The sequence below is a fragment of the Rhodamnia argentea genome, chromosome 2 (genome assembly GCF_020921035.1).
Source record: "Rhodamnia argentea isolate NSW1041297 chromosome 2, ASM2092103v1, whole genome shotgun sequence".
Taxonomy (NCBI): Eukaryota; Viridiplantae; Streptophyta; class Magnoliopsida; order Myrtales; family Myrtaceae; genus Rhodamnia; species Rhodamnia argentea.
Window position 1 is genome coordinate 7,520,391 of NC_063151.1, and position 124,205 is coordinate 7,644,595.

Below are 124,205 nucleotides of genomic sequence, written 5' to 3' on the forward strand. Positions count from 1 at the left end.
TGTTTTTGTTTTGTTTCAGACACAACTTGGACCTCATTGCATTGCTTCCTTTGTCCTTAAGCCGCAAGTACTAACACTTAATAATAAGGCGAAATATTCAATCATCTTCCATTATCGTAGGTGTTGATAACTAAATTTTGATCTTTCTTAAATCATTTATGTTGCATAAAAATGAGAATTAGCTTTAGTTCTCACCAAAAATAATTAAAGTAGTTTTCATGCATAGCATATTCATTTTTTGCCAATCATGCATTGCCTTGCATTCATTTGACTTGGCAGTGAAGGAATTGAGTTTAAATTGACATACTCGGACCTAGGTAAAATTTTCAGCAATTATGGGGAGGGTACCAAATTTTATTAAGGGCTTTGGACGGTTTTCAAAATTAATTCAGCCCATTTATGCTCTTTTAAAAGTTAAAGGCTTTAATTAAAATGTCAATTATTTGAATAAAGCCTAAATTAAGCCCAAAAATGCGTAGTAGGTCCATAGTTGATTTGAGAAATTCAGCCAGCTTAAGTGCACTAGGCTTGGCCAAATTCTCTAATTAATTTAAGGATTATTTGGTGCAATTTAGTCCTTTGAGGTTCAATTCTAGTCATATTCTTAATTTCGGGTTTATTTTGCAAAACCTAAGAAATTCAAGGCCCTTAACTGGCAACTTTTTACTGTATAAATATGTAGGGTTTTGAAAGGGCCACAATATTGATACACACGGCCACACAGAGGAGAGTGGTTTCTCTGGTCTCCCCGTGAAGATTCTGCACAACAAAGCCAAACCAAGAAAAACATAGGAGGAGGACGGAGGTGCCACACGCCCCAAGAGACAAGACAATATTTTAATGATAATAAAAAAGAGATAAAAAAAAAAAGAGAGAAGATGAACACCCAATAGTTAACATGGTTCAGACGACCAAAAGAAAAAGAATCTCTTGGAAGCTTATGTCCACGGCGGTAAATCCTCAATTCATCTTATTTTCTTTGGGGAGGATTTATTGTCCTTTAATAGAGAACAATGCAATGCATTACAATCATGAATTTCGTAACTATGGATATCGCACAACCCAGCCATATTTCTTGCTATATTGGAATTAGGAAAATCTTCAATCTTTATCTTTCCAACACTCCCCCTCCAAGCTGGAGCGAAAACGTACTCGGAGGTCAACTTGGATACCATATTCTGGAAAATACCTTTAGCAAGAGCCTTGATAAATACATCTGAAATTGCTCATCTCTACGGATATAAGGAGTTTCAATTGTCCTATCTTGAACTTTCTCATGAACAAAGTGACAAATCGACTTGTATATGTTTCGTCCGTTCATGGAAAACTGGATTTGAAGCAATATGGATGTGGTTTGATTATCACAAAATAATTTTAGAGGAGACTTAGGAGTTCCAAATCCCAATTCTTGCACAAGCAAACAAAGCCAAACCATTTCACTTGTAGTTGAGGCCATGGCTTTGTATTCAGCCTTTGTGCTGGACCTTGCCACAACAGTTTGTTTTTTTACTTTTCCAAGTGACTAAGTTGCCGCCTATGAAAGTGTAGAAACCTGTAGTTGATTTTTTATCCATTAGGCTCCCAGCCCAATCTGCATCAGTATACCCTACAATATCTCGACTAGATTTTAAGTATCGAAGTATGCGATCCACAAGCATTATATGTCCTTCAGTAGGATCATGCATAAATTGGCTTACATAACTAATGGCGTAAGCAATATCTAGCCGAGTAATGGTTAAGTGGATCAACCGTCCAACCAACCTTTGAAACCGACCAATGTCGGGTAATGGGGCGATGTTGTCAACAAACTTACTATTATAATCTATGGGAGACTCAAAGGGAGCAGCTCCAAGATCCCAGTCTCTTTTAACAAGTCAAGAACATATTTTCTTTGAGAGAGGAACAATCCTATACTAGAGTAAGCTCCCTCTATACCAAAAAAATAACACAAGTGTCCCAAATCCTTGATGTCAAACTGTACATTCAAGTGTCGCTTGAGAGCCTCGATTTCATGAATATTATCACCAGTAATAACTATATCATCCATATAGACAAGGATAACCACCGCTCCTTCAGTATTCCACTTCACAAACAAGGAGGAATCCGAATCACACTTTTTGAACCCCATACTTTCAAGAGTCGAACTTAATTTCCCATACCAAGCACATGGCGATTGTTTGAGACCATAGATGGTTTTATTAAGCTTGCATATTGCATTGGGTTGATTTTCTGAAGGATGTCCAAGAGGAATGTCCATATAAACTTCTTCTTCCAGTTCACCTTGTAAGAACGCATTTTTTACATCTATTTGAAAGAGTGGTCAATCACAATTTACTGCTATGGACATCGGTGCTCTCACCATGTTTATTTTTGCTACATGAGCAAACATTTCTTTGTAATATTCACCATATGTTTGCATTTAGCCCTTGGCAACAAGTCTTGCCTTGTAACGCTCAATGGAACCATCATTCTTGTATTTAATTTTATATACCCATCTGCAACCAATTGAACGTTTTCCTTCGGGTAAGGTGACAATATCCCGAGGGTGATTTTTATCGAGTGCTTCTAGCTCTTCTTTCATAGTATCTCGCCACACGTGAGAACTTCTAGCTTAAAGAAAAGCAGTAGGTTCTTTCTGAGCATCGATAGCTAACAAAAAAGCATAGAAGGCAGGAGAAACTTTACCACAGCAAATATAATCTTGTATAGGAAATCGAATAGAATGATAAGTGGTGAAGTCATGAAGTTTGGTAGATGGCTGTGAAACTCGGGTGGTCCTACGAATAGGAGCATGCGCTACGGGAGTAGGTGTAGGCTCTTCAATATCAACAATTTCATCCACTTGCTCTGGAGCGAGATCAGAATCACTAATATTACCACTAATGTGATCAGTCACAATAAAAAAATGAGCAACTTCAACATCGAATTTATTATAGTCTAATTTAGTACCATTATTCTCCCACTAAAGCTAATCCCTGCTAGGAAAAAACATGTGATTCTCATTGAAGACAACATCACGTTAGATAAAAACCTTATTAGTAGATGGATCAAAACATTTATACCCCTTCTTAACATAGGAGTAACTAATAAAAACACACTTCCGAGCACGAGGATCAAATTTTCTCCCCGAAGAGTGAACAAAACAAATACTCCCAATTATTCAAGGATGTGAAATATTCACACTTCGGCCAATAAGCACCTCCATTGGAGATTTGTAGCGTAAGATCTTACTAGGGAGACGATTAATCAAGTAACAACTAGTGAGCACTGCATCTGACCAATATGTCCTGGGAAAATTACCATGAAATAACAGAGCTCTTGTCACTTCAAGTAGGTGTTGATTTTTCCATTCGGCTACGCCATTTTGTTGAGGGGTGCCGACATAGGAGGTTTGATGAATAATTCCTAAAGACTTCAGAAATGATTCAAAAATATGATTTGTATATTCAGTCCCATTATCAGCTCGGAGAATCTTGATATGTCGACCATATTGATTGTGCACCATACTACAAAATTTTTGGAATACTTTCAACACTTCACTCTTAGAGGTCAACAAATAAAGCCAAGAGGTACGAGGCTTATCATCAATAAAAGTAATAAAATAGTTGAAGCCATCGTGCGAAACCACAAGAGCATTACCCCAAACATCATAGTGTACTAATTTGAACACTTCTTGTGAAATATGTGAGCCAGAAGTAAAATGCAATATATGCTGCTTAGAATAACGACAAGTTTCACAATGACTTGAATCAAGAGCAAATTCAAAATTCAAATTGTGCAACACATTATCGGAGGGGTGGCCCATGCGTAAATGCCAGAGTTGCGAAATAGCCTCCTTATTCTTCCTTGCAACCAAAGCCTTTCTAAAAAAATCAACCATAAAGATACCTTGCTGACAACGACCTTCACCAATCGTCCTCCCCGTGAGTCCGTCCCGGAACACTACCTTTTGATGGGAAAAAATAACGTTGCAATCTAATTCATCAGTAAGTTTACTAACGGATAACAAATTTGAAGATAAAGTTTGGCTCAAATAACACATCACAAGTAGCAGAAAATAAATTGACGGTGCTATGTCCTTTAACCGGAACTTGAGTTCCATTGGCCATAGTAATCGGACCACAAGAACTCTCACCAACGACACAAAAATTGGATAATCCTTAAGAACTGCTGTACATATGGTTAGTAGCACCCAAATCAACAATTAAAGAATTTTTCGGAGACAGAGTCATAAGAGCTAGGGAATTACTAGATTGAGCCAGATTGCTAGAATCGGAGAAAGAAGATGTTGTGCCACCGGCTTGGATAAGATGTTGCAATTGAAGAGCAATTTTATTCAGAGAGGCTTGAAAGTTAGATGTCAAGCCTTGAGTATGAGCTGCAACCTTAGCATCCCCCCCCTCTTTAACCTTATTAGGTCAAAGATGAGGATGAAGCTCCCCACAACAGTCATTAGAGTCACCATCTTTATCACAATGATCACAACGAAATTTATTATTGTGACTTTTGCCTTTACCTTTACCAAAACTAGAGCGACTCTCATCAAAATCAGAGCGATTACTTTTAGCAGCATGGGCAAAATTCTCAAACAAATCTTCGCCTTTCTTAGAATCATGAGTCATTACACGACGATAAGTTTCCTCTCTTTGAACAATAGCACAAATGGTAGAAAGATTGGGAAGAGTAGGACTTATTAGGATTTGCCTCTTAAGATCTTAATATTCGGGCCCGAGACTGGCCAAAAGTTGAAAAACCATGTCCCGCTCTTCACATGCATAAATCCCAACGGTGCGAGCAGGTGGTCGATCTTGTGGCAATTCATCCCACTTCTTTTTCAGATTACCATGATGTTCAATGAATGTTTGATTAGATGTTTGCTTAGTATGAGCAAGCTCCTGTTGCAACTCAAAGACATGGGATGCATTATCAACATTTCCATACATATCTTTCAAAGAATCCCATAGGGACTTAGCGATCTCCGAATAAGCACATATCTCATAAATTTGAGATTCCATTGAATTAAACAACCAAGACATGACCATATTATCATTTGCCTGCGATTCAACAAATTTTGCATCCGCAGATTGCAGGTGCTCGACAACACCATTCACATAACCCAACTTTGATCCGCCACTAAGAGCCATAGTAACTGCTCTAGACCAAGGCAAATAATTAAACCCTTTTAACATAATAGTTGAAGTTTATTTGGCATCTCTGAAACAGATTTACTATTATCAACCATCATGCTAAATAGAAAGATAGCACAAAATTCAGCAAACTTATCTAGGAACAATCCAATGAAGGTGTGGTGAAGATGATCGCCCTCTATGCAAACCAAAAAATACCACAAAAAAAAACTCAGATTCTCTGTCATCAATAGACAAGCGAAAGCAATAACAAAAGAGCCTACTTTAGGATCGAACCTTGCTCCGATACCATGTTTTAATGATAATAAAAAAGAGATTAAAAAGAAAAGAGGAATACCCAACAGCTAGCATGGTTTGGACGACCAAGAGAAAAGAATCTCTTGGAAGCTCACGTCTATAGCAATAAATCCCCAATTCATCTTATTTTCTTTGGGAAGGATTTATTATCCTTTAATAGAGAACAATGCAATGTGTTACAATCATGAATTTGGTAATTATGGATACCGTACAACCCCGCCATATTTCTTGCTATATTGGAATTAGGAAAATCTTTAGTCTTTATCTTTCCAACAAAGAAGGTGAAGTTCAAGCGGCGGTCAACAGATTTCAAGTGGGGGTATTCAACAAAGAACGAGAGAAGAATCGTGTTCAGCAAAGTTAAAGGTTTCCTCTGGTCATCGTTCTTAGTCATCCACGATGTGTCAAGTCAGTCCTACCGTTGTAAGCAATGCTATTGTGCAAGGTCAGTCCTCAACCATATTTCGACCCTCTCTTCGCCTTATTCAGATTTTCCCTTGTAGGTTCATAGTGTCCCTTTTCATCAAGCTAATCATTTTCGTGAACCATCCCATGGCCACCGTCATAGCCCTTGCTCCCACAATGTTGCAGTTACAACTCTCCACGATGTCGAACCAATGCCGACCCGCGAATGAACCCCAATCGGCTGTTCCGCACCAATGAACTTCGGTCGAGGGTTCGCCGCCTTCTTCGCGACGACTTCACCAAATTCGGACTTGTCATTGTCTCTGATTCATCATTAGGCCTAACACCGTATTCTAGGATTAATTAACGCCATCGGGATTGATTCATGCAACAATTTCTTCTAGTAGCTTTGCTGTTTTTTATGGGAGCACGCAACAAAAGTCCCATACCTTTACCCGGGGAGATTGCCAAGAGGAAGCCTAAGTCCGAACCCGTCAACATATCCAGTTGGACCCACTTTACTCAAAAGTTTGAGCTAATGAGTTATGGACCAACTCGGACATATTAACTGTTCCACACCACATCAATTCTCAAACGTGGGACTCTCTAACACAACTCACATGTGCATTCTAACAATCTCCCCTTCACGTATGAGCTCCAATGTTAGGTTTGCTCCCATTTAATCCAAGTATACTTCCGTATCAACTTATCTTTACTTGAATCTCCATCAATGTTAATTTGGCTCGCGTGCTGCACCACAACATCGACCGACCCTAAAACTGCATTGGTCACCAGATTCTTTCCTTGAGATATTCACCAAATACCGATATATATTGAGAGTGGACCACCAATCAACCATCAGCTACGATACCATCAACGCCCATCGGGCTCGCGTTGCTATGCCACAATGCCCATCGGGCTAAAAATCGCATTGGTCACCAAATCCTTCATTGAGATATTCACCAAAAATCAATACATATTAGGAGTGGGCTAGCAATCAAACACCAGCTACGATACCATTTGTTAGATAACGTGCAACAAAAGTCTAATACCTTCACCCGAGGAGATCGCCAAGAGGGAGCTCAAGTCTGAGCCCATCAACATGTCTAGTTGAATCCACTTCACTTAAAAACTTAAGCTAATGAGTTATGGGCCCAATCGAATATATTAACTGCTCCACACCACGTTAATTTTCCAATGTATGACTTATTTAACACAACTTACACGTGCATTCTAATAGTTTCCCTTTCATGGTTCCTTGAGTTTATCTTTTTATTTTCTTCCCATTAATGTTTACTATTTATCAGCTAGTCAAATTCATTGGTTTTTTTAGTCCAAGTGTCTCACTCCTGTTATTGAACTCACCAATGGATCGGGATAAGTACACTGGGAGTGCCACAACTTTTATACAACGTTTACTTGAGTGCCTTCACTTTTTTTTTTATTCACTTGAGTGTCACATCGGAGCAAAATCGTTCACTTGAGTGCCATTTCTAATAAATCATTTTACGTGAAATTTTTATTATTATTTTATTAATTTTTCAATGATATGTGGATTTTTTTTACAATTTTTTAATATTTTATGTAATTTTTTTATTTTTTTAATTATTTAATATTTTTTGGAAAAAAAAAACCTAGAATCCCCCAATGGCCGGCGAGGGTCATAGTGAGGGCCCTCGCTCGCCACGGCCGGCTAGCGTAGGGGCGAGGGCCGCCTCACCCTCGGTCGGGGGGGTAGTGACGGCCTAGGCTAGCCGGCCATCGCGGGCGAGGGCCCTTACGATGACCATCGCCCGCCAAGAGAGGAAAAATGAAAAAAAAAATAAAACAAAAAGGAAAATTTTAAAATAACTAAAAAAATAAAATAAAAATCCATGTATATATTAAAAAATTCAAAAAAATTGCTCCGGCGATGCCATGTCAAATTTTCTGGCGTCCACGTAGGATTTCCAGCGGGATAAATTAGCGATGGCACTTAAATGATCTTTTTTTCAAATTTGTGGCACTCAAGTGAACGAAAAAAAATTATGATATTCAAGTGAATGCCGTACGATGTACACAAGATATGGCACTCCTGTTGTACTTATCCCTAGTATATCTGTGGGTTCAGAGTTATTCCTCTCTGTTTGTTAACGACCCATAATGGCTGATCTTTCACTGTTACTAACCATAATCGGTTTTCTAGACAAGCTGACCACTGCTAGTTGACCACCGAAAACCATTGAAGTTGATCCCGCGAAGACCCGTTCGTCCTCACCACCGTCAACTCATCCGTCCGCCTGCAGCAACATCGCTGTTTCCTGCTGTGCGGTCGCTGAACAGCTCTTGTTCCAGGACGGATCAGCTTGAGTTCACTCATATTTTGGTTCAAATCTTTGCTGCAAATTTTAGGTTGTTCGGTGCGCCGTTTGACGAATATTTTCGGAGCTGTTTCGAGTTAAATTTGTTGCTGTCCCAAGTTCGAAACAGCACTTTTTTAGGCGTTTATCATCGACAAATTTGGCACAATATTTGCTCGGCTTTCACAGCTGATCGAGTACCGCCGTTAAGTTGACCTTCCCAGCCGTGCGAGTCTTTGCCCAAGCTGACCTCATCCTTGCATGGTCCACAATTTGGTTCAATATTTGCTTGGCTTCATAGGTAATTTTCTTGTCTTTTGGTTGCAAACATGTAATCGATTTGATTGAAATTTGCATGTGCTCATCTATTTTGCTCAAATCGACATGTCTTTGGAACTCAAGTTTGAAATTATGATTTTTTTATGAACAAACAGTGGTTCTCAAGTTTTCCCTGGAAAAAGACGATTTTGCAAGATAAATTGAAAAATTCATATTTTCATTGAAGCTCGAAATCTATTATTTGAATTGGATTGGTTCATATTTTGGGCATAATTTTTCTGAATTAAAACCTAATCCAATTTAGGAAAGTATTTTTGCTAAAGGGCAACGTATCTCCTAAATTGGACAAGTCCTATCTATGATTATTCGGATACGATCCTCTAGTTTAGTGAAATACGGAAAATTAGTCAGTCCAACCTATGATTACTTAGATTCGATCCGCTAATTTCAAGAAGCCAACTTGGAATAGCATTAATGCTTTTCGAAAATTAAAGTGGATATACATGGTTTGATCTTACTTGATTGCTTTCTCGTTTTATTTGGAATTTTGGATCTTTGATTGATATCTTTCTTGATTGGTTTCCTCATAATTTAAAACTCCTAAAATTTAGTAAGATGTGATTTCTTAGAAGCATTATCTAATTAAGATTTTAGAAGATGGGGTTTTCTGGAAGCCTTATCTCATAAGTTTATTTGGAATAAAATCAAGAAAATTAATCAATCACGGTCATCCTTAATTTCCAAAAAATTCCAAAAAAATTCATAAAAAAAATAAAAGATTCATCTCATATTTGCATATCATATTTTCGGGTACATCATGTTTGCTATTCATATTCGAATATCTCATGCTTGCACATCATCATTTCTTTTTGCATATTGCATACTTACACGTCATCATATTTTTGCTTACCATATTTTGCATATCACTTTGCATCTCATATAGGCTAAGGCACAAGTTCATGTTTTTTGCATATCGTATTTGTTCACATGCTAGGTGTTTATATATTATAATTTTGCATATCCCATGTTCGCATATCATCGTTGTGTCATCATATTTTGTTATGTCGTATTTCATCTACCACATGTCATGTTTGCTTGTCATTATGCCATGTCATTTAGAAAATCATGTTTTAGGATCATGCATATTAGGATAGTCAATTTAGATTATATAGTTATGTTAGTCAATCTTAAACTTGCATGTTTGAGTTAAACTAAAATTGTATGTGCTAGAATCCTCCGCACTTTTGCTGTCGATTTGACTCTAATGCAATTGTTAATTCATCCTGTACCCATTAAAGAACATTTTTTTGTTTCTGCATTATTGCAACTCCTTCGTCCTTTTTTTTTTATTGGATATCTTGAATTTCTTGGGTGGGTTTTTGATTAGGAATTGATGCATAAAAATTCCAGTTTTGCTTAGAAATGTCAGGCCAAAATGCTTTTGATGTCTATGTTTTGCACTTGTGAGCATTTCTTTATTTCAGAGCAAGTTTTTGTATTCTCCTGTGCAAGATGACCTGAACACCATACTATGGCTACTACAGTGGCTGGAGCGTGAGGATATTTGAAAGGAGCATGCTTAAGATGGAGAGAATTCGATTGGGAATCGCCGTAGTAGCATGGCATCTTTAGGGAAGTTGGTTTTAGGTGGCCAAGCATGACCTTTTGAAAATTTGAATAATGGCCAGGATAATCGGCATTAAGAGATTGACGACTTCGGATAACTCAGCCTATCCCGAGTTTTGTTTCTTTCCTTGTGATCACCGGTTCTCAGGACCCTCTCATTCAAGATCATATATCTTTGTGACCTGATTGAGAGATGGTATGCAGGAGCATTATGGTGTTTTTTTTTTTTTTTTTTTTTGTCAGAAGGAGCATTATGGTTTTTTTTTTTTTGGGTCAGGAGGAGCATTATGGTTACGATGCCCAGAATACTACTACAAAATAAGATAGTATGCACCTTCAAATCACGTGCTCGAAGAAAATGCTTGTGTCAATTCATTGTCGAGTTCATCTGAATGACATTATATAACCACAGAGTTTGGAAGGATTGCTAAGAATAGAAAGAATATCGGGTGTCATATGGTTAAAAAATGCTCATCCCAGAATTTTCTTTCATTCCATCAACAGCCTCATTCGATCATCCCAAGCCTCTTCCCCTGCCCTCATTGCTTTCTCTCTCTCTCTCTGCTGATGATGTCCATAATTAGAGCCTGCACTCCCTTTTCTATGTTCTGTTGAGATTACACCATCGGAGAGAGCTACTCAATCTATAATAAGGAAAGGAAAAGAAATTTTAGAAGAAAACGATGTCGTCTCATCTGGTACACAAATATATTCTCTGGAAGATTCCAGCAGTACGTGTACTCTCAATAACCGTTTTGGCAACTCTGAGCCCAGGTTTGGCAACTTTGAGCCCTATTTTGGCAACTCTGAGCCTTGACGAATTAGAGTGACAAGAAGAAGGATCAGTAAAGGAATTTCTATATTTTTTGTTCCTTTATCTTTTTTTTTTTTTGTGTTCTGGGATGTAATTAAAGTATTGACTGCTCTAGACCTAGATTCTTTTGTTATATAAAATTGAAAAGATGAACGCTGAAGGTGATGCGCTCTCGGATGAAAAGTTTCGTGAGAATGAAGGAAATGGCTATAGCAGCAAGATTTCTTCCTCCTCTGCTTTGACTCTTTCCTTCTTTTATTGAATCTTCTTCATGGTATCGAGCCATTCTCTCGAGAGCATTAAGCACACACTGAATAATGGCTGCGAGAGTTCCTAAATTCCCATTTCCTATTCACGTAAACATAAATAATTTTGTTACGATTAAGCTTGCTGAAGATAATTTTCTTCTTTGGCAAGCACGGTTTCATAGATTTCTCCGGAGTCAAGAGCTATTTGGGTTTGTCAATGGTGAGATTTCACCACCGTCGCAGAAGCTGCATGTTCAAGTTGATGATGAAGAGGTTGAAGAGCAAAACCCCGATTATGCAGACCGGATGAGAACCGACCAGCTAATATCCTCTTGGATCGGTGGAGCTATCTCTGAGAACATTTTGGGGTTGATTATCGGCTTAGAAACATCTTACGAGGTATGGCAAACTCTCTTGAATCGATTTACACAAAAGTCTGTAGCTAGAGAGTTTGAGCTAAGGGGAAAACTCCAGGCATGTCAAAAACGGGGTAGACCATTATCCGATTATCTCAGGGAGTACAAACTAATTTGCGATCAGTTGAACGCAATTGGTAAGCCTGTGGATGAGATAACGAAGGTTTTCGGCGTCTTGGAGGGGTTAGGATCGGAATATGAGAATTTTAGAACAACTATGTATTGTTTGAAGCCTCAACCGGATTATGATGAGGTTATTTCACAATTGGAGAGGTTCGAAACGAGGTTGCAAAGTTACTCCTCAAGCCAATATAACCCGAATTTTGCCTACTACGGGTAGAGAAATGTTGAAAAAGAGCAGAAGGTGGATTTTGATAGTGAAGTTGTTCGACCAAATTTTGCTTTTGTGGGTCAGAGAGGAAACAACAGGTTTTATGAAAATAGAGGTGGACGTAACTATGGTAGAAGCGGTCGTAGTTATGATAATCGAGGTCGTGGTTATGGATATCAAGGGAGAAATCAGAGTTATAGCTCATTTGATTCAAACCAAGACCTAGAGGTTCAAGCTTATAAACAACGGATCAATAATCTTAGTTCGGGCCAAGGATTTCGGCCTTATGCGGGTGCTTCACAAAGATATCGGGATGTTAAGTCATATCCTTCCCCGAATTCATCTATGAAAAACGTCCAAGATGAGAAAGCTACGGAAGGTGTGAGACTAGCATGTCAAATCTGCAAGCGACCTGGACATGATGCGCTTCGATGTTGGTATCGGTTCGACAATTCCTTTCAAGGAGAAAACATCCCGACAGCTCTTGCGGCAATACATCTTGAAGATCCGAAGGGAAATGAATGGTACCCAGGCACAGGTGCCACAGCCCACATAACTGCTAATCCGGGTATTATTCACAACTCCACAAAGTATAATGGAACCGATACGGTAATGATAGGAAATGGGTCTTGTCTTCCTATTACATTCACTGGGAATGCGTTTTTACATACTAAGTTTGATGTGTTGCCTCTTAATGATGTGTTGGTGGTTCCTGAAATAAGGAAAAATCTTCTTTCGGTTTCTAAGCTAACCGATGATTATCCTTGCTCTTTTGTTTTTGACAAATGCGGTGTTTATGTTAAGGACCATCAAACCAACACAATGGTGATGCTCGGAAGGAAAATTGGGGGTCTCTACAGAGTAGACCAGAAAACAACCGAGGCTCTTTTTACTCAAAGACATAAACAGGTTGGGGAAGAAGTGTGGCACCAGTGGCTTGCTCACACTAATTCTCGGATTTTGAAGTTTCTTGAGAACCAGCAGATGATCCGATGCAATAAGACAACTCGGTACGTGTGTAGGAGTTGTCGGATAGTAAAAAGTACTAAGTTAGCATTCCCCTTGTCTGAGTCTGGAACCAAGTTTCCTTTGGAAAGGATTCACTGCGACGTTTGGGGTCCATCGCCAGTGAGATCATTTCAAGGTTTCAGATTTTATGTTATCTTTGTAGACAACTTTTCCCGCTATAGTTGGGTTTATCCAATGAAGTTAAAGTCGGATTTCTATGATATCTTCATCTTGTTTCAGAAATATGTGGAAAATCAATTTGATCGCAAAATTAAAGTGTTTTAATGTGATGGCGGGGGCGAATTTTCAAGCCTTAGATTTCAGAATCATTTAAAGGATTGTGGGATCAAAAATTACATTTCTTGTCCATACACTCCGGAACAAAACAGGATTTCTGAACGGAAGCATCGTCATGTGGTAGAACTTGGTTTATCAATGCTATATCATGCGAGAGTTCCGTTGAGTTACTGGGTGGATGCTTTTTTGACTGCCACTTACATTATAAACAGGCTTCCTACTCCAAATTTGCAGATGGAGTCCCCTCACAGCAAGCTTTTCGGGCACAAACCAAGTTACGAACATCTACGGGTATTCGGAAGTGCTTGTTATCCTTGTCTCGGACCTTATGCGCAACACAAGTTCGATCCTCGCTCACTTACTTGTGTGTTTCTAGGCTACAGTGATAGACATAAAGGGTACCGGTGTCTTGTACCTTCTGATGGCAGAGTTTATATTAGCCGAAATGTCACGTTTGATGAAAGTTTCTTCCCTTTTGCTAAGAAGCTGAATGAAGTGTTTCCGTACTATACTGCCTTGTATAAGAAATGGGTTGACGAGGTTGAATTTCTGGATTCGAAGAGAGAAGAGCAAGTAAAGAATATCACTAATGACAATGCGGGCTTTTTACAAGAAAGTGAGGTGCTTGAAATTAGACAGATGCGTGCTCCTTATACTACAACCGAGAAGTCACAGAAACCATCAGCTCAACAATCACCATCTGATTCAGAGTTGAGAAGGGAAAGTCCACCTATCCAATCTACTGCAACTCCAGTTAACAACTACCCAGGTCAGGAAACACGAGTTTTGCAACCCTCTCAACCAAGTGGAACAACAAAACACATTATGCAAACCCGCTCCAAGTCGGGGATTGTGAAACCAAATCCCAAGTACACTTGTTTGGCTGAATATCACGTGCCTGCAGAGCCCAAGACAATCAAATCCACATTAGCACATGAGGGATGGAATAAAGCGATGAAAGAAGAGATGAATGCACTTCATGAAAACCAAACCTGGACCTTAGTTCCGAGAACAAATCGGATGCATGTAATAGGGTGCAAGTGGGTTTTTAAAACCAAATTAGCACCTAATGGAAGTCTTGACAAGTTGAAAGCACGATTAGTAGCGAAGGGGTTCCACCAAGAGGAGGGAATTGATTTCCTCGAGACATTTAGTCCGGTCGTAAAACAGGCAACAATTCGGATCGTCCTCTCGGTTGCAATGGTAAAGAAGTGGTCAATACATCAACTCGACGTCAAGAATGCTTTTTTGCATGGCACATTAAAGGAGACGGTTTATATGGAGCAACCTTCGGGGTTTGAGCATCCTACACTTACCGATCATGTGTGCTTACTCCAAAAGTCCCTTTATGGCCTACGACAGGCACCGCGGGCCTGGTTTGAGAAGTTTAGTAACTTCCTACTTGAGTCGGGATTCTTACGTAGCACCACGGATCCATCACTTTTTGTGTTTCATAAGGGACAAGACACAATTCTACTCTTGCTTTACGTGGATGATATTTTGTTGACTGGTAATTCTGATCATTTACTTGCACAGCTGATCAAATCTCTCGGTTCAACTTTTCACATGAAGGACTTAGGGTGTATACATTACTTCTTGGGTATAGAAGCAAAGCACACACCGGAGGAGCTATTCCTTTGTCGGACAAAGTATGCCATTGATCTCCTTGTAAGGGCAAACATGAAAGAGTGCAAACCGATGTCTACACCTCTGTCAATGAAACCATCTCATACATCGGATGATGAAGTACTTCTTGATCAACCACTTGAGTACCGAAGCTTAGTTGGGGGTCTTCAATATTTAACAATAACAAGACCGGACATTGCTTATGCCACCAATTTGCTTTGTCAGAAAATGCAGAAACCTACAGTTGGTGATTTTGACAGATTGAAACGAGTTCTTCGGTACGTTAAAGGGACTGTCAACTTGGGACTCTTCATTCACTCTAACAGTTCATTGAAGCTTCATGGGTTTTCGGATGCCGATTGGGCAGGTTGTGCTGAAATGAGACGTTCTACTACCGGGTTGTGTACTTATCTCGGTTCGAATATAATCTCATGGTCAGCGAAGAAGCAAACAACCGTATCTCGGTCATCAACGGAGGCGGAGTACAGAGCGCTTGCCTCTGCTACTGCTGACCTTACGTGGATAAGTTTCGTCCTTCGGGACATTGGAATATCGTTAGCTTCACCAACGATACTCTTTTGTGATAATCAATCGGCGATTTCTCTTCTTGCTAATCCCATTTTACATGCCGGGACGAAGCACATAGAAATTGATTTTCACTTCGTCCGCGAGAAAGTATCCTTGGGTTCTCTCAGTGTACAATATATTCCGAGCAACCGTCAAATTGCTGACATTTTTACCAAGACGCTGTCAAGACAGGACCATTGCATCATCCGAACCAAACTGGGTTTAGGGTTTAAACCCTTACCCAGTTTGCGGGGGGATGTTGAGATTACACCATCGAAGAGAACTACTCAATCTATAATAAGGAAAGGAAAAGAAATTTTAGAAGAAAACGATGTCGTCTCATCTGGTACACAAATATATTCTCTGGAAGATTCCAGCAGTACGTGTACTCTCAATAACCGTTTTGGCAACTCTGAGCCCTGGTTTGGCAACTCTGAGCCCTATTTTGGCAACTCTGAGCCTTGACGAATTAGAGTGACAAGAAGAAGGATCAGTAAAGGAATTTCTATATTTTTTGTTCCTTTATATTTTTTTTTTGTGTTCTGGGATGTAATTAAAGTATTGACTGCTCTAGACCTAGATTCTTTTGTTATATAAAATTGAAAAGATGAACGCTGAAGGTGATGCGCTCTCAGATGAAAAGTTTCGTGAGAATGAAGGAAATGGCTATAGCAGCAAGATTTCTTCCTCCTCTGCTTTGACTCTTTCCTTCTTTTATTGAATCTTCTTCATGTTCTTCATCCTTCTGTTCATCTTAGTTGGATTTTTTAGAATGTCGTGTCTGTAAGTGAGCAGTTCATTTAGATCGTCCAACCAAGCTTGGCCAACATAAACGACTCCTGCTACTCTGGTGGACCGCAAGATTTGTGCTTTTACACCGGTAATCTCATGAACCATGCCTTCGTCGCTCATAAATTTCTATTATTAATCATGCGAAAGAAAATACAGGAACTGCGATTTCCGGAACTTGGGCCTTCTGATCCGAGTAAGAAATGAAGTCTCTTTTCAATCATTCTTCGGTCTATCCTCAAGCACAAAAAGATTTTAGCAGTATTTGCGTTCCTCACTTTCTTTTACTGGTTGATAGATGATGTGCTCGGGGTTGTATATTGCTTTGCAGGCTACATCTTGTGCTTCAGATCTTTTTATCACTGTTCTGATATTAATGACATTGTAGATGAGAGTGCCTTCTTTCTTTCCCACAAGCAGTAGACTAGCGACCAACTTTAGCCATTACTGCTTTTCTAATATCTGAAATATAAGATTGATTGTGAAATATCGCGTTAAACTGAAATCTACCAATTTAGATGTTGGTAAGAGAAATCAAGTGAATTACAATATCTACTAGCCACACTAGATATGCTCATATCCTATCACATCCATTGTTTGGTTATCAATGTAAATAAATCACAAATGCACAAAGGAAGATAGCCTCAATTCATAAACCCATGATTATTGTACGATTTATATCTTAGACAGCAAAGGAGCTCATTTCAACATTCCAGTCACAAGTTCGACTTTGACAAGAAACATAAACGAGCTACAATTGTATTGATGAGAAAAATCAATCAACAAATGCCAAATCTAGAAAGAGAGAGAAAATATGATTATTCATCTTCGTGATTCCGATAATTGTAGTGCTTCTACTCTCTGGCGTACTTCAGTTTTATGTACTGATTTTTTCATTGTTGTCCCTTTTTTTTTTTTTAAATTCCTTTCCATCATCCCTTAGTAAATTTTATTGAATAATAACTTTTTTATTGTTGATATAAGAAATCTTATTCAACTTTATTCACCTCCCCACATAAGATATTTTTATCTAGGCTATATTCCAAACTACGGAATGTAGTCAAAACCCTTGCGGTCAATTCAAAAGGGCCAACCCATCTTCATTCTCTCTATTGAGTTCCGCATTTCCCTCATTTCTTGGGCCTTTCCAAGGGGGCTCTCTCTCAATCAATCTCGCGGAAGGGCTCAATGTCACCCATTCTAGATTAAGGTTTCATTTTGCTCAGGCCAGCCTCAAGGTTTACATGTCCCTTTCTCATGTTTTAATTCAGGGAAACTGCCCTAAATCCACCAACATTTTAGCTTCGTTCATCGTTGTGCTATGAAATTTTAAGCTCATACTTCGGATTCCTCCATTGTTGGCCCCTCTTTTGCGGTCAATTTGAAACTGATGGAATCCTTATCCGTTTTGTACCATAAAAGACCCTTTTTAATAGTTGCACTATCTTTGTCCTGTTGTTTCATTAGATATCTAGAATTTATGGGATTGGTTTTTGGTTACAAATTAACACCTAAACAATTCAGCTTGAGTAAGCCAAACTTGTTATCATCTCTATAATGTCTATGGATACATCAAATCACGTTCTTTTGTGCAACTTTCAAAATCGGGAAAAGTTATTTATTTTTTATTTCGAACTAATAAAATATTATAAAAGCTTAAGAAGGGATTCCATCACAATCAATCACTCATCCTAGATGATTCTAGGTTATTACATTAGGGAGGGAAGACTACAATGCATTAACTTGGAAAAAGGTACATTGTTACCTTATTTCAAATGCACATTTTTGTCTACACCAATGTCACCCTGATATGGAACTTTCTAGTTTGCCTTGTGCAAGATGACCCGAGCACCATACTATGGCTGGACGGTGATGAAATCACCGGGGGCATGCACATAACATGCAGAGAGCTAGAACGTGAATTGCTGAAGTATCATGGCAAGCGCCATCTTCGCCTCTGTCATTGTGAAGTTTTGGCTGATGCATATACGAGGGGCCCATCCGAATGGGAAAATGGAGACTTGGTTCTTAGTGGCCTTGGACACTTACTCGACAAACATCTCTGACTTGAACTCCTCGGCATCCTCGCCCCACGGTTCTTTATCATGGTGTATGAAGAGAGAGTCAGCATTGAGAGAAGGACTCCCGGTGGTATGGTCAGCTTCCCGAGTTTTGTTTCCTTCTCAACCTTCCGAATTAGTATGGTCGATGGTGGGTATATCCTCAGCACCTCATTCAAGATCATTGTGACCTGATCACAACAAATCCATAGAAGTTGTCATTTGGTAGAGAAGTGTATGCAGGAGCATTTTCATAATTATGAGGCCCCAAAAAGGTTACTACAATAAGATCAAGGGACGGTACTCTCATCTAACATCAATGTCCACGAAGAGAATGGATAATATTGTAATTATGAGTGCCAACTCTCAACAAAAGAGGAAGAGAGTATTGAACCTACAATCTTGAGGTGGCTTAACCCGTCAAAGTCAGGTTTTCTGCTTCCAAAGGTTTGGAGGACCTCCTCCCTAGCTCTCACTTGCCAATTTGGTGCACACTCTATAAGACCATGGTCCATACTAGCCAAAACGAAGCGGTATTTTGTCCGGCGAAGTAGAAAAGCTTGCACTCCTCAATCACATCGTGAAGGCTCATCCCGATGTTCTCCTTCATGTTTGACTCCAGCAACAACCCCAGTAGATCATCGCCAATAGCTTCCCCTACCCTTATTGCTTTCTCTCTCCTATGGATGATGTCCATGAGCAGAGTCCGCACTTCTTTATCTATGTTCTTCATCCTCTTGTTGATCTTAGTTGGCACAAACCTGCAAAATATTGGATCAAATAGTTGCATTTCTTGCAATGTAATGGTTTTAAGCCAGAAGCTCATTTAGATTTAGTTAGCTTATGGATGATGAGAGATTTACCACTAGCTGGGGATGTAGACCGATCAAAGGGCTTTAATTGCGAGCGACGCTTGTTCCTTTTAAAGTTCAAAGATGCTTTTGCCTTCTACAAAGCTACTACCAAATGCTGTCCGAGAGATCTTGCAGGAGGGCTCAATTTCGCATGGACTAGATTAAGGTTTCATTTTCCTCGAGCCAGCCTCAAGGTTTACTTGTCCCTTTCTTATATTTCAATTCAGGGAAACCGCCCTAAATCCACCAACGTTTTAGCTCTGTTCATCGTTGTGCTGTAAATTTTAAGCTCATACTTCGGACTCCTCCATTGTTACTCCCACTTTTGCTGTGAATTTGAAACTGATGGAATCTTTATCCATTTTGTACCATAAAGGACCCTTTTTAATAGTTGTGTCGCGACCTAAGAAATTAGCTTTTCAGGCTAATGGATTGCTAAGCTGTTAAACCTAGCTCGGACGCTCCCATGTCCACATCAATTCACAACATTCAATCATTTCATGCAAAAGATTTTTTTTTATTTGAAGTCGCCACTAATCTGTTTAGTGTAGGTCGACTAGACACCTAAATAAAGCATTAGGAGTTTATTCCTATGAACCAGATATTACAAGTCCGGGGACTTGATTACGCTAGCTTAACCTAACGCCCTTTCGGTACCTTTCTCCTTCTTTTTTTTTTTTAATTTCTGCAGGCAATCTTTGATTTTTTCTTCTTAACTTAGCCCCTAACACACAAAAAAAATAAAAAAAGTTCGTGCTGTTACACGATGAATAATTTTTTTTGGTAAGGAAACACATAGATAATTTAACAACACATAAAACGAAAACAAAAAATGAATTTTCAAATAAAAATAAAAAACAGAAAAGTTCAAGAAGAGAGAAATCAAAATCAAGAGAGAGAGCTTTGTCAGTTCTTTGTGCCGTGGACTCTCGGTGTCTACGTGGCCTCCAATTCTCCGAGAATCAAAACCAATATGATCCACAGCAAAATATAAACCTAGAGTTCGGACACCAGGTTACGAAATCAAAAATAATTAGTCATCTTGCCACATAAGCTAACGAACGCCATAATCTTAACTAAATATATGACCGTGACAAATTCAATTATACTTAGAAAAAAACGATCCGTCGTCTCGCGTTATAAATTAACTGATAATGTAATCTTGACAAAATGTTGATCGTGATGAATTCAAATTTGATTAGAAAAATAACCCATCGTCTCGCTGCTCAAGTTAATAATCAAAATTTGATTTATGTGGTAACTCCTACTTGGATAATGCCTAAAATCACAATAGATCATATTAGTTCGAATCAGGAAAATAAAATGGAATTTAAAATAAGATCAAATAATCACCTTATTCAGAACAATTTAATTTCCGATTTGGACTAACAGACAACAATTGTTGATGATCCAGACTCCCACCAAGGATACTCTTGGTCACGGTGGTGGGCAGTAAAGGGAATAACCAGCATTTTTTTTTTTTTTTTTGCGTGATGGTTCAACAAAAGGAAATCTAGAACGCCGAGGAAATCTGCAAAATGGAGAATTCTCCAAACTACGGAAAGGTGTAAAATTCCACAGCAAATCAGCAACGTGAGTAATGGCTAAGGGAGATCAGTCGAGTCGTCTTCGAGCAGGTGCCAGCGTTGGGAGGTCGCTGCAAAATGATAGAGGAAATTGCTGCTGAATGAGTGAAATAGGTGCAAGTTCAGCGGAACTTTGGAACCTGCGCCGCCATCGTGGTGGTTGCTCGCTGCCAAGTAAATGCCGGCTGCTGTTGTCGAATATGAGAACGAAGATTTCGTCACCAACGCAGAACAGAACAGGGGTCGAGGAGTCGCGATGAGTCACGGCAATGCGAATTGATCATGGACTGTCGAGGGGGAGGATGCAACAGTGGTGTTTAAAGTATCGACTATGAGAGCTCAACTGAGATTTCTCGTTCGCGCTCGTGTATCTTTCAAAGTGTGTTATGAAAATGCTCACTGTGAACACCCTTTTCTCTCCCTTCTCTATTCTCTCCTTTTTTGTTTTCGTTTTCTCTCACTATATCCGCTCTCCAATTATCAATTTCCCCCTCCCCTTGAACGTGAATCAAAGACTCCTCTTATGTGCCAAGCTGGGGACCCACTCATGGAAAGAGTTGATTCCCTTGCATATCTCTTTCCTTTTCTTCGAAAAGATTTTCTATGACGAAAGAAATTCACGGGATTTTTTCTTGAATGATTGACTCTTCTTTTTATTATCTGCTTGAGGCTAATTGGTGTCAGAAATTATGGACTGAGCAATCTCCGCTCACGTTCGATCTTGATTTTCGAATACATGCCTTTGGCGTGCCAAGATTATCATTTAGCTTCAATCCCCGTTGTCAGGAATCTTAAGATAATAACGAATTTCTTTAGAAAATCAATTCCTTCTTAGAACACCCACGTGTGATAGGAAAAATTATAGGCTTTTGGGCTTCATTCGGTTAACCATCTATTTAGACTCGTCTGCCGCCGCTCTGACTCGAATGCAAAATGTAATGCAATAATAATTTAAATATTTTTGGTAGGACTAAGGTTAGTTCCTAATTTTTTTTGCAATTTGTAAAAAAAATAATAAAAAAACTAAAATTTTGGTGTCAACAAGTTGCAATATCTTTGTCCTGTTGTTTCATTGGACATCTGAAAATTATAGGATTGGTCTTTGATCACAAATTGACTCCTAAAAAATTCAGCTTGAGTGAGCCAAACATTTTTTCATCTGTAAAATGACTATGGATACATCAAATCACGTTCTTCTGAGCAAGATTCCATCACAATCAATCATGATCCTAGGTTGTTACATTAGGGAGGGAAGATATTAAATTGCAAAAAGATATAGCATTTTTCAACGCGCGTTTTTTCTCTACACCACGTCACCTTGATATGTAATTTTCTAATTTGCCTTGTGCAAGATGACTTGAGCACCATACTGTGGCTGGAGGGTAATGGCAATGCGAGGAGCATGTGCATAAGATGGAGAGAGCTCGAATGTAAATTGCTGAAATATCATAGCGAGCGCCATCTTCGCCTCTATCATTGCGAAGTTTTGGCCGATGCATATACGAGGGCCCCATCCGAATGGAAAAAAGGAGACTTGGTTCTTGGTGGCCTTGGACACTCCCTCGGCAAACCTCGCCGGCTTGAACTCCTCGGCATCCTCGCCCCACAGTTCTTTATCATGGTGTATGAAGAGAGTCGGCATTGAGAGATGGACCCCCGGAGGTATGGTCAACTTCCCCAGTTTTGTTTCCTTCTGAACCTTCCGTGCCATTATGATCACTGGAGGGTATAGCCTCAGCACCTCATTCAAAATCATTGTGACCTGGTAACAACAAATCCATAGAATGAGTTATATGGTACTAATGTATGTAGGAGCATTTTAATGATTATGACGCCCTAGAAAGATTACTCCAATGAGATCAAGGGAAAAGAATAGATAATATTATAATTATGAGAGCCAACTCTCAACAAAAGAGGAACAGAGTATTGAACTTGCAATCTTGAGTTGGCTTAACCCATCAAAGTTAGGTTTTCTGGTTCCAAAGGTTTGCAGGACCTCCTCTCTAGCTCGGGCTTGCCAATCTGGGTGCACGCTTAGCAAGACCATGGTCCATACTAGCAAAACCGAAGTGGTCTCTTGTCCAGCGAAGTAGAAAAGCTTGCACTCCTCAATCACATCGTGAAGGCTCATCCCAATGTTCTCCTTCATGTTTGACTCCAGCAACAGCCCTAGCAGATCATCGCCAGTAGCTTCCCCTGCTCTTATTGCTTTCTCTCTTCTGTGGATGATGCCCATGAGCAGAGCCTGCACTTCTTTATCTATGTTCTTCATCCTCCTGTTTATCTTAGTTGGCACAAACCTGCGAAATATTAGATCAAAGAGTTGCATTTCTTGTAATGTCATGGTTTTAAGCCAGAAGCTCATTTAGATTCAGTTAGCTTATGGATGATGAGAGATTTACCTCCAGCCGGGGATGTAGACCGATTGAAGGACTTTAGCTGTGAGCAAGGTTTGTTCCTCTTGAAGTTCAAAAATCCTTTTGCCTTCTTCAAAGCTACTACCAAATGCTGTCCGAGAGATCACGTCACGGGTCAAATTTTGAAGGTCGACCCACGCATCGACCTCACACGATCTCTTTTCTGATACCAATTTCTCCCATCTATCTACCATTTGAGTGCAACTTGAATAAAAAGCGGGCGACATAAGCTGCAAGAACAACCGAACAATGCAAAGGAGGAGTCAAAAGAAAATTCCTAAGACAGCAATGTGAGTGGTTCCATTTATTTGAGCATCCTATAGTTTTATGTACCTTCAACTTCTCCATGTGGAATGCCGGATTGATAATCTTTCGGTGCTGAGCCCATTTCTTGCCCTTGTGGTTTGCGAGTCCATTGGCAAGCAACTTCACCAGGGGATTGGAGGCTGGCTTGGGATATTCGTATATCTTGGAGAAGATCTCCTTTAACTGTTCAGAGTTCGTTATGTTCACTCTTGGTATTGGGCCCATCCACATGAATGAGTCTTTGCCTGCAATGCATCCAGCAAAATAAGAGGCACATTGCCAAAAGAACTATTTTCAGTTATGTCCTCAGCTACTCTCTAGGAATTGCCGGTGACCACCATCATTCCAATCATTTGGTACATGTTTAAGTGATTTTATGGATTCAATGCCCATGTCATTGAATTGCCGGTGGGCGTTGCAAAAGGGACGAATAGGCCAGAGAGGCTTCGAGACACAAAGCACACAAGCCATGAATGGTGGTGGGACTTGAGAAAAACTCATGCCATGAATTCAAGAGTAAGTTCAAATGTTTTGGAACTCATCAAAGAGGGCATCGACCCAAGGAATAAAAAAAAAGTGAGCTTTAATGGACAAGAAGATAAAGAAGTACCACGCGCAGAGATGCTGTCAAGATGTGCGTACCATGGGTTTGGAAGGATCCATGCAAGAACGGCAAGAGGTAAGGCTTGATGTCATCTCCAACGGCGATGGGCTTGGACATGGCTTCCTTGAGCAGCCGCGCGTTCTCCTTGAGGTCTCCGAACAGGAATGCGTAGGGTTCGCCTGAGAGGCCTTGCTGCCTCAGGAGCCTCTCGAGCCTCTTTGGCCTCAGCCACACCCAATTCACGACCCTCCACACCAATGTCGCCAGGACGGCCAGAACAGCCGCTAGTGCAATTGACTCTGTTGCTACCTCCATATTTTCTTCTTCTGTGTGTGAATCTATTTGTCTGTATTTGTCTCTGGGTGAGAGAGGGAGAGAGGCAGACACTTGTTTTGATGGGTTGACAATGTTGGGCAAGGTGTGGTGTTTATATAGCCACAGCCCATACACAGCCATTTGTGTTGGCCGTGAAGCTTCTCGATCGCCACTAAGAAGAGAAGGATACCTCTGGGTGAGAGAGGGAGAGAGCTAGACACTTGTTTTGATGGGTCGATAATGCTGGGCAAGGTGTCGATAATGTTGGGCAAGGTGTCGTGTTTATACAGCCCCATGCCATCCAAAGCTGTCTGTGTTGGCCGAGCTTCTCGATCGCCACCCAAGGTGGATGAAAAAATTAAAGGAGAGAAGTATACCTCTGGGTGCGAGACAGAGAAAGGTAGACACTTGTTTTGATGGGTTGATAATGTTGGGCAGGGTGTCGTGTTCAGCACATCCACAGTCGTCTGTGTTGGCCGAGAAGCTTCTCGATCGCCACCCAAGAAGGATAAAAAGATGAAAGTAAGAGGAGAAGGATACCCTTGCAGATGAAAAAAGGCGACGCTATTTTCATACTAAATCCATTTAGTTTTTATAAAAAAGATAAAATTACCGTTTATCATTAAATTACAATTAAATTACTTTCTTTTTTATTAGTTTTCTTATATCTATGTAGGATCTACCTACCATAATTAAGAAATTCATATGTTCAGTTTTTGTTTATTGAAGATTTCCTTGTATATTAAAGGTAATATTTTTTTATGTAAGATATTACTTCCATAAAAATTTATTTTGTCGAAAAGAGGAATTTCCAAGAAATCAAGTTCTTTTTTACATTGTCGATCAAATTTATGTATATATTATTAAGTAGATGAAATTTAATTACACAATAAGATCTTTTTGAAATTCCATTTTATATTAACAAAATTGAATATCCTCTATGAACTATTTACACAAAAAAAAAATCAAAATATCTCATCGTACATAATATTTTTAGTGTATTTTTAGATATTCCTCCAACGTCCTAGATGCTTTGAATAAAAAAGTATCTTGCCAATATAGCAAGAAAAAAAAATTCTTTGATGTAGTAAATAAAGAGATCTGACATATATTTTAAATTAATGCAGTTAATAAAAATTTCACCAACAAAGTGAGCTCTTGAGATAAGAGAGACAAAAAATTAGAGAAGTACGATGAAGAAGATAGTTTTCGATTTTGGACGATATCAAATAATACCTTTTTTCTTACTATTAATGAGATAACTTTGCATAGAGCATGTAAAATGTTATAGGAACATTTGAAAATGCAAATTTCCTTAATACACTAAGAAGCAAAACATATGAAATGCTTAATTAGGGTAATTATTCTAAACAAAAAAAGAAAACATAGAAAAAAAGGGAGGGACATGGTATTTCCATTCGCAAAATGGCTCATCCACTCCCTAGAGGATTAAAAGGACCGAATTACCCAAATGGTGGGTCCCACTGGCCCCCCACCCCTGACTACATTTTCTTCTTTCTTCTGGCGCGTTTCTGTCTCCATCAAGAAAATATTGGGTGCGACCAGAGTGCCAGCGCATCTCTGAGTCGCACCATTCAGCTGCTGCCACATGGCAGCTTGGGCCCCACGCACCGAAAATTTTCAAACGCTCAAAATCTTGCCCGTCTCTGTTACTCTCGTTAACGCCCAACCGCTCCCCCCCTTTTTTTTTTTTCTTTCTGCCTCTTCTCTTCTCTTCCCGATGACCGCTCTACGCGCCCATCCCATCCGCAACGTAAAATCTACTCTTCACTCTATCTCTCAAAGTCCAACCAAAGCAAAGGGTACCAAGAGCAAGGGCAGACAAACGCCATTTTTGCCCCAATATTTTCTCCCTCTCAAAGTCCAACCGCAACCCACGCGTAGAGCAGACAAACACCATTGTTGCCAACGTTCGCGACGAAGCTCTTGTGGTGCTGCCGGCGACGAACGACATGATTTTTGCTAACATTCGCGAGGAAGTTCTTGCAGTGCTTCTGGCGACGGATGAAGAGCCGATGGTGAAGTGGAGCGGCAATGACACACGGTGTGGAGCTGCAAGGAGTGACAATTAGAGAGACAGACTCTTCCCAACTCCAATAAGGTCTACTCTTCTCTCTCTCTCTCTCTCTCTCTCTCTCTCTCTCTCTCTCTCTCTCTCTCTCTCTATATATATATATATATATATATATATATATTATGTGTGGATGCTTAGATCTTCAGCGATCCAGCTCCGAAGCTACGTTGTGGTGCCAATTTCGAGCAATCTTTGCGTCCGCGTGATTGTTGTTCTTCCCATGTCGAGATCAGAGCTGGTTTGCGGCCACGGCTGTCCTCATGGTTTTGTAGCTCCAATGGTCATTTTCCCAACTGTTTGTTTGTTCCTCTTTGTGGTCGTTACCGATAATTCCCTTTTACGAGCGGTACAGTGCCGGCATCTTTGGGTTTTGTTTCTTTTTTATCCCAAGTTGATTCTTTTGTGTAGTTCCTTGTAGGAGCGGTGGCATAGAAAGGAGTGCTTTTGGAGTTCTGTGAAATTTCCTTTGTTAAACTTAGACAAACAGGAGAAAGATCAAGGAAAAAACCCAAATCAGGAACGCTCCCACAAACCATACACTCTACCCAAAATCCGCCTCACCAAGTTTGTATCGATCTCTCTCTATCTAGGTTTCTTTGTTTGGATGAGATTTTGCACCTAAGCCCATGGATTTTTAATGATGGTGTCAATTTCGTGCGTATGTGCTTCTTTTAACTGTGTCCCTTTTATTAGTGATGATGCCTGGTTGCGTTGATTTTATTGTTCCCAATAGTTTTTGGAGTTTGTCTTTGGGTGTTTTGAAAACATGCATCTAGATATATTGAAGATACAAAATGAAAGTAGAAACTTGGGATATATTGCAGTCAGATGGAAAACTACCAATACTAAATGATTTCTCAAAGTTTTAGTACGGGCAGAGAGAAAAATTTAATGTATCAAACCAAAATGCTCCACAACCGATTCTTTGAAATTTCGGAATATGATTATCTTTGCTTCCTCCACGACATCTTATTTGCATTAGTTGTGCTTGTATTATCGTATTGTCAAACTAATTCTCCTAAATGAAAAAAAGATGTTGTCTTACGTGTATGATGACTTCATCCAGTGTGAATGAGACTACTTCGAGTGAATTGACTTTCCAAAATAAAAAGTGTAAGTGTGATAAGCGTGTTGCTGTGAAAATATCAAAATCAACAAAGAACAAAGACAAGCTCTACTATAATTGTGTGGATAGAAGGTGCAATTTCTTTTCTTGGTGTTTGCCTACAAGCGATGTGCGTCATCCTATCACGAAGGTTCCACCTACTAAAGACGACCCGAGAAAGATTGATTATTTGCTTCAGCATATGAAAGACAAACTCGAGAAGATTGATGAGAAGGTGGAGAGATTTAGGCATGATATGCACAATTTAATTGGCATATTGTTAGTTTGTGTTTTATTGGTTTTAGTAGGACTAGTCTTGAAAAAGTAGACGGTTTGAACTTGTAATTTTGGTAGTTTGAGTGATGAAGATTAAAAATTTAGTGTGCAAGCGACAAGTTCTAAATGGTTGATCTTGGGATGTAGCTATTTCTGTTGTTATGATTGCTCGGATAGCTGCTTAGACTATATATTCTGCAACCTTTGCTAGTCCGGATGATAGATATGGAAGGCTTACCATTTTATTCTAATATGCGGTTTCTTTTCATTAGCAAATATTGAAGAACTCGCCAGAGAAAAAGTGAGTGCTATTTCTTGGGTTCTATCTGAACTGTTCTGTGATGTTTATGAAGCAATGCATTTTAGATATATAGTAATTTTTTCCTGGCTTGCTTTCTAATGCGAGGAATTTTTTTTTTTTTGCTGTTATTTTTTTATGTCGCTTTCGTTTATTTATATACAAAAATATGCGTTTCTAATTCTACGTTATTTTTCCCAAATAATTTCAGGATCTTTATTTATAAAATGTAAAAATTAAATAGAAATATCAATCAAATATTTAAAACGGCTATTTACCTACAAAAAATTTAACACACGGACCAATCGGAATGGATTTCGAACTCGAATAATCGAACATGCGACATAGTTGGATACAAAACAAATTAGATCGGAATGGACATCAGTCACTCTCCATTTGGGAAATAACTACTAAAAAAATCAGGTTGAAACACAAATGAAATGATTGTCCACCTTTTCCGAAATTCTTTTTTGCCGTTTCTTTTGTTTATCCCCTTTCATTTTTTATATAAAAAAAAACGCGTTTCTAATTCTATGTTACTTTTGGTAAAGAATGTGAGGCTCTTTATTCATAAAATGAAAAAGTTAAACAGAAACATCAAATGTTGGATTTTTTCGAAATTTTTTTGTTGTTCCTTTTGTTATGCCTATTTCATTTTTTTATATACAAAAAAAAGCATTTCTAATTCTACGTTACTTTTTGTAAAGAAGGTGAGGCTCTTTATTCATAAAATAAAAAAGTTAAACAGAAACATCAAATGTTGGGTTTCTCCAAAAAAAAATTTGCCGTTCCTTTTGTTATGTCCGTTTCGTTTTTTTATGTAAAAAAAAAAAACTCATTTCTAATTCTACGTTGCTTTTCGTAAATAATGTGAGGCTCTTTATTCACAAAATAAAAAAGTTAAATAAAAGCATCAAATGAACATCAAATGTTGGGTTTTTTCGAAATTTTTTTTGCCGTTCCTTTTCTTATGCCCTTTCGTTTTTTCATATAAAAAAAAAGCATTTCTAATTCTACGTTACTTTTTGTAAAGAATGTGATGCTCTTTATTCATAAAATGAAAAAGTTAAACAGAAACATCAAATGTTGGGTTTTTCCGAAAAAAATTTTGCCGTTCCTTTTGTTATGCCCGTTTCTTTTTTTTATATAAAAAGAAAACACATTTCTAATTCTACGTTACTTTTCGTAAAGAATGTGAGGCTCTTTATTCATAAAATAAAAATTTCAAACAGAAACATTAAATGTTGGGTTTCTCGAAAAAAAAAATTGCGGTTCCTTTTGTTATGTCCGTTTCGCTTTTTTATATACAAAAAACAAATGTGTTTCTAATTCTACGTTGCTTTTCGTAAAGAATATGAACCTCGTTATTCATAAAATAAAAAGTTAAACAGAAATATCAAATGTTAGGTTTCTAACAAATTTTTTTTGCCGTTCCTTTTGTTATGTCCATTTCAATTTTTTATATACAAAAAAAAAAAGGTTTCTAATTCTACATTGCTTTCATAAAGAATGAGAAGCTCTTTATTCATAAAATGAAAAAGCTAAACAGAAACATCAAATGTTGGGTTTTTTTGACATTTTTTTCTGTTCTTTTTTACATTCCTTTTGTTTTTTTATACAAAAAGAAAAAGCGTTTCTAATTCTACATTGATTTTCCTAAAGAATGTGAGGCTCTTTATTCATAAAATAAAAAATTTAAACAGAAACATCAAATGTTGGGTTTCTCCGAAATTTTTTTTGCGGTTCCTTTTGTTATGTCCATTTCATTTTTTTTTATATACAAAAAAAATTCGTTTCTAATTCTACATTGCTTTTCGTAAAGAACGTGAGATTCTTTATTCATAAAATGAAAACGTTAAACAGAAACATCAAATGTTGGGTTATTTCGACATTTTTTTTCCTACTCTTTTTTACATTCATTTTGTTTTTTTATACAAAAAAAAAGCGTTTGTAATTGTACATTTTTTTCCTGTTCTCTTTTCATGTCCCTTTCGTTTTTTTTTTATATATAAAAACACATTCTAGTTCTATGCTATGTTTTGTAAAGAATTTGAGGCTCATGAAATAAAAAAGTTAAACAAAAACATCAAAACTTTAGAGTCTAATGCATATCCCCTCAAAAGATCATTGGATTACGTATGAAAGGGGGTTCTTTATTCGAGGCATTTCCTAAAACACTCATGCTACAGTAAAAAGCTAGGTTTCAAGAAAAATTGGGTTTCAACCGACTTGAATCACAATCGTTGATACTATTGTAGCCCTGTTCAACCATTATACCATGAGATAGAAAATAGTGCAAGGGATTTAACAAAAAATATAGCCACTTCACGTATCTATTTAGATTAAACAATTTTCAACTCATGCACCATCAATAAACCCGATGCAGCGAAAAGAGCAATTACAAACCAGAATCACGAATTCAACAAAAAACACATGAATCACATCTAGCTAATAGATTTACAACTGGGTAATGAGAATTATCATCTCCGGAACCATAAACCCAGATCTTTGAGCGATAAGACATAAACGAAACAAACAATAACGCCATAAGCCTCGTCCTAAGCTCTCTCGCCGTGATGAGGATTCCTCCCGACTATTTGTGTTGCGACCATGCATTGTCAATGCCCTCCGAATTGTTGAATTCCTTTATCCCAGGTTGTTGCGAAAAGTGTGATAACCCCTACACAAAGGAATAACTAATATATTTACGTTGTACTACATAACATGGCTAGATAAACATTGTCTCCAATAATGGCAAATTCACAAAAGGCAAATAGTACCTGACTCGAAATGGTTCCATAAGATCTGTTATGGTACTCCAACATCTATCAAGGACAAACCATTTCCAATAAATAACACTATATAAAAAAAAATTACTAACATCCTTTGGGATGTAAATTATTTTTTATAATAACACCTGACTAGTGAATGGGGAAAATCTATTTATAATCCCTGGCGGCATGATGTATGGTGATTGCATCTACATAAAATAAATGACTCCGTTAGGAGAATGTAACTAATTGCTTCTATGGATTCATTATGTTGGTTTCAACTATTACATACCCGACTAGTGAATGGGGAAAATCCATTCACAATCCCCGGCGGCATCATGTATGGTAGCTGCATCTATATAAAAAAAAGAAAAACCACATTAACTAAATGTAAATACAAATGGAAGACTAAGAGCAACGCACTTGATTATGAAAATTTGGATCTATTGTAGGACAACCAATGTGTCTAGGATAAAAGGCACTACGGATCTTATTTGAATGCGTTGAATGATGAGGGAAATAAGTTTGATCATGTGTTGCTTGACCAACCAGCTTTACATTATAAAGTATTAAATATGTTAATTGATATAAAGAAGCATAAGAGAAAAATTTAACTATTCATATTAACTTCAACAATAAGTCACTCACCTCGACTTTCTATTGGCATTGATGGCATTCCTTTCTTAGATGTTTTCTTTTTTTCTCACTTGAGCTTTTAAGCCTTCCGTAACTAATTCCCTTTCTTTTCCTTCAAAGGGGGTCCAATACCACAATGTCACACAAAAAAGCCTCGTTATCATCATCACTAGCATCCTCGATCATAACCAAACTTGACTTGTATAATGAAATGTCAACCTTCCCTTTTTGTAAGGCTTTCCTCACTATGCTCATAGTATTTCCATCTTCGGCTCCCAAACTCATCAGTTGAAAAGATTCTTGCATTAAGTGGAAAATCAATTCAACTTAGATGGACCCGTTGACATTTCGGATGACTCATCAGTCACATTCCCTTGTTTGGCATCCTTAGTCTATCTTTTCAAAATATAGGAGGATGGAATGCCCGTAACCGATATGTTCCCAATCAACACACGCAAGGCATGGCGGCACAACTACCCCCTTTGATTCAAATAATTTGCATTCACAAGAAACTAAAAAGTCTGTAGCATTAAATCGGACAATATGTTCACATTGAATCCCCTTACACCGTAGAGTATATATCTCAACCAATCCACCAAGTGTAGTACTTGAAATCTGCTTCGAGATACTTTGCAACATTTTTTCATTAAACCTTTTGAATAGGATATGAGTGTACAAAGAGGCAGCACGTGTCAAAATCTTGTTGTTCAAAATCTACATTTTGGGCTTTCCACAAGAACTATAATCATCTTGACTTTCAATTTCTCGCATGTGCTTCAATTGTTCTTCATAGTGATGGACAAATTCTACAAGGGTTAATATCTTGGTCGACATTCGTTGGAAGACATTATTGGTGCTCTCATTCATTTGACTTGATCTTATACCACATGTAAAAATATTACGACCAAAAGTTGAACTCCATTTATGTCTAAGATCGTATAATCTCCGAAGCCAAGTGTTGTTCTCAGTTTTCCACTTCTCTTCCATTTCACTCCACGTAGATTCAAATTCATCCTCTGATCTGCATCTATACATAAGCGAAAGGAAATATTTATCCTTAAACTTCGATTTGTGGTAAAGCTGTGGAATGTTTTGATTGGCATTTTTCCCATTGTGCCAAGTGCATAAACGGTGTTATGTATTCGGAAACACCATTCTAATGGCTTTTGCCATTGCTTGGTCTTGGTTAGTGAAAATGGTTTTTGGAGCCTTATTACCTATAGACTCCAAAAATACCTCAAATAACCAAATAAATGAATCAGTAGTCTCATCAAACAAAAATGCATAGCCGAACAGAGTATTTTTCCAAAGGTGATTCACCCCAACAAAAAGTACACATTTCATGCTATATTTGTTGGTGCGATACATAGTATCAAACACTAACACATCACCAAAACAGTTGTAATCAAATTTTGACAAGCTATCTCTCCAAAATAGATTTGTCAACCTACTCTCCTGATCTACTTGAACAGCGTAGAAAAACATCGGGTTTTGCATTTACATGCAATGAAAATGATTTAGTAAACTTTGATAATTCCCCCCACTTATAACATTGGATCTTTTACCTATAAGAGATTTTGAGCATCACGCAAGATGTAACACAAATTTTGGCTTCCTCCCGCTCTATTTTCTAGGAACTTAAATGAGGAAGTCCCCCCAATGCGAGATTTTGCCATATCGGCTAGGACAACCTTATCGCTATCAAGTATCATTCTTCTACATCTTATCGGATGCTTTTGCCCTTTGGGTGGAAGTGCATAATTATGCTCAAAAACACACTCTATAACTTCATACATACCATCGTCCACCTTATGTTTGATAAGAGCAAGACAACCGCATCTAACTTCAAACCTGTCATATTTCCTTTCTTTATCGGATACGCTGGCATAACGCCCCTCACAGTTACACACAAACGTCCGTCGAGTTATGTCTCCTTTAGCATTTCTAAACACCTTATCCTTCCTCACTCCAAATCCTTTGCCAATTGCATAAGCCATATAATCATTATATGCTTCAACTTCATTTGAAAAAATCATACCTGCTGCAAGTTCAAAACCTTTCTCCAAATCACGCATTACATGTGCAAGATGTGAAGTTTCATTCTATAATGAAAAGAATGAAAAGTATTTAACATAGTGCTTTTACAAGCAAAATAACATCTCATCCGTTACTTAAGAGAGAAAAATATGTCTCTCATAGTATGAGTGATGAATTACCTCCGATTTAGCCATTGGATAAATTTGCATGTACAAAGTAATTGTTGCGACGACTTTAAAAAAAAATAACAATCTCGGCAAAACCAGGTTCAATGCAACAAAAATCGCAATGAATAGTTGCTCTCGCGGCTTCCTCGGTCAAATTTTAGAACCTTCATATCCATAGGGAAACATATTTAAGTGAGGAGAGAACCAATTATAAACTGAAATAAGATTATGAAATTGAAGTTCTTCACCTTGACAACAAGTCCTGCAATGGCTAAAGTACTCTTCTTCTATGTTAAATCAACACTATGAATACTAAAAGCAGCTCAACAATTGACTTCAACAATTCTGTTTCCCCATTACTAAATTCAAACTAACATATGATGAGTTTGATCTAATAAAAACATAGAAATGCGTGAACCGACTCATAGTTTTGGCCTCGTCAATGTGTCGGATTTCATATGTGACTTTTGATCTCCCTTTGGTGCTTGTGAGCGATGTACAAACAATTCAGTTCTCAATCACAAAACAAAAGTAACAAATCATTCTTTTGAATAATTAAGATGGTTTTACACCATAAAGTCTTACTAGGGAATTAAAAAAATCGCAATGATCCTTTCGAGTTCCAACACATAATCTATCAAAACCAGTATCTACCAAAGGGTCACTACAAAGAGAGTACGATACATAGGCGGGTATGAGAGGGGTATAGGTCAATCCTCCGATTCGACGTTAATTTACCGAAAATCAACCGATCGCCAAGAAGTTGAGAACTCACTGTATATTTGAAGTAGCGAAAGTTCCTAATTACTTTACTCTCATGCCCTAATTTATGCAAACATATTCAAGTAAAATTGAAAAGTGATGCAATGATTTGGCTCGGTAGCTCTATCATTCATCACTTGCTTCTAATCACCACTTTGGTGAACAATGACCTCAAAAATCAAAGATTGTGTTGACATCAACTTTGTCATCTGTTTCGGGAAGTATGGCACTTTACCTTTATTGATAAGCTTCCAAAGGGTAGCCTTAGCTTCCTTTAAGATTTCAACCAATATCCTCTGTATATTAAATTGCACAAAAAGAGCTATATCAATTTATTGTCAAAGGACCACAATCCGGCGATAAACAGAGAGCAAAACACGTCATTACATGATGCAAGTACTTGTGCACCTTGCCGGAGCAAATATGAGTTCCCTTGTTGTCTATTGATATAAGAACAGCATCGTCCCAATTCAGGAAGCAAGCACCGAAGCTTGGAATTTGGTGGCTCAACCTGGTCCGAAGCTACAACCCACGCCCGTAACGAGCTTCGTAAAACGGATGAGAGACTTGGGAGCTGGTCCGAAGCCACAACCCACGCCTGTGACGAGCTTCGCATAACGAATGAGGGATTTGAGAGCTTATTTCTCCTTGCTCTCTCTACCCGTGAAGCTTCGGCTCAACCATCGTGCCGTCGCCGCAAACTCGAACTTGGAGCTGGTCTAAAGCCACAACCCACACCATGTTTTGCTGCCGCTCCATTTCACCATTAGCTCATCATCCATCGCTAGCAGCACCACAAGAATTTCCTCATGAATGTTGGCAAAAATCGTGTCGTCCATCACCGGCAGCACCACAAGAGCTTCGTCACGAACGTTGGCAACAATGGTGTTCATCTACTCTGTGGGTGGGTTGAGGTTGGACCTTGAGAGGGAGAAAATATTGGGGTAAAAATGGCATTCATCTGCCCTTGCTCTTGGTACCGTTTGCTTTAGTTGGACTTTAAGAGAGAGAGCGACAGAGAGTGAAGAGCAGATTTTATGTCGCGGATGGGATGAGCACATAGAGCTGTCGTCGAGAAGAAAAGAGAAGAGGCAGAGAGAGAAAAAAAAGGAGGGAAGTGGTTGGGTGTTAATGGTAGTAACAGAGACGGCAAGATTTTAAGCATTTGAAAATTTTCTGTGCGTGGGGCCCGGGCTGCCACATGGTAGCCGCTGAATGGTGCAACTCGGAGATGCGCCGGCACCCCGGTCACACCCAATATTTTCTCATCTCCATCTCCCACCACTCTCTTCTCCAAGCAAATGATCCTTCCCAAGATATCCACTTTATAGGCTTAATCTCCGATCTCATTTTTCGAGTCATATACCAAAACTTCGAGTCTTGAGTTACGGAGGTCCAAGTCTAATTATGTGGTACTCGTGTGTCTCGACCCATCTCGAGAGCAAGGAGGAGCAAGTGGAGTTTATAGGTGATTACAATGTCTAAGGATTTGTAGTGATCCATAGGTCAATTTGGACCCTCCCAAGTTCTCACCTCACGCGACATCGGGATTTAAAGTGATTTCTACCTTTGGTGCATTTGGGTGACATGTGCGTAATTGTACATGCTTTGGAGTTGCCACCGATCTTTGGGGAAGGTAGGTCGGAAATCTCGTTGAGCGGTGGAAGAAGTCGTACAACTCAAACGGACCCGGAGGTTTGGGAATAGGGACTTAGTTACACAATTCCATTGACGCACTTTCGGTACCTAAGTCGAATGATTTTCCTAACTATGGATTTCATGCAGATGATTTGGGATGAAAAAAGTCCTAAAATCTAAGAGTTCATGCAGACGAAAGTATCTAACCTATCAATCACAATTAGTAAAAATATGTGCGCAAATCAAGGATCCAAACATTCGGATAAAACACATGAAATCAATGGCATGGCATTCCTAGTATAGCCCTAATGGCTTAAAGATGGGTTGTTTAGAGTTTGATAAGAGTATGGACAGATTTGAAGACAATTTGTCCAAAGGGGAAAAATTGTCATTTCAAAATAGATTTGAAAACAGAATCATCAGAAATAGGATTGGCTAGTTGAATGTTGTCATTTCCTAATTTCTAGCTTTTTCAAAATTTTCTAAATTTTTTGAAACGATTTGCCCATGAGGGGCAAAATCATCATTTTAGGAAGAGTTGGAAGGAAAAATCATCAAAAATAGGATTGGCCAGTTGAATGTTCTCGTTTCCTAATATCCGAGATTTTTTTAGGATTTTTTTGAATTTTTTGGAATGATTTGCTCATGAGGGGCAAAATCTTCATTTTAGGAAGAATCAAAATGCAAAATCATCAAAAATGGGATTGGCCAATTAAAATGGCCCATTTCCTAATTTTTGATATTTTTCAAAATTTTTGAATTTTTTTCTAATTATTTCCAGTTTTTAAAGAATTTTTAAGAATTTTTCAAATTTTTTATTACTTTCAATTTTTTTTTTATTAATTTCTGAATTTTTTATAAATTATTCGGACCTGGTCGAGTTGACTTGGCCTAAGCCTCGCGGGCGTTCGGTCCGGACCATACGAGTCCCGGGTCGGCATAGACAAAAACGACACTGTTACGGCAATTTCTTTTAGATTTTGAAATTTTGAAATTTTTTTTATTCAATTTTCATTTTCCCGCATTCTTTATTTCGAAAAATATAGGATTGTGACACATGGCATGATCATAGCCGTTGGATCAAAAAATGAATTCTTAATTTTAAAAAAAATGAATGGACGGTCAGGATCGTGACGTGTCGCCAAACCGGGCCACACGATCACAAAAGGATTTTTAATTTTCAAAAAAGATTTACAATATCATAAAAATAATTTTTAATTTTGAGAATTTCAAATCTTGACATGTAGCACAACCCTCACCATCGGATATGGGTTTTATTTATACATGCGGAAGATCAATTTTTATTTCGGGATATCATTTTTTTTTTTTAAATCCAGGATCATGCCACTTGACCAAATCTTGGCCGTTGATCCAGTTTTATTTTCTTATTTTTCAAAAATCGGTTATAACCGACTATGCTGACGTGACAGCCACGTTAGCGCCACATATGCATTGATCGGGTCAACATCTCGCTAGGGAAGACGACCATGGACAGGCTAGAATCTTCCGACACCTATCAACGGTGAAGTTTTGCCAAGACTATTTGTTCCTTCCCACCATTCTACTAATAAGCGCGACACTAGGAAATCTGTTCATAATTCCAATGGGTGCTGAAACTAATGTACTCACTTGACAAATTAGGAAATCTGTTAATAATTTCAATAACTTCTGAAATTAATATGTTCAACACTTGATAAATTATGCTTGTTTGATTAGAATAACCAGTTCTGCCTTAAAAGATTCAACTACGTGAAAAAAAAAAACATTTAATTAGCAAAGTAAAGCAAGGATAGGGTTACCTAATTCATTCAATGAAAAAGTCCTCCAAGTGGGACATAAAATGGTATCTATTATATTGCCGAAAGCTTAAAGCCAACAAATATACACATAACTCTATATTAGGTACGACAAAAAATATATCGGTCAATCCTATTTTTTAGCTATTATGAAATAATATATTGTTTTGATTTGTTGCACATAAAATGATCAAATTTAAAATGCAATACTTTTCATCGTTGAAATGTCGGTTATACCAAACAAGCGCTTAGTTTTCAGTAATTGAGAAATTCAAGCTCAATGTGGCTTACTGTTATATGTATTTGGGAATGTTATGAATCTCAGTGCTGGCGTTATCACCTAGAGGGGGTGAATAGGTGATTTCCAAAGATTTTCGAAGTCAATGTGGAAATTCAAATGGATAAGCTTAGAGCTTCATTCACAAGATGATTGTTTAACAAAATATGAGGTGTACTCAGATGTAGAAATGTGCACAATAATAATATCACAGAATGATAAAGAGTTTAAAGGATAGAGAATTTACACAAAGAGTTTATAGTGGTTTGACTTTGTTCAACCCTACGTCCACTTCTTCACGCTAGCAGCCAATCAGCTGGATTTCACTAGTAAATGGTTCAGAGGTTAGAACTCGGTGATAGCTCTTGAGTCAAAAGACTTCCCGCCTTACACTCGCACACTCAAATGTTCTCCTCTAAGTTTTACAAAGAATCAAAGGTATGTAAAGAATGTAAAGCTCTCTTAATCTTGGACTTTAGAATTCTATTCTCTTGCGCGTCTCTACTCTCTTCGACTTTGAGATGTCCTTTTATACTCCTCCACCTTCAACTACCCATTACAAGGCGTCCAGGATCATTCTCCAAATTTTCCCATTTGGATGAGACTATATCAAAAAGATCTCATAGCCATTGAGGTCGATAAAGGAAAGAATCATTCATTGGATCAAATCGTCTATACAATCATGATCTTACATTTCCATAGATAGAGTTTTTCATTAGGTGAGTCATCCTCGTCTCCTTTAATCTACGTCCTTGATTGATCTTTAGGTTAGAGAATATTCAAGAACGATCCAGCTTGATTTGCTAGCCATTGTGATGAAATAATATTCTAATTAAATCATCCCATAAATATCTTTTGATATTCTGGTCGTTGCACATGAAATGCTCTCTTAGACCTTGAGCTTCCTTCCGAACTCTATATAGCGTCTAAGTCCCTCATAGCATCTTCTAAGCCTTTTTTGGCAGATTTAATCATGTGCCACTTATACCTTTGGACAATATGTAAAATAACATTTCATTGTATTAACTCAGATATAAGAGATCATGAATTGTTTTGTCAACTTAAAAATCAATTAGGAGTTTTTCTCAACGTTGAAAATCAACTTTGGGCCTTCAAAAACTATTGAGCCGCTGTTTCAGTATCTGTTAACACAATTTTAAAGCCCTTGACTCAAAATTGTGCTTGGACAATGCTCAAACTCAAGGTGACCCTCTTACTTCGGCTTTGAGAATTTTAAGAAAAACAACTTTCATAAATTAATAATTTTCATCTCCAGCTTAACCTAGAATATTTTCATAATCCTCGCATCACCCTTGTCTTTTCCTGCAACTTGCAGAAATGTCCATATATATGAGACCAAAGGCTTGCCCAAGTGTTTAGCACTTGTGCCCTTTTATAGGACTGGATGGACGGGCTGCAAAGTAAAATGAATCATGATGCTGCAGATTTTTTATTTATTATTATTTTTTAATTTTTTCACGTGATGACATGATACATGCCGGCATTGTTGTGATGGGTAATATGCGCTAGACACACATCAAGGATCAGGAGTTCTATATAGAGAGTTTAAGAATGGAAAAGTTCGGAGTAATATGAAAAGGAATAAAATCTCAAGCATAAGGGCAAAACTATCCTTATATGGGGTATAAGCAAGTATTTAAAACCTTCCACAGGCGGTTAAACTAGCCATTTGTGGGTTTATACAATAATTTAAATGAACTGGGAATGTAAATTAGTAATGAAATATTGCATTAATTGAAAGTTACAGGAATAAAATACAAGTACTGCAATTGAAAATTGGGGTTGTAACCTTAGATCTGACAGGAATATAGAAAGGTAGAGTGGTAAGATGGAAGTATGAAAATCTTACCAAGTTTTGACCAGAACCAAGTGTTTGGTTCTAGATCCATAAAGTAGGCTTCAAAGTGATCAACGAAGAATAGATGTGGAAGTATCTAGGAGAGAACTCTCAAAGGCTGGGAAGGTCTCTCAATGGTGAATGAGAGCAATAGGAAAGAGTTCGGAAGTTGGAAGGAGCCCTCATCCCTCTGAAGAGAATGGTCATATTTAAAGAAATGACTACTCACTATAGACTACAGTGAAAATGTGAACAGTAAGTTCACAAGTGGTTACTATTGATTGTCAAAAAGTGCATAGTGATAAAGTGATGATGTTTGTGCGGAATATTAGAAGAAGATGCTACAAATGAGGCCCAGCCTAATAAAATCATTACAGAATATATGATGACCCTTGCTTAGGTTGTCCTACCATTGCTTTTAGATGTCATTTTCTGCCAAATTGATGCCATAGCAATCATCTTCATTGCTATCTCTACTGTGGTGAGAACGAGAATAGTTTGATTCTTCAAGTTCAGATAAGGCTTGTTTTAAAAATCCCATGAGTTGTCCTTGGGATTGGGCCGACGCTAATTTTGATAGCAATCTTCTTCTGACTGTTTGGTTCAGAAAGATTTGCTCAATCCTTTTATATTTGAGATCCTCTTTTAAAAATTGAAGATGGTTTTCTTTATCTTGAAATATACTTTATATCAGAAATGTAATGTTCTTGAAGGGTATTCAGATTGCGAGTTTGTGGTTTGCTAATAAATTCAAAAACAATATTTTTATTCAAATACTGGGTTTCAACTCCACTATTAGTGACAGTGAAGGGCTGTATTAATCCTATGAAAGGGGTTCCTAATATTACATTTTGCTTAATATCTTTTACTAGGATAAAAGGTGTTTTATAAGATATATGATCTTTTTTAATTTCTTCCTCTGGGATTTTGTAACTAATTTGAAGTTTATCACCAGATGCTGTTTTGAGAGCATGAGTGGTTTTTTCAAAATTCTTAGTAGGAATAAGGCCTTCCTTTATGCAACTAAGGTTTGCTCCTGTATCAAAAAGGGCTGCTGTATTTAAAACAAATTCATTAGTGATTCTTTTAATAATATAAACTAACCATTTCCTGGTTGTAATTTCCGAAAGTAATAACAAAAATGCTTAATCTCCTGGATTTAGAGGAATAGGACCAGCCTTCTTTTTCTTTTTGTTTTATAAAATTTGCCTTTATTTCTAAAATCTTATTTTGCATTTCTATTTGAGCAATTTTGAGATTTTGGATTTCTTGTTTTTGGTTATTGATTTCATGATTGAGATCATTTATAGATGGGCAGAGAAACGACTTTTTTGCTTCTTTCTAAAATAGTAGAAAGATTATTAGGAATATTAGATTGAGATATGGGTCTCATGGAAGATTGGAGGTCATAAGATATTTTATCTTGGCCTCAGGATCCGGAATCTGGTCAATTTTTTGCAATAGGGTCTCTTCATCTTTTGTTAAAACATTTATTCCAAAGGATTCTTAGTATCTTCTTTTTCTTCTGCTTCTGAAGGGGAAGAAGTTTCAATCTCATTGACTTAAAGTCCATCTTCTCCAGTAGATTCATTAGAAGAACTAGTTTCTTCTGCCATGATTTGAAGCAATCTGTTAAAAGTTTCTTCTTCGAGGTTTAATTCATTTAATTTTTTATTAAATCCATAAAATTTTGAAGTATGGCCCTTTTTTACCACAATTGTAGCATTCAATATTCTTATATGAATTTCTGGTTTTATTGGAATCTTTCCTAAAGTTTGATTTCTTATTATCTTTTTTATAAGGTTTGTTTTTTATTGAAAGTTCTCCTTAGTTTCTTGCCAGAACATCTAGGGAAATTTCTCAAACATCTGCCTGAACATTTAGAAGATTTTGAATTTTTTGAACTTATAAGAGAGGGGTCATATTGGGCACAAAAATCTCCTGAACCTTTGTTTGAAGTTCTTTGTCCCTTTCAAGTTGTTTTTGAAGACGTGTGTTGGTACACAAATGTGTCCCAATTTTATAAACATAGGAAGCTAGTTCACCATAAGAAAGGAGACTATAGGGGATTTGTTCACCATATTATTCCCTCATCTTATTGCGAACTTGTTCTCCTATAAGTTTGTGAAGACCAGCAAGAAATTTTTCTTTCCAAAAGGGTTAATTGCAATCTGATCTAAGGACATTTTGGAAAAAGATATCTTTATATTCTCTAAATTCTCCAAGAGATTTACATTTCATGTTGGATAAAAGATCAAGATTTTTTATCACAAATATGTGAAGGATCTCCTATAAAGTGTTGAGAGATGGAATATAAAAGAGTATTAACGGCATCTTGGACAGGTTGGTCATTTTCATCTATTATTGTATGACCATTATCATCTAACTTATAAGCATTGAGAATTTGTGATCTCTGCTCATCGGTAAGATAATTATCCCACTATCCTTTTAATTGTCCCGTAAAACCAGCTATTAAAAGGTATCCCACAGAATGATCAGTGGTGTCAAGCATGGTTTTATAAGTATTAGCAAGCATAACCATTTGGTTAAGAATAGTAAAAAGGTTTTGTTCAGAAATACCATCTATGTTCCATTCGTAGATAGATCCTGAAGAATATTTATGGTAAGTGTTAGAAAAGGATTCTTCTAAAGCTATGTCTGGAGGTGTGGCCCTAGTATAATATAATTTTTGTGGATCTTTCCAAACAACCTTCTTTATTTCTGGAACAGATTCAGTGTCTGATTTATCTAAAACATTAATCTGATCTGTTGTATCTTTTATAATGAGGTTTCCCTTTAAATTTTTCATTCTTTCTTCGAAAGCTTTAGCAAAATCTAGGCTAGGAATTTTTGGTAATTCAAAATTTTTAAACATAGGTGATTTTAAAAATTTTGTTTGGTTAGGAATAATTACTTGGGTAGTATTGGATTGAACAGAAGATTCTATTGTATCCAATTGCTTGCCTATAGTATGAAGATGTTGATTAGAATAATTATTCTGTCTAACAAGCTTCTTTTATCCCTATGCCATCAATTTCTGAAGATGTTTTGAATGGTGAAGCAACAACTTCAGCATCTTTATGTGAGATTTTTATTTGTCTAAGAGGTGGATGATTAAATTCAATGACTTGGCCATCACTTAATTGCCATTTATAAAACTGATCTAAGGTATATATTTGTTTATTTTTCAGAAACCATTCTTCAAACTAGTCAAAAAAGAGTATCTGAATCTCATGTTTATACATGTATTCATAATATTCTTCCTTAATTTGTTTTGCTTGGGTTTTGAAATTTAGAAAGAACCCATTTCTAATTTTAGTATTTTCAAAAGAATTAAATTCTTGGTTTAAAAGAATCTTATTAGGCACAAACTCTTGTCCTGAGACGTTGATTTCAGGATCAGCCATCTCAGAAGGAGTGGGATCAGGATAATCTGGATTTTGTTCTTGTTGATAAACAGGCCTAGATATCCCTATCTGTTGTCAATGCCACTAATATTAGTGAGTGGAGGAGCACTTGGTTGTGTTCCTTCTGGAATGATTACAGAAGGTAGATTTGAATTTAAATCTATTGATCTTCCGGAAGAAGAAGAAGAATGAAATGTGGGAATTGACCTAATGTCACAAGATCTCCTAGGATTATCAAAAGACATCCTGGAGAATTGTATAGTCACTCTTCCTTCAGGATGTTGTATAGAGTTTGTAGGGTCAGAATTGTGAACAACTTGTTGGGAAACTTGATTTTCTAATTTCCATTGTTCAGGAAGGGTAACCCGATTCCATTGAATCACTTTGGGAATGATAGTATTAGCTCTAGAAATATCAATCTGTAAGAGAAGCGTCTCTCTTTTAGAATTGATTTTAAAAGGAATAAGCGACTTCAAAATATTTTTATCTTTAAGAGAATCTAGAAGACCAGGTTGACTATCAAAATGGATTGGACCATTGCAGAGACTAATCTCTAATGTCCCAAGGATGGATTCACAATATTTTAAGAGCCTTGCATCTCTTCGAACAAGGAGTAAGGAAATATTTAACCTTTCTTTTGAAGAGGTTTGGCTCCTACTTGGACTTGACCAATATGAATATAATTCCATTTCTGGGCATTTCTTTTTATAGAATCTTTATTTAAAAGTTGTATAGAAGAGAAAGAGTTTGATAGAGGTACATCTCTTTCTTCAGTAACTATGACATAATCATTTTTTCCAAAAATTTTCCAATTGGAATGATTATAAATCTGATTAAACTTGACCTTTGGAATAACCCAATTTTCTATGGATTTATTAAAATCTTCTATACTAATTTCTTCTCCATTTATAGGGCCTTGATCTAAGGACATATGTGATATAGAACTAGAAGAAGACATAGATCTTCTTAGTAAGCTCATTGCACGAATCTACTTTCTTCTTTCTATGGTTCAAGAACTGATACTGACCAACGGACTCACTATCCCTCCAAGGATTTACTGCTGGGACCACACCAGACACGCAAAGAACCTAGAACGACCCACGAAGGAAATCATCTCAAGTGTTAAATGAAACTTAAAGAAAGAGCTGTATCTACCCCCCTTGGCTCTGATACCAGACAAGCCTCAATGACCTGCGGTTCTATATAGAGAGTGTGTGTATATATAAGTGTGTATATATAGAGAGAGACCCTTCCACCATGCTCTGGCAAGACCAACCTAGGATCACCTGAACCGGCATTGCCTGGATAGGGTAATGCGAACCAGGCGAGCCTTTCATCCACTGTTGCACGAGTTAGATATTGCCTAGGTCACTGGACTAGACGAGCCTTGCCGAGGCACCTAGGCGAGGCCTTGTGCATGGGCACACAACCCAACCTCCCCTGGGTTCACAACAGGCCTCGCTAAGGGTCGCCCAACCCTGGCGCCTCCTCGCTGGGCTCCCGTTGCCCTATGTCACGACCTAAAAATCAGTTAAGACCTTAGGTTAATGGCTTATCAGGCTAATTAAAGACTAACCTAATACGGACTCTCTCAAGCCCTACTAAACTGCAACTTTGGTTAATTTGAATGATTTAGAATTTGGAGTCGTCACTAACCATTTTTGGTAGGTTGATTAGAAACCCAAATAAAATAGTGGGAGAACCATTTTATTCCTATAAACCAGATATTAAGGTGTCACGCCCCGATCATTGGGTACGCAATGTCCCTACAAAAATGCCTCAGGTCATTAAGGACAATGTCACAAGCACTTCATCGACCCATACATTTTATCTTTTTAATAAGCGCATGCGAAATGTAAAACTCCCGGATGACGATTCGAACAATAGGGATCAGAAAGCGGGACAGCTAACAACAACAGTCAACTCAGCAAAAGACTATTTCATTTCCATTAGCAGATAATCTTTAACCCTACTGAGCTATACATAAACAACCACATACTTCGGGGCGGCTCCCTAAGACCAGCAAAAAGATAGGTGGGTCGAGGTAGGGTTAAAGTCATATCTACTACAAAAGAGGGGTTACGTCATCCTCGTCCACACATCTCTCAAAAAGGTTTCCACGACCATAACAGCTCATAAAAAATACTAGGGCATAGGCGCGTAGTTCGGGTCGTTAAAAATCATGTCATACTCGGGATCCACTACCTCTCCGTTAGGTGTATCGATGTCCATCGGATCCTAGGGGTTGCAGTAGGCGGCCTCTCGAATCCATAAATCGGCTAGAGAGCATCACCATAGTGAACGAACTAGGCTTTGAAGTAGTGGGGCACTAAGTGCTCCAAACCCTGCTCTGCCCATATGATCGTCACGCGATGTTCCCGCACCCAATCCGTCTCTAGGACTAGATGGTACTTGATATTAAATGACTGGTCAAAGGGAACTCCGGATCGAGTCGAACGAGTCTCCACTACCTTAGTCCCGAAAAGGTTTAACAATAATGGGGTGAGTAATAAATCTCAATGAGTCGATGCCTAAGCTCGGCCGGGACGTTGATTCGCTCAGGGCGGCCCAAACGTGTAGCACAAGTCGATAAGAGATAAACATCGGGCGATCTACGCCATGCTCTAACTAACCACGGGAATACACATAACCCAGAAAAATATCCACAATCATATGCAAGCTTACCACGCCTTGGTTCATGTGTAATGCAATGCTCGACACGACTCAACAGTTACTCCAACCAAGACATACAACCAAAACACCCAAACAACTTGCATGCATAGAAAACCACACGTGTTCCGATTGTTAATGGCTATTCGGCTTGCCACACTAGACAGTTGGTGCATGCACATTAGACAGTTGGTGCTTAGCACACTAGGTAGTTGGTGCTCTATTGACATGACCAGGCATCGTTTCATTACTTTGGCAACGGGGACTGTTAGGCCATGTGATTCCGATCGACACGGTAGGGCGTAACAACCATTCTTGTCAGAAACGTCGGTCCATCACAAGCTACGACCAACATCCGACCAACCCGGCATCACGGATTGATGTGCATCTAACAAGTCGTGTGGTTCCGATCGACACGGCACGAACTTATCAAAAAATCATCATGTGACCGCATGAGCACACCGGACAACCAGTCAATTCTTATATTTTGTATTTAGTCAAATGCTCACACGGTCGTGCTCAAAGACTTGGTCCCAAGCCATTTTTCATGCTCAAATATGTGATTTGATCCACACGTGGTCACATGAATGCACAATTTATCCACCGGACTTTGTATCTGATACATGGTGATTAAGTCTCATATATATATATATATATAAAACATACACAACCAATACATAAAGCAGCCAACCAACAATCATCCATCAATCATTCGGTAATAATAATTAACTAATCATAATTAATTATTCCGATTACGGTTAATTAGCTTCACCGTAATTAATTAATTCAATTATAATTAATTAAGTCCATCTTAATCAATTAACTCGACAATTAATAGTCCACTCAACTCCAGCTAATTAACCCACCCACGATCAACCAACACAGTCAGTCCATCAAATACGGTCTAACAACAACTAGCCACATGCCACCTAAACTAACCAGAGCTAACTTAATTAATTGTGGTCATTTAACCTAACCAAATTCATTGACTTAGTCTGACCACAATTAGCTACATGATCCGTAATTAACATTAATCAACTATCCCTAAACGTAATTAACGACCTAATCGAGGGTTAGGGGTTAACTCACCCTAAATGACGATGGCGACGGTGACATGGGTGGCAACGACATGGTGGCGGCTGCGAAACTCGTGGACACGTCGAAGGTAGGCCTCGGCTTGGCGCGACACGACTAGGGCTCTTGGTGGATCGTGGCCGCTTGAGTGAACAACGGCAACAGTGGCTGGGACACGGGGATGGCGGCGGCTCGGCGGCCGAGACACAAGAATGGCAGCAGCTCGATAGCTGGTGGCCGAGGCGACAAGACACGGCGGGCTGGGGTCCTCGAGGATGTGGGTGGCTAAAGGAGGCGGAGCACGGCTGCAACAAGCTGCATTGGCTCGCAGCTCTCTCTGTTTCGGCCGGTAGGTGGCGCGGCGGTCGGGCCGTAGCGAGCTTGACGGGTGGCGATGTAACGAAGTGGTGGTGCAGGTGGTAATCGGCTGAGAAAGAGGTAGTCATAGGGCTTGGGGGCTCGGGTCACAACCACGGGGGTGGTGAGGGTGGCATAACTGCGGCTGGGTGGTGCGGTGACGACGACGGACTATGGGCGATGGACGGCAGCTGCCGGCGGCTTCAGGTGGCGGTCGGTCAAAGCAAGCGTGGCCAAGGAAATGGGGGGTAGGAGGTAGTGGTCGCCGATTAGGGGGAAGTGAGAGAGAGAGAGAGAGAGAGAGAGAATGTGACAAGTGAGGTGATTGGTGAGTGAGATTTAACAAGGGGGGCCACCATGGTCAAGTCAAATTTGAATATTTTTGTCTTGTAGTGCATAAATTCGAGGGTATTTTGATCATTTGGTATTTTTGGACTAGTTGGTCATTTGGCATAAACGACTGATGGTATCTTGATATTTTCACGGCTAAGGTTCGATTAGGACGAGGCTCGGGCATGAAGGGTCTCGGCATCGCTATGCGACTACTAAACTACCAAAGCTTAAACTACTCTGACTAACATTCCAAGAATATCCAATTATCGTCTCTTAAATCCTCAAAAATCCAAATTTATTTTCCAAGCTAGAATTCATGATTTGACTGCCATTGAATCCAGTTATCTTACGGACGTCAAAATTTCGGAACGTCACAACTCTCCCCTCCTTGGGAAATTTCATCCCCGAAATTATACCACTATTACAACCCTTCAAAAAGAAAAAGATAACTAGTCTTCATTACGTCTTTACTTTCCCAAGTCACTCCTTCTATCCCATGGTGTTGCCAAACCACTTTGACCAAAGAGATAGTCTTATTCTGGAGCACTTTCTCTTTCCTATCCACAATCTTCACTAGGTGCTCTACGTACGTTGCTTGCTCATCCAACTCGATCTCTTCATAACTCAACACATGAGCGAAGTCAAGCGCATATTTCCTCAGCATCAACACGTGAAAAAATCTATGCACTCGAATAAGCCTCGATGGTAACGTTAGACGATACGCTAGATTCCCAATCTATTCCAAAATCTCAAATGGCCCTACATACCTCGGGCTCAACTTTCTTTTCTTACCAAAAAGGGATGTCTCTCTCATGGGCGACACCTTCGGAAATACATGATCTCCTACTTGAAACTCGAAAGGCCTACACCTCCTATTAGTGTAACTCTTCTCGCGACTCTTAGTTGTTCTAAGCCTTTCTCCGATAACCTTAACGACTTCTAATGACTATTGCACTAACTCGGGGCCAATGATCTTTATGTCGCCCACTTCATCCCAACACACTGGCGTTCTGCAAGGTCTACCATACAACGCTTCGAAAGATACCATCCGAATGCTCTACTGATAGCTGTTGTTGTAGGTAAACTCAACCAGATGCAACTATTCTTCACAACTACCCTTAAAATCCAAAATACGGGCTCTCAAGATATCCTTGAGCGTCCGAATTATCCTTTCTGATCGGCCATCTGTCTGTGGATGATAGGTCATACCGAATCGTAGTTTCCTTCCCAAAGTATTCTATAGGCTTTTCCAAAATGTGGCAATGAATTTGGGATTACGATCCGAAGTGATTGTCACTGGCACTCCATAAAGTCGCCTTATGTGTCGTACATACGGTTCTGCATATTTGTCCAAAGCAAAATCCTTCCTTACTACAATAAAGTGCGCTGACTTCGTCAATCTGTCCACCACAATCCAAATCAAATGATTGCCTCTCTAACTCCTCGGCAAACCCATCACAAAGTCCATCATGATATGCTTTCACTTCCACTCTAGAATTTCCAATGGTTTGATAAAGACTTGATGGACTTACGTTACACAAACGGAGGCAAGAAGAGGGAAATTTGTGTCAAAGTAGATCGAATTAAGGACGCCGAAAATAAAACAAGAATCAGACCTGAATGATATTATTATTGATGATTTAATAACTAAGCGATGCTTTGATGGAAGGTACCTCTTGATAATGTTAAAAGAAGTCTGGTCCTCTCTCCACCCTCTAACAAACAGACTAAGAAAGCAACGTATTGTTGCCTCTCTCCATCAAAAACAACGTTAAAGATAACAGAGGGTTAGGGGAGAGAAATCAGAATTTTTTTCATCTCTAATTTTTGCAACAAAGATTGTGATTACAGGTTTCAATATGGATAAAGGTACGCGTTCATCTTACTTATCATGAGAATCATGAAGATCGAAAATTTGTCAATGATTGAGTTTTCACATATAGTTTTTACTGTTTAATGCTTGCAGTTGGTATCGGTGCAAGGTTTATGATATCGTGATTTGCTAATTTATATGTGTTATGTATATGTGCTTTTGATAAAGATTTGATGGACTTACGTTACACAAACGGAGGCAAGAGGAGGGAAATTTGTGTCAAAGTGGATCAAATTAAGGACGCTGAAAATAAAACAAAATCAGACCTAACTGATATTATTATTGATGATTTAATAACTAATAAATTCTTTCATAGAAGGCACCTCTTGATAATGTTAAAAGAAGTCCGGTCCTCTCTCCACCCTCTAACAAACAGACTAAGAAAATAACGTACTATTGCCTCTCTCCATCAAAAACAACATTAAAGAGAACAGAGGCTTAAGGGAGAGAAATCAGAATCTTCTTCGTCTCTGATTTCTGCAACAATGATCATAATTACAAGTTTCAATATGGATAAAGGTACACGTTCATCTTACTTATCATGAGAATCATGAAGATCGAAGATTCGTCAACGATGGAGTTTCCACATATAGTTTGTACTGTTTAATGCTTACAGTTGGTATGAGACCAAGGTTTATGATCTCATGATTTGCTGATTTATATGTGTTATGTATATGTGCTTTTGATAAAGACTTGATGGACTTACGCTGCACTAACTGAGGCAAGACTAGGGAAATTTGTGTCAAAGTGGATCAAATTAAGGACGCCGAAAATAAAACAAGAATCATACCCACACATGGCCGTCCAATCTGCACGTCTCGTGGAAACCCCAGAAAAATAAAAATCTTGAAACTTTGTGACCGAAAAAGGAACATGAGTGCTTTCCTGTGGCCCGAGTTCTCTGTTGTCATTTTTTTTGGTCGAAAAGGTTTTCTCTGCTTCTAAGAATTACAAATAGGACAATTTCGAACCTTGAAGAAGAACGCAGATTTCGGGTATGAAATACGTCCACTAGGGTTGCATCGTCATGCATAACAAAAGCCCTAAGTTGGTTCGGCATTACAATGACCGCTGGAGGCGGATTAAGCAGGGAAAGTTTTGGAGGTTAGGGCCTGCGTTCAAAGAAATTTTGTCCGATTTCGGTCAATTTCTTGACCGTTTTCGCTGATTCAAGGACCTGTTTTGTCTTTTTCTTTGTTTTGTGTTTTTGTTCATATTACAGTTTTGCCCATCTTTTGTCTTTTTTGCGAAATTATTGTTTTGCCCCTATTTTGTTTTCTTACGACAATAAAATCACTGTTTTGCCATTGACGCATAATTACAGTTATGTCCGTAATGCTTTTCGGTTATTTACAGTTTTGTCTATGGGCATAAATTTACCATTTTGCCCTTGAACACTTGAATTTAATAAATCTTAAGATATTCATGGTTTGTTAGCCATCAAAGTGCCAAACTTTAAGTTTCTTGACTTTTTAAAATTAATAATATTTTATTTAATTATCCATGATTAATTGATGTTATGATAGAAAATGATATATTATATATCTTTATTGAAGTCATGGATATCTTGAAGTTCATTTATCATAAGAACTTAGGGATTAACCCAAAAGATTAGTCAATTTCTTATAATTCTTGAACGTAATGTAGGTAATTCATATGTCTTATTAAATTTGTTTGTATACCTAAAGATAGCAAATAAATTATAATGAGGTACATTAGTAATTGTCAAATAAAAGCTATTAGCATCATTATAATTTTTATGATTTTGTAACGTAGGATCTCCCAAAGGAGAATCATGATATACATGTATTGTTTAATTTGAATCTGATTATAGGATATTCTCAAAGAGTTAATGTAAGAGTATTTTATTGTATACTTACAGTATTTATACTTGTTTCTCTTCATTCGCACATTTCATATGTTCTATTATTTAATGAAATGAATTTCTCAGATTGAAGTGAGCAAGTCCAATTTCACTTAGGTGTCTTGGATCTTGATTTTTGTCTTCTATGGCTCAGCAAGAGAGGTCGCATTGAGAACATTGACTATTGTCCCCCCGGGAACGAAACGTCATCGTGTACGTTTTATGTGCTTTGATAATTTTAGCTAAGAATCATTCACTAGGAATTTTAAGATATTGAAAAATGAGAACTTCAGTATTACAGAGACAGACCACCTTGAACTAAGCACAACCATCATGGCTACTTTCTCCATACATTATCAAGGCACCTCTATTACAAAATTTTGGGTCAAAGATTACGAAGAGATTGTCCCTTAGTACCACTGGCGACATATTTGAGTTAAGGCGGGTGAGTCCTTATATCGCAACTCCCCAACATCACACATAAATTACTAACAAACATGTTTGAACTCCTGATATTGGGGAAAAATGTCCAAAAAGTCCTAAATCTTTTGTTTTCGTGTTAATTCAGTCCTAAACCTTTCAATTGTGTTAATTTAGTCCTAAACCTTGCATTTGTGTCCATTGAATCTATTCAATCAATTTTGGCCGGAAATCGCTAATGTAAATGCATGTAGTCTTACATGGTACGGTCATCATTGATGTAGAGATTTTTTTCAAATATTTGTAGTATTTTTATTTATTTTTTAGCAATTTTTTTTTTCCTTTTTTAACTTCGTGTAGTATTGTTTTCATAGAGGGCCGATGAGGGTCGCCAACCACCGGTAAGGGCATTGTCGCCCTCCCCTACTCACCTAGTGCTGGCGAGGGTTGTCGCCAGCCCTCTCTCCAAAAATAAAAGGTAAAGAAACAAAAAGTATCTAAAAAATGCCAACGTCAGCGCCGGTCACACTGCGTGAGACGGATGACTCGACGTCAACGATTTCCCGCCACATCGTGTAAGCCGCATGATTTTAAAAAAAGGGTAAAAGTCACTCTAAACTGATCGACTCTTAGACTTCATTCAATTTGAATGTTTGCAAATTCCAAATGTCTCTTTATTCTAGACTTTTGCTTCCATCTTGCTCAATTTAACAAGCTTTCTCACGGGTCTTAACAAAATCTTTTTATGAGATGGCCCATCAAATGGATAATAAAACATGAAATGCAGTGAGCTTAGCGCTAACGCAAGATTTTTGTCCTGCGGCGAGCAAGAGCAGTCGCATCAAGTGAGAACATTGACCACTGTCCCCGCTAAAACGTCATCGTTGACGTTTTATGTGCTATCTGATTAAGTCGTGCGATATCATGATGCCCTTTGTTAAATGACACTTTGTCAAAAGTGGTTTGACGACGACTTATATGGCATTCCCAGAAGATTTCCCTTATAAATCACGCACAGCGGCACATCCCCAAGACCATAACTTCATAAATTAAGTTTCAAGTCCACGTCTTATGCAATAAATGATAGCACGGAACGAGAGGGAAATGATATAAAGGAAGGAATGGAAGAAAAATAAAACGAGGAATGGAGTGAAATATACATCTCGTATTTGTACGAAAAATAAGATGGAAATAGTATGGTGATTCCTTTTCTTGTGCTTGGATAATGAGTATGCTGGGACTTCTATTTTTAGCTTTATTAAATAGAGCAATAAAATGATCGACCGACTCAGTATTGCATTGGTAAGGTTTGGCCAATCAGCAATGGATATCTAAGGTATCATCTTATAAAGTTCAGATTGGAATTGTCTACGCATCTTTGCCAAGTTACACATCAAATTAGATGGTAAATTGAGGTAAGAAGTTTTTGACAAAAATAAGGGAAATAACCTAAGTCTTAAACATTCGCTCATTTCTGCTTCTCCACATTGGGTGGAAAATTGACAGATATGTTGAACGGCCGATTATTCGTCTTCGCCAGTGAAGATGGCAAACTTAGGAAATTTAAAACCTCTAGAAAAAGGCTGATTGTAAATCCATTTGTGATAAGGTTTCCTGTAAATAGGCCTGACAGTTCCACTATTTAAACTCAATTCTTGTGAAACTTCTTCAGCAATTTTTGTTGGGTTTAATTTGAGGATTTGGTCGGCCATTTGGTCCGTTAGGCCTAGCAGGGATGTTAGCAATTGGCGAGTGCCATAACGATGGATGTTCTGACATTTTTAACTTTCAGCATTTTACAGATTTGTCGGCCAGTTTCGTTTGCCGATTTGTTAAGACCGACTAGACAATTTTGACCAATATTGTTTCCATTATTAATAGTAGATGAACCACGAACATACCTTGATACCACTAGATTGGATTGGAATGTTGGTAGTCGATTGAACGATCCTGGCCATAGCAGAGCGTCATTCACAACATTAATTATTATTGGCTTGATTACATCCGATATGTGGTTACGATGCAATTAGCCATATCATTTTGCCGTTCTTCGAGCAATCTTCCCATGGTTGACGTCCTACTGAGATTTGGTGCAAGTTCCCTCAATGGTTCTTCACTGAAGTGCCCTGAAAGATCAACATCTGCACGCTGTTTACCCTTTGTTGTTCCTCCAGCGGTTGAGGACTCAGAATGCGGGGCAGCTTCATTATGAGTTTGTGGTAATGGGTTGTTGTTGCCAAACAACTTTATCGGACTCTTGTCAATTTCTGACTGTTACCATTGTAATCTCCTCAAATCAACAAAATACATCCCACCAAGTGTTTCAAAAAGATGTTCCACCGAAAAGTCGACAAAATACCAAAGGTTGCAAAGAGTCCTTTATTAATTTTGGACAAGAAAGGAAATGACGAGGATTTAAAATAACATAGGTTGGAGACAACCGTCTCCAGCTATTTGAATCGCAGGAAATTAAAAATAAAGATAAATTTGTAGAAGAACGTTGAATTTTGTGATTGATTTGGGGTTAACAAATTGTACACTTGGCGTATTTATAGCCCACAAACAACTGTTACACATAGTTTAATCGACTCCACCACACTGGTGAGTACTTGGCGGTTGCATCAACTCCACTACTAACGGTTACTTGACATTTACACTGACTCCGCTACACTGACGGTGACTTATAGTCATTTGATGATTGTCAATCAACCAATATATCATAAGTCATTACTTTCTTCTGCATAGATAATCGGTAAGATTGATGGTCAATCACTTTCTCCTAAAATAGGAATCCATACAAGATCACAAGCTGTCAAAAGATAAGACAACTTATCTCGGGATATCAGTTTTGAAGAACATGACAAGATTGTTATTGCCGGTAGTGTAGTTGTTCCGCTTATATTAGCAGTCCCTTCTAAGTGATATCAGACTTCCATTTATATCATTAAAGAAGGGGCTAATAAATTGCCATCTTTAGTCATTGGCCGGATTATTATCTGTTTTTTTTTTGGGGTCATTAGATTAGCATCTAAATAGGAGTAAATGGGTTTATTATAGGACTACGAAAAGGCATACCTTATACATTACTTGGGGTTTTTTGAAAGGAAGATTAAGATACATTCCAGCGGCTTGTTGCTATGAAACTAAAAATAAACGGTCACTTAGTTATGAGGCAATTTGACAACGTATGCAGAACTAAATTTGTGTTTTTAAAAGTGACCAAAAAAAAAAACAAACAAACAGTATTACATAAACTTGGAAAATGGTGAATGTTACATTATTTCAACGCACATTTTTTTGTCCACATTGATAACTTCACTCAAATTAAGGAAAGAGAAGGAGACAAAAATAAAATAAGAGAAACTCTCAAATCAAATTGAATTTCTTTTTCTTATTTCTTATTTCTTAAGAAAAGATTACAAGACTTGCCTTTATACAGGCTCATTACAATACATGAATCTCATTCTTAAATAACTCATAAAGGTATCAAGCATTTCAAGGATATATATTCCTTGAATTTACAAAACATTGAAGTAGACGTAAAACGCGATAGGACATTCATGAATTTGATTTAATTACTAACATATACTACCTGTCACCCGTAACTTCTAGTTTGCCTTGTGCAAGATCACATGAACACCATACTGTGGCTGCTGGGTGATGACACCGAAAGGAGCATGCTTATAAGATGGAGAGAGCTCGAATGTGAATTGCTGAAGTATCATGGCGAGCGCCATTTTTGCCTCTATCATTGCGAAGTTTTGGCCAATGCATATACGAGGGCCCCCTCCGAATGGGAAAAAGGAGAGTCGATTGTTGGTGGCCTTGGACACTCCCTCAGCGAACCTCTCTGGCTTGAACTCCTCAGCATCCTCGCCCCATAGTTCTTTATCATGGTGGATGAGGAGAATCGGCAGTGAGAGCTGGACGCCAGGGGGTATGGTCAACTTCCCGAGTTTTGTTTCTTTGTGAACAATCCGTGACAGCTCAATCACCGGTGGGACTAGCCTCAGGACCTCATTCAAGATCATCGTGACCTGTTTGTGACAAATCCCTAGAATAAGTCATATGGTAGAGATGTGTGTATGATTGTGATGCTAGAGAAAGACTACTTCAATGAAATCATATCCACGAAGACAATGAAAGTGATTGTAATAATCCAGTAAAAATGGTTTGAGGCTGTTGTCCCAAAAATCAGGTGCTTTTCTTGAGGTGAAATCCAAGTTCTATCCAAGGGTGAGAAGAAAACGCTCCTACCAATTCATTGTCATGTTCATCTTCATAGGATAGCATTATCTTTAACCAAACGTTTCGTCTACAGAGGATCGCAAATGCCCATGTAGTAAGGATAGAATGATTATCATGCGTCATGTGATAAAAAATGCTCGTGAAGAACTATTCAGATTGGACGTATTATGAGTCCAAATCTCAACAAAGGAGGAAAAGAGCATTGAACTTACAATCTTGAGGTGGCTTAACCCATCAAGTTCAGGTTCTCTGTTTCCAAAGATTTGGAGGACCTCCTCTCTGGCTTGGGCTTGCCAATCAGAGTGCAAACTCAGCAAGACCATGGTCCAAACCAGCAAGACCGAAGTGGTCTCTTGTCCGGCGATGTAGAAAATCTTGCACTCCTCGACCACATCGTGAAGGCTCATCCCGACATTCTCTTTCATGTTTGACTCCAACAACAGCCCCAATAGATCATGGCCAGCAGCTTCCCCTGCCCTCATTTCTTTCTCTCTTCTGCGAATGAGGTCCATGAGCAGAGCCTCTACTTCCTTATCTATGTTCTTCATCCTCCTGTTCATCTTAGTAGGCACAAACCTGCGAGACAGTCAGATTTTTGGAATGTCAGGATCATAAGCCATAAGCTCATTTACATTCAATTAGCTTATGGATGATGAGAGATTTTACCTCCAGCCGGGGATGTAGACCGATCGAACAACTTTAAGCCCAAGCAGGGCTTGTTCCTCCTGAAGTTCGAAGATCCTTTTGCCTTCTACGAAGTTACTACCAAATGCAGTCCGAGAGATCACGTCGCGGGTCAGATTTTGAAGGTCGACCCACACATCGACCTCACATGATCTCTCTACGGATACCAAATTTTCCCATCTAGTAACCATTTCAGCGCAACTTGAATGAAAAGCGGGCAACATAAGCTGCAAGAATAGCAGACCAAATGCAAAGAAGGAGTTAAAACAAAAATCCTGAGGCATCAATCAATGTGTGTGGTTCAATTCATTTCACCCAGAGTGGAGCTTCATGTCACCTTCAACTTCTCCATGCGGAATGCCGGATTGATAATCTTCCGGTGCTGAGCCCATTTCTCGCCCTCGTGGGTCACGAGTCCGTCGGCAAGCAACTTCACCAGATTATTGGAGGTTTGCTTGGGATAGTCGTTTATCTTGGAGAAGATATTCTTTAGCTGTTCGGGATTCGTTATGCACACTTTTGGTGTTGGGCCTATCCACATGAACGAGTCTTTGCCTGCAATACAAAAAGTTAGTAGCTAAATGACATGGTCACACACGAAATTTACTAACATCTTGGGTCGCCAAAATTTGAAATGGGAGAGGATAAATTTCCAATAGAAAGGAACGTAAATACAGATGTTCTAAAACTCCATCGTCCAAAGGACGAAAACAAGTGTTAATGAGTAAGAAAATATAGTTGCCCCACACAGGGAAACTATGAAGAGGTGCACACCATAGGTTTGGAAGGATTGATGCAAGAAAGGCAAGAGACGAGGCTTGATGTCGTCCGAGACGGCGATGGGCTTGGACATGGCTTCCTTGAGCAACCGCGATCTCTCCTTCAGGTCTCCGTGTAGGAAGGTGTAGGGTTTGCCGGAGAGGCCTTGCTGTCTCAGGAGCCTCTCGAGCCTCTTCGGCCTCAGCCACACCCAGTTCACCGCCCTCCATGCCCATGCCGTCAGGACGACCAGAACCGTCGCTACTGCAATTGACTGGATTGAAAACTCCATCTTTTTTTTTTTACGGGAGTATCTGTGTGAGTGTGTGTGAGAGAAAGAGAGAGACTTCAATGGGATGATAGTTCGATAATGTTTGGGCAAAGGAGGAGTCGTGTTTATATAGCCTTCGCCCTTACAAAGCCGTGCGTGTGTTGGCCAAGAAGCCTGGTGACCGCGAACCCAAGTGGGAAAAGTAAAGGAAGAAAAAGAGAACGTGTCTTCATTGAATACGACTTGGATCTCGTTTAATATTTTGCTGATCGATCATGTCGAGTGCCCATACGTCTCTCCAAATGCATTCACACATTTAATTTTAGAGTAATTAATTAATTAATGGTGAAAAAGCCCGTGCATCCTAAATTGTAAGTTCTTCCCATATGAAGATCACTTAACCTCGGTATGACCTCGGATCTTACTTTGTCGCTTGTTACCCAAGATGCCTAGTAGAAGGTTGTCGACGATGAAGAATGTTCAATTGCCGCGCGCGGGTGAGAGACAACGTGCATTTTACGTTATATAAAATCAAAGAGCGTAAATCACGTGATTTTTTTACTCTTGGCTTCATTCAAATATTTTTTTTTTTTTGTATAAAGTAAAATCCGATCGAATGTCAAGAATTTTCTTCCACGCCCAAGAACAAAAAGTCGATTTAGTGGCAATTCAAAAATTATTGCTCCTCAGAAATGTCGAGTGAATCTATTTACACTATAAGGACTCCTTATCATTCAATTTGAATGCTTATAAATCCATATATATATATATATATATATATATACATATATATGTATATATTTGTGTGTGTATTTTTACCTTAGAATTTTTCTTCGATTTTGTTAACGATTAACAAGCTTTACCAGGGGTTTTAACATGTTTTTTCTTTTTTTCTTTTTTTTTTTTTTGAGACGGCCCACCAAATGGATATAAAACAGGGCGGCTGATGCATAATTTTGTCTTGTGGAGGGCAAGAGAGGTCTCATCGATTGAGTATCCAGAACGTAACTATCGTTCTCCTCCCCCCCGCTCCCCCACCCCCACCACCCCCCCCAAAAAAAACGTCATCGTCTACGTTTCATGTGCCATTTGATTAAGACAGTTAAAATGGATAAAAAAATAAAAAGATTGTGCGACATCATGATGGCTATTTCACCTTGGGACACGAATGCACAAATCAAATAAGTTAGAGGGTTAAATTTGCACAAAAGAACCAACAGAGGGAACAAAATGCAAAAGGCAACAGAACTTAGAGAACTAATCATGGCATTGATTCCATTTAGTGACGAGAGGATTCAAAGATGTGCTGCCCTACGCGCCTAATTTACAGCTTCGATTGTTTCACGAAAAATATAACGTGATTAAAAAATATTTTTCAAAAAGTAAATTTATAGGAAAATAATAATATTTTTTACGTTTGACTAAGACTTGAAAATGATGAAAATATTTTTCGTCGTTTGGTAAGGAAAATCTCATTTGATTGTTTGCTTCATCAATTAGTTGAAAATTGCTTATGTGGACTCGATTGTCTTAGGTGTCACAGCCAGCATTAAGGTAGATAATTTTTTCTAATATTTCTATAAAAATCTCCAATATTTTTAATTTTTAAATTTTTAATTATTCCTTTAAATATTTTAATTTTTATATTTTCTTTTCTTTTCTTTTTTTCCTCTTTTTTTTTCTTTTCTTTCTTCCTCTGCCGGTCACCGACCATAGGTGAGGCTTTAGGGAGGCCTCGCCTCACCAAATTTGGCGAGCTTCGACCTCGGCCGAGGCTAGCAATGCTCAGCCTTGCTCGAGCTCATAAATCTCGGGCGAGGCCGAGCCTCATCTCACTAGATCTAGCAAGTCTAGGCCTCTCCCGCTCAAGGCATGACAAAGGCTATTGGATTAACCGAACATGTATATGCAAGCTTGCCGACCTTGCTTGTCCCTCGCCTATAACCAATCGCCGGCCACGAAAGAAAAAAAATAAAAAGAAAAGAATATGTAAAAAGAAAAAAGAAAAGGAATGTGAATGAGTGGAGGGACGAAAGATGAATGAAAATGATTTTCTCTTTTTAAAAAAAGAGAAAATCAATTTCGATGTTTTCCCATGGATGAAAAATATTTTTTCTTGATTAGTTTATTTTTTTTGTGAACCAAATACCGAAAAATCAAAAATTAATCTTTTGAAAGTTATTTTTTGTGAAACAAATAGAGCCTACATACACAAGACCATTCATTAACCATAATTTAGATGGTAAAGTTCTTGGCCCAAAAGCTTTTTCAAAAAATCTATAGGAAATTTCAAGCGTCAGCCCCACTGCAATTCCACCAGGCCTAATGCCACACATTGATTCAAACTCAAGGTGACACAGTCACCATAAGTTTGAGGGTGGATGTTAGAGGTATTTCCTCTAATTTTCTTTATTTATTTTGATTATGCATATCTGATTTGATTTCCTTATATAATGATCTCATAAATTTGTAATTTTGCTCCTCATGTATTCGTTTATGTATATTGAGATATATTTTAAAAAAATTCCATAGTTCTCTTCTGCAAGTATTCTTCTCAACCAAACAGATTCTTCGACTTCAGTGAATTTTTTCTATGCCAGACTTCATTCAATTTGAATGTTTATAAATTCCAAATTTCTCTTCATCCTAAATTTTTTCTTCGATCCGGTGAAAGAGTGCTCAACTAAAAAATGGATATAAAACCCGAAATGCAGTGAGCATAGCGCTGAGGCATGATTTTTTGTCTTGTTGCGAGCGAAAGTATCCAGAACATAAATCGTCATCCTCTTACGTTTTATGTGCTACCCACAGGCATTACAGGGCACGTCATCCCACAAGCAGATTTCCCTTTCCTTCTCTTCAAGAATACATCCTAGTTTTACATCTCATCCTATAAGTGATGGCACGAAATGAAATAAGGAACGGAGTGAAATATACATCACAATTCTAGTTTTTGCATGAGAAAATAAATTCACTAATGTTGGGATTGGTGCACAATCACAACGAAGTAAAACGAGCGTGAAAGAGAAAATTGAGATACAAGATTTTATCCCGGTTTACCCTTAAACTAGTGTTACATCCAGCAGATAATTCCATCATAATTAGCACATCGTACCTCTCGTTATATTGCTCAGTTATAAGCAAAAAAGAGTATATATAGCAGTAACTATTTATAAGCCCAAGTCCAAATTACTAATAAAAAACTATGGACTTAAATCATAAAAATCATCTGGTGTCCAAGAGATGTGAGACCCCGTTGGGGTGGCTTCCTCAAACCCCCGCCCGCTCAACGTGGAGCGAGACTCACATGTTTTCCTGTCGCAATGGAATATGAACCACACCCCAACAACTAAATCTTCTTTACTATGAATTTCTTGGCCCTCAGTTAATAAAAGTAGGCAATCTTTCAAAACTAAGTCAAATATTTTGTGCTATTTATTGATATCGATCAAGTAAACATGATCGTTTAGCCTTAGCCATGGTTGTTTCTTTCATTTTTTAGTAGGCTTTATGGATTGACAAACATAATGCTTGTGGCTATTTATGTTGGGATTTGACACAAGGAAAAGCGTAAAAGCAATAAACAGAAAACGACACAAGGTTTATCTTAGTTTACCCTTAATATAGGACTACATCCAACAGAGGATTCCACTGTAATTAGTACTTCGCACATCTCGTTATATCACTCAATTACAATCAAAAAAGAGTATATACAACAGTAAATATTCATGAGCCAAAACCCAAACTACTAAAGAAAAAAATATGAGCATAAATAATAAAAGCCCTCTGGTATATGAACCAAAGGGACCGACGTACTTTCCTGTCATTAGAGAGCATGAACAATCTTCTCATAATGACATCATACTGGGATTTGGTGCAACTTTCCGTAACCATTCTTCACTGAGGTACCTTGAATGACCGACATCTCCCTGTCGGTTACCCTCTGCCATTCTTCTGGTAGCTAAGGACTCAGAATCCAGGGCAGCCTCATTATCTGTTTGTGATATTGGGTTGTTATTGCCAAACAACATTATTAGACTCTTGTTTCTTGCCATCATAATCCCCTCCAATCAACAAAATGCGTCCTACCAGAAGCGTCAAAAAGATGTTCCAATGAAAAGTCGACGAATTACCTTTTAGAATATGGATGAACCGATAAATCGATAAAGGTTGCAAAGTGTCCTTTGTTGATTGTGGACAAAAAAATAAATAACAAGGAATTTAAAAGAACAATATCTAGCCATTAAATTAAGGAAAGCAAATATAAAGGTAAATTTGTAGAAGAAGGTTGAGCTGTGATTAATCCGGGAAAAAAAGTACACTTGCGATATTTATAGCTCACAAGCCACGGTTACGCAGACAATTACATCAATTCAACCCCACTAATGGTTACATCTACTCCACCACTAATGGTCACTGGACGATTACACCAACTTCAATACCTTGACGGTTATCAACACCACTAAATTGACTATGTGCAAAATCCATACAAAGAATTTCAATGACCATGATTTTAAAATTAAAATAATGTTAGGACTACAAAGTAACGCGCATTAGTCTCTCTTAAGTTTATTCTTCGCAATGGAATATTTCAGTAGCACTTTGTCACCTCATCTCTAATTGATTGAGGGGATTGTCACATTTGGGCACGAACTTGAGTGCACTATCGTGTGCATCATTACATCCCCTTAGGCTGCGCTTAGTTGTCTAGAGTTTTAGCCATGATAGGATTGGATATGATATGATATGAAATCAAGGGATTTTGTCATGTCTTATCCATTGTTTGGTAAATCACAATAAAAAAACCGGATATGCTCATAACTTGTCATGTTCATTATATGGTATTTACACCTATCAATGTAATTTAACTTAAAAATGTACAAACGGATATTATAAAAATGTCTCATAATTCACTGCCAATTCTAGTAAGAGAGAAAATATGATCATTCACTTTGCAACGCCAAAAAGTTTTGTCTTTATCGCTACTTTCGCCAAACTTCAACATGAACCACAAAGCTGTGAAGAAGAATAAGTTTTGACTCTCTTTGTACTTTCATAAACTTTTAACGTGAACCAAAAACCTACCAAAAAGAAGAACTTTCGACTCCCTGGTCATTTTCATAGAGTTCTAACGTGAATTAAAAAACTACAAAGGAGTGTTGAAACTTTAACACGAACCAAAGATACAAAGGAGAAATAGATGGAGATTTCTATTTTTTTTTTTTTTAATTTCATTGCCCCACATTCTTCGAGAACTATTTTCATTTTCAAGTTCAAATTTTGTTCATTTAAAATATGGGTTCTTCTACTTCATTTTTTTACTTAATTTTTATTTTTATATCTCTTTTTTATTATTTTTATTTTGTTCCAACATTTCTTAATAATTTTTTATTAAATAATAAACTATACTACCATACCTAAAATATGTAATGATGTAATATAGATATGAAGTGTGTGTGTGTGTGTGCGCGCGCGTGCGCACAAAATATATATTATAAAGCAGAAAAAAACTAAAATTCATAAATGCATATATGAATAAATAAAAAAATTAAATTTAAATTTTTTTAATTTAGAATTCAAAAATAATTCATATTTAATAATAATTTTAATTTTATTATTTAAGAAGTTTGTTATTCGAGATAAAATAGCTATTATACCATGAACATACGAAATCATATTCATATTTATCCCACCTCCCCCATGAGGTAATTTTATCCATCCTATATCTCATTTTGTCCTGTCTTGGGCAGGAACCAAATATAGGATATGATAAAATTTTATCATATCCTGATTTTTATCATGACTGCCATACGCAGCCTTAAGACCCAATTTAACGTTATTCTCTTCATTTATATATCTTGAGAAAAGAAAACATATGTTGAAATTGAAGGAAACATCATCAAATTCCTATTATATCCTAACATCAAATCCACAATTTTCATTTGTGGAAATTAATTTGAGACTTTAGTTGACGATTTTTTTTTCCTTTTTCTTTTTCTTTTTTTGGTAAGCTTTAGTTGCAGATGCACTTAGAGTAAAAGACACGCTAGTTGAGGGCATGTTTGATAACTGGTCTATTTCTTTGTTTTTCTGTTCTTTTGTTCTTCGAAACAATTAAGGAACAAAATTATGTTTGTGCACGACAATTAATTTTTCCATTCCTTAGAATAGATTATTGGCCGGGGAATATATTTAGAACAAAAACAATAAGTAAAGAAATCTACTTTTTTGTTCCCACGAAAAAAAAAAAGAGAAATAGGGTTTTCTTTTTCTTTTTCTTTTTCTTTTTCTTTTTCCTCTCCTTCTTCCTCTAGCCGATTGTCGAGCCGGCAAGGTCAACCTCGCTCTCCCTAGATGGGGTTGACCTCACCATGGTTGGGCAAGGCCCGACCTCACCCATCAAAGACGAGCTTTGGCCTTGCTAGTGGTCAATGGGGGCGAGCCTCGTCGACTCGACCTCGCCTCTAGACAGTTGCTAATCCATCGATTGGATGGAAGTAGAATGAGAAGAAAAAAAAGAATAAAATTAAAAAAAAAAAGCTAAACTATAATATTTTTGAAAAAAATTAAAACATTACTGAAAATATCAAGCATTTCAAGGATCTTGAATTCACAAAACATTGAACTTGACATAAAAACATGAACATTCTAGATGCATTCATGTAGGGCATTCACAAATTTAGTTTAATTACTAACATTCGCTACATGTCACCCCGATTTGTACTTTGTAGTTTGCCTGGTGCAAGATGACCTGAACACCATACTGTGGCTACTAGGTAATGACACTGAAAGGAGCATGCGCATAAGACGGAGAGAGCTAGAATGTGAATTGATGAAGTATCAGGGCGAGCACCATCTTGGCCTCTATCATTGTGAAGTTTTGGCCGATGCATATATGAGGCCCCATCCGAATGGGAAAAAGAAGGCTTGGTTCTTGGTGGCCTTGGACACTCCCTTAGTGATCCTCTTTGGCTTGAACTCCACAGCATCCTCACCCCACAGTTCTTTGTCATGGTGGATGAGGAGAGTTGGTATTGAGAGCTTGACTCCAAAAGGTATGGCCAACTTCCCGAGTTCTGTTTCTTTGTAAACCGTCCGTGGCAGCTCATTCACTAGTGGGACTAGCCTCAACACCTCATTCAAAATCATTGTGATATGATCGCGACAAACCCCTAGAATAAGTCAAATGGTAGAGATGTGTGTCTATGATTATGATGCCAAAGAAAGACTACTACCATGAAGAGAATGAAATTGATTGTATCCCTAGAATAAGTCATATGGTAGAGACGTGTGTCTATGATTATGGTGCCAAAGAAAGACAATGAAATTGATTGTAGTGGTTTGAAGCTACATTCTGAAAAATCAGGTTCTTTTCTTGAAGGGGAATCCAAGTTCTATCCAAAGGCGAGAAGAGAACGCTCCTGTCAATTCATTCTCGTGCTCATCTTCGTAGGATATACCAGCATTTTTCACCAAACGTTTTGTCTATGAAGGATCGCAGAAGCACATCTCATAAGAATAGAATGATTATCATGTGTCATGTGATTAAAAAAAAAATACTCGCGTAGCGATTATGAGTCTCACTGTTAGCAAAAGAGGAAAAAACGACCATTGAACTTACAATTTTGAGGTAGCTTAACCCATCATGTTCAGGTTTCTGCTTCCAAAGATTTGGGAGAAATTTTCATATAAGGACCTAAAGTGCACTTATTTTCTCAAATAAAGACCTAAAGTGGACTTTATTTTGAATAAGAGCATGAAGTACTCAAATTGTTTCAAATAATGGCCTAATTGAAGGGCATTTTTGTCCTTTAACTTTTTAATTTTTTTTTTTTTTTTGGTAAGGACTTTTTAATTTTTTTCTGTTTTCCTTTTTTTAATTTTATTTTATTTTTTCCTTTTTCTTTTCCCTCCCCTCCACTCCCTCTTCCCTTCCCCAAGCCACCGTCGGCCTCCAAGCAAGTCTGAGCTACCAGCCCAAGCGAGGGCAAGGGTTGCCCTTGTCGGCATCAAGCCGGGTTAATGGGCTATTGAGGCTAACTCATGCGCGTCGTCGCCCACTACCATCGCCATAGCATCGTCTGTCGGGACATCAAGCCCAACAACATACTTTTTGACTCCTGGGGGTAGCTGAGGCTTGCAGGCCTCCACTCCACTCCCTCTTCCCTTCGCCAAATCGCAGAGGGAATGTCACCTCTCTCTCTCTCTCTCTCTCGTTCTTGCAGCCATTTGCCGGCCGTGGCTTAGTGACCGGCAATCATAGAAATTTTATGCTATTATTTCTCGTTATCAAACTCATGTCTCTGCTTAGAAACTCATCAAAGGAATAAAAATAAAAATAAAAATCTATTTCTGGCCAAAAAGAGAGCCCGAAAAGTGAATGGTTATCATTCGCGCCCTAATCTGTCGTAACCAATAATGAGGTCCCATCTCAAGTTATTGCACATATGCTTTGTAGAATGGAGAAAATGTGGATTTTACATTATATAAAATCGAAAAGTGTAGGCCGCATGATTTTAAAAGGAGAGGTAATAAGTCACTCTGAACAGACTCTTCGACGTCGTTCAATTTGAATGTTTCTAAATTCTAGTTTTTTGCTTCCATCTTGCTCAAGTTAACAAGCTTTCTCACGGGTGTTAAGCAAAATCTTTTTATGAGATGGCCCACCAAATGGATATAAAACACGAACTGCAGTGACATCAGCGCTGACGCATGATTTTTTGTCTTGCGGCGAGCATCGAGTTAGATTAGCCGCAACATTGACCACCGTCCACCCAACCAAAACGTCATCATTTACGTTGCATGTGCTATCTGATTAAGTCGTACAAATGATGCACACTAGCACACCCCCAAGACAATAACTTCGTAAATGGCAAAAAGACATTATGAGTGTCAATATTTACATACAACACTCACTTTAATATCAATTTTTTTTATCACTTAAATGCGAATTTTTTTTAAAAACGATCATTTTAGTGCCAACTCCGGTAAGTTTCGTTGGAAATCTGACGTGGAATCCACGTGGCTCGCCGGAACTTCCAAGTCAGCAATAAAATAAGTCAAAAGTTAAAAAAAATAAAAAATAAGCTAAATAATGAAAAAAGAAAGACTATGTGTTGCAGCAGCTACTAGACATGGCCATATGGAACTGTGGGCCCGGAACCGGCCCATTGACCGGGCCCACGGTTCCAACTCGAAACCCGAACCGGCCCTCAAGGGCCGGTTCCAACCCGGTTTTTTTTTTTTTATTTTAAAAGAGGCTTGAGGGAAAAGAGCCATTGGGCATAGGAACCGGCGGTTCCAAACCCGAGCTCGGAACGGCCGATTCCATGGAACCGGCCACATCTAGCAACTACGGCTTGGAAGCCCTTGCTGCCCCCCACCACCATCGCCGACAATGGCCGGTGAGGGGTGGGGGATGGCCAAGGGGGGTTGGCAAGCCCCGGTGACCCTCGCCGAGGCCTCACCCGGATCCGGTCGGGCCTCACCGTGGTTTGCAAGGCTAGCTACGGCCGGGCCTCATTGGGGCTTGGCGACCCACCTTGCCAAACATTATCAGCTATGATGGGGCGGCAATGACGAGGGCTATGAGCCCTTGCCGCTACAACTTCTACTTCCATTTTTTTAGGCTATTTTTTAAAATTTTAATTTTAAAAAAATTAACTATTTTTAAGTCAAACAGTCCACGTGGGTTGTTTTTAAAAAAAAATTACATGTAATATTAAAATATAATAAAAAAATGTCAAGTGTACTATTTGGCAAGAATTGGCATTTAAGTTATCGTTTTTTGCCAGAATTGACACTTAGGTGATCGTTTTTTCTCCGATTTGGCACTTAAGTGATCCAAAAAAATATTGTTATCAAAGTAAGCATCGTACACAAATATTGGCATTATATGTTCCCTTTTTCCCTTCATAAATTAAGTTTCAAGTAGCAAAAATATCTAAAACTACAAATTTCCCTCTTTCTTATCCTATAAGTGATGGCATGGTACGAGAAGGAAATGAAATGAGTAACATATGGTACGTATAGTAATGTTTATGTTCTTAAGAACTATATCCGAGTGTTGACACCTAAATTTTGATTACATTGTTCAATCATTAATTTTGCATAAAAAAATCAAGGATTAACTGTGCTCCCTACCAAAATAATTAAATCATTTTTCATATTAATTTTTAACATTCATGCATTGCGCTTACATTTTTGTCGGACTAGCGGCGGATGAATTGAAAGTGATGGTTCTGAGCCCAATTTAGTCGATTGGACTAAGCCCGCGCGAATGGAAATTCAGCCAAAACCCATGAATATTAGTAGGGTCGAAAATTGCATGCCAATCATAGAAATAAATATTCAGTTTCCTTAAGTGGAGTTTTTCAAGTATGGAAGTTGTCTTGTCTTTTGGAAGGTAATATTCAATCATAGATATTCCGCTAATCATATTGTAGAGTAATCTAATCAATCAAGGATTGCAAACTTCCATAAATAACTTAACCATATTGGAAGTTGCCAAACGTGGGTCTTTAGAATCCGAAAATAGATTATCACAGAATCTAAACGAACTTTAGAAGCAAACTCAAAAAATAGAAGCAACCTCTCAAGTCTGAACAAAATAGGACACCGAATATGAGCTCATTAAAGTCCCCATTGATGCTTGCACATAAGTCTTCTTCAAAGGCAATAGCTGAATCTTTTGAAGTAGTATTCCACTCAATCTGAATAATATGATTCAACTCCTTCAGAAGCAAATATACGATGACTTAATCTTGAGTCCGAACACCAATTTGGATCAATAGAAGTTTCTCCATTCATGTGTCACACCTGTGATAAAACACTTAGAACATTTATGAGATTCTATAAAATATGGAATAGTGTTGTCAAAATCAAAATATTCAGAAGAAGGTTTTCTCAACAATCTCTCCCTTTTTTTATGACAAAACTTCCACAACAAATTTAGATTTTTGAACAATTTTGAATAAGGATTGGGCACAAGAAATATCTCACGATATTAACCAGTTAAGGTTTGAGATACTGTCATAAGAATAAAATGGATTCATTTTCAACTTGAATTCGAATAGTATGAATCTGAATAATATACGGCATGCTATAAGAAGAGATTAGAAGAATATCATCATGTCGCTTTGCATCAACTAGTACACACGGATACTTACTGCATTTACACTCCTCTGGTCCCTGCTTATTCAGCTATAAATAGAGGCAACTTCTCTCCCTTTTCGTCATCAACATATCAATATGCAAAGATAAAATATCAAACCATAGGTATATTATTATAAGATCAACTTAACTATGAGGTCATAAAAAGGTCGTGATAAGAGGTCCACAAAACTTGTCAAACAACACCAAGCCGGAGTCTGATTCAAAAACATCAAAAAGATAAACCAAACACCAGAGATATAAAACTACAAAGAGAAGCAAATTTAGATAGAGGGCGGTGGGTTTGGATTGTTTGAGGGTAGGTCAGAAATACCATCTGGGTCTTGTCCGTCCTCCCTTGGAAGATCTCCTGAGTGGTCTTGATTTGCATCACTTGGACCCACACCTGCAGTGTTGAAGTTTCTCTCGCCAAAGACTCAGGAAAATCACGAATTCCTCTTTCATCACGGACGAGGGTGTATGTATCCAGGCTTGATATTGCAATGCAAAAGTATCAAGAAAAAATCCACGTCCACATCCTATCCTACAACTGATTGCATTCAACGAGTACCATTCCTTCTAATTCCCCCGGTTTGATGGAGGAATCAAGCACCCACATCCTTTTGCAAGAACAACCAAAGGAAGTGAAATCTCATCCCGAAGATAGATTTCATTCAGATTGATAACTTCCAAGCACGTTATCAATCTAAATAAACTTAAGATTTAGAAATGACATTGCACATTAGGTCAAAGTTCACGGACCTTTGTGTTGTTATCCCCTTTAATCAAGAATAATTTTTTACTGATTCGTTGAAGAATTGTATGAACGAGTTGTGGGTTCTGTTCCTCCATAGGTACCTAAAGATTTAAAAAATTGTCTCTAATCTTCTTTATCCACAACTTGGATCTCATGGAAATCCTTGCCTGTGTCCCCAAGCCGCAAACCCCAGACGTGATTATAAGACTTAATATGCTATCATCACTCATTATCACAAACTCACAGAACTCAACTCGAAACCTCACTGAAAAGAGCAAGATATTCCAATCTGTTGCTTCTAGATGATGCAGCAATTATGATGCATGTGGATTTCCCCTTCTTATGATGCTTGCAATTACGACCATTTTGCGATTGACCTAACTTTTTCTAGGATTAGCCACTCTCATAGGACCAAGTCCTCCCGAATCACATAGCACCACCCGATGAAGAGGGGTACGGGGAAATCCACAAGCCCGATTTATGCCCTATCACTAGTACGTTGTTACTCCACACCGAGGATTACCAGCGAAGGAAGATCAGGGTCTAGTAACAGCAATCCATTCTCGTAAGAGGCCTCAAAGTTTATTGGCGAAAAGAGTAGGACATGCCATACAAATCTCATTCCGATATCATGCGGGCTTGAAGAAGAATTGCCCTATTACTTCTTTACTAAGGGTTTCCCGAGTTAGTCCAATGCTACATCCATTTGTCGTTCAATCGGCGGTAATGATCGAATGTTAGAAAATAACTTGAAGCTAAGACAAGGTGGTATGGGCGGTGGTGCGAGTCTAAAATACTGTCTTGTATTGAATATTTTACGCATCACAGTACTGTTTGCTTTTAAAAACAGCTTTTCAAAACTCAAATTTATTTATTTTTAATTTTTTTGCCTCGATGCACTAGTTTAAAGGCAGAGCATTCCAAAAATCTGCCAGTGTACGTGTGCTTTGGACCAAGCAGTTGAAGAAAGGTCTCTCTTGCACAAATAAAGATGTCGGGTCTTTTCTTTTCCTTTGTGGAGAAATCTGGTTCAATTTATGTAGCCTCCGCTGTACGTTTCCATCAGAAGAAGGGGTCAATAAAATGCCATCTTTACTGGTCATTGGCCAGATCAGCATCTGAATAGAAATTAATAGATTTATTATATCATTAGGAAAAGGCATACCTTATCTTCTTCTAAGGTTTTTCTAATAGGAAGATTCGGATACACCGAGCCGCTTGCTATCACGAAACTAAAAATAACTGATGACTTACAAAAACTATTATTCTAGTACGCATAAACTTGAAAAATGGTGTATGACTTCATTATTCTAATGCACGTTTTTGTCTACACTACATGTCACCACGATTTGTAATTTTTTAGTTTGCCTTGTGCAAGATGACCCGAACACCGTGCTGTGGCTGGAGGGTGATGACATCGGAAGGAGCATGCACATAAGATGGAGAGAGCTCGAATTTGAATTGCTGGAGTATCATAGCAAGCGCCATCTTCGCCTCTATCATTGCGAAGTTCTGGCCGATGCATATACGGGAGCCCCATCCGAATGGGAAAAAGGAGAGTTGGTTCTTGGTGGCCTTGGACACTCCCTCAGCAAACCTCTCCGGCTTAAACTCCTCAGCATCCTCGCCCCACAGTTCTTTATCATGGTGGATGAGGAGAGTCGGAATTGCGAGCTGGACTCCAGAGGGTATGGTCAGCTTCCCGAGTTTTGTTTCCCTGTGAACCTTGCGTGGGAGAATCATAAACGGAGGATATAACCTCATAACCTCATTCAAGATCATTGTGACCTAATCGCAACAAATCCACAAATGTTAGCATAGGATAAAGATTAGTATGTAGGATCATCTATGTGTGATTATGCCCGAGAAAGACTACAATGAAAACAGCATCCACAAAGAGAACGGAAAAGATATGTTACTTTCATCCAATGAAAAAGGTTCAAGGATCATCAGAACTCTTCAGATTGGACCTATTATAAGTACCACTCTCAATAAAAGAGGAAAAGAGCATTGAACTTACAATCTTGAGATGGCTTAACCCGTCATGGTCAGGTTTTCTACTTCCAAAGATTTGGAGGACCTCCTCCCTAGCTCGCGCTTGCCAATCCGAGTGCACGCTCAACAGGACCATGGTCCAAACCAGCAAGACCGAAGTCGTCTCTTGTCCGGCGAAGTAGAAAAGCTTGCACTCCCCGATCACGTCGTGAAGGCTCATCTTGACATTCTCTTTCGCGTTTGACTCCAGTAACAACCCCAGCATATCATCGCCGGAAGCTTCCCCTGCCCTCATTGCTTTCTCTTTTTTGCGGATGATGTCCGTGAGCAGAGCATTCACTTCCTTATCTATCTTCTTCATCCTTCTATTCATCTTAGTTGGCACAAACCTACGAAATATGGAATCAAATAGTTGGATTTCTTGTAATGTCATGATTGTCAGCCAGAAACTCATTTAGACTCAATTAGCTTATGGATGATGAAAGATGTTACCTCCAGCCGGGGATGTTGACCGATCGCATGACTTTGAGCACAAGCAGGGTTTGTTCCTCCTGAAGTTCGAAGATCCTTTTGCCTTCTTCAAAGCTACTGCCAAATGCTGTTCGAGAGATCACCTCTCGAGTCAAATGTTGAAGGTCGACCCATGCGTCGACCTCACACGACCTCTCTGCTGATACCAATTTTTCCCATCTACCAACTATTTCAGTGCAACTTGAATAAAAAGCGGGCAACATAAGCTGCAAAGAACAACAAACCAATACAAAGAAGGAATTAAGAGAAACATCCAGAGGCATCAATGTGTGTGGTTCAATTCATTTGACCAGAATATAGTTTCCATGTACCTTCAACTTCTCTATGTGGAATGCTGGATTGATGATCCTCCGGTGCCGTGCCCATTTCTCGCCCTCGTGGTTCGCAAGTCCATCGGCGAGCAACTTCACCAGCGGATTGAAGTCTAGCCTTTGATAGTCATCTATCTTGGAGAAGATCTCCTTTATTTGTTCCAGGTTCGTTATGTTCACTCTCGGTGTTGGGCCTAGCCACATGAACGAGTCTTTGCCTGCAATGCACACAGCAAAATAAGAGCCCCATTGCCAAATGAATTACATTCTCAGATGGCTTTTTATGACGACAGTCAATCAATGTCAAAAACATTCTGTTAATCTCATTCACAAATGGCCTCGTTTGTAGAGATAGAACTTTCTACACTTGTGAGTAGTCTCGACTCCAGACATGTATTGGCACGTGCATTTGACTTGTTCACATGATTGCGAAGGATCCCGAATGTGTGCACATCAAAATAAGCAATCATTTAAAAGACTTGAGATGTATTAATATCTTTCATCGCCAAAATTCAAAATGGGAAAGCACCAACTTCCAATAGAAAGGTCAGTAAATTCGAATGTTCTTGAAACTCCCATCGGAAACAACACCGGCCAAAACTCGAAAACCAAGTGAAGATGTGCATACCATGGGTTTGGTAGGATTGATGCAAGTAAGGCAAGAGGCGAGGCTTGATGTCGTCGGAGACGGCGATGGGCTTGGACATGGCTTCCTTGAGCAACCGCGAGTTCTCCTTGAGGTCTCCAAGCAGGAAGGTGTAGGGTTCACCGGACAAGCCTTGCTGTCTCAAGAGCCTCTCGAGCCTCTTCGGCCTCAGCCACACCCAGTTCACCGCCCTCCACACCAACGTCGTCAGGACGACCAGAACCGTCGCTACTGCAATTGACTGGATTGATACCTCCATATTTTCTTCTTTCTGTGTTTCTATGTCTATATGTCAGTCTCTGTCTGCGTCTGTTTGTTGCGTGCGTATGAGAGAGAGAGAGGAGAGAGAGAGAGATGTGTTGATGGCTTGATAATGTTGGGCAAGGTGTTGTGTTTATATAGGCACAGCCCATCCATAGCCATGTGTGTTGGCCAAGAAACTTCTTGACCGTGACCAGAATTTTGGGAAATAGAAAAGGAACCAACAAGAAGAGGATGCCCAAAAATAAAGAGAAGAAAAAACTACTCACTGCTCAAGATGCGAGGATGAGCATGGCATCCGTATTGAATCGAATACGTGCGTTCCATCTGAATCCCATAAAATCTTGCAGTAACATATCCAGTTTGGGACGTGTACAGCAAATAATTTCTCAAAAGCCATGGAATCTCACTATTTTGCTAGCAAGACATGTGATTGTCGGTTTAATCATGTCGGTTTTCGTGATGTAGTATTGCCATGATAGCTATTTCAACATGGGATATGAATACACAAATCAAATAGGTGTTTTTTTATAAATTTGCACAAAAGAACTAACAAGGGGTCAAAATTGCAAAAGCAATGGAAATGAATTGTTTGCATTTAGCGACGATCGGAAAGAATACGTGCTCCCCCCACACCCCAAGTCCAAATACACAGAACCATTCATAAAGCATAGTTTTTTTTTTTTTTTTTTTTTTTTTTGTCTTTTTTGGTCGAACATTAAGCGTAGTTTAGATGGTCGAATTCTTTGCCCAAATCATTCATTAAACAAACGTCCCCTTAAAATGTCATCATGTACGTACAAGACGGTTGAGAGAAAAGAAAAGACCGTCCAACCTCGTAAGAATCTGCAAGACCGCACGTGTTGGCATTTTGTTAAGGATGGTCCGGGCCCACAAGCCGGAAAGGCACGACCTGTGGTTTGAAGTTTTGACCCAAAAAGGGCCACACAAAAAAAAAAAACACGTGGTTCGACAACAAATCTTTGTCTTGCAGAAGAATGCCTTTCCAATTGGCTTTGATTGCCATTACTTGGTAAGCAAGGTGTTCTAGATTCCTGGATGGCCAGATTTGACTCATCCACGTGGCCACGACTTCAACTACACTCCCCAAAAAAAAATTCCATAAAAAATTATGAAAAAAACTTTAAATATATTATATTTATGTCAATTTAGCCATAAATCTTTTGATAATTTACTAATATAGTTCATCCAATCAATTTTAAATGGAAATAATCGATATTAACGCAGGACTTCCTACGTGGCATGACCGGCACCATAACGGCCGGCACCGACGTGGATAATTTTATTTTATCTTTTTGAATTATTTTTTCTTTTCTTTTTTATTTTCTTCTCTTTTCCTTCTTTTCTTTTTTCTTTTTTCACCGTGGTTGGCGAGGGTCGCCAGATTTTAAGCCCATGTCCTCGAATCTCAGTAAATTTCCAAAATTCATATGGTTTTTAATCGGACTGTCCCTAGCCATTATAGATTCTCTAAGAACAATTGTTATATAAACATAGACCGGTTTCATGACGCTAGCAATCCGGGCAACAACCGTTTACTGGATGGACTATATGGCCTTTGCTGGGAAAGTACCAAAAAATTTCTAAACATATTGTATTGGTATCAATTCAGTCATAAATCTTTTAATTGAATCAATTTAGTCATAAATCTTTTTGCATTGGTACCAATTTAATATATCTAGCTAATTTAGGCCGAAAATTGCCGACATGGACGTTGTTCATCTGCGTGGCACCACCAACGTTGACTTCCATTTTTTTATAATATGCAAAAAATTTGTTAAATTTTTTGTTATTTTTTTGTGCTTACTTTTTTTGTTCTTCCCCTGTTTGTGGCCCGCCGGCCACCAGCACTAGCCACCAAGAAGGGCAAGCCCTCGCCGGCCACAAGCGGGGGTGGGCCTTGCTAGGCTAACCGGTAGCACCCGAGAGGCCCCCTTGCCGGATTTGGCGAGGCCGATCCTTGCCCCGGCTTAGGCGAGGATGTCACTCCCCGATCCCCGGGCACGCAATATCTCTACCAATATATCTCGGGTCATTAAGGACGACATCTTAGGTACGCCATCAACCCATACACTTTAACTACGCAAGCGAAAATGATAAACTCCCAAACAATAACCAATAAGCAAGGATAGGAAAGCAGGATACACAACCAACAACTCAGTAGTAGAAAACATTCATTTCATTAGCGGATACTCATTAACCCTACAAAGCTACTACACTATACAACCCCATATTTCGGGGTGGCTCCATAAGACAAGCAAAGAGATAGGTGGATCGAGTTAGGGTTAAAGTCATATCTACTACAAAAGAGGGGCTACAACACCCTCGTCCTCCCCACGTCTCCCCAAAATATCTCTACTACAATAGCCCATCAGAAACACTCGGGCGAAGGCATGTAATTCAGGTCGTCGGGGTCTGACTCAAGCTTAGGGTCCTCAACCTCCCCGTCGGGAGTATCGATGTCCATTGGGTCCCGCACGAGGCTCGTAGAGACCGCGCTAAGTGGTCCCTCAAACCCGCGGATTGGTCCGTAGAGAGCATCACCCTCACTCACGAACTAAGCTTTGAAGCGATGGGGCACTAAGTGCTCCAGCCCCTCCTCCACCCATCCGGTCGTCACGTGTTGCTCCAAGACCCGATCGTGTCCGGAACCAGGATAGTAATCGATATCAAATGACCGGTCGATAGGGATTTCGAATCGAACACGATGGTCCTCCATTACCTTGGTCCTCAAAAAGAGTCAACGATAACGGAGTGAGAAATAAATCTCGGTAAATCAACGTCTAAGCCCGGCTAGAGCGTTGATTCGCTTAGAGTGGCCTAAACATACAACACGGATCAACAACATATCAATAGTGGGTGGTCTGCACCATGCTCTAGCTATCACAGGAAAAGGCACGCCTTGGTTCACACGTAATGCAACACTAAACACGACTCAACAATCACATCAACCAAGGCAAACAACTAGAACACCCAAACAACTTGCATGCACGTAATACCACACGTGTTCCGGTTATTAGAGGTCATTCGGCCTGGCACACTAGACAATTGGTGCCTACATACTAGATAGTTGGTGCATAGCACACTAAACGATTGGTGCTCTTCTGGCCGGGTCGGCACCTCAATGTTCCATTCCTTTGGCAACGGCAACTGTTAAGACGTGTGATTTCAATCAACATGGCACGGCATAAGAGGCATTCCTATAAGGAGCATCGGTCCGTCACAAGCTATGACCGATATCCAATCAACCCGACAACACGGATTGACGTGCATCCGACAAGTCGTGTGATTCTTATCGACACGGCACGAGTTTGTCGGGGAAATCATCATATGACCACACTAGGCAACCAGCCAATTCTTATCTTTCGTATTTAGTCGATACTCACACGGTCGTGCTTAACGACTCGGCCTAAGGCCATTAACTCTTATACGTACGTACGTACGTACATACATACATACATACATACCCATAACACTCGGCGATCAAACAATAACACTCAATAGCCACTCGGTAGTAATAATTAATTAATTAATAATTAACTATCTCGATTGTAATTATTAGTCCGATTACACATAGTCAAGCCTATATTACCCAATCGGTCCGACAATCCATCGTCCACTCGGCTCTAGCCAATCACTCGCTCGCGATCGAACAATCACAATCAATCACCAATTAGCCACAGTCCACCCAACTAACCAAACTAACCTATTTAATTGTGGTCATTTAACCTAATCCGAATCACTAACTAAAATTGACCACAATTAACTACCTAAATCACAATTTACATGAATAATCTATCCCTAAACGCAATTAACGTCATAACCAAGGTTTAGGGGTTAACTTACTAAAGCGGTCCGAGACGACGATGACACAGGTGGCGCCGGCGACGATGACACAAGTGGCGGGGGTGACAATGATAGCCCACAGCGACACTAGGGCTCGACCGAGGCGGTGTCGAGTTCTCGGGGTCTCGAGATGGCAGCGGCTCGAGAAGGGGACAGTGGCACAAGGTGGACGACGGTGGAGGCTCGAGGGTGGTTGAGGGTCATCGGGGTAAGTTAGCGACTAAAGGGTAGCGACGACCGAGGACAACGCGAGGTGGTGGATGGCCGGCGCGAGAACAGCAAGGGGAAGGGAAGTCGAGGGTGCCGAGAGGGAGAACGACGGGCAGTCGGGTAGCCGGGGCATCCGGCGATCGCATACGATCAACGACAACCGGCCGCGACGATTGGAGGCCGCAAGTGGTGGCATAGGGCAAGAGATTGAGATGGAGGGATAGAGGTCGCGGGATGGAGGATGAGGGAGGATGGCGATGGTGAAGAGAAGCGGAGCTCGCGACTTGCCCGGACATGGGCAATGCCGTGCAAGGGCCGCACCGATGAGCTAGGGCGAACCTCACTGACCACAATGAAAAAGAAAAAGAAAAGAAGGAAGAGAGAAAAAAGGACCACAAAAAAAATGAAAAAAAAATATTAAATGCTTTGGTAGATATTGAAAAATTAAAAAAAAAAATGTCAATGCCGATTGCACCATGTATGACGGCCGACGTCCATATCAACGATTTCTAATCAGAATTGACCATATGGACCATAGTAGAAAATTATTAATCGACTTAGAACTAAATTCGTCAAATTAACAGGTTCAAGATTGAATTAGAACAAATACAATCGATATAGAATTTTTTTTATGTAATTATCCCAATAATGCACCCTTGAACATTCACAGAACCATAACTTCATGATTAAGTTTCATGCAGCAACAATACCTAGAAGAGCAAATTTCCATTTTTTTCCTTTCAAGAAAAAATCCACGTCCACATCCTATCCTACAATTGATTGCATTCAACGAGTACCATTCCTTCCAATTCCCCTGGTTTGATGGAGGAATGAAGCACCCACATCCTTTTGCAAGAACAACCAAAGGAAGTGAAATCTCATCCAAAAGATCAATTTCATTCAGATTGATAACTTCCAAGCACGTTATCAATCTAAATAAACTTAAAGTATAAAGACGACATTACACATTAGGCCAAAGTTCATAAACCTTTGTATTGTTATCCCCTTTAATCAAGAATTATTTTTGATCGAAACTAAAATGGTATCACTATTTGTCATTGAAGAAATGTGTGAACGAGTTGAGGGTTCTGTTCCTCCATAGGTACGTAAAGATTTAATGAACCAAAATTGTCTCTAACCTTCTTTATCCACAACTTGGATCTCGTGGCAATCCTTGCCTGTGTCCCCAAGCCGCAAACCCTAGACGTGATTATAAGACTTAATATTCTACCATCACTCATTATCACAAGCTCACAGAACTGAACTCGAAAGCTAACTGAAAAGAGCAAGATATTACAATCTGTTGCTTCTAGATGATGTAGCAATTATGATGCATGTAGCTTTGCCCTTCTTATGATGCTTGCAATTACGACCAAGCCCCCCCGAATCACATAGCACCACCCGATGAAGTGGGGGACGGGGAAATCCACAAGCCCGATTTATGCCCTATCACTAGTTGTTTCTCCACACCGAGGATTACCGGCGAAGGAAGATGAGGGTCTAGTAACAGCAATCCATTCTCGTAAGAGGCCTCAAAGTTTGTTGGCGAAAAGAGTAGGACATGCCATACAAATCTCGTTACTTCTTTACTAAGGGTTTCCCGAGTTAGTCCAATGCTACATCCATTTGTCGTTCAATCGGCGGTAATGAACGAATGTTAGAAAACAAATTGAAGTTAAGACAAGGTGGTATGGGCGGTGGTGCGAGTCTAAAATACTGTCTTGTATTGAATATTTTACGCATCACAGCACTGTTTGCTTTTAATAACAGCTCTTCAAAACTCAAATTAAAATTTTTTTTTTCTTGCCTCGTTGCACTAGTTTAAAGGCAGAGCATTCCAAAACTCTGCCAGTGTACGTGTGCTTTGGACCAAGTAGTTGAAGAAAGGTCGCTTGCACAAATAAAGATATTGGGGTCTTTTCTTTTCATTTGCGGAGAAATCTGGTTCAATTTATGTAGCCTCCGGTGTCCGTTTCCATCAGAAGAAGGGGTCAACAAAATGCCATCTTTACTGGCCATTGGCCAGATCAGCATCTGAATAGAAATTAATGGATTTATTACATCATTAGGAATAGGCATACCTTATCTTCTTCTAGGGTTTTTCTAATAGGAAGCTGCTTGCTATAACGAAACTAAAAATAATTGATGGACTTTATTATTCTAATGCATGTTTTTGTCTACACTTGTTGACGCCTAAATTTTGACTAATCTATTTTTTGCATAAAAATTATAAAAAAATCATCTCACATATTTATTTTTAGCGTACATTGCATTGGCATATAATTGGGCAAGCAGAACACTTAATTTAGCATGCGTCTAGACTAGGCACGGGATGGAAAAATACACCGAGAAGATTTGAAACTTTAGGGACTGTATTGCAAATACTTAAAACAGTATGTGCAAATACTTGAAACTCGGGGACGCATTGCAAATACCAAAAGAAGATGGAGAAAGGAAGATGGTGAAGAGAAGATAATGAAAGAAAGGTGGTGAAGAGAAGATAATGAAAGAAAGGTGGTGAAGAGAAGATAAAGAAGAGAAGATAATGAAAGGAAGATGGTGAAGGGAAGATGAAGAAGAGAAGATGAATATGAAGAAGGGAAGATGAAAATGGAAGGTGAAGAAATGAAGATGAAGAAGAGAAGATGAAAATGGAAGGTGAAGAAGTGAAGATGAAGAATGAATGATGGAGAACTTTGCCTATAAAGAGGAGTAGAATTGAGAGAGAAGGGGGGAGAGTGAAGAGAATTGAGAGAGTTTTAGAGTGGAAGAGAATTGAGAGAATTTGTGAGACAAATTCTTTAGAGAGGAAAAAGAGAGTTCTTGAGAAAAATCGTAAGAGAAAATTTGAGAGTGAAGAAAGAGTTTTAGTCGAGCATCATCTTCGACGAGTCCCGGCACGTACTTCGCCTCTCGCCATCCAACAACGCCACCGCTTGCCTTTTTCGACGATAGCCACGTTCTTCCAACTCCGAGATCTTGAAGGAAGCCATAACGTGTACGTGAGTAAGATTTTGTGTAATAGAAGGTAACCCTTTCCATCTCGATCTACAAAAATGTAATCGTTTGGTGTGAACATTTGTTTGTTTATTTTAGACATGTCACGTGTCCCAAAATTTAGCATTATTACATGTTAATTTATTTTTGTAAATACTCGTGATTGGCTGCGTTTTTTTCTTTCTAAATCACCCATGGTGTATATCGTACAAAGTTCAATGTTTTACATCCCCATAAAAAGAAGAAAAATCAAAAATTGCATCTTTGAATTTCAAGTAAAATCCATCAAAATTGCCAAATCAATTATTTTTCATGAAAATGGTACCGAAAGGGCGTTAGAGTAATCTAGCGTAACCAAATCCCCAATTCAAAATCTCGGTTCGCGGAAATAAGATAGTTTTCTCCGTTATTTTATTTAGGTTTCTAATCAACCTACCGAAATGATTAGTGGCGACTCAAATTCAAAACACATTGCATGTTAATTATTTGAACCTTAAGTTGCGATTTGGTATGGACTTGGGAGAGTCCGAGTTAGGTTAGTTAATTAATTAACCGATAATCCATTAGCCCGAAAATTAACTTGTTTATTTTTTTTTTAAGGTCGCGACTGACTTGGCGACTTGGGGATCCAAAGAGGACTTAGGCCGGATAATTTCATGAAAAGAAATCACTTGATTTGGTAAACTTTGGTTGAATTCTCATTCTTAGGTGTTAAATGTTTTTGCGATTGGGAGTTATAAGGGGAGGAGTGATCGGCTAACCCTTTGTTTTGGGGCTTGGTGAATTGGAATTGTGATTTAACTTTTGAATCATTGAAGCGGTGTTTGCCTTTAATTGTTGTGCATGATTTATCGTATTTGCACTACACGCACACAACCCGTGACCGGACTGGGTCACACTAATAGTTTTAAGATGGTATTTAGATGGTTCTTTAACCTTGGCGGTAAGGTTTGCTAAAGGTTATCCCATCGGATCCCGAAAATTTTTCAAAAAATGGCTCAATGGTCGTTCTCATACACGTGAGGCTACGATGCATGAGAATTGCCCTTGTCGACCGAACCAAGCCGAAGTGATTGGACCCGACTAGTCATGACTATTGTACGCGAGGTTGCGACTAGTCATGATGATTGTGCGCGAGGTGCGACATGTCGTTTCATTCATCATTTCACTTTGCAAAAGCCTTTTGGATAGATAGAATAAGATTTAAACTCACGATTCATGCGCATGTCTTTGTGATTGACATTTTTTCGTATGAGAGGTAATTTTTGTCTCTTGTACCTGTTATCTATTTTTATTTTGGGCGGTCCATGGTTTAGGTTGATTGTTTAGAAGTTTCATTGTCTTATTTCCAATTTCGCACTTTGCTTGCGCTTTTACAATTTCATCGTTGTCCTCAATTCTGATTTGGCTTATTCTGTTGTGCGATTTTTACTAAATTTTACGATCGAGCTTTGAGTAAGTGTCAAACACGAAGTTGTAGACCTATGTTTCAACTAATATCTTGCAAAATTTCAGAATTAAATTCATAATTTAAGATGGCCCTTCGTTTTTTCAACAACATGCGGTTATAACAGTTTTCTGAACGTGATTGTTTTGGAGAGAACATTAAACTGATTTGATCCGTGCATTTCTAGTCTGATTGGCCAACATAAAAGTTGTTCATCACCTTCTCAACTATAAGCTCGTAAAATTTGGACATGTTTTGATCAACGTACGGATTAATACGAATTTTTTCGTAAAGCGGACAAACTGAAAATTACATGTTTCAATCCTTTGGCCATAATACTTTGTTCGTTTGAGTCTAGAGGGATGTCATGGGCCGGCTCGCTATTCTTGCTCCCTATACTCATTTTGGGTTTGTTACTGCGTACGGGTAATTTGTCACGGATCCTCTACACATTACTCGTCGTCGCAAAGAGGATGTCCGACATCAACGCTATCGTCGTGCCTGGACGAGAAACTTGGCTCCTTGATCGGCGCTTTGAAGGGATGATGTCCCGAAAGATGGAAGAAATTATGGCCGCCTTCACCGCAAACTTCAATCATCCGCCGCCATCCCGCTTCGCTCTAGTTCCTCCTACGGACAACTCGGTAAAGCCTCGGAAGCTACTCCCTATCCGACAATGCCGGTAGAGGATGTGATCATCACGGGCGTGAGCTCGAGCACGCGCCCGTGGTCCCAATCCCTCAGCCAGCCCCGTGGCCCCGGATTGAATGGTGATACGGCCAAGCTATTGGCCCAAATGGAACGGAGGATCCGAGAGGTCGAGGGGACTCACAACATACCCGGTCGACTGTCTGTCTTTTCAAAGATCATTGTGCCGAAAAGTTCAAGATGCCCGACTCGAAAAGTATGATGGAACTTCCAACCCGGTTCAGATGTCGGAGTTGTCACAAATGTCGATTCATGGTGACAAGATTAATGTCTCTCCGAACGAGTTGCATCTTATCGAACCATGGCCGTTTTTATGTGGGACATTGATGTTATCAGCCCTATCAATCCTAAAGCATCAATGGGCATCGATTCATCTTGGTAGCAATTGACTATTTTCTAAATGAATCGAAGCCGCATCTTATTTAGCGGTCCAGACGAAATATCGTGAAATTTATCCGTCGAGATATCATCGCTCGATATGGTTCACCTGAAGCCATAATCACCGACAATGGCTCAAATTTGAACAACAAGCTAATGGACGAATTGTTCAAGGAATTCAAGATCAAGCATCGAACTCTTCCCCATATCGTCCTCGGATGAATGGAGCAGAGAAGCCGCCAATAAGAATATTAAGAAAATCTTAGCGAAGACGGCCGAGAATTATCGCGATTGGCATGGAGGTTGCCATTTGCACTTATGGCGTATCGGACCTGATCCGGACATCTACGGGGGCAACCCCGTATTCTCTTGTATATGGAATGGAGGTTGTTCTACGGTTGAGTGGAAATTCCTTCCTCACGTATCTTGTCTCAAGCTATTTGACGGAGTGAATGGATCCCAGAGGGCAAGCCAATTGAATCGATCGATGAAAAGAGAATTAAGGCTATATGTCATGGCCGGTGTTATCGAGAGGGTTGCTAATTCATTTAACAAAAAAGTTCGGCCTCGATATTTTGGATCAATGACCTGGTCTTGCGAAAATTGTTGCCAATAGTCCCACTCCCGAAGGGAAGTTTGCTCCAAACTATGATGGTCCATATATAGTAAAGAAGGTGCTCCCTAGTGGTACTTTGATTATGGCCGAGATGGATGGTCGTGTATTTACCAACCGTTGAATTTCGACTGAAGAAATATTATACTTGATTTACTCGATGTTTTCTAATCGAGTTATAATATTATCATTCACAAGTTGTTCACATTTGGGCATTCGTTTGTTTCATCGCTACCAATTTTTGTGAGAGATCGTTTCGAATGGGGGTCTCTCGGCCCAATTGAATCAGCCATCGTAGCGTGAGATTTACATATTCACGAGTAAAAGGGGTTATCTTGCGAAAAATATGACGACCAAGATGAAATCGGTAAAAACTTGCATTCGTTTCATCCATCGAAAGCCTTACAAATAGATCATCGGGTGGGAACGTAAAGCCAACGAGCCCTAATGAGCATCCAAAGGAGCTTAACCGGTCCTCCATACAATTGATGCTCCGCCTACACGATCGCTTCGAGAATCAAGATCCGCCGCTTAAAGAGGAGGAGCTCACATTTCTCTTTAAGCTCGGCTACCTTGTCCTCGTGATACTCGAAAGAAATTCCAAGTCATGGATCGCATTCTCCGCGGGCTATATCCGGGGTCGGATCGTCCATCCTTTCTTCCAGCCATGTGCATTGGAATTTCAAACAATATTGAGCGGATCACGCTCAAAGATGGTCCGAGACATGGCCAAACGTTCCACCAAGTTCCCCTCTCACGAATGGGTGAGACTTGATCATTACCGTAGTCAAGGGCCTTCTTATAATTGTCGCTACAAGATCGGCCAACATCAAGTTATCCGACCGATCCCGATGGCGTGCCCTCACAAGATAGGCCAAAGTAACATCTTGATAAGCATGATTGTAAGCCTCGGGAAGTTAGTGAAGAGGGTAGGGAAGATCCTATATTCTCTTCTAACTTGGTACCTTGAATAGAAACGGTGTCCATATCGTAAACATGAGACGGATTTGGTTTGCCTCGGATGGTTGGCTATATAAGAGTAGCCCTGGCCTAAGAGATTATAAAGTTTCTCCCATTTGGCCAAAACTTCAGCCGAGAAGATGCGTGCAGGGAGGGAGGCCATTGTTGCTGAAGTTGCTGAAAAAGAGTGGATGCGAAAGAGTGCTTAGAAGGTTGGAGATGAGGATATGGAAGCGATAATCGTCTCGGCGTTAAATCCTAATTTAAAGGGCAGAAAAAGTCATAGCAATAATTATTGTGGGGGCCGAGTTAATTATCTGGGTAAAACTACGGACGTTTGTCCGTGAATCACGGATCTACCATCTCGAGGCTCACGAAATTCGAAAAGTTGCGAAATGACTTAAAGGTTCCGCCATATTAAAAGAGGGACAAGCATCTTTGGAAAGATTTGAGGGTCCCACCATGTTAGAAGGAAATGAAGAAGACGGAGCGGGAAACACGAAATCTTGGGAGAAGCACGGCTTAGTGGTTTTCATCAAGTTAAAAGGAGGCTGGAACATGCATGTTTACTGAAGAATTTGGAGAGAGTAAGATGCGGAGAGTAGAGTGAACAAAAGGCGAAAGAAGTATTTCAATCCAACATGTTTGGAGGCTACCAGACTTACCGGAGGCAACCAACCTAGACATCCCCGAGAATGAACGCTGAATTTCGAGGCCGATCATCGGCGAAGCCGTAAACCCAACTCCTTGGCGGTGAAGTTCAAGATCTCGATAACAGAACAACAATAGCAGCAGCAGCAGCCGTAGTCAACCCGTAAAAGAAAACATCAAATCAAAGAGCTCAAGCTGCCTTTTAAGGAGTGCCCTTGCGTGAACGGGAAACGAAAAATGAGTTGGCCGGAAGCTAGGAATGGAGCCCTTGAAGGTCGGTTTTGGTTTCAAAACAAGCGGGCCCAGTGAAGGTTCAAGTGAAAGTCATGAACTTGCGTCTCTAAAGGAAGAAAATGAAGAGCTTGGCGGAGATCAAGAGGTATAGGGATGCTCTTAACATCGCTATTTGCCATGTCGCAAGAACCCCATCACCTTTGGTGGCATGTTCCTTGATGAGCCACATCGAGCATTGAAAATGCTCATTTATCGATTCATCCTCCCGAGCAAGTTCTCGCCAATCGGATTTCGTTGGGGATACATCCCGGATGTCGGCCTTGCGGAGCGATGCCCTTGAGGGAAGTAACATGCATCACTACAATTGGAGTTTCCCGATGTCCGGTCGGCCAATTCAACACCGATGAAACTCCGAATTGTAGCCTACATGGAGCTTGAGTTTTTATTATGGGCTTTCAAAATATCACTCTTTTGAGCATTACTAGCTAGCCCTTATGAATTCTCAAGAGAAGTAGAGACATGCGTGAATGAATGTCTGTTTGTTACAAAGTCCCCATGTGAGACATTCTTCCTTTTACGCCTAGAGTTAATCAAGGGGCAAAGAAAAGATTATCCGCAAATATCATCATGCTTAAATGCGTGAATTCTTTGTTTGTCAACGCCGAAAGGAAAAGCATTAAAAGCCTTCACATAGATAGATGCAAAAGATTTGAGAGAAAATAGCTGCCTCGTTATTGAGAAAGCAAAAGATTCGAGGAAATAACGCCTCGGGAGGAAGTGAAAGATATGAGGAAGGAAATAACCGCCTGTTCGTAGGGGGAACCGAAAGATCGAGGAAGGAAATAACGCCTGTTCATAGAGAAAGCGAAAAGATTTGAGGGCTCCTACATATCGAAAAGGAAAAAGATGACGATTGAGTGAGAGGCAAGAGTTATTACGAAATGGATCCAAGGCACTAAGACCGGAAAGGAGAGAAAAAGTTGTCCTCTTTCGTAGAAAAGCGAGAACCTATATGCGAGACTAATGGATCGGAAAAGTTTATAAATGACCACTAGAACTCGTCACGAAAGCCACCATCACTTTTGTGATTTTCGGGCATTGTTTTGCAAGTCGAGAACATCTAAAGCTCGTCTGGTCGAAACGGCCATTTTTGATCTACATATGGAAGGTTTTAAAGAAAAACACGTTCATTCCGGCGGAAGTATGGGAACCTTCCTATCCGAAGATTAGTCATGGTCATTGATGGCAACCCCGTTTCCTCTCAATCCTCGTTGCTATCTTGGAAGTTGCATGTCGGGTTTTTGCTAATGCGAAAGCAACGGATGCCTTACAAGTTGGGCGGACAAATATGATTTTGACATCGTCGTCACGGCCGTCGTAGGGATCGACATGGCGTCTCTTAAAGATCATTGATTGAGTTGGACATACGGTCATCGTAGTATCGCAAGTAATGATCGCGTTCATAACGAGGGCCATATCGCATGGTGCTCGAGACGTCCGAGGCGTCCGTTCAAGTGCTCAAAACATTTGGCAGATGTAAGGAAGCAATTACTTGTACAAAAACCACCGACACGACGATTTTGTCCAAAAGAAAAGGCCCCTTTGGTCCGCCAAGCTTCATTCTATATTCATTGAGGATTGCTAGGAATCAATTCAAGACGACCCCCGGTTGTACATAAAATGATGAATATAGACGGACTCACCATGCAAAGTGTCACAAATCACCTTCAAAGGGTTAGAGATAGGTCGAGGAAGCACGATGAGCTTGGGACCAAGGCGGCCGGACCGGAGTTGGTGGAAGATCAATTCGGGAAAACCTACCGAGCAAAGGTACCCGGCCACTTCCCAATCAAGAATAAGGTTATACCAACATTCCGCTGGTGGTTCTAGTAGCACATTGATCATCCCTACAAGTTCCCGAGCAACGACGGAGGCTCAAGCTTAAGGAGTCGTCGCCACGCAATCGTCACGTGTTAGAAGTAACAATGCCCAATTCGAGTATCAATTGCTCGAAAAATCGAAGATTACTTTGATGATGAGCTTGCTACCTTGATGAGCTGTTTGGAAATGAAGGACCTCGAGCGTGATGAAGCAGTTATTATGGGTCTTCAAACAACGATTGTTGGTGTTTAGTCCAAAAGAATCGTTGATCGTTGGAATGGCTAGCAGAGAGGTGGAACCAATCTCGCATGAATACTTCTTTGATTCCATGTATAGTTCCTCTGGTGGGATATTTTTTTACTTTTAGTTGTCTAGATTTGCCTAGAGTTAAAGGGCGAATTTTCTCCTCCCTTATCAAATACGTGAGTTCCTTGTTAAGCTAGGCTGTAGAAAATCAATTTGTGGACGACGCCCGAACGCCCGTAAGAGATTCCGAATAGCCTTACTTGGGAGAATACGAGTAAAGGCCAGCGGACTCAAAGATGGGTAACTCCGTATCGTCCCAATTGGCTCTCAATCATTTCAAACTCGATTTAAGCTTATTTCATTCTCGAGGAGATTGCCAACTGTTTTGAGAACAATATAGCAAAAGCGAACCAACGTGGACGCCAACATCACCACCCTAGTGGTTGGGGGAATGACGGTGGTCGGCGTTCGGGTTCGATCCGGGATTTGGCATCAATGTACAAAGATTAATAAAAACCTTTTTGCTTGGTTCAATGACCGATTGAAGCTCAGCCGGATGGTTACAAAACCGGAGAGATAACATCCCGACCATACAATCCGATCGATGAGTTGATCTTTTCAATTCAAAGTTCACAAGAAATTCGTACAAGGGTAAAGCGGTATCGTTTCAACTCGTTTAGGACATGAGAACGTACATTGATGCTTTCCCTTTTGATTTTAGGGGTCCTGCCTTTCCGGATAGGGAAGTATCCATTCTCCCGAAAAATTAATGAAATAAGAATTGAAGCCTTTGACAATCTCATGTCTCGAACGGATAATGAAGTTTTTGCAACTCATTTGCATGGAGGGGCAACTGCGATCCCGCCCCTAAGAAGTTTCTTATGTGCTTGCGATTCTGTCCACCAAGATAAAAGTTGTTGCATTTTATATGCTCAAAACACTCATACATTACAAAGTTTGCGCATGATGTTCTCATGTTTAATTTACCAACCGAATAAGGAATATGAACTACATAAGATACATCGAATGTATGGAATGGGGCGAGGGGGATGATGAAAGGCAATCCTTTCCCAAACACGTCCAATTTTTTCAGGCGAGATGAACGGTGGCAAAATTCCGCATTCCCCGAGGTAAAGAGTTTTTTCGAAAGGTACGATAGCCGAAATGTAGAGGCATTCGGTTCTCTATCCCAAACACTGTGATCCATTGATTACCCCTTTTGGCGGTGGTTTCATTTCTTTACCCCTCAAGAACCACCCCACATCGGGGTCCGATTTAATTCTAGCAAACACGAGGTAAATGGTTAGAAATTTTCTTGCTCGGACTAACATTAATCTTCGGGTGTTTTTTGCATTTATACTCGAATTTTAATTCAAGTGCCTTAGGATGATGAAGAGCATTCACTTTCTATCCTATACACTTCATTCTTTGCATAGCCCACTTGAGCTGCAAATTCATTTCTTAAACCCCGTTGGTGATCATTTGCTCATTCCAAAGGCGAAGATAGCATTTTCCCAAGGATTAGAATTGGAGATGGTCGAGTCAAGGAGAATTCCCGAATGATCATTATGCTTGTTGTAATTCCTGGTTCAAAGTCATGGGATTGTAAAAAAAAGGAGAGGCAAACTCGGCTTAAAGGAGAAGGGCCCGCTCTAAAAAAACAAAAACAAAAAAACAAAAAAACAAAAAAAGCAAAATAAAGAGATGTCGAAGGGCTCTCAAAGAAAAAGGAAAAGAAATCTTTTCTCAAAAAAAAGAAGAAAAAAGAAAAATGAGAGTCGGGAGTAAGAAAAGCAAAGGCGATCTCATATGAAAATTTCAAGCATAGGAAAAGCAAAGTGCCTACCAAAGTAAGGCCAATGCACATTCATTTGTAAAGTACTTTGGATTTTGAATGTACATTTTTGCATGTTAAGTTGTAAATTCCATGTACATGTTTGCATTGTGTCTCTTGCAAATCCTTGACGGACACTTGTTATGAAGAAGACTCCCCAAGAAATCGGTTTGTAAGTGCAATTTTCGGTAGAAAACTACCATCCCTCATTCAATGATGGTATTCTTTTCAAGACATTTCCGAAGACCAAGATCGGTGACTAGTCAACGATGATCACCGACGTCAAGCCCTTTTCATTTAATTTCGAGCCAAAACGAGCCTTTTGTTCCTGGTCCCCAATCCTAGCCTACGTTATAACCCTCCAAAGTCTCTTCGATTAGGGCACTTGAGTTAACGTAGAGTTAAATGATTTTAAGCATCACTCGAAGAAGTTCGAGCAAGATTATTTCTCTCTTTTTTTTGGGGATTCTTGACTTGTAAACGGAGCAAATGATGAAGAAATTCATTACCTTGACTAACGGAGTCCCCTTTGTAAACCTTTGACCTAGCTCTCATTACGGTCCTAATCAAGACCCCGGATCGACTCGGTCGTATCAATTGCGAGATTACTTGGATCCTTATCGAATGCGATGATGGAAAGATTGAGTGATTTCTCTTGAATCCTGCGGGATAAATAGCTTTTTCGAGAGTGAGAGAAAGCCCTTTCGGACAAGTCCCCCATTCACTCCATTCGAGGTATTCGTAATGTGAGAACCTCCTAGACAAAATTGGTAATGCAAACTTGCAGAATGGTTATGATGAACCATAGTATGAGTGATTGCATTATACTCATTGTTGAATATGTTTGTGTGTGTTACCTCGACATTCTATGATAGGTAATACATTCCCGATGTTCGAGTTCCCTCCCAAGGTCTCAAATTCTTCCAAGGATTATTGAATGAGCAAGTTTTTGGAATGCCTACGTACGATACAATCGCTTCGTTCCTTGATTAATCGTTTGGGAAGTAAGTTTTAACCCCTTTTCAAATTAACAACTCTTCTCATGATAGTTGTTATGATTCAATCGAGCAATATGCCCCTTTTGTACTTATCGATTCCATTCGATGGTGCTCCTATCAAATATTGTTCAATTCGGCAATATGCCTCTTCTCAGTCGTGTAGACATATGCACCGGCGATCTTGACATCTTATCAAATCATAACGACGTAGCTCTTATGGTTTCAATCTCGGACGTGAAGACATATGGGCGATCTCGACATCTTATCAAATCATAACGACGTAGCTCTTATGGTTTCAATCTCGGACGTGAAGACATATGCCGGCGATCTTGACATCTCTTCAAATCATAACGACGTAGCTCTTATGATTTGATCGATCACGAAGACGTATGCACGGTGATCTTGACCTTTAGTCGGCTCATAATGACATAGCTCTTTGATTTTCGGCTCCTTTATCAAATCATGAAGACATAAGCACCCATATTTTTGATCCAAACCAAATCATACGACGTAGCTCTTATGATTTTGGTTCCTTATTGAATCGTGAAGACATATGCGGCGATTTCGACATTTAATCAACTCACAACGACGTAGCTCTTGTGAACTTGATCCCACTTCTTTCGACTCACAACGACGTAGCTCTTGTGATCTCAAACGAACACATATCTTGCTGTCTTGCATTAGGGAGAAGTCTCGATGAGATAGGCCAAATACCTTAAAATCCTTCGCAAAAAGAAGCTTGGAAATTAAGAGAACCATTAGCTTACAGAAATTTGGTAAAACAGGTATTCTTGTATGCGATCCATGTGGGTTTCTCTAACATGGAAAAGAGGAATTATGACACATGTTTATTTGCCTTGCATATCATGCATCACTTCATTACATTAAAAAATGGGATTAAAACTCCCGCTAAAAAATCATCCATAATTTGCATGTCAAAATTTAGGATTCAATTTTGTCTTTAAGCGGAACCTCTACGAGCCTCCACTAATGTTGACGCCTAAATTTTGACTAATCTATTTTTTGCATAAAAATTATAAAAAATCATCTCACATATTTATTTTTAGCGTACATTGCATTGGCATATAATTGGGCAAGCGGAACACTTAATTTAGCATGCGTCTAGACTAGGCACGGGATGGAAAAATACACCGAGAAGATTTGAAACTTTAGGGACTGTATTGCAAATACTTAAAACTTTGTATTGCAAATACTTGAAACTTCGGGGACGCATTGCAAATACCAAAAGAAGATGGAGAAAGGAAGATGGTGAAGAGAAGATAATGAAAGAAAGGTGGTGAAGAGAAGATAATGAAAGAAAGGTGGTGAAGAGAAGATAAAGAAGAGAAGATAATGAAAGGAAGATGGTGAAGGGAAGATGAAGAAGAGAAGATGAATATGAAGAAGGGAAGATGAAAATGGAAGGTGAAGAAATGAAGATGAAGAAGAGAAGATGAAAATGGAAGGTGAAGAAGTGAAGATGAAGAATGAATGATGGAGAACTTTGCCTATAAAAGAGGAGTAGAATTGAGAGAGAAGGGGGGGAGAGTGAAAGAGAATTGAGAGAGTTTTAGAGTGGAAGAGAATTGAGAGAATTTGTGAGAGAAATTCTTTAGAGAGGAAAAAGAGAGTTCTTGAGAAAAATCGTAAGAGAAAATTTGAGAGTGAAGAAAAGAGTTTTAGTGAGCATCATCTTCGACGAGTCCCGGCGTACTTCGCCTCTCGCCATCCAACAACGCCAGCTTGCCTTTTTTCGACGATAGCCACGTTCTTCCAACTCCGAGATCTTGAAGGAAGCCATAACGTGTACGTGAGTAAGATTTTGTGTAATAGAAGGTAACCCTTTCCATCTCGATCTACAAAAATGTAATCGTTTGGTGTGAACATTTGTTTGTTTATTTTAGACATGTCACGTGTCCCAAAATTTAGCATTATTACATGTTAATTTATTTTTGTAAATACTCGTGATTGGCTGCGTTTTCTTTCTTTCTAAATCACCCATGGTGTATATCGTACAAAGTTCAATGTTTTACATCCCCATAAAAAGAAGAAAAATCAAAAATTGCATCTTTGAATTTCAAGTAAAATCCATCAAAATTGCCAAATCAATTATTTTTCATGAAAATGGTACCGAAAGGGCGTTAGAGTAATCTAGCGTAACCAAATCCCCAATTCAAAATCTCGGTTCGCGGAAATAAGATAGTTTTTCCCGCTATTTTATTTAGGTTTCTAATCAACCTACCGAAAATGATTAGTGGCGACTCCAAATTCAAAACACATTGCATGTTAATTATTTGAACCTTAAGTTGCGATTTGGTATGGACTTGGGAGAGTCCGAGTTAGGTTAGTTAATTAATTAACCCGATAATCCATTAGCCCGAAAATTAACTTGTTTATTTTTTTTTAAGGTCGCGCCAACACCGCATGTCACCACGATCTGTAATTTTTTAGTTTGCCTTGTGCAAGATGACCCGAACACCGTGCTGTGGCTGGAGGGTGACGACATCGGAAGGAGCATGCACATAAGAAGGAGAGAGCTCGAATTTGAATTGCTGGAGTATCAAGGCAAGCGCCATCTTCGCCTCTATCATTGCGAAGTTCTGGCCGATGCATATACGGGAGCCCCATCCGAATGGGAAAAAGGAGAGTTGGTTCTTGGTGGCCTTGGACACTCCCTCGGCAAACCTCTCCGGCTTAAACTCCTCGGCATCCTCACCCCACAATTCTTTATCATGGTGGATGAGGAGAGTTGGAATTGCGAGCTGGACTCCAGGGGGTATGGTCAACTTCCCGAGTTTTGTTTCCTTGTGAACGTTGCGTAGGAGAATCATAAGCGGAGGATATAACCTCATAACCTCATTCAAGATCATTGTGACCTAATCGCAACAAATCCACAAATGTTAGCATAGGATAAAGATTAGTATGTAGGATCATCTATGTGTGATTATGCCCGAGAAAGACTACAATGAAAACAGCATCCACAAAGAGAACGGAAAAGATATGTTACTTTCATCCAATGAAAAAGGTGTAAGGATCATCAGAACTCTTCAGATTGGACCTATTATAAGTACCACTCTCAATAAAAGAGGAAAAGAGTATTGAACTTACAATCTTGAGATGGCTTAACCCGTCATGGTCAGGTTTTCTGCTTCCAAAGATTTGGAGGACCTCCTCCCTAGCTCGCGCTTGCCAATCCGAGTGCACGCTCAACAGGACCATGGTCCAAACCAGCAAGACCGAAGTCGTCTCTTGTCCAGCGAAGTAGAAAAGCTTGCACTCCCCGATCACGTCGTGAAGGCTCATCTTGACATTCTCTTTCGCGTTTGACTGCAGTAGCAGCCCCAACAGATCATCGCCAGAAGCTTCCCCTGCCCTCATTGCTTTCTCTTTTTTGCGGACGATGTCCGTGAGCAGAGCATTCACTTCCTTATCTATCTTCTTCATCCTCCTGTTCATCTTAGTTGGCACAAACCTGCGAAATATTGAATCAAATAGTTGGATTTCTTGTAATGTCATGATTGTCAGCCAGAAACTCATTTAGACTAAATAAGCTTATGGATGATGAAAGAGGTTACCTCCAGCCGGGGATGTTGACCGATCGAATGACTTCTAGCACGAGCAGGGTTTGCTCCTCCTGAAGTTCAAAGATCCTTTTGCCTTCTTCAAAGCTACTACCAAATGCTGTTCGAGAGATCACCTCTCGAGTTAAATGTTGAAGGTCGGCCCACGCGTCCACCTCACACGACCTCTCTGCTGATACCAATTTTTCCCATCTACCAACTATTTCAGTGCAACTTGAATAAAAAGCGGGCAACATAAGCTGCAAAGGACAACGAACCAATACAAAGAAGGAATTAAGAGAAACATCCAGAGGCATCAATGTGTGTGGTTCAATTCATTTGACCAGAATATAGTTTCCATGTACCTTCAACTTCTCTATGTGGAATGCTGGATTGATGATCCTCCGGTGCCGTGCCCATTTCTCGCCCTCGTGGTTCGCGAGTCCATCGGCGAGCAACTTCACCAGCGGATTGAAGTCTGGCCTTTGATAGTCATCTATCTTGGAGAAGATCTCCTTTATTTGTTCCAGGTTCGTTATGTTCACTCTCGGTGTTGGGCCTAGCCACATGAACGAGTCTTTGCCTGCAATGCCCACAGCAAAATAAGAGCCCCATTGCCAAATGAATTACATTAGCAGCTGGCTTTTTATGACGACAGTCAATCAATGTCAAAAACATTCTGTTAATCTCATTCACAGATGGCCTCGTTTGCAGAGATAGAACTTTCTACACTATTGAGTAGTCTCGACTCCAGACATGTATTGGCACGTGCATTTGACTTGTTCACATGATTGCGAAGGATCCCGAATGTGTGCACGTCAAAATAAGCAATCATTTAAAAGACTTGAGATGCATTAATCTCTTTGATCGCCAAAATTCAAAATGGGGAAGCACCAACTTCCAATAGAAAGGTCAGTAAATTCGGATGTTCTTGAAACTCCCATCGGAAACAGCATCGGCCAAAGCTCAAAAACCAAGTGAAGATGTGCATACCATGGGTTTGGTAGGATTGCTGCAAGTAAGGCATGAGGCGAGGCTTGATGTCGTCGGAGACGGCGATGGGCTTGGACATGGCTTCCTCGAGCAACCGCGAGTTCTCCTTGAGGTCTCCACGCAGGAAGGTGTAGGGTTCGCCAGACAAGCCTTGCTGTCTCAGGAGCCTCTCGAGCCGCTTCGGCCTCAACCACACCCAGTTCACCGCCCTCCACACCAACGTCGTTAGGACGACCAGAACCGTCGCTACTGCAATTGACTGGATTGATACCTCCATATTTTCTTCTTCTTTCTGCGTTTCTATGTCTGTATGTCAGTCTCTGTGTGCGTCTGTTTGTTGCGTGCGTATGAGAGAGAGAGAGAGGAAGAGAGGAAGATGTGTTGATGGCTTGATAATGTTGGGCAAGGTGTCGTGTTTATATAGCCACAGCCCATCCATAGCCATGTGCGTTTGCCAAGAAACTTCTTGACCGTGACCCGAATTTTGGGAAATAGAAAAGGAACCGAAAAGAGAAGGATGCCCAAAAATAAAGAGAAGAAAAAACTACTCACGGCTCAAGATGCCAGGATGAGCATAGCATCCGTATTGAATCGAATACGTGCGTTCCATCTGAATCCCATAAAATCTTTGCTGCAACATATCCAGTCTGGGACGGGGATAACGAATAATTTCTCAAAAGCCATGGAATCTCACTCTTTTGCTGGCAAGACATGTGATTAGAGGTTTAACCATGTCGGTTTTCGTGATGTAGTATTGCCATGATAGCTATTTCAACATGGGATATGAATACACGAATCAAATACGTGCTCCTTCCACGCCCCAAGTCCAAATACACATAACCATTCATAAAGCATAGTTTTTTTTTTTTTTTCTCTTTTTTGGTCGAACATTAAGCATAGTTTAGATGGTAGAATTCTTTGCCCATTCATTAAACAAACGTCCCCTTAAAATGTCATCATGTACGTTTAAGACGGTTGAGAGAAAGGAAAAGACCGTCCCAACCTCGTAAGAATCTACAGGACCGCACGTGCTGGCATTTTGTCAAGGATGGTCCAGGCCCACAAGCCGGAAAAGCACGACCCGTAGTTTGAAGTTTTGACCCAAAAAGGGACAAAACTAAAAACGCGTGGTTTGGCGACTAATCTTTGTCTTGCAGGAGATGCCTTTCCGATTTTGGCTTTGATTGCCATTACTTGGTAAGCAAGGTGTTCTAGATTCCTCGATGGCCGGATTTGACTCGTTCATGTGGCATCCACATTGCCATGACTTCAATTACACTCCCCAAGAAAAATCCCACAAAAAATTATGAAAAAAATTTAAATGACGCAAAACTTCCTACGTGGCATATCCGGCACCGACGTAAATAATTTTACTTTATCTTTTTTAATTGTTTTTTTTCTTTTCTTTTTTATTTTCTTCTCTTTTCCTTCTTTTCTCTTTTCTTTTTTCACCGTGGTCGGCGAGGGTCGCCAGAGGTACCGGCTACAAACGAGACCGCCTTGCCCGGACATGGGCAATGCCGGCAAGGGCCACGTTGGTGAGCCGCCGACCACAATGAAAAAAAAAAGAAAAAGAAAAAGAAAATTAATATAATTTGGAAAATATTGAAAAATTTAAAAAAATCGTCAACGTCGATTATACCACATAGGACGGTGGTGTTCACGTCGGTGATTTATAATTAGAATTGATAGGATGGGCCACAGGAGAAAATTGTCAAACAACTTAGGACTAAATTAGTTAAATTAAAAGGTTTAAGATTGAATTGGAGCAAATATAATAGATATATGACTCCTTTTTTTTTTATATAATTATCCCAATAATGCACACCTGAACATCCATGGGACCATAACTTCATGATTAAGTTTCATGCGGCAACAATGAGGAAATTCCCCTTCTTCTTCCTTTCAAGGAAATATCCACGTCCACATCCAATCCTACGACTGATCGCATTCGACGACAGAGGGAGGGAAGGAAACGAAATGAAACACGCATCGCAATTCCTTGTAATTGTATGACAAAATAAGTTGGAAAGAATATGACGATTCTTTTTCTTGTGCCTGGTAAATTTTGGAATTGAAAATGTCTAAAATGTCCTTAAAATGTGCAATGAGTGAGTTAAAAAAAAATAAAGGGTACACTCAAAATTATTGTGCGTATTAACTCTCTTGATATTTTTCCAAGGAATGGATTGGCCATACCTTAAGTGGAGCCGTGGAATGGCCACTCCTTCTGTTCCCCTTGTTTGATGGAGGAATGAAGCATCCACATCTCTTTGCAAGAACAAACAAAGGAAGTGAAACCTCATCCAAAATATCGATTTCATTCGGATTGACAACTCCCGAGCGAAGCCTAGTTCGCGCAATTTAACAAGGGTAAATAACGTCGATGGTCCATGAACTTTGAATTAATGTGCAATATGATCCATCAACTTTAAATTCGTTCAATATACTTCTTGAGTTACCCAAGATGCAATGTTGTCCCGAAACTTTTAATTTGTCTAACGTGAGCCTTAGATTTTGAGTGCATGTTCAATTTTGTCCCTGGACTGTACGAAGATATTTAATGTTGTCCCTAAGCTTGAATTAACAGGAGGAAAATTATAGTGTCTCGAGACTAAATTGAACTTGTACAAAAAAAAAAAAACCCAAGATCCAAAAACCACATTGAACAAATTAAAAGTTTAGAGATCGTATTAGACATTAGCTAAAAGTTGAAGGACCACGTTGAATAAACTTAAAGTTTAAAAGACCACATTACATATTAAATTGAAATTCAATCCCCTTTAATCAAGGGTGATTTTTGCCGGAAACAAAAATGGTATCACTATCTGTTGTTGATGAAACGTATGAACGAGTTGAGGATTCTGTTCTTGCATAAGTGCCTAAAGATTTAATGAACTAAAATTGTCTCTAATCTTCATCCACAACTTGGATCTCATGGCAATCCTTGCCTGTGTCCCTAAGCCGCAAACCACGTGATTATAAGACTTGATACTCAATCATCACCTCATCATCACAAGCTCACAGAACTCAACAAGAAACCTCACTGAAAAGAGCAAGATATTGCAATCTGCTGCTTATATCATCAACCGTAGTCTGCAGATGCTTCCGAGGAGTAAGCAAAGCTGGATTGGTAAATGTATTGGAGATGTTTCCTGCATCGTTTTCAGATAACAATGAACTTATTGACCATCAAATCCATCTTCCCAACTTTACAAGGAGCATAATAGATGTAGTCACTGCAACAGTTATATGCATATGTCACGTGGCTCGCCAGCCAAAAAGACAGGAGAACCTTGTTCTTAATTCCACAAAACGATCCATGAAAACTAGGAATAATTCCAAAACTCGGACTTCTCGGACCAACAGAGCCATGCTGTTTTCCTTCCTCTTCTGATGGCCCCATTCGTTCATGTAGTCACCAGCTAGATCGCTGGAACTATCCCGTTTTCAGACATCACATCACATACCTATTATGGCCGTGTGCTATGATGTTCCCAATCATCAGCTTCTCTCGTGACACCAAGGACAATAACAATTGTTGCCAGAATTGCCTGCGCATGGATGTTTAAGGAATTTTAAGATTTTGTCTGTCGTAAAATGAATTGAACACACACACACACACATATATAAGAGAGAGGTAGAGTAAAGCAAAGGACAGAACACATAATTAGGGGTGTGCATAGTCCGGGCCGGTCCGGTCCCGGCATGGAACCGGGGACCGGACCGTAGTCCCGGTCCCCATATTTTCAGGACCGAGGACCGGACTGGGACCGCCGGTCCTGGTCCGGGCCGGTCCCGGTCCGGTCTCGGTCCCGGCCCAGAGGGACCGCTAACTATTGAAAATCTAGTCAACTTAATAAATTATGCCATGGTAAAAACATGACTCGCTATGACTTTTATGATCGACGAACTTGACCAAAATGTTCGAATTCGATACCAAATCCAGCCATTACATGATAAAAACATCACCAACCGCACTCAAAAAAGCCTGCAGTGAGAAAAGATGACCAAAAACAAGATGGAAAATAAGACTAAAAAAAAAGTCTTGTGGAAGAGAGTGCGACCGTGCAAGGTTGGGAAAAAAATGGGCAGTAGACTTTTATTATTCTGTTTTGTTTTCAATTTTTTTTTGCAATTGTATATATTTATATATAAATAATTATATATTATTGGCGGTCCGGTCCGGGCCGGGCCGGTCCGGTCCCAATGCAAGAAACCCAAGGACCGGACCGCCCGATCACCGGTCCCATTTATTGGGACCGGGGACCAGACTGCCCACCTCAAGGACCGAACAAACCCGGCCGGTCCGGGCCGGTCCCGGGTTGGTCCGGGCCGGTCCGGTCCAGTTTGCACACCCCTACACATAATGGCTCACAAATAGAGGTTCAGAGATGCATAAGATCGTGAAAAATCACACAGCAAAGCATCTAGTTTGCAGTTCCTGAAGTTAAATATCAACAGAGCACAAGGATTCCATTTTGGAGGGTAAACTAACATAGGCGTTGTCAGGAATAAGAAGATATTAGAGGGTCAGACATAGATAAGCTGGAAGTCAGTAAAGACATCCTTAATCATGATGTCACTTGGTCTAATCGAGACAGAAAGAACCAAATATACAGTTGCGCATGAGCTAAGTTTTTGGACTAGGAAGAGAAGTTGATAATTTATATGATGTATAAATGAACTGCTCTTTTGGAAGAGGTACTTAGTAAGACGAATGACAATGCTAATTTTACAGAGTACAGCGAAGGCAGATAAGTATACATGCAAGTACGACAACCGAGTGCATAAGCACACAACAGAGGGCGGGAGCATAAGCATATTCATTACCTGGAAGTAACAAACAACAGCAAATGTAGCTATTTTTGTGAAAGAAGAAAAGAGAGAGACTCACAGCGATAGTACAAGCAATATATCCGGGCTTTTCCCGGTAGTCTATCCTTCCACAGAGAAGCATAAGTAGTCCAATGTACCAAGGGATGGCACCAAGGAAGAAGCCAACGATAAACCTTTGACAAAGCATACATCCCTAATTAGCTGATGATAATAAAGTTATCAACATTATCATGAATACAAGCCTCAAATTCGGAGAGCAACCATCAAATGGTATTTCTCTGGTCTCGAACTTAAAAGCCAGGTACCAATGATCATAACAAAACATACAAAATGTTGAACACATGAAGCATAAGAATCTGCTACATCCAGGCTCAAGAACTGTCAAGCAGTCCTAGTTGTTATTGGCACTGTTGACTTCATCACGCTTTGCAATTGACTATGTGCTCGCCAACACATGAAATCCAACCCACGAATAAAGTAAAGAACTTACAGGAACCATCCAAATCCAATACCACAGCAAGGCAGCCGCGATTCTCTTATTGGTCTTCCTTCAGCAACAGCATAACCTGAAAACGTTTGCTGAGAAATGGAATTACCCCAAAAAAAGGTTGCAAAGTATACAGAGTCAAGATCACAAATCATTTTTTTGTTTCATCAGAGCAGTCAGTAAAATCATGAATACAGGCATACTTAGTCCTCATCGTTCCAGTAAGTTATCTATCCAAGAAAGGTGACAAAAGGACTAAGGTAAAAAGGATATAGAGACGCATTTTCCGATTTTCGAGTACAAGAAAACCCCGTTGATCACAGTATTTACTGGCTAAAATTACTTATCTTCCTCTTTAGCTGTGCACAGGTATGATTGTGCTGCTCCCATCTAGACAGATGCATAATCGCAACCGCATCTGAACATTCACAACTTCAAAAAAAGATACCGCCTGACCTAGAGGACAGTAGGATAGTAGCAAGGTGAACACATAAGCCAAGCCATATTTATAACGAGTAGACAGCATTTTACTCGAGACTCCAATGGGTACCCCATTTTATCTGACTTAACTCAAACCCCGAGAACCCTGGGACAACACATCGGGCAAAACACGTGATTCTCTGTATAAGCATAATTGACCACTACAGAAGCCACGTTCAAAGCTAGTCAACCAAAATGAGGACAAACGTGCTGGTCCGATTAATTTCATTTTATTTCAACACCTTCATGAATTCCTCTCCCACACCCCACACATCCAATGTCTCAAAAGATGAGGATGTAAAATCTTTACCAAAAAACTAAACCCACTGGATAAACTGAATCCATTAGCACATCATTCCATGCTAGAGTGAATTAGCAACATATTGGCAGTTCATAAGTCAAAATCAAAATCCCAAGATTCCTAGAAGCATTCCATCATGATCAAACAGGAATTCCAATGCACCACGACCAAATTCCAGGATCAACGAAAAAATGATCCCTGAATCGAACTTTCATCGACAGCCCCTTCCAAACTTTACATGCTAAAGCTAACTCTGCTTGCAAGCGATTCTAAAAGGAGCGACTTTGTACCTGGAACGGTCTGATACCCATGATGGTAATATTGGTGAGGAGGCGGAGGAGGGGCCGACGGAGCGGAGGCGCCCGGCGGAGGCACCAGCTGGGGATAGCCGATCGCCGGCTCCTGGTGCGGCGGGTTCGGCGGCGGGTAGTTGGCGACGCCTTGGAACGTGCCGTACTGGTGCTGATAGTCACTGCTCGAGACGCCTCTGTTTCTGTCTTCGTCCTTGCTCATCTTGGATCAACCACAGCGACTATGGCAAAAAGGGTGTGCGACGGTGAGCTGTTGGAGAAGAAGGAAGATTGGATCACGGTGCAGAAACGGTGCGAGTTCTTGTGAGAGGACGAGAGGCAGACTGGGGGGGATAGAGGCAAGTCAATTCACTCGGTTCTGCTCCAGTTTTGGCTGGTTATGTATAATTAGCCGCGACCTCTATTTCCCTTAAAGGCGAAGTCAACAAGTACCCCAGCCCATTGGTGCCGGGTGCATTTTTCTCTCTCTTTTATGTTTTGTCTATTCGAAGAAATACGGTAGCTTTGCTTGCCCCACTAAGGAAACTTTCTCGTTCTCTCGTCGGAATCTTCTTTCATTTTTCTGTCCTGTTCCATCCTCAACAAGAAACGACAGCAAACGAAATTTCTACGAAACAGGAGCCGTGAAAGAGAATGCTTACAACCAACTTGGCAATTCGGCATGTGGCCTTGAACAGGAAGGGGAAAAAACTTGACCCTGTAAATTTTTGCCAAGATCAAGTTTCGAGCTGTGAGTCCGCGACTATGGACACTAAACATTTATTATAAAAAGTGTTTCCATTACTAATACGTATTTGGTCATAAACAACGGCGGCGACAGGCCAATCCTTTCAGATCAAATCCAATTCGTGAAATGAAATGCGACGAGCTCAGTAACAAGCAGCGAGTTGCTACTCCTCGTGCTACTTTTGTTTGCCAGACAGGAGACGTCTTTTTATTACACAATTCACATGGCACGAATGGGAGAATATACGTTTAAGATGCTTTCTGTCAACCAAGCAATCCACCTTCAGAAAGGTTCAGCAATTTTTTGGGATCAAATCTTGGAAGCCGCACACCAAATTCGCCGGTACTGCAACGTCAATCATCTTGGGATATGCCAGATTAAGATCTGATCAAAAGAGGAAGAAGAAATGTGATGCCATGGCACTGATCTTGTAAAGACTCTGTAGATCAAAACTCATAGAGTGGGGACCGCAAACACGTTTATTTCCACTGGATAGGAATAGTACTTACTTGCCATGATTCCCCTGAAAGTATCCTGCCAAATGAACATTTACCGTTAAAATGAGTCAACTAATGAAAAGGTATGTGATTCTGGATACTATCTTATACTTTGTAAAGAAAATCATTAGAAAATCCATGACCAATCATTTTTATTTGAAGATTCATATGGTCATACGAACAGCATAGCAACAAGCAGAAACACTGGACTCATATCAGTTCAAGCACAGAAACAATTTGTAGGTAATAACACTTGAAGAACAAAATAGGGAAAGCGGCTATTCAGCTGACAGAATTACCTCATCTTTTGTCAGGCGAGCATTGTAAAGCATCTCCTCTCCAACAGTACTCACCTGAGTTCAACTAGTTGTTGATTTAAGCAGCTAGAAACGAAGCATCAACAAGAAGAATTGTTCCTTTAGTTCCCTTACCGTGAATCCCTTGTAGTCATGAGCTGGATAGATACACGTATCCTTTGGCAGCGAAAAGATCTGATCAAGAATAACAGCCTCCATGTTAGTGTAAAACAAGATGGCCAAAAACTTCATGCATCGTTGAGTATAAGTTCCAATGTGAGGCTCAAGTCCCAGCTCTTTCACACAAAATGTGTAGCATCCATCAACAGGAAAAATTTATCATCCTTGCCTGGGAATGCACCGACTTGTACAGCTGCTCTGAACTTCCGCTCTGCATATTTGCATCAAAGGTTGGTTTGTTAGGCAAAAGATACACGCTTGACCTGGACTAGAATGGGAGAGTTCAAGAATATCCAGTAAAGAAAAGGCAAAACCTAACTCTGCCTTTCATTTCTTTGATCTAATGACGAATCATTACTCCATCTAAAACCAAATTTTGGATACTTCGATCTCTCCTCTCTTTTTGGAGCTGGGGCCTAAAATCTGGCGAAGTTCACTTAAATCAGCAAGCCGTACACAGAATTCATCCAGGAAATAACTGACCGACACCATATAAACCACAAACAAATAAAAGAGTGTGGATTTAGAAATTACATTGGCTTAGCATTCTTTCATTGCTATTAACAGGATGCTAGTAGCATCTGAAGAAACAGCCTACTGCTCATTTTCAATAGTCAGTAGATGCTAGTTGAAGAGTCTCGTCTCTGTGAGATCTTGAAAGAATGTCACAACTATGCCAACCTCAGAACAATAATGCTGATATGATGAAGCATACAGAATTTGAGACGAATAAAAATGCATCAACTTCAAGGAAAAACGCTAGCTAGACATATCTTAAAGCACCATGGCTTTATCAATTTCCTAATTTTTGCAAGTTTACATCAAATTAGTGAACATTAATTCACGTTAACTTATTCGAGTATTCACCTGGAAGTCTGTCCTTCCACATCCACGGATTAGTACAGCATCCCCAGTGAACGCCATCTTTGGCTGAGGCTGATCAGGTCCATCTCCCGTCACATAGGTGACACAGCCGGATGTATGACCAGGAGTAGCGCGAGTCTAAGGAAAGTTCAGTTGTTTCATTACCAATCTTGGATAATGAGGAGACCGATATGGAATTTCCACTAACCAAATATGCCTCAGAAGCATACTTGACAATGTCCTCTTTTCTCGAACTAAATAGGTACCTGAAGCAAATAACGGCTCCAAAATGCCTTTAAGGAATGTGACACCCCTTGACACATAAACTAGGCCAACATTGGATGCATAATGTTATGGCAAATGGGGTTTAAAATTTTGAAAGCCGAGTTCCCGAGACGCCGAATATGGTTCTTTTTCGTTTAAAACTTAATTGTAAGTTAACAGGCTTGATGACATTGTTCTACAGGAATGCAAACTCAAACCATCCTCAAACTCATAATATGTCTTTTCTTTTCTTTTCTTTTCTTTTTTGGGACAAAATGCAGTTCCACGCATACCTCCAGAAAGAGATCTCCAAAGTAAATTTTGTTGCCATGTTCGATCAAAACATCGGCTTTTGCACCGCTGGCTTTTGAGATGACAGATTTCACCTCCGGAAGCTTACTCTGCAGTAAAGTTTTGACAGCGCAAACAATAAGATGACAGAGAAACAACAATCATGAGCTAAGGTAGCACATCATAATAAGCATCGACAAACCTTAATGAGACCAGATCCAGTTATATGATCGGCATGTACATGCGTGTTCATGGCATATATAAGCTTCAGCCCCAGTTCCTTAACAACAGAAAGATCCCTATCTACAGTTTTGTCTACCGGGTCAATCAGCTATACAAAACAAAGAATTTCACTGTCAGATACCACAAAATGCACGGATTGTTATTCAACAAGCAATTTATTGCATCCCAGAGCACAAATGAAAATACTCATGATTCAACAAATATTCCAACCAGTCCCCGACAATCATGTCAAGTCCTGTTTCAATTGGACATTCCAAATTTAACGGACATGTGGTCCTATCCCAATAACCAAGAAACAACAAGATCGACATCAAAGTCAACGTTCAATAATCAAGGGGAAAGAAGGAAGACTCACAACAGCAGGTTTATCGGGATGAGACACATCCGCGAGAAGATAGGTGTAGGTGGATGATTCTTTCTCGAAGAGTTGGCGAAACAAGAGCTTCGGGGACTGAGAAGAGGCGGTGCTGTGAGAACCCATTGCCGATCGGACGAGCTTTGAGCGATTGCCGATGGCTGTCGCAAGATTGATTCTGCGAAGGCTGAAAAGCAGATGATGGGTCTGAGCGTTCGAGACAGAGGCTCGTAAAAACCCAACCTTTAGCATAGGTCCTGACTCCTGATCCTGATATAATAAGCAAGGACGTGAGGCGATCGCATTAGAAAACATAAACTTTATCGGTCCCAAAGATGGGAGCTTCAGCTGGATCTTGGATTAGAATATTGCGGGTTGTGATTTCGTATAATCTATAGGATGAGATTCTTGATTGGGGCGTCGAAGGTATCGTCATTTTTGGGGACGAATGGTTATGCCTTGGGTTCGTGCGATGGGCGCTGCTGGCTTTTTTCTCGTGTTTGTGTCGTGACGCGATGTGTCGCGCTGTCTTGTGATGACGTGTGTTTGTGTCTCTGTCTCTGACGTCCGCCATTTTCGCTACCTTGCAATGGAGGATGGGCGGAGTTCTGGACTGGGAAGGGCATGGGCCTCGTACGGTGATCTCTTGTTCGTAAGCCTTCCAAGTGCCCACTCTAGAGAAGGCCGGTTCGACGGAACCGCCGGTTCCGGTTCCGGGTTTGGAACCGCCGGTTCCGGGCCGGTTCTGGTTCCGGTTTCAAAGCATAATTGATTTTTTTATCAAACCTACTTCCTTTTTTTTTTTTTTTAAACCGGGTTGGAACCGGCTCGGAACCGGCGGTTCCGGGCCGGTTCCAACAATTTACAAATCAGAACCGGCCCTTGAGGGCCGGTTCCGGTTCCGGGTTGGAACCGTGGGCCCAGTCAACGGGCCGGTTCCGGGCCCACGGGTCCATTTGGCATCCTCTAGCCCACTCCGTCCTTCAAAATTTGTTCTTGGACATCACGATAGGGGCTTTTCAATGATTGGACACCGCAAAATTGATCTAGAATTCACGTTTTAATCCATATTTAATAATGATGGATCATAAATGAGTTGATTTAAATTTTAAACACAAATTAAAATAGATCATAAGTTACTTAAAAATTTATTGAGTTTTAAATGGGTTTTAAATGTATTGTAAATAGGTTCATTAAGAAGATTATTTTAAATGAGTCATAAATAGTTTTTTTAGATATTTTAAGAAAGCTACATATTTTAATATTTTATTTTCAATTAATTTTGTTTCTCCTTTTCTTTTTCTTTCTTTTCTTTCCTTTTCTTTTCCATCCTACCTTAGCCGACACCGGCTAGCGACAACCACCAGCGAGACACCGGCCGTAGACAACCATTGGTCAAATTGAGCTCGCCAATCTCGTAAGAGCTTGTGCTCGTTGGTGCCCGCCACAAGCTAGTCGCAACGGCGGAGGTTAGAGGAAAAAGAAAAAGGAAGAACAATGAGAAATTAAAAAATAAAAAATAAAATCATAAATCATTAAAAAAACTAAAATATTTAGAAATACTATTTATGACTCACTTAAAATCGCCTATGTATGTGGGTAGTTGTCGGGCTACCAACCATTGCCGAGGCCCGACAACCGGCGGAGAAAGAAGGAAGAAGGAAAAGAAAGAAAAATTAAAATATATATATTTTATAGAGATTATAAAATTGTCCACAATGTTTTAGAGATATTTTCCTAAATATGATTAAATATTGAAGTGTACAATATAAGTCGGGTCGTGCATGAGTTGGGTGGGATATTGGTTGCTAGATTTATATTATGTGAAAATGGGTTAAAAAGGGTTAAATGGGCAATTTAGATCGGACCATTTTCATCCCGACTCGACTCACCCATTTGACAACTTTACTTGACAATTGGAGCTCTTTACTTCGCAAAAAGTAAATAAATAAATTTTTTATATTATTTGAAAAAATTAAACAATAAGTTTGTTTTGTTCATCCAAATAATAGAAGAGGTCATTTTTAAAAAAATACTTTTTACATCATTTATTTTTCCCTAAACAAACGGAGCTTGCATTCCTATTTTGGAGAGCTCGTTTGTATCTTGTTTTGAGTTGGATCAATAACAAATTACTTTATTAAGGGAACGATTGTATATATCAGGGAGAAAATCAATAACATTCAATTACAAATTTTTACATTTGACTGTTTAATAAATGCCGAGAAAATGGCATTTTGCAAATTTCTTTTAAATCTTCAGCTACAATCGCTCAGATTGATTTTCAAGCAAAACCACTATTTGGCATACCCATCTCGATGACGTTAATCATTCGTAATAAGGAAAATTACCAAAAATAATAAAATACGAAAAATCTAAAATATTATGTCGCCGGTTGTCATCCACGTCATCGTCGACCAGCCAAAATTAAAAGATTTAAGATTAAATTGGCACAAAAAAAAGGTTATGATTTGAATTGGCGCAAATATAAAATATTTGGGACTGAATTAGCAAAAGTGCAATATGTTTAGGATTTTTTTGACAATTCTCCCGATATTTTGCATAGTCTTACGAAGACTAAAGTTGCTACATTTTCAAAGCGCGGATAATAACCATTTTATTTTTTCTTTTTTTTTCCTTTTTTTCTTAAATAGGCTTAGAGTAGAAATTCGTTTTGTAATATAATTTCATTTCTCTATTTTCTGGATAAATTTTAAACTCAAGAATAGGTTTTGGAACAAAAATAAGAAGTAAAAACTTTCTAGTTTTCTATTTTTGGAATAAAAATAAAAATTCTTTTCATCGTTCACTCTCCTCTCCCCTCTCATGCTCTCTCTCTCTCTCTCTCTCTCTCTCTCTCTCTCTCTCTCTCTCTCTCTCTCTCTCTCGTCCTCATCGCCGACTGCCAGCCACAGGTTATCGGCCACCGATATCCGTCCACCGCTTGCCGACCGGCAATAACTTTAAAAATTTTATATTGTCATCAAACGAATTTCTATTCCAACAATTGAAATTTTGTGATGTTGTCAAATGCATTTCTCTGCTCATAAACTCATCCAATGAATAAAAATAAAATTAAAAAAAACTAGTTCTGACCAAAAATAGCTTCAGGAAACAAAATGTTTATCATTCGCGTCGTCAATATCCACACTTGTTGTATACACCAACTCATTATTTTCATGAATGAAGCTTCTTAGAAAAAAAAAATTATTATTTATACATCCGTACAGTTATTTAAGTTAAACATGGGACCTTGTCGGGTCAGGCCCAGCAGCAAAGCCCTTGCCATTAGAAAGAACGATGGAGGCCGAACTTGTATATAATATAGGATCTCTGGTGAATATGATATGTAAATCAGCGACCTTGTCATGTCATGCACCATTCGAATCACAACTTCTTTTGAAATTTCCACGAGAGCATCTTTGAAAAAAGGGGAGAAGATGAAGAAGAATAAATTCCCATGAGAAAATGATACACATATTCAGTTGTTGAAAAAATAATCGAAGCTTCCTGAAGAAGTGCCTTTCTTTCGCCGAAAATCAGGGATCTAAAAAGCCTTTTCGTTTGGACCAAAAAAAAAAAAAAAGCCTTTTCATAAAAGTAATCATTTGCAAAACTTACAGAAATAAACGAACGAAAAAATATTTCTTCATCGGCGAAGATGTTTAGACATTATTGTTAAATAAAAATATTTTTTACAATGATTATTTTTTAAACGACATAAATAATCATTTTAAAATAGGATCCGCATTTTGTAGAATCAGTGCACCAAATGGCCTTACATTATTGAAGTCGGTATCGGAACTATAGGCCTAACATTTACCACATTTGGCAGAGGCACGTTCTCCTGAACGTTTTGATTTGCCAAATTACTATTGTTATTATCATTGTTTGGGTTAGCCCGAGCAGGATTAATTTGATTATTTCCATTGATAGCACCAACACATTTGCACTATATTGACCTTAGCCGGAAGTTTCAGGCCTTTGCAAGATTCTCACTGGCGATGGAACTACTTGGCCTAGATTACTAACATTATCTTTTTTGGGTAAAAAAATTAGTAACATTATTAAACTGAGCAAAAGTTGAAGAGACATACCTGAGAACCGTCGGATCTCCTTAAACTGAGAACGACTGGCTAGATTACCCGAGCCTAGAAATGACATCGCCGACCACATTGACGACCATCGGCCTAGTCACATCATAAATGTGCCGCACAATGTGCTTGGACATGACCGCTTTGCTGTTTCTTGAACAACCTCCCCATGGTAGCCACTACGGCCGAGTTTGGCGCCTTTTCCCTCATTTGCTCCTCCTTGAGATGCTTTGGAAAATCGACATTCTCACATCTATTTTGCTCTGCTATAGCTTGAGCGACCACCGACTCCGAAATCACACCCTTATCATTGCCTTGACGCGGTGAATGATTCTTTCCGATAGCATTGTCAAAGCTCTTATTAATTTTCTGTCATTGCCATTAAACTTCCTCGATCGTACCACAATGATCCTATTGGGCGTGCCAAAAAGATGTTCAATAAAAAATGGGTATCGGCTCAAATAGTGAAAAATCTATAACCAAAAGTTGATCTCTATCTTTCTTTTTTTTTTTTTAACGAAATAGGTTAGGAGAGATTTTGAAGAAGAATTCAATTGGCGTTACGAAGAAGATGAACAAAAAATTTAAAGGTAAAAGGATTGTAAAATGATGGAAACTAGAAAGACAACAAAATTAATAAATTGAGCAAAATATATTGGGAATATGTGTTGTCGATGGTGATTTGCATAATTAGACGCCAACATACGTATAACTCATTAATTATAGGGAAAATTTCAAAAAAGGGCTCAAGTACTTTCATTTTCTTAGATAATGACTTAAAGTGGTCATTGTCTCAAATAAGGGCTTGAAGTGGCCATAATTATTTCAAATAAGGACCTGACCTCGTCAGCAAGTCACCCGGCTAAAACTCCCTCCGATCAAGGGTATTTTCATCAAAATACAACTTTAATCTAATTTTTATTAAATTAAATAAAAAAAAGAGAAAAAAAGTAACACAAGCGAGAAGGCGGCCCTCCCGCTTGTGTTTCTTTGTTTTTCTTTTCAGTTTTAGTTTTTTTTTTAAATTTTTGAAACAATGAAAAAGGAAAAAAAATATGAAATGACCAAAATGCCTCTATTAACTAGTGAGTCAAGCCCCCTTTTTTGAGACCGATAAGGTTATTTCATACCATTATTTGAAACAATATCCACTCTAGACCCTTATTTTCAAGCCTTTATTTGATAAAATGAATGTACATCATGCCCTGTTTGAAAATTTTCCCTTAATTATAACCGTTCACTAGCAGTTATTACTCGGTCTAAGCACAGTTATAACTGCACAATCCACATTCAGCCCCCCTTATTCGCACGACGGTCTCATCCACAAACGGTCACAACTCCCAAGCCATTGGGTTACTCAACCGTCGCTTTCAATCGATATTCTTGCCCTCGTGTTTTTCCTTTGCTGCCACCACTTAGTCAAATTTCATAATAGCCAAGTCTCTGCTTGCCCTGTCGATGCACCTTATCGAACACCCTTCAGCCACTTGTTGATGCCGAGTCCTTATAGACGCCGGCGATTCTTCTTCGTAGATGTTGATATTCATTCCATTCCGCTGTCGATGTTTAACATCTTGAAGCACTCTCAACGACCAATCTTCCTTGATCGATCGCGCTTCGTTGCTCGTCGATGGCTTTGCCGTATGGCTGTCGACAGCCGTGCATTATAGTCATTGACAAACCAATTAATAACCACATCGGATATTCGTCGATAACCATGCCGATCACATCAATCAAACTCATCTAACCCACTAAGCCGTTGTCAAATTAAAATAGTCGGTCCTTTCTTGGTGTAATCACGATATAATTAGCTGCTGCCTTATGTCGCGAGAGGACACTTGACAGCAGAGAACTCAACTTATGAAGTGGATGCAGGCACACGTTAATCCTATGCGGGCGTCGACTTCGAAACTGCACCAGCCCATCCCACAGTATCAACGCAACTAGACCAATTTTCAGTTTGTTCCATGTAAGCTCCAAATGATGGAAAGACCCTCGATGGCATGGACCATTTCAACTATACGACTTTTGAAGTTGCACGAGAGAATCTTTCAAAAAAGGGGGAGGAGAAGAATAGATTCCCATGAGAAAGTGATACATATTCTAGTTGTGGAGGTTGGAGAGCATGCATGCATGCGATGTCGTTTCCCCATTTTTTTTAAAAGAGGATGGAAGTTTCCTAAAGAGGTGGCGATTCTTTCGTGGAAAACTAAGGTTTCGGAAAATATTTTTCACAATATAACTGCGTGTACGGTTCGCATAAAAGGATGAATGTAAAATAATCTGTATCGATGAAAATGTTTAAATTTCCCGTTGACTATATTTTCTAAGCGCTAAAAACAAATATTTGTAGATAAATATTTTTTTAAATCATTTATTTTTATCTTTGCAAAATATAAAACATACATGGAGAGAGATATAAAGAGTCCAGAGCGTAACATTATTCAAAAGAAAATATTTATTCGACCGAAAAAAATGTTTTAAATTTAAAAAAATATTATCAATGATGACTCTTAACAAGTGCCTTAGGGGACCACTCTTGGCGACAATAGATGAGAATAACTTTGCGATTTGTAGGTTTTCAAATTAGGAAGAATAATACCCATGTGCAATTATTAATTTCTCAACGTCGACAGAAATTTTCGTTTAAAAAATTTAGCGAACCGGTAGTTTCACGATATTATCGGTAATTTTTTAGGTAGAAAAAGAATTGAGTTTTGTTTTAACTAGTAAATTATTCATGCGACCGGTAAGTTTCCAAATAAAAAAGCAACGATTCGTGTCTACAGTTGGTATCATACTTAACGTGATTACTAAATTTTCTTTATCGCCGCGCAATTCTTAATAGATCTCAAGTTAAATATGTTCGCACGACAACAATCCCATTTCTCGAAATTGTGGGTCAGAAATGTCTCTTGCTTTCTTTACTTTGTTTCACCCTTGTTGGGCTGGGAAGACATGTGCCATCAATTGCGGAATGTCTCAAAGTGACTTTGACTTTCATTCTGTTTCTTTTTCTTTTCTTTTTCTTTTTTTGTCAAAATAACATATCCTTAATTCCATCCACTTCTTCGAAATACAAGAGAGGTATATTGCATATCAACTACAAACTCAAAACAACTCCTAGATAACTTCAAAACAAAATAAGTTCCAAATAACAATAAAAATCATCAAGATGAAGTTATGGGTCACTTACTTAAAGAGCAAATCTATGACTTCTTTACACCTAAATCAGCTGTCGATCACTTCTTCCTTCTTTAGTAATGAGCACACGTCGAAATCTCATTTATTGATACGGTTTTGCCTTTTGGCGGTACGCGCTTAGATTTAACGTCCCAATACCATCACCGAGCAGAATAAAATGGTTGAACAAGCACAAAGTTGACACTTATAAGAGCCAAACCTTCACGAAGCTCCTCTCATTTTCTTTGAAACTAGACTTGTTCACCGACGAAAAATGAGGAAAGCAAAACCCCGAAAACATATACGCAGGAAACCTCAAAACTAAACTAGATCGAGATATAGATCTTCTCAAAAATGGAAGAGAAAAACTTCTAGATCTAGCTTTACCAAAAAAAAAAAAAAAAACTTCTAGATCTAGATTAAATGGGAAAAGAAAAGCCCCCAAACGTGAGGAAAGCATAAAAAAGAAAATAAAGAGTCAACACAGCTTAAGAAAATGGGGAAGGGAGGGAGAGATCTAGCTCAAACTCTCTTTAGGTTAAAAAAAGAAAGTGTGCATGCAAGAGAGAGAGAGGAGAGAGAAAAGAGCTAGGGCCGGCCGTGGGACTACTTCCATTCTATTTCGATAATGATCGTCAATTGACAAAAAGTTAAAAATAAATAAATTATGAGCTACTTTGCCCGAAACCTTATACATACAAAAGATTAATAACAATCGTATTTAGATTAGTCTGTTTAATTAATTAAATAAGGCGGCAGATAAAATCAGTCACTAAAATAAACGAGTCCTTGCCATCTGGTATTCACGGTACAATATTCACGCGGTCCGTCTCACCAAATTGACAAGAAAAGATCAAACCTTTGCTTGCCCGCGTCATGCTGAACATTCCCAGTGCAAAGATGATCTGATTTGACGTGGGACACGTGTCGAAGTGGGTCAAAGTTTGCCAAATCACCCGCCATCCGCTAGAGCTTCCCATCACACTTCTCTCTTTCTTTCAGATTCCACAAAGCTTTCCGATTCCTTCCCCGCTTTGCTTTGGCGGTTTTCTTTTCCTTTGCCTTCGTTTTTACTTTGATGGCACGGTACCGCCCGGTTTATTATTTCCTCAGAAACGTCCGTCCGTCTCTGATATTCCTTCTGCTTTACCAACCTCTTCGCTGTTCCTTTGCTGCATCTTCTTCCGCATGTCTCCGCGTTTGCTGATAAAGAAATTTCGTATTTTTCCGCTTTCCTGCTTCCCCTTCGTTTGACCAGATGCTTTGTTCATTCTTTTTCGCTTGCGGGTATGATTTGGTTCTTTGAGACTACAAATCTTAGCCCACAAGTCTCCAGAGAGGGCAGTTGGGATTGTCGGGTTTGAATTCCTTCTGGAAGAGACTAGAGAGAGAGAGAGAGAGAGAGAGAGAGAGAGTTGCTGTTGTAGTTGTGATTGTTGTAGATGATTAGTGAGTTTGTAATCAGGAGTTGTCATAGTTGAAGGGAGGGGCACAGAGAAATGGACATAACAGAGGTTACACTGATGCACCATGTGTGCATTGTGATGCTGCTGCTCTGGTTGCTCTGCAGATGCAACCTCTGCCATCCGATAACCTTCATCGTCTCCATCTTCTATCTGTACTTGGTACGAGTCACTTCTCTCAATTCCCTTACCGCATTTCTTTTGTTTGCCGGGCTCGCTCTTCTTTTCCTGTATGTAACAAGCAAAGAGAGCGAAAAAGTTTGAGGGTTGTGAAAGGGCCTCCACTTGAGCTGTATATGGAGATACTGTTTGTAGTTGGTGGATGTGATCCTCGCATGGTAGCTCAGATTCCTATCGCATGCTAAAATTGCAGCAACCTCTCTCTCTCTCTCTCTCTCATAACCGCGCTTCTGCTTTCTTTTGGAAGATTCAGGAGAATTACATCACGAGATTAAGGAAGAAGTTAGGATTCGAGGAGAGGAAACAGTCATATCAGAGACGGGTATGCTGGCAGTTGGGACTTTCTATTCAAGTGTTTAGTTTCCCCAAATGAGAAAATGGGCTAATGTGGTGCTGTTGCTTTGTTGCTGTGATCTCAGTAAGTTTTGTCTGTTCCTTTTGCTCTTGTTTAGGTGATGACTGATTCGGAAACGGTGAGGTGGTTGAACTACGCATTGGAGAAGATATGGCCTGTGTGTTTAGAACAAATTTCCTCACAGAAGTTTCTCCTTCCCATTGTACCCTGGTTCTTGGACAAGTACAAACCATGGACAGTTGTATGGTTCCTACCCAGTTTTATGGCAGTATATCACTGTTTTACTAGGAGAAAAGCAGTATTCTGCTCCATTCCTCCGAAAAGCGAATTGCATCGTCAATTTCCAATAGTGTACTGTGCCACAGTTGGCAGAAATCAAATTTTGGGCAGTCTCAACACATTCACTTTATCTTTCGGAGCTAGTTAAAATCATTTACCTTGATTTAAAGAAGCTCTTGCTTATCAACATCTGCTAATTTTTCATGCTTTTTTATATCGTCACTTTACATGAGCATATGAGTTAAATAATAACCATGAGGAGGCATGGCGTACAAAGTTTCTTCCACATATATCTGTTCATGCTTTAGAGTAATTCGTGACAGAAGAATTTTTCTTTGCAGAAGGAGGCTTCAATTCAGCACCTGTACCTTGGAAGCAAACCCCCGATGTTTACAGAAGTTCGCGTTATTCGTCAGGCCACTGGTGATGACCACTTGGTGGGTATTAACACGCAACAGTTTCTAGATTTCGAAACTCTATTATCTTTTGAATGTGTGTGTATGGGCGAGTTATGACTTGCCTATAAAATGATGAAGAGATTCTGTTCATATCTATGTGCAGGTCTTGCAGTTGGGGATAAATTTTCTCAATACAGATGATATTAGTGCGATATTTGCTGTCAAGCTAAGGAAAGCATTTGGATTTGGAATTTTGGCAAAATTGCATATGACCGGTATGCATGTGGAAGGGAAGGTATGAGAATGAATTGAATTCTCTAGCTGATAAGAACTTGGCAGTTTACTTCTTCTACATTGTTAGTTGGAAGTTTACACATTTGTGGTACTTTTCATTCGTTATTATGCCAGTCATGAGATATACAATTCTCACAAGGCAATTCCAAATATGAGTTTTATTTAACATATCCTAAGAAACATGAGAGGAATCTGGATACCAATCTTCTTGAAGGTGCATGACTCCTTTTAGATCCCACAGAAGGTGAAAAGCACCAGGTGACTACTTATGTATGGAAAAATCTAGTGCTGTTATGTGTACATCAGAGAACTTGAGAAAATTGGTTGTCTCACTATTGTGATCTCAGATGTGTTTCTAGAAGCCGATAATATGCAAGTCCATCTCTTTTCCAGGTGGTACTCGGGGTAAAGTTCATTCCAACCTGGCCTTACCTGGGACGTTTACGAGTGTGCTTTGCTGAGCCCCCATATTTTCAGATGACTCTGAAGCCTATGTCCTCGTATGGGCTTGATGTGACCGAACTTCCTGGTATTTCTGGATGGATTGTAAGTTTTATTATACTTTATGCATTTTGAGTCGTGATTTTCTTCTCTCTTTTTCATGTATTGCAACTAATATCTGTCTATTTTCTTTTCCTTGGGTAGGATAAAATTCTTTCTGTTGCATTTGAGCAATCACTCGTTGAGGTAAAATTTTAATCTCACAGTTTTTTAGCCTGGCTGAACTCACATTTCACTGCTTAATATTAAGTGCCTGATCATATCATCATCCTTGTGGTTGACGTTCTCTTCCTTAACATGATTTGCAAGTGCTAGCTACAGGCTGAGTTTCTGCGTGACCATTGTGTTGGTTGAGTCCTTTTGGATTAACTTTGGGAAAATTATTTCTAATACAAGTTTTATTCTGCTCGAGTTTTCAGCCAAATATGCTGGTGGTTGATGTGGAGAAACTTGTTGCACCTCAACAAGATGGCAAATCGCAGCAAGGTAACATATAACAGGATAACATTAATGTTTAAGTCCTCAAGTTCTCTTAATTTGTCTCGTAAGAAATTAATAACTGAAAGCCTCAAGAGTCTTTTTGTTATTGAGACCTACTTGACTCTCGCAACTGGTACACTGTTAACCCATTTTGCTCTGCCGACTTAATTGTTGTCAGATGCGGTGCTGTTGGCTGTCTACTAGCTAGATATATTCTCAAACTGTCGATAACTACTATTATCACTTTTCTGTTGATTTATTTGCTGAAAGGTGATCTGTACATCTGAGATACCATGAACTTTAATCCCAGAAACTTGGTTCTCTGTGGATGTTAAGGAACCTGTGGCTTATGCCAAAGTAGAAGTCATAGAAGCATCTGAGATGAAGCCGTCTGATTTGAATGGTTAGCTCATAACCCAGTTCATATCCTGTAATTTCCATTGCACTGATAGCAAACTTTAAATGCCAGTATTGAGCTTTATTTTCCATTTGCTCTTCAATTCTCGCTTTGTAGGATCAGCTGATCCATATGTGAAGGGGAAGTTGGGTCCTTACAGATTCAAGACTAAAACACAGAAGAAAACATTAGCTCCTAAATGGCACGAGGAATTCAGGATTCCCATCATCACATGGGAAATGCCTAATGTGCTAAATCTGGAAGTTCTTGACAAGGATCATTTCATCGATGGTGATCTCGGGTTTGTGTCTAGCCTAGATTAGCAAGAAAAGTTCTTTTCTGTTTCTGATTCTGCTAATGGACATTCATGTAATCTTTAGTAAACAGAGTCATGGTTGAGTCCAATATGGTTCAAGTGCCACACAACTGTAAACGGATGTGTGTATTTATTACTGTGAGATCTTGTGGGTCAGTATCTAACTGTTCTAACACTCCCGCTCACACTTAGGCTGGACTTTGGCCTAGTACAAATCATGGAAATATTTAAATAGGGAGACAAATATGGCACCTGGAAAGATTTGGTACCACTGTTGACTGTTCTAAAAGCTTAAATTGTTAGATGAAGGCATGGTTTAATTATTCTAACAATTACTGCTGTGGAAATGTCGGGGAAAATGTAACAGCATGGCACTCCACTAATTATTTTCTTGGTTTCTCACTCTAATGGAATGTGGAGTTGGCAATAGTAAATATCTTCTGTGGCATTTGAAGCCTCTTGCTCTTGGTGTGGGTCTCCACTTGATCTCCAAGGCTCACTAATTGCATTGCTATTAAGTGTCTTTCTTAGGGTTACAATTTCATTTTTGTCTAGATTCTACATGTACTTATTTCTGTTATGCAGAGTACTCATCGTTCTTGAGAAAAATTTAAAACCTTGATTTTTTATTATTAATACTTTAATTACCAGCACAGATTACTTGCTTTGATAGTTGAACTTACCGTATCTGTCCCATCTTAGAAACAAATGCTTTTAGTTCTCTCGTTTGACCAAGTACTCTGGTTATGCAATCTTTCAAAGAAATTGCTTTTATGGATTGATGTGCTGACTCGACCTTTTTTATTCCTTGTAGAAACTGCTCTTTAAACATTAATGATCTCAGAGATGGACAGAGACATGATTTGTGGCTACCTCTTCGGAATATTAAAATGGGGAAGTTGCACCTTGGCATAACTATACTGGAAAGTGGACAGGTAATTCTCTTCATAAAATTTCTGAATGTTAGAGTAAGTAGAGTTTGTTCATGACCTGATGCACTATTTTGCCAGGGGGAAGTTTTTTTATGTACTGGGGGGTCAATCAACAGAGAAGATCAAGGTGATTCACTTGCAAATGATGGAGCTAATAGAAGTCCCTTGCAATCTTTATCGTCACAAAACTTTTCGAGACCAGAGGAAGAGTTTGAACCTATTAATATAGGAGGGCTTAAAGAGAATGGAGTATGGATTTATCACCCGGGGTGCGAGAAGTCACAAATATGGGAACCAAGGAAAGGGAAAAGTCGACGCCTGGATAAACAAATTCACAGGGAGTCTAACGTTGTTGATGCAAATGTTGTTGAATCTGTTAGAAGTGCTGGCGGCATTATTAAGGATGACCGGGATGATAAACATTTGAAGAGCCCACTTTGGAGGGGCATAGGGAAAATCAGTTCAGTATTTCGGAGGAAAAGTAAAGAGGAAGATTCCAGTGTTGTTGGAGAGGGAATTCCATCTTCACTTGCTAACATTAAGGCGGTCAATTCAAAAGAGATAGGAGTCAGGTTAGTTCTTGAGGATGGCCTTTCGGGACCAACGTCATCGAACGTGCTCTCAGAAAGAATTTTGAATCCTACCAAGAATGAGAACAGAGGCAGTGAGAAAGGAAAGATGAAAGACACGGCAAAAAGCTTCCCAAGACAAGCCGAAAAATCTGTTCGCAGTGCGAAGCATGTGTTTCCAAGAAAAGGACCGAGGAGATCCCAAGACGAGTCTTCGTCTTTGACAGGAGCCACTGTCTCCCCGGAGTCAAGTTACTCTGGCAACGAGCCTCTGTTGCCTCCACTCTACATTTCTAAGGTTGAAGCAATTCCTGTAGACTCTCGTTCTGCATAGTGGTTCTACTAATTTCCCTAAAGCCTGAACAAGGAGAAGAGCTTCAGTAGTTTTACGACTGACCATATAATGAAATAGCAATCCTTGTGGGTTCTATTCCTAGGCCCCAGCGTGACGGTCGCAATTTAACAGCTTGAGGAGATGTGCAGATAATTACTTGACTGAACCACAGCTTAGACACACAAGCCTTCTGACACAAACAAGATAAAGATGGAGGCATAGATGATCGAATGCCTAGACCCTTGTAGCCAAAGATGCCCGGTGTATTGGAGAGGATTGCAAAGCAGTGTTTTTGGCTAGTGTGGTAGATTTTTGTTGATGTGTGGGTCTTGCACAGTTCTGTAATGTTTTGTCAATAGTTAGTTTTGTAACTCGTATCTTTACCGGTCATGCAACCGTCCAGTCTATTAGGGGGTGGCTTTTTACATCCTCTGTAGCTTCGGCTCAAATCTTGATGGCCAAAATTTGTCGGTGCAACTGCTACAAATGTCCTCGTTAGCTTTTGACTTCGTTGGATACTCTTGACTGCTTAACTAACCAATTAGATCCTCTACATACTATTGAAAAGAAGCAAACTAATCCACTAAGCCGCCATAGAAGTAATTGTAGGAGTTGGCCTTGTATTTGGTGTGTTTTTAACCGAGGACTGATATTCCGTGTTTTCATTTAGCCCAAATTGCGTGTTTTCATTTCACCCACCAGACGAAGTTTTTGGCCCTTCAGCAGTAAGCATCTGAAGAGAGATAACTGCTTTGATCCCCTCGCGCACTGGATTTCAGAGCCTAAGTCATTGCAGCATAAGAAGCTACCAAGCTGGACACTGCCAATGTTAGAGCATTCAAGACACTTCTAATTATCAACACCACTGATCTGATCTGGAAAATGTGATATGTTGAAGGGGTAGTTTAGTCTTTTCTATAATTAGTGAACCTTAAAGATGATGTAATCTGAGAATCATGTTATGACAATTATGTTTTTCATCATGGTATAGAGCCTATGGTCACCAAAACCCTTCTCCGCTTTCAGAAAAAAAAAAAAAAAAATCCAAAGCGGTCGGCGTTGCTCGACGCCGCCCAACCCTAGATCCATTGCGACCGGCGTTGCCTAATGTCACCCCACGTTGCCCGACGCTGCCCAGATCCAGCGTCGCTCGACGCTTGGCGCCGTCGTCTGACTCCGCCAAGCAAGCCCCTGTCTGTCTCTTTGTCTCCATGTTGGATCGATGAATTCCTTCGCTGAATTATAATCTGGCAACGTGAATCCACAGCTGCAGCCACTGTTATCGTTATTGGAAGCTATACCCGACAATCTCCATCTCTTGCTCCTCCCCTGAAGCCAGCTTAGAATGTGCTTCGTTCTGCATTGCAACAGAAAGATCGAGGTCATGATATTGGGTCTCTTGCGGTGAAGATTAGCTTAGGAGGCTCATCATCAGTTTCGGCATTGAAATTTGAAGAGCTCTCGATTTCAATTCTTTTTTGTGTTGTATGCACCCGTGATTCTTGAAGGCGAATTCCTTGTTGGCGATACCTTGTTCGTATTCACAGAGTTTAGCACAATGGTTGCTAAAACCCAGATCTGCAGCGTTGGGGCGAAGATTGCTTCGGTTGCGGATGAACACGTGTCTCTTTTTCAAGGATGCGGACCAGCCCTTTTTGGGCGGTGGTGCGGTGAGTGTGGAAGACGGTGTTGATTTGTTAATGCCCTATATTGATTCGTGCTTATGTTCTGATGAGTTATTTCCATTGATGGTAATTGGTGGTAATTGGTGGTAATTATTACCTTTAGTGCACAAGGTGCCAATTTTCGTAAGTTCACTTTTATATTATTATTGAACTATGGCTAGTAATTCTAGAAACACGGATACTAGTCTCACTAATCTGAAGCTCACCTCTATTAAGCTCGATGGGACCAATTACCTTTTTTGGTCTATGGCAGTCGAAACATATCTTTTGGCCACAAAACAACTAAGTTATTTGACTTCATCTCCACCTACTCCTAAAACAAAGGAGGATGATTGGCGCTCCGGCGATGCTGCTATTAGGACATTGTTGTGGAATACCATGGATTCCAAGATTAGTCCTCGGTTTATGCGATGTACATCAGCCAAAGCTATTCGGGACAAATGTGCTCTTATGTTTTCAAGTTGTGATAATATGACCCGTGTTTGTGATGTGTGGGAGGAACTATTTGACCTTCGTATTGGAGATATGTCCGCATTTGATTACTATTCTAAGTTCACTACACTTTGTGAGAAACTTGATACTTATTTGCCGCCACTTGATGACATTAGAGAGTTGGCTAAGCGCCAACAGGAGATGAGAGTTGTGTTATTTTTTTGGGGCCTTGGTCCTACTCATTCTTCTCTCCAACAGTAGATTATCTCTCAAGGTACTCTTCCATCGGTAGATGAGGTTTTTTCTCGAGTACTTCGATGCGTGCTTGACTCATCATCATCGGCACCTATAGCAAGTGTTATGATTTCTTAGTCTGCTCGTGGTAGTGGAGGCGGGGGGTGTAGTCCTCGAGGTCGTGGCGAGTCTCTCTTTTCACCAGGTCGTAGCCGAGATGGTGGTAAGGATTCTGGAAGTTCTCGTTATTGCAATCATTGTCGGCGAGCTGGCCATACCGAGCCTTATTGCTATATCCTACATCCCGAGCTTCGTCCACAGGCCGCTTATGTTGAAGTAGCAGAATCTCCAAGTACTGAAGGTTGCTGATCGATCACGGGAGTTACCTAGTACCATTATGCGGACTCGCACCGAGTATGAATCCTTAGTGCGTCCCAACCAGGTGGTGGATTCCTCTGCTTCTATTGCTACTTTGGCACAGACTTCTTCGGGTAATCCAACTTGTTTACTCTCTTTTGTACCCACAACTTGGGTCATAGACTCTGGCGCCACAAACTATATGATTGGTAATTCTAAGTTGTTGTCTAGTATTACCTCTATATCACATAGTTCCGTTACACTCGCTAATGGTTCATAGTCCCATATCACTGGTAAAGGGAATGCAATTTTGGGTCCCTCTCTTACTCTTTCATATATTTACCATTTGCCGGTTTTCCCATATAACTTGCTCTCTGTTAGTTCTCTTACTAGAGATTTGAACTGTTCAATAACGTTTACTTCCACTCGTTGTGTCTTTCGGGATCTTAGGATCGGACGGATGATTGGTGGCGGGCATGAGTCCAATGGGCTTTACTACCTAAACAAAGACCTTATTGTCCGCACTGCTCAAAAGAAAACTGTTTCCACCTTATTCCGGATGTATTGTCGTATGGGTCATCCACCAATTGATATTCTTCGTCATTTTTCACCTATTTCGGAATCTATTAGTCATATCCAATATGATGCTTGCCAATTTGGCAAAAACCATTAGTTATCATTTCCTTCTTGTGTTCAACATCGTGTGTCAAGTCCTTTTGAGTTGGTCCATTCTGATGTTTGGGGACCATGTCGTGTTAGTGACATATTTGGTTATAAATACTTTGTTACATTCGTGAATGATTATTCTCGAATTACATGGTTATATTTAATAAAAGATCGAACTAAAGTTTTTTCTTGTTTCCGTATGTTTTACTTTAAAATTCTCAATCAATATCATATTTCTATTAAATGTTTGCGTTCTGATAATGCAAAAGAATATATGGTTGTTTCCTCCGGTTTTCAATCATTTCTTATATCTCATGAGATTTTGCATCGGACTTCTTGTCCCTATACCCCCCAACAGAATGGGGTAGCCGAACGAAAAAATCGTCATCTTCTAGATGTGGCCCGTTGCCTCTTTTTTCATATGAACCTCCCCAAAATATACTTGGGGCATGCTATTCTTGTAGCATGCTATCTCATAAATCGCCTTCCATCCTCGGTGCTTCATGGGGGCATACATTTCTCCACTATCCATTCTACAAGTTCACTTTTTACTTTGTCACTTCGTGTGTTTGGGTGTGTCTGTTTTGTGCATCATCTTGCTCCTGGTCATGATTAGCTCAATCCACGGGCTGATAAGTGTGTGTTTCTTGGATATTCTCAAACTCGAAAAGGGTATAAGTGTTATAGTCCGATCAATCGGCAATTGTATGTTTCAGCAGATGTAACCTTTTTCGAGGATCAATCATATTACTCCTCTACAACGGGTCCTTCTGAAGATGTTCTGTCTTCGACTATGGCTCCACTATCGCCTATTCCCTTGGCGAGTGTGCTCGAGTCATCAACATCGTCGTCTAGTTTTCATTTTGCCGATAAGACCTATCAACGACGCCGATCTGTTCAATGTGAGGTAGTACAATCGCTACCCGCATTAGATATACATGATTCTCCACCGGTTAATGTCCCATCTTCTGATCCTCCAGCCGCCTCTGAGCCCGATTCTACTATTAACATTCTCATTGCATTGCGCAAAGATACACGTTCTTGTGTTGGTCAACCTAATCCTTAATTTACTCCTTATAGTGGATTATCTTGTTATACACATACTCGTTACCCTCTTTCTCGATTTTTATCCTATGATTGTCTTTCTCTTACATATTCCTCGTTTGTTGCTTCTTTATCTACTGTATGCGTGCCAAGTCTTGTTGCAGAGGCTCTTGCTCATCCAGGTTGGCAATAGGCTATGGAGAATGAAATGCAAGCACTACGGGATAATGTGACATGACAACTTACATCGTTACCTACTTGGGAAACAGTCGTGGGGTGCCGTTGGGTTTTCACAGTAAAGTTTCAACCGGATGGCACCGTTAAGCATCCGAAGGCACGTCTAGTAGCCAAAGGCTACACCCAAACATATGGAGTTGATTATGATGATACATTCTCTCATGTAGCAAAGATACATTCTGTTTGTGTTTTCATCTCTCTTACCGTCCATTATGGTTGGATTCTTCACCAACTTGATGTCAAGAATGCCTTTCTTGATGGGGACTTCGCAGAAGAGGTATATATGGAGCAACCCCTGGGGTTCGTTGCTCAGGAGGAGTCATCTGCCAGTGTTTGTTGCCTACGCAAGGCATTATATGGGTTGAAACAGTCTTCTCGTGCCTTGTTTGGTCGTTTCGGTGATG

The 124,205-nt window shown here is 39.5% G+C and overlaps 6 protein-coding genes across 10 annotated transcripts; 1 reads left to right on the plus strand and 5 right to left on the minus strand.

Annotated features, from left to right (window-relative positions):
* Window positions 1–55,251: 55,251 nt before the first annotated feature.
* Window positions 55,252–73,769, minus strand: LOC115756463 (cytochrome P450 72A397-like). 2 transcript variants are annotated; one of them, XR_007197646.1, is made up of 6 exons: window positions 73,381–73,769; window positions 72,753–72,970; window positions 72,403–72,647; window positions 71,936–72,299; window positions 71,190–71,703; window positions 55,252–55,281 (listed from the first exon to the last, which is right to left on the minus strand). XR_007197646.1 is itself a non-coding variant. In XM_030696260.2 (5 exons), exons 1-5 carry the CDS (start codon window positions 73,655–73,657, stop codon window positions 71,275–71,277), a joined length of 1,533 nt encoding a protein of 510 aa, XP_030552120.1. In that variant the 5' UTR covers window positions 73,658–73,769; the 3' UTR covers window positions 71,032–71,274. The 2 variants fall into 2 exon arrangements, 1 of the variants encoding a protein (XP_030552120.1); XM_030696260.2 differs by lacking the exon at window positions 55,252–55,281 and having other exon boundaries at window positions 71,032–71,703.
* Window positions 55,653–58,084, minus strand: LOC115756465 (cytochrome P450 72A397-like). The gene is made up of 5 exons (XM_030696261.2): window positions 57,752–58,084; window positions 57,315–57,532; window positions 56,960–57,204; window positions 56,506–56,869; window positions 55,653–56,082 (listed from the first exon to the last, which is right to left on the minus strand). Exons 1-5 carry the CDS (start codon window positions 58,026–58,028, stop codon window positions 55,654–55,656), a joined length of 1,533 nt encoding a protein of 510 aa, XP_030552121.2. The 5' UTR covers window positions 58,029–58,084; the 3' UTR covers window position 55,653.
* A 19,343-nt stretch (window positions 73,770–93,112) lies between the features above and the next one.
* Window positions 93,113–95,607, minus strand: LOC115756462 (cytochrome P450 72A397-like). Its single transcript, XM_030696259.2, has 5 exons — window positions 95,237–95,607; window positions 94,609–94,826; window positions 94,259–94,503; window positions 93,792–94,155; window positions 93,113–93,559 (listed from the first exon to the last, which is right to left on the minus strand). The coding sequence occupies exons 1-5, from the start codon at window positions 95,511–95,513 to the stop codon at window positions 93,131–93,133; spliced, it is 1,533 nt and encodes a 510-aa protein (XP_030552119.1). The 5' UTR covers window positions 95,514–95,607; the 3' UTR covers window positions 93,113–93,130.
* Window positions 95,608–98,358: 2,751 nt separating this feature from the next.
* Window positions 98,359–114,066, minus strand: LOC115756472 (60S ribosomal protein L18a-like protein). 3 transcript variants are annotated; one of them, XM_048275202.1, is made up of 5 exons: window positions 114,032–114,066; window positions 101,634–101,958; window positions 100,566–100,641; window positions 100,134–100,248; window positions 98,359–98,790 (listed from the first exon to the last, which is right to left on the minus strand). In XM_048275202.1, the coding sequence occupies exons 2-5, from the start codon at window positions 101,854–101,856 to the stop codon at window positions 98,710–98,712; spliced, it is 495 nt and encodes a 164-aa protein (XP_048131159.1). In that variant the 5' UTR covers window positions 101,857–101,958; window positions 114,032–114,066; the 3' UTR covers window positions 98,359–98,709. The 3 variants fall into 3 exon arrangements, with proteins under 3 accessions (XP_048131159.1, XP_048131160.1, XP_030552134.1); XM_048275203.1 differs by having other exon boundaries at window positions 114,038–114,054; XM_030696274.2 differs by lacking the exon at window positions 114,032–114,066 and having other exon boundaries at window positions 101,634–102,067.
* LOC115756471 (persulfide dioxygenase ETHE1 homolog, mitochondrial-like) lies at window positions 102,460–105,900 on the minus strand. Its single transcript, XM_030696273.2, has 9 exons — window positions 105,372–105,900; window positions 104,976–105,104; window positions 104,776–104,883; window positions 104,222–104,356; window positions 103,524–103,565; window positions 103,310–103,369; window positions 103,178–103,231; window positions 102,891–102,915; window positions 102,460–102,765 (listed from the first exon to the last, which is right to left on the minus strand). The coding sequence occupies exons 1-9, from the start codon at window positions 105,684–105,686 to the stop codon at window positions 102,674–102,676; spliced, it is 960 nt and encodes a 319-aa protein (XP_030552133.1). The 5' UTR covers window positions 105,687–105,900; the 3' UTR covers window positions 102,460–102,673.
* On the plus strand, window positions 114,053–119,794 carry LOC115756470 (C2 domain-containing protein At1g53590-like). Of its 2 annotated transcripts, none has more exons than XM_030696269.2 (12): window positions 114,053–114,273; window positions 114,539–114,613; window positions 114,744–114,887; window positions 115,267–115,362; window positions 115,487–115,618; window positions 116,011–116,163; window positions 116,263–116,304; window positions 116,538–116,604; window positions 116,909–117,001; window positions 117,113–117,296; window positions 118,126–118,246; window positions 118,322–119,794. In XM_030696269.2, the coding sequence occupies exons 1-12, from the start codon at window positions 114,148–114,150 to the stop codon at window positions 119,144–119,146; spliced, it is 2,058 nt and encodes a 685-aa protein (XP_030552129.1). In that variant the 5' UTR covers window positions 114,053–114,147; the 3' UTR covers window positions 119,147–119,794. The 2 variants fall into 2 exon arrangements, with proteins under 2 accessions (XP_030552129.1, XP_030552130.1); XM_030696270.2 differs by having other exon boundaries at window positions 114,545–114,613.
* Window positions 119,795–124,205: the final 4,411 nt, after the last annotated feature.

Excerpts from the sequence above, each read along its gene's own strand:
- LOC115756465 (XM_030696261.2), bottom strand. The coding sequence starts at position 58,028 with ATGGAGTTTTCAATCCAGTCAATTGCAGTAGCGACGGTTCTGGTCGTC. Across the intron at positions 57,533-57,751 it reads TCAATCCTTCCAAACCTATG|GCAAAGACTCGTTCATGTGG; the intron begins GTGTGCACCTCT and ends TTTGTATTGCAG. Across the intron at positions 57,205-57,314 it reads TCCGCATGGAGAAGTTGAAG|CTTATGTTGCCCGCTTTTCA; the intron begins GTGACATGAAGC and ends CTATTCTTGCAG.
- LOC115756462 (XM_030696259.2), bottom strand. The coding sequence starts at position 95,513 with ATGGAGGTATCAATCCAGTCAATTGCAGTAGCGACGGTTCTGGTCGTC. Across the intron at positions 94,827-95,236 it reads GCAATCCTACCAAACCCATG|GCAAAGACTCGTTCATGTGG; the intron begins GTATGCACATCT and ends TGGGCATTGCAG. Across the intron at positions 94,504-94,608 it reads TCCACATAGAGAAGTTGAAG|CTTATGTTGCCCGCTTTTTA; the intron begins GTACATGGAAAC and ends TGTCCTTTGCAG.
- LOC115756471 (XM_030696273.2), bottom strand. The coding sequence starts at position 105,686 with ATGTTTTCTAATGCGATCGCCTCACGTCCTTGCTTATTATATCAGGAT. Across the intron at positions 104,884-104,975 it reads CTGGATCTGGTCTCATTAAG|AGTAAGCTTCCGGAGGTGAA; the intron begins GTTTGTCGATGC and ends ACTTTACTGCAG. Across the intron at positions 103,232-103,309 it reads ATGACTACAAGGGATTCACG|GTGAGTACTGTTGGAGAGGA; the intron begins GTAAGGGAACTA and ends AGTTGAACTCAG.
- LOC115756470 (XM_030696269.2), top strand. The coding sequence starts at position 114,148 with ATGGACATAACAGAGGTTACACTGATGCACCATGTGTGCATTGTGATG. Across the intron at positions 115,363-115,486 it reads CCACTGGTGATGACCACTTG|GTCTTGCAGTTGGGGATAAA; the intron begins GTGGGTATTAAC and ends ATCTATGTGCAG. Across the intron at positions 115,619-116,010 it reads GTATGCATGTGGAAGGGAAG|GTGGTACTCGGGGTAAAGTT; the intron begins GTATGAGAATGA and ends TCTCTTTTCCAG.
- LOC115756472 (XM_048275202.1), bottom strand. The coding sequence starts at position 101,856 with ATGAGCAAGGACGAAGACAGAAACAGAGGCGTCTCGAGCAGTGACTAT. Across the intron at positions 100,642-101,633 it reads TGGGTATCAGACCGTTCCAG|GTTATGCTGTTGCTGAAGGA; the intron begins GTACAAAGTCGC and ends AAACGTTTTCAG. Across the intron at positions 100,249-100,565 it reads ATTGGATTTGGATGGTTCCT|GTTTATCGTTGGCTTCTTCC; the intron begins GTAAGTTCTTTA and ends GCTTTGTCAAAG.
- LOC115756463 (XM_030696260.2), bottom strand. The coding sequence starts at position 73,657 with ATGGAGGTATCAATCCAGTCAATTGCAGTAGCGACGGTTCTGGTCGTC. Across the intron at positions 72,971-73,380 it reads TCAATCCTACCAAACCCATG|GCAAAGACTCGTTCATGTGG; the intron begins GTATGCACATCT and ends TGTGCATTGCAG. Across the intron at positions 71,704-71,935 it reads GGTTAAGCCATCTCAAGATT|GTCACAATGATCTTGAATGA; the intron begins GTAAGTTCAATG and ends TGTTGCGATTAG.